Here is a 137,544-nt window from a genome sequence, read left to right as displayed (position 1 = left end):
GCTAAATGCTGTAATGATTGGTATTCTGGAAGGATGAAATCAAATGAACTGAAGGGTCTTCTTAATCAAAAACTTCCTTGTAATTGTGCATTTATCTTACAGTCTTGTCACAGTCTGCACCATCCATTACTGCAGTAGCAATACGAGAACATTACTGAGGTGATGTTGCTACCTTTGGTGATCCACTAGCCAAGGTTGATTTCCCCAGTATCATTGAGATACCAGCACCAACCAGAAATGCATATGCTTACCTCCAGCCATGACAGTCCTTTTTCTCATGGCTATGAGCTCCCATAGTCATTTAGCTGTATACTTCCAGTTGCAACGGGCCCTAGATATATCATCATATATTCTCACACTCCAGGTAATGCCTTTCAGCAGCTATAATCCCAAGAATCAGAATTTCAACAACAACTTGCATTTATATAGCACCTGTAATATAGTAAAACATCATAGGCACTTCACAGGAACGTTATCAAACAAAATTTGACACCGAACCACATAAGGTTATATTAGGACAGATGACTAAAAGCTTAGTCAAAGACGCAGGTTTTAATGAGCATTGCGGAATTGGAGCTGAGTGTGGATTCACTCTGGAGCATCCACGATGCTGAGAATGACATAAGTGGCACGTGTAGTGAGTTGGTCTTACTGCATGAGAAGGATCCACAGCCAGCTAGGGAATGGAAGACCAGCAGGAAGAGTAGTACAAAGAAGGTAGTGCAAGGGTCCCATCTGGTCATCCCCCTGCAAAACAGATACACTGCTTTGAGTGCTGTTGAGGGAGATGACTCATCAGGGGAGATCAGCAGCAGCCAAGTTCATGGCACCGTAGCTGGCACTGTTGTACAGGAGGGCATAAAAAAGAGTGGGAGAGCGATAGTGATAGGGGATTCAATCATAAGGGGAATAGATAGGCGTTTCTGCGGCCGCAATCGAGACTCCAGGATGGTATGTTGCCTCCCTGGTGCAAGGGTCAAGGATGTCTCCGAGCGAGTGCAGGACATTCTAAAAAGGGAGGGAGAACAGCCAGTTGTCGTGGTGCACATTGGTACCAACGACATAGGTAAAAAAAGGAATGAGGTCCTACGAGATGAATTTAAGGAGCTAGGAATTAAAATAAAAAGTAGGACCTCAAAAGTAGTAATCTCGGGATTGCTACCAGTGCCACGTGCTAGTCAGAGTAGGAATCGTAGGATAGCACAGATGAATACGTGGCTTGAGCAGTGGTGCAGCAGGGAGGGATTCAAATTCGTGGGGCATTGGAACAGGTTCTGGGGAGGTGGGACCAGTACAAACTGGACGGTCTGCACTTGGGCAGGAACGGAACCAATGTCCTAGGGGGAGTGTTTGCCAGTGCTGTTGGTGAGGAGTTAAACTAATATGGCAGGGGGATGGGAATCAATACAGGGAGACAGAGGGAAACAAAAAGGAGACAAAAACAAAAGACAGAAAAGAAATGAGTAAAAGCGGAGGGCAGAGAAACCAAAGGCAAGAAACAAAAAGGGCCACTGAATATAAAAGGGCTGCAGGAGGGGTAAAAACTAAAAATCATAGTTTAAACACTAGGATGAAAACACTCTACCTAAATGCATGCAGCATTCGAAATAAAGTAAATGAGTTGACGGCACAAATCATTACAAATGGGTATGATTTGGTGGCCATTACAGAAACATGGTTGCAAGGTAGCCAAGACTGGGAATTAAACATACAGGGGTATCTGACGATTCAGAAAGATAGGCAAGAAGGGAAAGGAGGTGGGGTAGCTCTGTTAATAAAGGATGATATCAGGGCAGTTGTGAGGGATGATATTGGCTCCAATGAACAAAATGTTGAATCATTGTGGGTGGAGATTAGAGATAGTAAGGGGAAAAAGTCACTGGTTGGCGTAGTTTATAGGCCCCCAAATAATAACTTCACGGTGGGGCGGGCAATAATCAAGGGAATAATGGAGGCATGTGAAAAAGGAACGGCAGTAGTCAAGGGAGATTTTAACCTACATATCGATTGGTCAAATCAAATCGCAGGGGGTAGCCTGGAGGAGGAATTCATAGAATGCATACGGGATTGTTTTTTAGAACAGTATGTAACAGAGCCTATAAGGGAGCAAGCGATCTTAGATCTGGTCCTGTGTAACGAGACAGGAAAAATAAACGATCTCCTCATAAAAGATCCTCTCGGAATGAGTGATCACAATATGGTTGAATTTGTAATACAGATTGAGGATGAGGAAGTTGTGTCAGAAATGAGCATACTATGCTTAAACAAAGGGGACTACAGTGGGATGAGGGCAGATTTGGCTAAAGTAGACTGGAAACAAGGACTAAACGGTGGCACAATTGAGGAACAGTGGAGGACTTTTAAGGAGCTCTTTCATAGTGCGCAACAAAAATATATTCCAGTGAAAAAGAAGGGCGGCAAGAGAAGGGATAACCAGCCGTGGATAACCAAGGAAATAAAGGAAAGTATCAAATCAAAGACCAATGCATATAAGGTGGCCAAGGTTAGTGGGAAACTAGAGGATTGGGAAGATTTTAAGCAACAGCAAAGAATGACTAAAAAAGCAATAAAGAAAGGGAAGATAGATTACGAAGGTAAACTTGCGCAAAACATAAAAACAGATAGAAAAAGCTTTTACAGATATATAAAACGGAAAAGAGTGACTAAAGTAAATGTTGGTCCCTTAGAAGATGAAAAGGGGGATTTAATAATGGGAAATGTGGAAATGGCTGAGACCTTAAACAATTATTTTGCTTCGGTCTTCACAGTGGAAGACACAAAAACCATGCCAAAATTTTCAGGCCACAGGAATGTGGGAAGGGAGGACCTTGAGACAATCACTATCACTAGGGGGGTAGTGCTGGACAGACTAATGGGACTCAAGGTAGACAAGTCCCCTGGTCCTGATGAAATGTATCCCAGGATATTAAAAGAGATGGCGGAAGTTATAGCAGATGCATTCGTTATAATCTACCAAAATTCTCTGGACTCTGGGGAGGTACCAGCGGATTGGAGAGCAGCTAATGTAACGCCTCTGTTTTAAAAAGGGGGCAGGCAAAAGGCAGGTAACTATAGGCCGGTTAGTTTAACATCTGTAGTGGGGAAAATGCTTGAAACTATCATTAAGGAAGAAATAGCGGGACATCTGGATAGGAATAGTGCAATCAAGCAGACGCAGCATGGATTCATGAAAGGGAAATCATGTTTAACTAACTTATTGGAATTTTTTGAGGATATAACGAGCATGGTGGATAGAGGTGTACCGATGGATGTGGTGTATTTAGATTTCCAAAAGGCATTCGATAAGGTGTCACACAAAAGGTTACTGCAGAAGATAAAGGTACACGGAGTCAGAGGAAATGTATTAGCATGGATAGAGAATTGGCTGGCGAACAGAAAGCAGAGAGTCGGGATAAATGGGTCCTTTTCCGGTTGGAAATCAGTGGTTAGTGGTGTGCCACAGGGATCAGTGCTGGGACCACAACTGTTTACAATATACATAGATGACCTAGAAGAAGGGACAGAGTGTAGTGCAACAAAATTTGCAGATGTCAATAAGATTAATGGGAAAGCGGGTTGTGTGGAGGACTCAGAGAGGCTGCAAGGAGATTTGGATAGGTTAAGCGAATGGGCTAAGGTTTGGCAGATGGAATGCAATGTCGGAAAGTGTAAGGTCAGCCACCTTGGGGAAAAAAACAGTAAAAGGGAATATTATTTGAATGGGGAGAAATTACAACATGCTGTGGTGCAGAGGGACCTGGGGGTCCTTGTGCATGAATCCCAAAAGGTTAGTTTGCAGGTGCAGCAGGTAATCAGGAAGGCAAATGGAATGTTGGCCTTCATTGCGAGAGGGATGGAGTACAAAAGCAGGGAGGTCCCGCTGCAACTGGACAGGGTATTGGTAAGGCCGCACCTGGAGTACTGTGTGCAGTTTTGGTCACCTTACTTAAGGAAGGATATACTAGCTTTGGAAGGGGTACAGAGACGATTCACTAGGCTGATTCCAGAAATGAGGGGGTTACCTTATGATGATAGATTGAGTAGACTGAGTCTTTGGAGTTGGAGTTCAGAAGGATGAGGGGTGATCTTATAGAAACATTTAAAATCATGAAAGGGATAGACAAGATAGAGGCAGGGAGGTTGTTTCCATTGGTGGGGGAGACTAGAACTAGGGGACACAGCCTCAAAATACGGAGGAGCCAATTTAAAACTGAGTTGAGAAGGAATTTCTTCTCCCAGAGGGTTGTGAATCTGTGAAATTCTCTGCCCAAGGAAGCAGTTGAGGCTAGCTCATTGAAAGTCAAAGATAGATAGATTTTTAACCAATAAGGGAATTAAGGGTTACGGGGAGAGGGCGGGTAAGTGGAGCTGAGTCCACGACCAGATCAGCCATGATCTTATTGAATGGCGGAGCAGGCTCGAGGGGCTAGATGGCCTACTCCTGTTCCTAATTCTCATGTTCTTATGTTCTTATCTTAAAGGCTAAGAGAGAGGTAGAGAGGCGGAGAGGTTTAGACAGGGAATTCCAGTGTTTAGGGCCTAGGCAGCAGTCAATGGTGCAGTGATGAAAATAAGGGATGCGCAAGAAGTCAGAATTGGAGGAGCGCAGAGATCTCAGAGGGTTGTAGAGTCGGAGAAGGTTACAGAGATAGGAAGGGGTGAGTTCACGGAGGAATTTGAGAACAAGGATGCAATTTTAAAATTAAGACGATGTCAGATGGGGAGCCAATGTAGATCAGTGAGCACGGGGTGATGCGGGAATGGGATTTGGATTAGGATTTTCTCATCGGTATTTGTTTTCAGCATTGTGGAAAGACCTAAACAGGATGACTTGCATCAGCTGACCACCTTGATGTTCAACATGTACAAGGCTTACTCATCACATAGAAACATAGAAACATATAAAATAGGTGCAGGAGTAGGCCATTCGGCTCTTCTAGCCTGCACCGCCATTCAATGAGTTCATGGCTGAACATGCAACTTCAGTACCCCATTCCTGCTTTCTCACCATACCCCTTAATTCTCCTAGTAGTAAGGACTTCATCTAACTCCTTTTTGAATATATTTAGTGAATTGGCCTCAACAACTTTCTGTGGTAGAGAATTCCACAGGTTCACCACTCTCTGGGTGAAGAAATTCCTCCTCATCTCGGTCCTAAATGGCTTCCCCCTTATCCTTAGACTGTGTCCCCTGGTTCTGGACTTCCCCAACATTGGGAACATTCTTCCTGCATCTAACCTGTCTAACCCCGTCAGAATTTTAAACGTTTCTATGAGGTCCCCTCTCATTCTTCTGAACTCCAGTGAATACAAGCCCAGTTGATCCAGTCTTTCTTGATAGGTCAGTCCCGCCATCCCGGGAATCAGTCTGGTGAACCTTCGCTGCACTCCCTCAATAGCAAGAATGTCCTTCCTCAGGTTAGGAGACCAAAACTGTACACAGTACTCCAGGTGTGGCCTCACCAAGGCCCTGTACAATTGTAGCAACACCTCCCTGCCCTTGTACTCAAATCCCCTCGCTATGAAGGCCAACATGCCATTTGCTTTCTTAACCACCTGCTGTTCCTGCATGCCAACCTTCAATGACTGATGTACCATGACACCCAGGTCTCTTTGCACCTCCCCTTTTCCTAATCTGTCACCATTCAGATAATAGTCTGTCTCTCTGTTTTTACCACCAAAGTGGATAACCTCACATTTATCCACATTATACTTCATCTGCCATGCATTTGCCCACTCACCTAACCTATCCAAGTCGCTCTGCAGCCTCATAGCATCCTCCTCGCAGCTCACAATGCCACCCAACTTAGTGTCATCCGCAAATTTGGAGATACTACATTTAATCCCCTCGTCTAAATCATTAATGTACAGTGTAAACAGCTGGGGCCCCAGCACAGAACCTTGCGGTACCCCACTAGTCACTGCCTGCCATTCTGAAAAGTCCCCATTTACTCCTACTCTTTGCTTCCTGTCTGCCAACCAGTTCTCAATCCATGTCAGCACACTACCCCCAATCCCATGTGCTTTAACTTTGCACATTAATCTCTTGTGTGGGACCTTGTCGAAAGCCTTCTGAAAGTCCAAATATACCACATCAACTGGTTCTCCCTTGTCCACTCTACTGGAAACATCTCAAAAAATTCCAGAAGATTTGTCAAGCATGATTTCCCTTTCACAAATCCATGCTGACTTGGACCTATCATATTACCTCTTTCCAAATGCACTGCTATGACATCCTTAATAATTGATTCCATCATTTTACCCACTACCGATGTCAGGCTGACCGGTCTATAATTCCCTGTTTTCTCTCTCCCTCCTTTTTTAAAAAGTGGGGTTACATTGGCTACCCTCCACTCCATAGGAACTGATCCAGAGTCAATGGAATGTTGGAAAATGACTGTCAAAGCATCCACTATTTCCAAGGCCACCTCCTTAAGTACTCTGGGATGCAGTCCATCAGGCCCTGGGGATTTATCGGCCTTCAATCCCATCAATTTCCCCAACACAGTTTCCCAACTAATAAGGATTTCCCTCAGTTCCTCCTCCTTACTAGACGCTCCGACCCCTTTTATATCCGGAAGGTTGTTTGTGTCCTCCTCAGTGAATACCGAACCAAAGTACTTGTTCAATTGGTCCGCCATTTCTTTGTTCCCCGTTATGACTTCCCCTGATTCTGACTGCAGGGGACCTACGTTTGTCTTTACTAACCTTTTTCTCTTTACATATCTATAGAAACTTTTGCAATCCGTCTTAATGTTCCCTGCAAGCTTCTTCTCGTACTCCATTTTCCCTGCCCTAATCAAACCCTTTGTCCTCCTCTGCTGAGTTCTAAATTTCTCCCAGTCCCCGGGTTCGCTGCTATTTCTGGCCAATTTGTATGCTACTTCCTTGGCTTTAATGCTATCCCTGATTTCCCTTGATAGCCACGGTTGAGCCACCTTCCCTTTTTTATTTTTACGCCAGACAGGAATGTACAATTGTTGTAGTTCATCCATGCGGTCTCTAAATGTCTGCCATTGCCCATCCACAGTCAACCCCTTCAGTATCATTCGCCAATCTATCCTAGCCAATTCACACCTCATACCTTCAAAGTTACCCTTCTTTAAGTTCTGGACCATGGTCTCTGAATTAACTGTTTCATTCTCCATCCTAATGTAGAATTCCACCATATTATGGTCACTCTTCCCCAGGTCCTTTGTGCGGCAAGTGTTTTGTGGTGGAGGAGCGGCGAGAGATCGTGGCAGAGGTGCGGCAAATGAGGGTACAGGGCCCAGAAGAGCCCAGGGCCCGGGGGCAGCACGGGACAGCCCACACTGCGATATGTGTGCGCATTAGGTCTGTGCAGCAGAGCTGGTCTCCCGTTGTCCTGGTTAACCCTTGCCACTGGATAAAGGCCTAGTTCTGTCAAGCCTGTGATGTGCAATGGTCACCACACGTTAAAAAAATGGAGTTCAGGACTGGTACATTTGGTCCTTCATTGAAACATCTGTGAACTCATATGGAAGCAAGTAATCCTCGTTCGAGGGACCTCCTATGATGAGGCTGATGATGATGAACCCAGGTCCTCTTATGAGTAGCATTAGCAAAGGGGCATCCTCTCTGTGAGGCTAACTGTCACTCCCACCAGGTATTCAGAAGGATCTGGGTGTGTCGATACACAGGTCATTAAAGGTGGATAAACAGGCCATGTGGGAGTACTACATTGTTAAAAGTGCCGTCTTTTGGATAAGATGTGAAACCAAGGCCTTGTCTGCACTCTCAGGAGGATGTAAAAGATCCTGTGGCATTATTCATAGAAGAGCAGGGAAGGTCATCCTGGTGTCCTGGCCAATATTTATCCCTCAACCGGCATCATTAAAACAGATTATCCAATCATTATCTCATTTTGTGCTAAAATCAGGAAAGGAGATTGTTGAGATTCTTCCAATTTTCTTTCTGTGGTATGTGCAAGCACTCTCTAGTAATGACTCCACGAGGTAAGGGTATGGTACTTGAACTGTAGTGACCTTAGTCCTTTATTGCAGCTCCTAGAGTGAGGACACCAAGAGGTGAGCTCCCTTTTATACTGGGTTACCTGCAGTGTACAGGTGACCCTTAGATCTCCAGCAGCAGCACCCTCTGGTGTACAGGTATGGTGTATACAGGGTGTAGGTACATTCAGTGGTCTAGTGATACAGTACATACATTAACATGCATACATAACAACACTCCCCCCTAAGCCTTTCCCAAGTCCTTATTGCCATGACATGGGGAGGTGATCAGTAGTGGATGGTGGGAGGTTCTGGTGAGGATTGTGTGGGTGCCAGGTGTGATCCATGTGTTCATGGCTGCACACATCCATTTCCCCCTTATACATAGACCATGTGGGTGTCACAGTTGGAGGATTCCGCAGTGGAGGGGCAAGTACATGTTGTCATGGGTAAGGTACATACATTGTAGAATGTGTAGGTGGTGGCGTTTAATGGTGGGCAGGGCCACAGGGTGGTGTGGCCTCCTTGTCCCCCATTGGTGGTGGGAGTCTGGTCATCCCAGGTTCTGCCGGGAAAGCTGGAGAGTACTGGTTTCTTGCTCCCGGTGCTGGCCCTGGTGGCCAAGGGGTGTAGGGCCGATCTGGGACAGGTTGCCAGTGGTGGTGACTGTGCTGCCCATTGACCGCTGTCCCTGCAGTGGGTATTCTCCCACTGGGTGTGTGTGAACCCTTCCTGGGGCATCACAATTGTCCCGGAAGCACAGGCTACATGATCGGGTAGCCCGCTGGACCTGGGTGTTTCCCACGGGGGTTTCCTTTGGCATTGACAGCATACATGTAGAACCCGGTATCATTCCTCTTTCTATCAATAGCATACATGACACATTGGCTCCGATTGCATCTAGTCGACTTAACATTGTTATATCTCTGTACACTTTCGCTTTTGTCACTTACAACGCTTTCCTGTGTGCTATCAGTATCTCTGTACAAGGTTACATTTATCATGTTAGCATTACTGGCATCACTGTTCAACAGTACAAACTTGTTACTTACATCACTTTTTGAAGCATTCATTACATTTCTCCCATTAGCATTGTCGGCATCACCATTTAACAGTACATTTGTATACCTGCATTCATTTACTACACTTTTATCTTTAAATCACTGGCATCGCTGTGCCTAGAGTGGAACTGTCCCTTTAATTGTTTTGGGTTGCCGGTCTCCTTTAAGAGGGCCTTACAATCTTTACCCCAATCCGGTTCGCCGCTCGGTAACACATGTTGCTCCCTCAACGCTGCCTCTCGTGGTCTGGTCGCGGCCATCTTGATTCCAGGTGTTTCGCCTCGTGGTGCGGGCGCCATCTTTTCTCTCTCCACGGGGTAGGCTGCGGTGGTCCTTTTATCCCCAGGTTCTGCCACGGACGCTGGGGATCTACCTTCTGTGCCGATCTTCTTCCCTCGGAGTCCTGCCACTGGAGCCCGGAAGGTGAGGTCTGGTTGTTCAGGTTGGATCATCTCACCGCTGAGTTGTGCAGTCTGTGTCGTCGTCATGCAGTCGAGTTGGACGGTAAGATTTTCAGGTGCCGCGATGGATCCAAGTTTGGGGCTGCATAGGATGTCGATTGCCAGGGCCCGAAGGCCGATTTGGACTTGCTTCATTCATCTTCTTCCCAGCAACCTTGGACCATCACCGGCAACGATCCACAAGGGGAGCTTGTACATCGCGCCGCCATGGGACATCTGAACATCCACGCTGCCAACGACTGGGATGGTGCCTTTTGTGTAGGTGCGCAGCTTTGCCTGCATTGGAGACATTTTGGGTCGTTCGGCAGGATTGTCCCAGAGTTTCTCAAAGGCCGTCTGATTCATCCATGACTGGCTCGACCCCGTATCGATCTCCATCGAGACTGGAACCCCGTTGATTTCGACTTCCATTTTCCACGGAGAGCTCTCGGTGGAGCAGGTATATATTCCGTATTCCTCTTCCAGGGGCTGAGCAGCTTCGTCTTCATCAGTGCTGGAGCCCGGGTGATCGGCCAACTCTTCAGCGACTCAGTGAGTAAAACTTTTTCTACACATTCGCTGAAGGTGACATTTAATGTTGCAGCCTTTGCAGGTAAAGTCTTTGTATCGGCACTGGTGGGCCCTGTGGTTTCCTCCACAGCGCCAGCACGGGGCTAGCCGGTTGGCCTCATGTGGCGGACTCAGGATTGTGGGACTCGGGACAGCATTCTTGCCTCTGAAAGTCGCCATTCGTTTCTGGGTGTGAGTCCTGGTTGTGAGTCATCATCCGTTTGGAGTCGCAGACCGAAATAATGAAAGCCTGGCTCACTTTGATTGCCTTCTACAGGGTGACCATAGTTGTCTGCAGAGAGCAGCTTGTGGAGGGGGCCTCGTGGCCAATTCCAATAACGAAGATGCCTTTTAGTGCTTCGGTGAGGTGGTTGCCAAAATCACATGATGCAGCCAATCTTCTCAGATCTGCAGCGTATTTAGCAATTTCTTGGCGGGTGTAGAACTAGTACCTGGCTGTGAGCATGCTCTCTTTAGGTTTGAGTTGTTCTTGCATTAAAGTTACGAGCTCTGCATAGGTCTTGGTTGTCATCTTTGCTGGGACTAACAGGTCCCTGAAGAGGCCATGGACAGTGAGCCCACAACTGCTGAGCAGGATGGCTCTGCGCTTGTTTGCCAGTGAGATTGGTGAGTCCCCAGCCTGGTTGTTCGTGGTGAAAAAGTGTTCTAGCCTTTCCACAAAGGCATCCCAATCTTCCCCATCAGCGAATTGTTGGAAGTTGCTTAGATTAGACATATTGTGCGTGGAAATTCGAGACCTTGTCGCCAATTGTGGTATATGCAAGCACTCTTTAGTAATGACTCCACGAGGTAAGGGTATGGTACTTGAACTGTATTGACCTTAGTCCTTTATTGCAGCTCCTAGAATGAGGACACCAAGAGGTGAGCTCCCTTTTATACTGGGTTACCTGCAGTGTACAGGTGACCCTTAGGTCTCCAGCAGCAGCACCCTCTGGTGTACGGGTATGGTGTATACAGGGTGTAGGTACATTCAGTGGTCTAGTGTTACAGTACATACATTAACATGCATACATAACACTTCCCTCTCTCCTGAAGTCCTATACTGGGACCAATGTTCCCTGTATTTTTCTTTTGGGCTGCACAGCCCCTTTAATGGGCCACGCGGCCCAGTCAAAATTCTGCGCATGCGCGGTTTTTCTAATTAAAAGCCGCTGAGTGCCTGCGCAGGACCTCCAGACCGCTGCACGGCCACATGACCACACAGCTTAATGGCACCATTGACTGGGGCTTGGTTCCACAGGTGCCAGCTGACCTCCAATGCGGTGGATGTGGAGAGGTCTTTTGTGCAAAACCAGGACAGAAGAACCAGAGTAAACCACAAGCTAAACTGAACATAAAGTACTTCTTTATACTTCTACTTTGAATCATTAACTGCTGGAATAGACTGCCATCTTATACATTGGCTGAAGCTTTCAAAGTGAATGGGACCAATTACTGATATAGGACAGGATGCATGGACTTGGTGCGGGAAATCAAAAAAAAAATCATAGCAGATCTTGAAAATGCCATGATGACAGGGAAAACTGAATGAGTGGCATGGCCTCTCCTGCTGGAAAGTACGTATGTGTGCATGTTAAGTAGAGATACATTCGGCCATGGCTGCAGGAATCTTCTTCTTAGGCAGTCCCTTGGCATCGAGGGTGACTTGCTTCCACACGAATATGAGTTCTCAGGTGACTGAAGAGACCAATGCGGGACCTACAGTCTCTATCACAGGTGGGGCAGATGGTGTTTGAAGGGACGGGTAGATGGGGTGCTTGGGTTGTCGTGCGTTCCTTCCGCTGTCTGCATTTGGCTTCTGCGTGCTCCTGGCGGAGAAACTCGAGGTGTTCGGCGGATGCTTCTCCTCCATTTTGAGCGGTCTTGCGCCAGGGATTCCCAGGTGTCGGTGGGGATGTTGCACTTCTTCAAAGAGGCTTTGAAGGTGTCCTTGAAGCGTTTGCTCTGCCCACCTGGGACTCGCTTGCCGTGATGGAGCTCTGAGTAGAGCGCTTGTTTTGGAAGTCTTGCATCGGGCATGCGGACGATGTGGCCCGTCCATCGGAGCTGACCAAGTGTGACACAACACTCATTGTTTAGGTTTATACAGGAGCTTGGCCAAAATGGACAAAATATTGCTGTTCATGTGCAACAAAACAAATTACTTTTTGTCTATTAAATTTTTGACTGCGTTTCTTATGTTGAGAAACAGCCTGTGAGATAGTAAAATCCCACAGGCAAACAGGGTATTATTTCGCAAAGGAAAGTCCATGATTTTAGAGACTAGAGAGGCTGGCTGCTGTATCCTTTACAAGGTGCAAACTTATTAAGGAAAACATAACAGGGGGCCTATCTGTGCTAACTGTTATATGGCTACAGATGTCACATTGTATGGCAAGTACTGTAGGTTATTATCACAGATTGGATATAGATTTGATATTGATCAAGGAAATTCAGTATAACTACAAAGACGTTTGGATTGTATTTCTGTGGGAAGCTTCTTGTCCTAAGAAAAAGTTAGTTTTCCAACCGCCAGGGAATTTTTGTGTTTAAGTTACAATGTAAGAATTAAATATCTGTTTTAAAGTCTATGCATAGAGAGAAAGCAAATAACATCTCTATTATTTGATTCATGACCATCTTTCCCATCCCTCCCAATCCGTGCCCATCTTTCCCGCAATTCCATGTTTGAACCCCTCCAATACGGTTTCCGCGCCTGCCACAGTACCGAAACGGCTCTCATTAAAGTCATAAATGACATCCTTTGTGACTGTGACAAAGGCAAACTATCCCTCCCCGTCTTTCTTGACGTCTGCAGCCTTTGACACGGTTGACCACTCTATCCTTCACCAATGTCTCTCCACTGTCATCCAGCTGGGTGAGACTGCACTCGCCTGGTTCCATTCTTATCTCTCTAATCGTAGCCAGAGAATTACCTGCAACGGCTTCTCTTCCTGCTTCCGCATCGTTACCTCTGGTGCCCCCAAGGATCTATCCTCGGCCCCCTCCTATTTCTCATCTACATGTTGCCCCTTGGTGACATCATCCGAAAACACAGTGTCAGTTTTCACATGTACGCTGATGACACCCAGCTCTACCTCACTACCATTCCTCTCAACCCCTCCATGGTCTCTAAATTGTCAAATTGCTTGTCCGACATCCAGTTCTGGATGAACAGAAATTTTCTCCAATTGAATATTGGAAAGACCAAAGCCTTTGTTTTCGGTCCCCGCCACAAATTCTATTCCATGGACACTAACTCCATCTCTCTCCCCAACTCCTGCCTGAGGCTGAACCAGACTGTTCGTATCCTTGGTGTCATACTTGACCCTGAATTGAACTTTTGGCCACATATCCGCAGCATAATTAAGACCACCTATTTCCAGCTCCGTAATAGCACCTGTCTCCATCCATGCCTTTGTTACCTCCAGGCTTGACTATTCCAATGCACTCCTGGCTGGCCACCCACATTCTACCCTACGTAAACGAGAGGCGATCCAAAACTTGGCTGCCTGTATCCTAACTCCACCAAGTCTCGCTCGCCCATCACTCCTGTGTCGTTGACCTACATTGGCTTCTAGTTAAGCAAAGCCTCGATTTCAAAATTCTCATCCTTATTTTCAAATCCCTTCATGGCCTCGCCCCTCTCTATCTCTGTAATCTCCAGCCCTACAATCTCCACAAGATGTCTGCATTTCTTTAACTCTGCCCTCCTGAGCATCCTTGATTGTAATCACTCAACCATTGGTGGCCGTGCCTTCTGTTGCCTAGGCCCCAAGCTCTGGAACTCCCTGCCTAAACCTCTCCGCCTCTCTATCTCTCTTTGCTCCTTCAAGACACTCCTTAAAACATATCTCTTTGATCAAGTTTTTGGTCACTTGCGCAAATTTCTACTTAGGCGGCTCAGTGTCAAATTTTTATCGCATAGTACTCCTGTGAAGAGCCTTGGGACATTTCACTATGTTAAAGGCGCTATATAAATACAAGTTGTTGTTGTTGTATACGAACATATGAACAATCATGGACAGATGAAGACCCTCTGGTCCATCCAGCCAGTCCCATACAATTGCGATACCTTATGTATCACAATATACACACTCACTAACCCACCCTAACCCATGTGATCTCCTGGGAAAGGCAAAAAAAGATTTTAAAAACCCAGGCCAATGTGGGAAATTCCTCTTCAACCCACCTAGGCGATCAAAACTAGTTTTTAAAAAGGTATTTGTTCCCAGATGTGGGCGTCGCTGGCAAGGCTGGCATTTATTGCCCATCCCTAATTGCCCTCGGGAAGATGGGGCTGAGCCACCTTCTTAGTCCAGGAGATCCTGAATTCCTTGCAGTACCTACCTTCTGTAAGAGGTGATCTCCACCCCAATCAGAAACAGCCTGAAGCTAGATCGATAGTGAAGTGTGTGATTCACTGTTTTATAATGTAAGATTATATTGTTCATTTATTTAAATAAATTGTTCATGGTTTAAATTCTGAGCCTCGCCCTGATAAATTGTATACTTAGTCCACTGTTTAGAGAGATGAGAATCACATGGAGGCACGTTGTATAATCCAGTAGCTGTTAAACAAAATCAGAGTCCTCTGACGTGATCCCTGGGTCTAGCTATTGTTTACCTAGATGTTGAGGAGGAAAAGGTTCATTCAGCATCATGGGCGGAGTGAGGTCCTTTTATGTGAGTGGTTGGTGACACTGAACCAGAGAAGATATCTAGCATGAACACTCAAAAAAACTACACTATGGGACCATACTCCAGTATGACTCCATTCTGCCAGGAAAGGAGGAGAAAATTGTGAAAAAATGCACATGTATACAGCACTTTTTGATACAGTACACAATAATGGTGTTTAAAAATGTATTCAGAAGCCTGGCAACTGCCACCAAGTACACTATATTTGACAGACGCAGTTTTGCTAAGCAATTAAGTTCTTTCACAGCGCCTGTTTATTCTAATCTCCGGATATTTTCCATGACCATGCCATTAACTGTCTCCAGATACAGAACATCTAAACCAAAACATAGGATGCTAATTGCACAATGAGTTGGATTCATTGCCCGTGTCGGAATACATGCAGCCACCAAGTTCTGCTGGGGAGACATCAGTCCGAAGTTCGCTCCGATACTGCAACTGGTTCTGGATTTCCAAGCATCACAGGGATTATGGCCAGCTCAGTTTATTAGCAAATACAGGCAAAAGGGGGAGAAACATGGTTGATTTTACAACCCCTCCAGGGTCAGAAAACATAGCAATCGTCAAGAGGGTCTCCAGTTAATTTGTCTCATCTTTTTCAGGTGTTGACAGACCTGCCATGTATTTCTAGAATTTCTGTTTTTATTTGTAATATAGTTAGATTTGTGAAGAAATATTTTTGCATGTGGGTGTTTTTAGGTAGGGTAAGTTCCTGGAACAACTTATTTTGAGAATTCAGCTCACAAATGTTGCCACAAATGTTGGCTGCTGCAGTAAACTTAAGAGAATGCAGAATATGTTATGAAACCTGTTATATTCCATTTTCAACTATACTAAACATAAATTATCCTCCTGGTAAAACGCCCTTCTGGTAAACAGATAATTTAATATTCGTGAGTACTGAATGAAATGGAGTTGAAGAATAATATATATATATATATATATTAATGTTTTTATTTCTGTAGAAACTGGAAATTCGACATAGATATTCCCAATTAATGGCTTTGCATGTTTGCATGGCTTTGTGAAATGAGGATTGAATGACGGGAATACAGCTGCATAAAAGTTTAATTTCATTTGAAACCCCTTCCGGGAACAGTTAAGTGTAAAAAGACAGAAGTAGACTCAATTGCGGAATCTGCTGAGTAATCACAAAAAGAGCATTGCTGAAGAGTGAGAATCTGTACTTTCACATCCTGGCTGCCAACTTATCAACGCAATTGTTCTGTACAAATAATAAAAAAAAATATAATATATATAGATTGGTTTGCACTGAGGTTAGTTTTTAGTTTGAAAATCAACTTTTTGCAATTGAAGTCAGAAGCTTAAAACCTAACTTTGTAAATGATAATTAGCACTCATTGTGTGTTGCATAAAACCATAAGCAGTTGCCTGTTTCCCCTTTTCCCTGAAAAAAAAAGGGTTTAGTCATTTGACTGACAACAAAACTCCCATCAATTTGCTCCCTGGCACGGGCTCGCAGAGGGCCACTACGTCACCGCTGCCAGGAACTCAGATGATTTTCGCAACTGCGGCGGCTCCAGGGAACAGCCGCCACCCCCGCCGCTCGCGGCCCGCACCTCCCGCGCCAACCTATGGGGCGCGGCGCGCGGCGCGCGGCCCCCCCGGCGGGAGGGTGCGCGCCCAGCGCATCAGCCACGGGGGCGTGTGCCGCACGCGCGGCGCGCCTCTCAACCAACCTTGACGTCGGCGGGCGGGGCGGGTGGGGGGTGGGGTTGGGTCTCCTCCCTCCTCCCCCTCGGCCCTGCCTTCCTCGCCGATTGGCCGAAGCCCGCCGCGAGCCGGACGCGGAGTGGTCGGCCGGGCTGTCAATCCAGTTTCTCCCCCCACCTCCTGCCGCCAGCAGGGTAGGTTGTCGGTGAAGGTGGCGTGTGGGTATTTTGCCAGACTCAACTGCGTCAAAAAAAATAAATTCATTTCACCGCTTCCACCCCCCCCCCCCCCCCCCCCCTCAACAGTTTTCCAATAAATTATTTTGAAGCGAAAAGGGGTCGGTGTTCGGTGGCGGACTATTGTCGTGTCGGTGGAAGCAAGCATGTCCCTGCCGTCGTGCGAGGTGTCAGAAAGTTGGGATTGACAGGCCCGCCAACTTTTATCGCCGAAAGAGCCTCCTTGTCGCCGGCCGCAGGTCTGTCTTCTGTTCCTGTCGAGCAGGCCTGAGACTTCTTAACCCTCCTGCCCGGCGAAGCTTCCGAGTTCACAGCAAGCCTGGGCTGTTAGGAGATTTTTAATTTAAAAAAATTTTTTTTTTTTTTATTGTTGAACTGTTAAAAGATGTGCCAGTTACAATAAGAAACCGAAAACCCATCGGGTTTTTGGGAGGATTTGGTAGATGTGTCGTCAATAACTTGTGAATCTGATCTGTGGTCTGCAGAAAATTTCACACACACACACACACACAAAAAAATGGCATTTATTGATTTCCAAATAGATCGTGTATTTAGTACAAGTCTTTTCGACTATATTTAAGCTGTTCGCAGAGCAGCTACTGGCGTAAAAGTGTAAATACACGTAACAGTTGCCTCGTATTTTTTTTTAATGTAGGATGTAACATTTATTAATTGAAATGTTTCATTCAGCCACCAGTGACCGGAAGTGTTCTAAAGGGAATTGAGTGTTTGGGCATATGGCAAGTGTATTTATCTGTTGGAAGTATTCGTGTTTATTCTGTGGAAGATAATTTTGTCAGAGGTGAATGTATTTACCACATACAAATGTAAAATAATGTAGAAGAGTACAACAATGTTTGTAAGTACTGTATACTGTTGGTTACAATTCTTACAAAAAAGGAACAGTATTTGTGGAAACGTGTGTTTTACTGGCTATGTTATGATGCATTCCTGATTGCATCCCTGTTCAGTAGATCATTCTCCCTCATTTTGTAATAGGTATTCAGTTGTTGATTTGCAAATTACAGGTATTTTAAATTTGATTTGTTTACTATGCACGAAGTGTTAACTAGATTTGAGCACAAGCAATTTGGTTATTATTAAAATGTTTTGCATATATGTAGTCAGAGTAAACCTGGAGGTACCGTTCTCTATGACAACAATAGGCTGGTTTTTAACCTCATGGTAAATGGTTCCCAACTGTAGAGGTTGAAAGGATCATGCATGATGTTGTCATCCTGTTTGTAGTTTGCATGTTTGATCTTTTGCTCTGCTTTAATCTATTGCATATGTGTTTTCCCAATGATATATTAAAAACAATACTGATAGAATGGAACTACTTCGGCATCTCAGTGGCTTCCTTGTGATATGAACAACAGCTATTTTGAATTTGAGTATTGAAATATCAGTTATTTCAATATTTCAGTGTAGAAACAACCTTGTCACTTGTGGTTATAATGTATGATTTGGAGATGTTTCGTGTAGCAATCATCAAACCTGGAATGCTGCTGCTACAACTTGGCTTGTTTCAATACTCAACACATTCGCTATATTACTCACTTACGGGTGCATCAAAAAGCTTCTGTTTCTACCAGTATCTTTTCTTTCCTTGTGATATGAAAAGTGCCACACAACTCTGGACTGTTATTAGCAGCTGACCTGTAAATGGCTTCTTCCAAACTTACTACGTGCTTGACATCAGAAAATTTTAATTCCTTGAATACTAGATGAAATTCAGTGCATTTTAAAGCACCTGAGAAAATGTTGGCACAGTGCTGGCTTTAGGCTGTTTGGTCTATTTTAGGTCAGAAGAAGCAATACTTTGAATCCCCATTGCAGCATAATTGATGAAACACAGAGCATACTGCAGACAGTTCTGTTTGTTTAATGAACCTTTTTTGATATGTGTGCACAAAAGAGCTTTTTTAAACAAAAAATAGAAACACTTTTCTTCACCCCATAAAAGGTGACCTTTTAAAGATGATTTTCTGCTGTGTATTGCTCTTGTATGATTTACTTTTTCTATTTCCTCTCCAGTTGACCATTTTTTTTTGTCTGATAATTTCCGTGACTCGATTAATTATCCTCTTTCTTGATCTCAGCCATTTAAGTTCTTTTTCCATCAGTGCACACGATCAGATGTTATCTATAATCATTGTTTTTTTTTGTGTTTCAGCATTAAAGTGTAGTAAACGCATCCTATCTTGAAAAACCTGCAGAAAAGAAAAATTCTTTACAAGTCAGCTGAGGAGATCAGGTAAAGTAACATTCCTTTTATATCAATGAGTAATTCATCCCCGCCCCGCCACCCAGGATGGGTGGTCCCAAACAAGTACTATCTTATTAAGTGGTATAAACACCAAGGTAATCATTTTTTGAGAGTTTCTACATCAAAATTATTATTAAACTATGTGAACTATTGTGTATTTTTATGCAGAAAATGTCATAATAAATAGAAGCCACTTTGCAAAATGCTGTATTTCTTTTTAAAAGGAGGAAGTGCAATTCAGAATTGTGTGAGCTTTAAGCAAGTTATGTGCAAAATCCTGGCTGACTAACTTCAGTTTGCCTATATTTAAAACTGAATCTTAAGTAAAATGATTTTGAAACTAGTACTACAAGGTGTAATATTTTGGTTTAATTTACAAGAATGAGGAAGGATATTCCATTTTCAACAGTCATTTACTGATAGTGGCTTAGAAGGCTAAGTTTGTCATGGGGCACCTTGTGAATAGGAATATCATATTATTGCAGTATTCCAGTTCTTAAGAATAGGAAAAATCCTGCCATTTTAAGAATATAATTTTTTTTCCTTGTTCATAACATTAGCTGTAGTGAGATGCATCATCAGAAAATGTTTTTTTTAAAACCTGCAACCATTTTTTTTTTAAAGCGATGCATTAAAAATGTTGAATATGTACATGCTTGACATAGTTTCCTCTACAGTATAACATTATCAAAATTGCACTTCTGAAATATCTGCAAACCTCCACACCCATCTGCTTAGTTCTTCCTCTGACATTGCAGCTGTATTTGGGACATCTCTGTATGCCAAATAATGAAAGCAGGCCTGCTTTACTCTGGACTGTTGGTACAGTAGCTTGATGTATAGTGCCTCAGTTGACTATAACTTGTAGTAGTTGCTATGACAGTGCATTCTAATGTGTTATTTGTCATAAGTCTTCCACTCCCACTCTTCCTCCCCTAATTACAGTTCAATTTTGAGTCCTATTTTAAGGTATAGAATGATTTGTGGGATTTGAATTAGTGAGTACAGTACAAGCCTGCCCGACTGAAATGATCCAAACTGCAACCCATTCAGCAGACTAAGAATTTAGTAGCGCCAGAGATGTACACCCACCCAGTTGTGTCCAGTGTTCCCAAAAGTTTCCCCAGCCACTGGCATTTTAATGAGTATGTTTTTAAAGTACTAGCATCTTGTTTCTCTTGTCCTGTCTAGTAGTGAACAAAGTTACCAGCTGGTCTAGTATCTGACTTTTTCTAGTAGACATGAACTCTTCTCTAAGTAGCACTGTTCAAAATCAGAGTCTGAATTAAAGTTCTGATGAATAAACTGCTGACTGTAAGAGCAACTAGTCATGGTTCCTTCAGAGTTGGGCAGATGGAGAGAGGCAGAATACCAGCAGTTTAAAACAAGTTCTTGATTTTAAAATTGAAGTGCTGCAAAGATAAGGTAGTAATTGCATATGAATCCAAAATAGTTTCTAACCTGTACTGCTAACCTATTAAGAGTGTGAAAATTTCATCCCGATTTATTCAGAAGTTTATGCTTACAGCTTCCAATTGAATGATTTTGTGTCATTCGTAGTTGATTTTCTTGTATGTTTTTAACATTTTCCAAAGTATAGGGGTACAGTGTTGGGTTCCCTACATTTGCAACAGTGACTACGCTTCAGCAGTACTTCATTGGTTGTAAAATGCGTAGGGATGTACTAAGATCTTAAATGTTGTCAACCCGCCAGGATTATCCTGCAGTCTCCAGAAATTAAAGCTTAATCTACTGGGCACCTCTGCGCTCAACCCAGAAAAAAATTCACAGGAGCATTAAAAAAAAATGTAGTTTATAAAAAATTTTAATTTTGAACACTTGTTTATTAGTTATAAAAAATATTGAAGATGGGATGGGGGCTGGGAGGTGGGGCAAATTTGACTAGGCGAGGTGGCTGGAGGCGGGAAGTCATGTGATGAAACCTTCAGGAATACATGCAGCCAGAGTTGCCAACTCTAGATACAAGTTCCAAATGCAAGTTTTCTTTAACACGGTATGCCTCGGAGGCCATTTAGGTCCTCCCTTCCTGCCTACGGAGGTCAGAATTGTTCAAAGGCAATACGTTAACCGCAGTAGTCATGTGAAGAAAAGTAAAACCGAAAGTAGTTATTTCAAACTATAAACTTTACTTTGTAATCTTAATCCTTAATGATTAAGCAATTGCTGCTCTGAACATCTTGTTACGAATGCACTATTACCCTTGGGTTTGTGCAGAATATATTATTTGGACTTTGGAGAAGAAGTTTAAAAAAAAAAAACAATTAATGTTTCTTCCAAGCTGCTCAGTGTAAAATTGAATGTGTAATGGTTTGACTCGATCATCTGATCTCTCCAGAATTTTTTGTACTTTTTATCCTGTGCCATATTCCTTGGATAGTTTGGATGATCTTTCTTAATACCTGTGAGGTTTAGTGGGAAGACGAGAGGGATTTGGTTTTGACCATAAATGCCATTAATGATTTTAAGTCGCATTGTTTATCATTACGGAACATTTCATTTTGCTTCATAGTCAATTAATTTTGTAATATTTTCTTTTTCATACCTATATGTTGATGGGAGAGGGGGAAAAAGAGGGGCAAAATTGTTACTTTCTGATTAGGCTGCTAAAAATCTGAAGTAAAATGAATGTTGATGCTGCTCAGCCTTCACTGTAGTAACAGTCACTTTGTTGTAAAAGCTGGAAATTGATCATCGAATCATAGAAATTTACAGCACAGAAGGAGGCCATTTCGGCCCATCGTGTCCATGCTCGTGTTAATGTGAAATAAAGTTGCTTGAATAACTCAACACAAACACAGGGCAGTAATTCCGTTTTTGTATTTACTTTACTTTCAAATGGCTAGTTTAATGTTGCTTGCAAAAGTAAATAGTAATTTGAATTTTTTTGAATTAGGGGAGGGAATTGATGGAAAGATTGTGTCTATTTTAGCATACATACTGAGCCTAAGAGGATGTTTGTGTGTTTGAAAGTTTTATATTCCCTTACAGTTTTGAGCAATTTTTGATACGATGCTTGTTTACTGCAGCCAAATTTAGGCACTGGAAGAAATTCACTGATGAAATCCTCTTCAGATATCTTCTGATTAAAAGGTCTAATCAATTTCCAAGGTCATGCTGGTGACATGATCCCAGTCATGATTCCTACTGCAGTATAATGCCAATTTTTTATGTCATTGGAAAACTATGGAAGAAAAATTCCCCTTTATCTGAGAAATGTGTCAACTATACAATTTTGTAACATGACAACTGTGGAGAAAAATATCTTGATATGTGATGTCAAAAAAAACCAGCCAGTCACACTTAACCTATAAAATGTTTTGTTTGCGAAGCAGGTACAAACCACTTAACTGGTCTCATCCAGTTGTGCAGTGCACAATCACAGTAGCAAAAGGTTGAACACCAGTGGAGAAGATTGGTTTACCCATGATACTGCCTTAATTCCCTCCTGTCTTCAAGAATGCTTGGAAGTAGATACAGTTTGTTCAATTTTTGACCCTGGTACAGGTAGCAGTTTCTATAAAGCAGCCTCATCAAATTGTTTGGATGTACTACATTATTTTGTGAATTTTATTATTTTACATTGCATACAATTCATTTTCTAGTTATAAGGTGAAATCTTGATTATCTGTCATAATGAGGGGGTAACCCCTCTCCCCAGCTGGATAAATTAAGAGTCTTTGGATTACACTGCTGATTGGTGCTCTCAACTTTTGTTGTGAATTCTTTGCCTTTGCTCAGCTGCTGATTTCATAAGAACATATGAAATAGGAGCAGGAGTAGGCCATTTGGCCCCTCGAGCCTGCTCCGCCATTCAATAAGATCATGGCTGATCTGATCATGGGCTCAGCTCCACTTCCCAGTCCACTCCCCATTACCTTTTACTCCCTTATCGCTCAAAACTCTTGTCTATCTCCGCCTTAAATATATTCAATGATCCAGCCTCCGCAGCTCTCTGGAGCAGAGAATTCCAGAGATTCACAACCTTCTGAGAAGAAATTCCTCCTCATCTCCGTTTTAAATGGGTGCCCCCTAGTTCTAGATACCCCCATGAGTGGAAACATCCTCTCTGCATCTACCTTGTTGAGCCCCCTCATTATCTTTTATGTCTCAATAAGATCACCTCTTATTCTTCTGAACTCCAACGAGTACAGGTCCAATCTGCTCAACCTTTCTTCATAAGTCAACCCCTTCATCTCAGAAGTGTATCCTTCTTTAAATAAAGAGACCAAAACTGAACACAGTACTCTAGGTATGGCCTCACTAATACCATGTACAGTTGTAGCAAGACTTCCCGACTTTTATACTCTACCCCCTTGAAATAAAGGCCAACGTTCCATTTACCTTCCTGATTACTTGCTGTATCTGCATACTAACTTTGTGTTTCATGCCCAAGGACTCCCAGGTCCCTCTGTACGACAGCAATTTGTAATTTTCTCCATTTAAATAATAATTTGCTTTTCTATTATTTCTGCCAAAGCGGATAACCTCTCTCTTTCCCACATTATATTCCATTGCCAATTTTTTGCCTACTCACCTAGCCCTTTGCAGACTTTGTGTCCTCCTCACAACTTGCTTTCTCACCCATCTTTGTATCATCAGCAAACTAGACTACATTACACTTGGTCCCTTCATCCAAATCATTAATATAAATTGTAAATAGTTGAGTCCCCATCACCAATCCCTGTGGCACCCCACTAGTTACTGTTTGTCAACTGGAAAATTACACATTTATCCCGACTCTGTTTTCTGTTAGTTAGCCAATCCTCTATCCATGCTAATATATTACCCCCAACCCCATTAACTTTTAGCTTGTACAGTAATCTTTTATGTGGCACCTTATCGAATGCCTTCTGGAAATCTAAATACACCACATCCACTGGTTTCCCCCCTATCCACCCTGCTCGTTAAATCCCCAAAGAACTCCAGCAAATTTGTCAAACATGATTTCCCTTTCATAAAACCATGTTTACTCTGCTTGATTGAATTATGCTTTTCCAAATGTCCTGCTACTGCTTCCTTAATAATGGACTCCAGCAATTTCCTGGCGACAGATGTTAGGCTAACTGGTCTATAGTTTCCTGTTTTCTGTCTGCCTCCTTTTTTAAATAGGGGTGTTGCATTTGCAGCTTTCCAATCCACTGGGACCTCCCCAGACTCCAGGGAATTTCAGTAGATTACAACCAATGCGTCCACTATCTGCAGCCACTTTTTTAAGACCCGAGGATGCAAGCCATCAGGTCCAGGGGACTTGTCCCCTTTTAGTCCCATTATTTTACCGAGTACTTTTCTTTCGTGACCGTGATTGTTTTAAGTTCCTCCCTCCCAATAGCCCCTTGATTATCCATTATCGGGATGTTTTTAGTGTCTTCTACCATGAAGACCAATACAAAATATTTGTTGAAAGTCTCTGCCATTTCCCTGTTCTCCATTATTAATTCCCCAGTCTCATCCTCGATTGGACCAACATTTTCGTTAGTCACTCTCCTCTTTTTATATACCTCTAGAAACTCTTACTATCTGTTTTTATATTTCTTGCTAATTTACTTTCATAATCTAGCTTTCCTCTTTTTTAGCATTTGTTCTTTGCTGGTTTTAAAAGTTTCCCAATCCTCGGGCCTCCCACTAGCCTTGGCCACTTTGTATGTCACTGTTTTCAATTTGATACCTTCTTACCATCCTTTTAGTTCCTTAGTTAGCCACAGATGGTTATCCCTTCTCTTTGGAATATATTTTTGTTGAGAGTTATGAAATATCCCCTTAAATGTCCGCCACTGCTCCTCAACCGTCTTACACTTTAATCTATTTTCCCCAGTCCACTTTAGCCTCTTCAACAACGTTCAGCTCTGTTTCTGCTAATAAAAGCAGCTCCTCCATTCCTGCTAGTAGAGCAGCTGCTGCAACAACATCTTGGTCCATGAGCTGATCACAGCTTCCCCCTGCCACACTCACCCACAACATAATCTGCTGCAGATCTGTGAGAGTTCCCCGGACACCAGCTTTAAAAACTCTGCAGCCAGAGCTGAGCACTAAAAGCAGTCTTGCTGTCAGCAATTCTGCTGACTGCTCCACTGAGATTAGTAATGTGGAGGTTGCCAGCAGGATTGCTAATGATGAGCGTATGTAAGATTTGCTGGAGTGATTAGGAACATAAGAACATAAGAAATAGGAACATGAGTAGGCCATTTGGCCCCTCGAGCCTGCTCCGCCATTCAATAAGATCATGGCTGATCTGATCATGGACTCGGCTCCACTTCCCCGCTCGCTCCCCATAACCTCTTATCCCCTTATCGTTTAAGAAACTGTCTCTTTCTGTCTTAAATTTATTCAATGTCCCAGCTTCCACAGCTCTCTGAGGCAGTGAATTCCACAGATTTACAATCCTCAGAAGAAATTTCTTCTCATCTCTGTTTTAAATGGGCGGCCCCTTATTCTAAGATCATGCCCTCTAGTTCTAATCTCCCATCAGTGGAAACATCCTCTCTGCATCCACCTTGTCAAGCCCCCTCATAATCTTACATGTTTCGATAAGCATGTTACCCAATTGTAGATTAGAATGGTTTCCAAAAGCCCTGTACTTTTTGTTTTATTGCTTATGACTTCATCTGAGCCCTGTTACTGATGGATGGATCCGTTGGTCAGGATCACGGCTTGCATGTCGTCGTTGAGCAGGCGGAGGATGGTGATGAACATTTGGGGGCAGCCGAAATGGAGGAGAGCGCTCCATAGTTCCTTGCGGTTGAGTGTCAAAGGTCTTTGTAAGGTCAAAGAAGGCCATGTACAAGGGTTGGTGCTGTTGCCTACAATTTTCTTGCAGCTGTCGCGCTGTAAAAATCATGTCCATTGTACCCCATTGAGGACGAAATCCACACTGTAACTCCAGGAGGAGCTCCTCAGCCACAGGGAGAAGACAGTTGAGGAGGATTCTAGCGTCGACTTTCCCAGTGGCTGATAACGGAAATTTCTTTCTAGTTGCTGCAGTCGGATTCGTCCCCTTTTTTAAAGATGGTCACGATTACTGCATCTCTCAGATCCCTGGCATGCTCTCCTTCCAGATGAGAGAGATGAGATCATGCATTCGTGCCAATAGTGCCTCTCCGCCATACTTTAGTGCCTCAGTGGGGATTCCATCCGCTCCCGTAGCCTTGTTGTTATTGAGCTGGCGGATGGCCTTTTCTCCCTTGCGCAGGGCTGGGTTTTGCTGAGATGGTGGCGGGTAGCATGCTGCAGGATGGAGTCGAGAACACCCGAGTCAAAGGCCGAGTCTTGGTTAAGGAGATCTTCGAAGTGCTCCTTCCAGCGGGTCCTGACTGCCTCGATGTCCTTGATGAGTGTCTCCCCATTCTTGCCCAGCAGTGGAGTGGGGCCTTGGGTGCTTGGGCCATAGATGGCCTTGACTGCTGTGAAGAATCCTCGCACGTCATGGCTGTTGGCCAGCTGCTGAATCTCCTTTGCTTTCTCCACCCACTGTCTGTTCTTTAGGTCGCGGGTTTTTTGTTGGACCTCGACCGTAAGCCACCTGTAATGGTGCTTTGCTGCTCCCGAGTTGGGTTGTTTTACGTTCAGAAATGCCCTGCGCTTGTGATTTATTAACTCTTGGATCTCCTGGTCATGCTCATCAAACCAGTCCTGGTGTTTCCTGGTTGAGTGACCGAGTGTCTCTTCGCAGGCATTGGTTATGGTGGCCTGGAGGGTAGACTGTGCGCTGTGGGAATTCTGCGTCTGTGGGTCATCAAGGGTCACCAGGTTAGCCGTGAGGCGCTGGCTGTATAGGGCTCTCTTAACTGGATCTTTTGAGTGCCCCAGCATTGACTTTTTTGCGGCACTGCTTCTGCTGTCACCGCTACTTTGGGGGGCTATGTTGATGATGGAACGGATTAGGCGGTGGTCCGTCCAGCAGTCATTGGCTCCTGTCATGGCAGGGTGATGCGCACATCCTTGCGATTCCTGGCTCGACCGATGACATAGTTGAGCAGGTGCCAATGTTTGGAGCGAGGGTGTTGCCACAATGCCTTGTACTTGTCCCTCTGGCAGAACAAGGGGTTGGTGATGGCAAGGTCGTGCTCTAGGCATTTTGTCAGGAGCAGGGTGTCGCTGGAATTGGTTTTCCCTGCCCCCTCTCTGCCAATCATGCCTCCGCAGAGGGCTGTGTCCTTGCCGACCCTGGCATTGAAGTCACCGAGGAGGATCAGTTTGTCGTCCATAAGGACGCGGGACAGGGATTTTTCGAGGGCTGGAGTAAAAACCATCTCATCTGTTGCATCGAGTGTTGGGGCATACGCACTGATGACTGTGGCGCATTGGTTCCGGGATAGGGTGAGTCGGAGTGCCATTAGACGTTCGCTAATCCCGCAGGGGGAGTCTCTGAGCTGGTTGACCAGCTCGTTCTTGATCACAAAATCGTAGCAGTGGCGTTCTTCCTCTGGTTTGCCATGATCCTGACCAACGGATCCATCACAGAGCCAATCCACGTCCGGACCGGGATCAAGCAGGGCTGCAGCATCGTGCCAACCCTCTTCTCAATCCTCGCTGCAATGCTCCACCTCGCACTCAACAAACTCCCCGCTGGAGTGGAACTAAACTACGGAACCGGTGGGAACCTGTTCAACCTTTGTCGTCTCCAGGCCAGATGCAAGACCGTCCCAACCTCTCGTCGAACTACAAGTCAGCGACTGAACTCCAAGTCATAGTCAACATCTTCACTGAGGCGTACGAAAGCATGGGCTTTACACTAAACATCCGTAAGACAAAGGTCCTCCACTAACCCGACCCTGCCACACCGCAATGCTCCCCAGTCATCAAGATTCACAGCGCGGCCCTGGACAATATGGACCATACCTCGGAAGCCTATTATCAGCAAGGGCAGACATAGATGACGAGATTCAACACCGCCTCCAGTGTGTCAGAGCAGCCTTTGGCCGCCTGAGCAAAAGAGTATTCGAAGATCAGGCCCTCAATTCTGCCACCAAGCTCATGGTCTACAGGGCTGTAGTGTTACCCGCCCTCCTGTATGGCTCAGCGACGTGGACCATGTACAGTAGACACCTCAAATCGCTGGAGAAATACCACCAACGATGTCTCCGCAAGATCCTGCAAATCCCCTGGGAGGACAGATGCACCAACGTTAGCGTCCTCGATCAGGCCAACATCTCAAGCATCGAAGCACGGACCGCACTGACCACACTTGACCAGCTCTGTTGGGTTGGCCACATTGTTCGTATGCCTGACGCAAGACTCCCAAAGCAAGCGCTCTACTTGGAACTCCCACATGGCAAGTGAGCCCAAGGTGGGCAGAGGAAACATTTCAAGGACACCCTCAAAGCCTCCTTGATAAAATGCAACATCCCCACCAACACCTGGAAGTCCCTGGCCAAAGACCGCCCTAAGTGGAGGAAGTGCATCCGGGAGAGCGCTGAGTACCTCGAGTCTCGTCGCCGAGAGCATGCAGAAACCAAGCGCAGGCAGCAAAAGGAGCGTGCGGCAAACCAGTCCCACCCACCCATTCCTTCAACGACTGTCTGTCCCACCTGTGATGGAGACTGTAATTCCTGCATTGGACTGTTCAGTCACCTAAGAACTCCCTTTGAGTGGAAGCAAGTCTTCCTCGATTTCGAGGGACTGCCTATGATGATGATGATACTAAGTTTCAGTCTCTAATTCCAATTATCCGATTATAGTTGGTGTCAGCAGGATTGTAATGAAGTATAATGGTGGATGGGTGAAATTTTGTACGTGACCCATGAAAGACACCCATAGATTGTGTCCTTTTAAAGACACATTATGCCTGCAGAGAGCATTCTGAGATATATGACACAAAATGAAGTACAGATTTTGCTGGTAGTGAAGGGTTCAATTTGAGATGATGAATTGAAAGTATCACATAAAGGATATTGGATTGAATATTCTTCTTTTCCTCTCTCGGATATTGGTGTCCAGCTTAATGACAATTTTGTATCTATTGGGCACCTGGAAGGGGTTGCAGGGCTGTATTTTATGGGGGAGAGGTTCACCAATAAGCCCAAGTAATTTGTTAGCATTATCTGGATCTCTTAATTCAATTGCTACTTTTTAACCCACTTGTAATAATGTTACGCATACACTTTTTTAAAAAAAAGCATGTTTTCTTTTCTTTATGCCTAAATCTGTCCAAATTACAGCTGCAAACTCCAGGAAACCAGCGCACAAAACCTTGGGCCCTAATGCCACATTTTCTTCTTGTATTCTTAACCTATAGTTCCTTCATTGTTGGATTTTGCAGGTCTGGTGCATTGGACAGGAACTTGACCTACATTTGTGGGTTTACAACTTAAAATCTGCCACTAATGGAGCAGACTTTCCCAATATGTCGAGATCGGCAAATTATACAAATTAAAGCAAGATGCAGTGGCGATAGGCAAGTGTGCGCAGGTAGTTAGCCAAATAAAAATCTTTGTTGATAGCCATTACATTTCCTGTGCTTCTGGATACTTCAGTTTTTGTTAGTGTTTTTATCTTGTGATAACTGACTGCTTTAATTTAAAAGTGCCACCTTTCAGTGAATGAGGAAAAAGTAGTGTTGATTTCAATATCTTAGTGCAGACATACGAAGCGAGTGTATATGGTTGTGAAGTTGCAGTACTATGATATAGGAAAATGATTATCAGAAAATGACTTATGATCTCTATTTGAAGGATTATATTTGGTTGTTCACTGTATTGTTGCAGTAAATGGGCGTAGACTGCTGGTAATTGATTGCAAAGAGATGGAGAGTGAGAAACTTGGTTATCATTGGCAGATTTTCTATCTGTTGGGAATTGAAGTATTAAGATGGGTTTGTACAGTCAAATTGATCGTTTCTTTGGGAGAAAGGGGCACAATGGCACCAAAATGTCACTTGTATGAAAGAATATGGTTCCACACAGCACTGGATTCACATTGCCATCATGGAAATGAAAAGTTATCTTTAAATGTATTTTGGTGCTGTGAATAAACCTATAAAACATCGACCACCTGTTCTGATGTTTTAAAAAAAACAATTTGCATTTCTTACAATTGGGATAGTTCTGAAATTTTTTTGCCCAATATCTCCTGCTATTCCCTGATTTTTGTCCTGTTATATTCAAATTGTTCATCCTTTTATAAAAATATTTACAATATGGTAAGTAATCAACTTTGCATTCATTTTGCCTCCCATGGCAGTAGAAGATTTCAACAGAGAATAAGTATTTTTGCCCTCTATGGTGCATCACTATTGAATTCACTTCAGACTTTGTTTGGGTGGTGGGAGTGAGGGGTAGGAAAGGAGGGCTGAGTACAGAAATCTCCACATGTTATGGACAAATTGCCATTTGTATCCCATGCCTCGTCATATCTCAGATTCTGGTTTATACAGGTTGGAAAGTATGTCGTCCTTTGTGACCTTTTTTAAAAGTGCTAAACAGATATAACTGTTTACAAAGATGAGCCTACTGTTTATATAAAGGCAAAAAAGCTATGAATTTTACAGTTAAATCAAAGTGCAAGGTACTTGTTCCAGTAAGAACAAAAGATTGGTTTCACTGCGAGCAGCTGTTATGGAATAACTTGAAAATCTACCATAAAGTTTCCCTTGATCGAACTACTAGTGTTATTTACAAATACATGAGCAAATATTTTTTTGTTATTTGCGTTTCTTCCCATCAAATCATGGAAAATCTTGAATCTACGTGGGTCAGAATGGATTTGGAGGGGATTTCTAGTTCCAGCAGACCAGGAAATTAACTTTAAAATGAAACCAAACATATTTAGGACCTACCTCCTTAATATTGTAAAGGCTGTTTGGTTTGTATCAAATATTTTTTAGAGCTCATCTGAGCAGACCTTCCAACTCGTCCTCAAATTAAGGTGGTACTTCTTTCTGAACAATTCCTGTATTTTTATATAAGACTAGTTTCATTGGTGCATTTTGTTTCAAACAGAATAATTGAAGGGTCTGTGATGGCGCAACACTTCTCAGGATCAAAGCAACCCGTAACCTCCAGCAAATTTGTCTATAACTTGCGCCTTTGGCACGAGGCTAATTCTTAATATTTTCCACAGGTTTGTTAGCTAGGTTCGTCTCAACTAATCACTTGTGTACTTCAGTCTATAAAAACTAGAAATATGAAGCTGATCCTGGTTAAACCTCTATTTCGTGTCTTTACACGCTTCCCTTCATTGGTCTGGTTAATGCCTCACCCACATTATATTTCCCATTTCCATACATCAAAAGCATAATTTTTGGCTGATATTGCATCTGGTGGTAGATGCTCTCAGACCAACACATGGTAAACAGGTACAGCAGGCGGTGAAGGCAAATGGTATGTTGGCCTTCATAGCTAGGGGATTTGAGTATAGGAGCAGGGAGGTCTTACTACAGTTGTACAGTGCCTTGGTGAGGCTTCACCTGGAATATTGTGTTCAGTTTTGGTCTCCTAATCTGAGGAAGGACATTCTTGCTATTGAGGGAGTGCAGCGAAGGTTCACCAGACTGATTCCTGGGATGACTGGACTGACATATGAGGAGAGACTGGATCAACTGGGCCTTTATACATTAGAATTCAGAAGGATGAGAGGGGATCTCATAGAAACATATAAGATTCTCACGGGACGAGACAGGTTAGATGCGGGTAGAATGCTCCCGATGTTGGAGAAATCCAGAACCAGGGGACACAGTTTTAGGATAAGGGGTAGGCCATTTAGGACTGAGATGAGGAGAAACTTCTTCACTGAGAGTTGTCAACCTGTGGAATTCCCTGCCACAGAGAGTTGTTGATAGTTCATTGGATATATTCAAGAGGGAATTAGATATGGCCCTTACGGCTAAGGGGATCAAGAGGTATGGAGAGAAAGCAGGAAAGGTATACTGAGGGAATGATCAGCCATGATCTTATTGAATGGTGGTGCAGGCTCGAAGGGCGAATGGCCTACACCTGCAGCTATTTTCTATGTTTCTATCTGTATCTCTGTTTTCTCCTCTCCCTCTGACTGCAATTTTGCCATCCGGGGCAGCCGGGGTCAGTGCTGGGTTGCGACCCCGTTCCTGGCTCCAGCCTGCACTGTGAAAAGAATCTTCCATTGATGGGGCATGTTAAGGACCGCCATGCGAGGTTCCCAGCCAATTAAAAGGAAGCGGGTCTGATGACTTCATTTGTTAAAGGGACCATGGCCATATTCATTTTGTCAGTTCTTCTGTCAGTGTTCTGCGGCATTGAGGTGCTGCAAACACTGACCAGCACTGCATAAAGGTGCATGGCTGCATCCAAGCTCTCCCACCACTCCCGCCAGATGCTTATGGAAGGAGACATGGCTTGCAGGGAGATTTTCTTCTCTTCCAATAGGCGGAAGAGACCTCCCCAGGACACCAACGCAGCCTGGTTGCACATTGCACAGGAAGGCACAAGCAGGGATGTGGTCAGGAGGACCTGACTGCAGTGGCGCAAACCTTTCAATGATCTCAGTCGATCACGAAATGGTACTGCAAAGCCACACTCAACCTCATCCTGCTGTGCCTCTCATCACATTCCCATCACTCTGCCTTCCCTATCTTACTCCTGCACATCCTTACCCACACCAACTTACTTTGCACCTCCACCCATTCCTCTCTAACTACATTATCACATCCCCATATGCTAGCCGCACCTCACACTTGCCCTCATCCTTGTTCAATCATAACAACAAACAACACACAAGGGTAGGCACTTGGGTTTTTTAGCCAATGTTAAAGTAGAGTTTCTACTTATAGTGTTGTCAAACATTGAAATCTTTATTTTGAACACTTCTTAGACAGATTTGTGTGCTTGGTGAGTTGTAGTGAATGGTGTGACATAAGGGTAACAGCCACAATGGTGATTAGTGTGACAGGAATGGCTGGGATATTGTAGGGATGCTTTATGATGCTGGTGTGGGGTGGTACCAACCTGGCGCGTCAAGTGAAGTAAATCTGGCCATGGTGAGGCCATCCCTGGCGTCCCGGGCAGCAATGTGGCCGGGTGTTAATGCCCTGTGTCCTGTGCAGCATAAAGTGATTATGGAGAAGGTTGGTGGTGGTGGTGGTGGTGTTGATGCTGGCATGTTTAGTGATGTTGGGGCTGATCATGGTGGGATTCCGAGGATCAACGTGAGATTTTTTTCATGGGCACTGATGCTGATAGAATAAATGAAGCGATCTGTCAATAGTGAGCGAGGTTGCTCCAAGGAGGTGACAGTGGATAGAGAATTCACTGCAAACACTTTTAAGCTGTATGCAGGTTAGAAGCGTCTTCCAAATCCTGAAGACATCAGCTTCTGAGATTGTAAAGTGAACAGGTGTGAAATGGCAGCTTTTTATACCACTTCTGGGATGTGAACCTCGTTTTTTTTTAAACTTGGAAAAATGTTAAGTACCTGGCAAAATTCTTTAAAGTACCTCCTTAATACTGTTAATTGGCTGGTGTCGGGTCTGTGAACCGCAGCCAGACCTGGCACTTTGGAAGCTTGCAAGAGGACGGGCTGAGAGCAGGATCCCGCCCCACTGTCAATCAGGGCCATTTTGACAGCGGGCCCGCCTCCAAACCTGTACTCGCAGGGCTGGTAATATTCCAGCGCCTCTCTTCCTTTCCCACCCAGCTTGACTAGTGTTAAGTTGATGGAAGTCTAACCGTTGAAGACAGTTACTCCAATGGAGCGAACAAATTTTATAAAGTAAGACCACAAAGTACTGAACCAACATATAACTTATTTGCAAGTCTCAAACAATGCATAATCTTCATCAAACATTTTAGTTTCTAAATCTGAGTTCCTTCTTTCTGTAAATAGAGGGATCATAACATTGTGTCTGCTGGCAGTGAATATTCATTTTCAGGAAAATCCATACCATGGATATATGATTTAATATTGAACAGATATAAAATAGTAATCTTTTGCAGCATAACCCTGTAACCGGTAATGTTGTATACTTGAAGTTGAATGTTGTATTTAAGCATAATACTTGTTAACCTACTCTTGATGTTCAACAGTTGAACTAATTTTGTATCTGTTATATAAAATTAATATCCAGAATGAGTTGAAATCTACAGCTGTTAACAGCATTCTGCTGATCTGATCTGACCTGCATAAGTTTTGTTCTCTGGCCTATTGCTTGATTCAAAACCCTCAATTGAATTCTGATTTTGTGATTTAAAGGGCCTTAGTCAATTCAGATTACTTTTTAAAAATAAGTCGGGTTTTGTTGAGATGCAGAAAGTTTCCTTTCTTACTTGATGTACATACGCTGAGATAATCTACTCCGAGCAGACATTTAATATCATCATGGTGAGATTCATCATGTACAGAGGAAAAAATAGGAAGCCCACTGCGCTTACATCCTGATGTTTGGTGAAGTGGTTACTGTCATTTTTATTTGGGGGGAAAAAAAAAATTCTCCCAGATCAAATGGGTAAGGCAATTATAATTGTATTAAATTACTTGTGGGAGCATATCAGTGAAAGAATTATAACACTGAATATTTTTAGCTAATTAGGTAAAGTCTGCACCACATTATATTTTATCTAGTCATAATACGAGAAATATTATTCAACTAATTTCAGCTGTTGGCCTTTTTGTGCAGTTTGTGTGCAATTCTATATTTCTCTTTTAACAAACCTTGCATATAAGAACTAATTTCCTGTGTGGTTACCATTTGGTTTGTTTTATTTCTCTATTGGCTTCAACCAGTAGTATCCTGTCAGTCAAAGTAATATGCAGAAACTATCTGATGGTTGTTGAACAATACTTTCGTTTAACTTACTAATAAGTCTCGTTTTGTGCCGAGCTTAAAAATGGAAAGTTACTTTACAAATGTTTGGGGCGATAATGCAAGTATGGCTAAATACAAAATAAGTGTGCTGCTTTTTATTTGCATTAATGTGCACAAGCAGGGTGGCCATCCATTTACTTTCAATCAGACAATCCAGTTTTTGGACTGCCTGTTCAGTTATGGATTTATTTAGAGGCTAATTTTCATGACTCATGGGAGATTTAAATTGGTAAAAATGTAAAACTCGCCATAAACTTCCTGTTTAACCCTGGCGGGTTTGGGGCCAGCTGAGTAACCCACTCTGGAGAAGCAGGCCCGTGATTATAATAATTAAATGATAATGGGATAATGGAAAATTCAGCCGCTGAAGGGAGGAGCTGTCCGATCCAGTAGGAAAGTGCTTTTCCACCACTTCTTGTGGGCCAAGAGGAGCAGGAGTGCTTTCCCTGGCCCCTCAATCAAACCTTCCATGCTTTCTTTCCACCCTCTGTTGAGATTAACTTATCTCTGCTCTTTCAAATAATCGGGATTGAGTGCAAACCAATATGGTGGGTATATTGTGTTTAATCAGATTTTAGGATGGAATATAACACACTAGTTATACAGCAAAAACATACAACCGGACCCGATTGGACAGACAGCTGGCGTTGAGAACAGCTCTTCTTCCTCTCTTCCTGAACTACCCAAGAGTGTTAGACTAGGGTCAGCATGGGTCCACTCTCGGAAGAGCGTTAGACCATCAATCCACTCTTGGAAGCTCTTCATTCCACCATCTCTGCTCAGGGCTCTTTAGGTCTTCCTTTTACTCTTTTTTTTTAAAAAGTGTGGTCCTGGGGGTGGAATATGGACAGGACCATTTAACCTAGAGAGGTTCCTCTGAAAACAAGGTGCCCAATCGTATGTTGAGTTCTTTGATTAAGCCATGGATAAAGGCCAACCCTCCTGTTATCTCCCACCTGTCGGGTGTCTTCTCATAACCATTACGCAAGGGTTCCGTACTTGATCAATTTTAGTCTTGCAGCAGGCTGAGGACTGCCTTCCCCTTAAAACATCTGGCCCTGTTCTCCCAAGGCTGCTTATGTCATCCTCTATTTTCCAGGAAAACAAAACTTAAGCAGTTCCAGTAAAACGTAACTTATACATTGACCCCTTACTTGTCTCGAGCAAAAACATACAATCATTTAACCACAGTATTATTCGCATCACAGTTTCATTCGCATAACCATATGTTTTTGGGTCTCCCTAATTTCTAACACACTCCCCTGCTATGACCAGCCGACACTCATCAGACTCCTGCCCCCACCCCCATCACTCCCTTCGCGTTGTTGTGCTCCAAACACCCCCTGGCCAACCAATCCCTGATCTTCTCCGATTTGGCGGGCACCATCCCCGACTGCAGCCTTCTACTGCTGGCTTTCCCGCCTGGCAGCCAGATAACCTTCACTCTGGCCGGCTACCGGGTGGGAAACGTAGTTTAAAAAAAATTCTAATGTGGTTCTGCTGTTAAATTTGGTAGGACCTCTGTGTGCTGCTGTGTTTCTTGGCTGCTGACAAACACCCCCACTCCCTCCCCATTAAAATCGGGGTCTAAAAGTTCGGTTTTCTAGAGCAGGAAGAGACACTTGGTGAGGTGGAAAACTGTAGGTGCATGCAAAGGCTTGGCCTTCTATGGATGCACAGTACACAAGAGTTTAACTAATTCCTGCCTGCTTCAGATCAGCAAATAGCAGGGACGACAAATCAAACTTGGCATACAAGTCACGCTTCCGTATATTACTGGTAGAAGCATCAATCTGTGTTGCTCAATGATCACCTGTGCTGTAAAACCAAACTGGTTCACATGTTGGTGATGTCGATCATCTATAGCCCTGCCTTTTGTACTTAAAATGGCTTCTGCTATAGGTTTCTAGTTCTGTAGATCCTAAATCCATTTGCAAAAATATTTATTCCTTCTGAAAACACTTTAAAATTTTATTCTATGTTATAACATGCTTAACAATAAGCAAAGTTTTCAGATGTAATCTTTCATTTCTCAATGTCCATGCTTTAGCATCAATGGAAGTAGCAACAGTCAAAATGTAAATTAGTTTGCATTGCTGTTCTGATAATGCTGTGTTTTAAAGCTTGTAGAAATTCATCTTTAAGTTGTGCCGTACTGTTAAAAACATGCTGAGAGTGGGTGGTTGATTTTTGTTGGGGGGTTGGGAGAGAGGGAGTAACATCAAGCAGTTGTACCAAGTACAGCAGTAAATGGTTAAGGTGTTGGACTAGTAACTCGGAGATTGCGACCAGATTGCACCAAGGAAAGTTGTGAAATTGAAGGTAATAAATCTGGTAATTTGCGGGCTAGTACCAGAAAAAATAATGCTAAAAGTTTGTTCCAAATACCCAACTGGTTCATTCATGTCCCTTTTTTTAGGGAATGGAATCTGCTGCCCCAATCTGGTCTAGCTGTGTGGCTCTTAATGCTCTGAAGTGACTTAATAAGCAACTAGGGATGGGCAAGTGTCACCCACAACCTGAGTACATTGTTTAAATAAAGACATTTGCTAGTGTGTTGTAATCCTAATTTCCCTATTCTCTCATATTTATATAAGCAGACAAGCAGTTATTGTGCACTGTGCCTAAATTAATCCAGCCAAGAAGTTATGACTTTCAAAACTAATGGTGATTCTTTTACCTGTGCTAGCCTTCAGTGGTCATCTGTGGTCAAATTGAGCCCCTACTGTAAGGATTTGGAAGAATCTTTGAGAGGAAGATTTATGAAGTAGTGGTATTACATTGTTGGAGGATACTGCAACAAGTGTCTCGCACTGTTGATATGTTGAATCTAGGATTTCTAGGGGTCAAGTTTCGGCCTGAGTTGCTCCTATTTTTTTGGAGCAACTGGTTTAGAATGGAGTATCTTAGAAATTGCAATTCTCGGCATTTAGTTTGCTCCAGTTCTAGTCAGTTAGAACACTTTCAGTTTGGAAACAGATTTTTTTTTCAAAAGGGGGCGTGTCCGGCCATTTACGCCTGTTTTGAAAGTTTAGGCAGAGAAAACTTACTCCAAGCTAACTTACAATGGAGTAAGTGAAGATTTTTGTACGCTCAGAAAAACCTTGCCTACACTTTACAAATCAGGCGTAGGGAACGAGGGGAGGGGGGTGGGTGGGGAGGGGGGGGGTGAAGGGAAGTAATTAAATTCTACAAGCATTCAATAGTCTTTCTTATACAAATAAAGAGCCATCCTGAATAAAAAATTATAAACAAAGCAAAGACAAAATATTGAATATTCCTACCTGTGTGAAGCAGCAACAGCCTTCGAGCTACGGTGCTTCAGGCAGGCCTTCCTTCCATGTAGGAGACAGGGGCGGCGTCAGTGGCTCGACGGCAGCCGAAGACACAGCAAGCAGCCTTTGAGCTGCAAGGGAGACTGAGGCCATTCGTCAAGGAGAGGCAGCCAGATAGCCAGTTTGAAACTTCTTTTGGTGGCACTTTTATGCGATCTCTGTTGCTGGATCTAGCTCCCGCCATCTCTGCTCAATGACGTTGACTAATATCTCCACTTCCTCGTGCAAGAAATTGTTTGTTCTTGGTGGACGTTGTTCCATTACTGTATTGAATTGACACTCTGATTTTTTTCAAAACACACAGTCCTTATTTTGCATGCACCTATGCAGCACCTGTTCTTGAAGTTTAGCAGTGAAAAGCAGCACTCACCGATTTCAGCAGGTGATTTCTTCAACAGTGCTGCTAAAAGCACTCCTTCAGACACCAAAAAATCACCAAAATTCAATCCCAAGCCTTTCCATGGGTTCAACAGACAAATGAACACTTTTCTTTAAGTCCCTTTAAAAATGGCCGAGTGCCAATGTTTCTAGGCTACTGTGCGTGCGTGCGCGCTCCAACACGCTCGCGCAAGGCTGCTGGCACGACAACGTCTCATTTAAATTAGCCCCGCCCCCCCACCACTTGTAGAATCGGCGCGACTCTGTGGCTCCGCCCCCCCCGCTGCTGTGTGCGCGCTGAGCTCCCAGGGACCTGCAGAGAGCCGGAGAATCTGGAGGTATTTTTCTGTCGCACTTTTAGACATGAAAAATGGGCGTCCGGCCCGAAACTTGACCCCCTAGAATCTAGGGTCTAGTGTGGAAATATTCCAATTTTTAGAAGTGTCTTTTGTCTTGTGCGTGAGTCAGAAAATGGAAATCTGTCAAATGGGCTTAATCAGTTGCAAATATCTTTTTAAAATTTTGGATGCAATAATGTGAAATCAGATGCATTTTCATCGTACAAAATGGAAAATTAATTCTCTTTTAAAATGTGTTTTTTTTCTTTATAGTGAAATTGTTGCCCCTGTTCTATCTCCATAACACTTCAGCTGCATTCTGCATCTTGTTTAAAAACTTCAATTGTGTCAGGGAGGAATTTGTTTTGCAGTTTTTATCGTTGAGGGCTGTATTTTATTTTGCTACTGTTAACCATACTCCTTCCTGTCAATGTAGGATGATTTTGGTGTGTGAATAATGAACCTTTTGATCTCCAAAAGTGATTGTGTGGTTTTTGAACGCTCTTTGGAATTTCCTTCGTTTCATCCTGCCTCCTACCTCAAATATAGCACTTTGATTTTTTATTCTCTAAACCACAGATATCTTTGTCATTGCGTCATGGTGACTCACAGTTGAGTAATTCTAAGGAGGTTAGCTTTCTATAATTAGTTTTTTTTTTAAAAAGTAGATGCTGCACTCACTAAATTATAAGTTTTACATTTCAAAAATGAAACTGATGAGTGATTATGTTGAGCATAATTTGAACGGAGAAAAGTGGGAATTTCAATCTTGGGATACACAAGAGGATTAGTTAGTAGGGGACTCTCAAATAATGAATGTTATATGTTTTACATTGTGATACTTGGAGTAGTTGGCCAGTGAGCTTATTTTTAGCTGTAGCAAATTTGAGACCGAATGTAAGTACAGGTATACAGTCAATGAATCTCTAAATGGAATATAATGTATAAGTTTGCATAGGTTTAGGGAATTCTATGTTGCAAGCTTATTGCACAGTATGTAATGTGTGTAAATAGAGACGTGTAAGCATCTAAAGTCTAGGCTCTAGGGGCCCAAGTTTTCCCAGGAGTTGCTCCGTCGTTTTTGGAGTAATTAGATTTTTTTGGGGTATCTTAATTGCAATTCTGCCCATTTAATTTGGGTTAGTGGGTAAGTGAGTTAGTTTTTTTTTTAGTTTTTTTTTCAAAAAGGGGCATCACCAGCTACTTACGCCTGTTTTGGCCATTTAAGCAAGTTTAGATAGCTAAAAGTGACTCCAAATGTGGCCACTTGTGGCCGCACAGAAAAACCTTGCGGTGAGGTTAAGAAATCAGCACAGGTAGCCAGAGATTGGGGGGGGGGGGGGGGGAAGGAGTGAGAGGACCTTGCAAAGCATTAAACACCTTGACAACAACATTAAAGAAGCATAAGTACATTTAAAGCATCAAGCACTAAACAAAGCACAACAATAAGTATTCAATAACATATAAAAAAAATACAAGGAAGCTGAGAGGACCTGCACCTAGCACCAAGACTTATAAAGCACTAAACAGCTAGATTAAAAATGGATTGGTAAACTAGCAAATACATTATAGCAAGTCTTGTAAATGAGTTTCAGCCAAACTATTTTACAGAATTCCTTTTGAAAGCAGATGAAGAGTAAACTTCAATGTAAATCAATCAAATAAATACCCAAATAAAAAATAGAAGTCCTAACTTCAGCAAAGCTTTACTGCAGAAAAACACTAGCAGCTGGGTACTGTTGCACAGTCTATAGCAAGCTTTGCAGACTGGCCGGTGATGAGGGAGCCCATTCGGCCAGGGCTAGGAGCGGCGTGCTTCGGGCCCCACCCACACAGCCTGCAGAGCGTCGCAGAGATTCTGGAGCTTATAGCACATGCGCGCGCACTCTAGCGTGCGCATGTGCAGAGGTCCCGGTACTGTTTTCAGTGCCGGGACCTGGCTCCGCCCCCCCCCCCCCCCCCCCCCATGTTTGTGCTGCGCCATGCCAAGGCCTACGACGTTCCAAGGAGTGGTAGGTTTTCGGTGCCGTTTTTCATTTACAAAGTCAGCGCACTTCGGGTAGGTGCGCCGTTTTAACCGGAGGAGCAAACTTGGGCCCTAGTATTCTGTCCTTCACCTGATTATCTGATTACCAAATGTATCTATTGTGGACAATGGCAATGCCACAGATAAATCTGTACATAAGTGTGCTTTTTATTGGCTGATGGTGGCTCTTTACAGGCAAATGTTCTGATCCCTAAGTTTAACCTGTATCCTGTTTTTAACCTAGAGATCAAATTTGAAGTTCACTCATGGATCTGTATATGATTTAAATGTTTTACCACTATTCACTCATTGGCTACATCCCAGGGTGTAGTGTACACCTCTTGTTGCCTGGCTACCAAGTATGATTAAGTGGTTCTAATGTCAGCCGCTGAGGAAACATTTCTGCCATTGATTTCATTAGCATTCATTCTGCATTTATGGGATTCCCCCCTTTTTCCCTGCAACCCTACATCTTGTATTGGGTAAGAAACCTATTACAAGAAGTTTAATTTTAAAAGCATGCTTTCACTGATTTGGGGATTTCAATTCATTTTAAGCATATGGCTTTTTTGAAAAATGCCTAACATTAAGGGAAACTTTATATTTACCTACTCAGTCATGTAAACATCATGGAAAATAGCTGTGAACATACGTTAGCTGGGGAATTTACCTTTCTGACTTCTGAGGAAGTTGCTATTGTTTCTGACCTATTAAACTGATATGATAACTGCATTTGTATAAACCTTTATAAACAATTGTAACTCCCGTTAACTGCTGGTGTTTGGAAAAATCTTTGAATACCAGGTCATATTTTACTATGCTTTAAATAGACAATGGGGCCGAAATTCAGCCTCCTGAAAATGCCTCTTACTACTGGAAAGCGACGGCCAGATGGAGTCAGATGGCGGCCTCTTGCGAAATTCTCCGAGCTGCTTTTTCCAGAGGTCCCTACTTCCGTCCCGCTGCTGCCGACCCCTCCTAAGTGTGTCATCAAAGTGCGCACTGCCGATCTCCCGCACCTGAAGCTAAATTTAGGAGAGAAAATTTTTGGGCTGACGAGCGGTGCCCCTGACATTGTTTTCTGTTGGTGCGCTGTGTTTGCAGTGTGTGCGACATGGCTGTGTGGCGGCCATTCAAGGGGAGGGCACACTGCCGCGGCCGCCATTTTATTTTTTATTGTTGGTCAACTGGCAGGTCGGCCGGACAATCATGCCCCCAGGTTCAACCGGGCCGCCAACAGGCAGCCTGGCACCCCCTCTTCGAAACATAGAAAATAAGTGCAGGAGTAGGCCATTCGGCCCTTTGACCCTGCACCACCATTCAACAAGATCATGGCCGATCATTCACCTCAGTACCCCTTTCCTGTTTTCTCTCCATACCCCTTGATCCCTTTAGCCATCTAACTCCCTCTTGAATATATCTAACAAACTGGCATCAACAACTTTCTGCGGTAGAGAATTCCAGAGGTTAACAACTCGTGAGTGAAGAAGTTTCTCCTCATCTCGGTCCTAAATGGCCTACTCCTGATCCTTAGACTGTGACCCCTGGTTCTGGACTTCCCCAACATCGGGAACATTCTTCCTGCAGCTAACCTGTCCAGTCCTGTCAGAATTTTATATGTTTCTATGAGATCCCCTCTCATTCATCTAAACTCCAGTGAATATAAGCCCAGTCGATCCACTCTCTCCTCATATGTCAGTCCTGCCATCCCGGGAATCAGTCTGGTGAACCGCCGCTGCACTCCCTCAATAGCAAGAACGTCCTTCCTCAGATTAGGAGACCAAAACTGTACATAATATTCAAGGTGTGGCCTCACCAAGGCCCTGTACCACCACATTAAGACCTCCCTGCTCCTATACTCCAATCCCCTAGCTATGAAGGCCAACATGCCATTTGCCTGCTTCACCGCCTGCTGTACCTGCATGCCAACTTTCAATGACTGATGTACCATGACACCCAGGTCTCGTTGCACCTCCCCTTTCCTAATCTGCCGCCATTCAGATAACCTGCCTTTATGTTTTTGCTACCAAAGTGGATAACCTCACATTTATCCACATTATACTGCATCTGCCATGCATTTGCCCACTCACCTAACTTGTCCAAGTCACCCTGCAGCCTTTTGGCATCCTCCTCACAGCTCACACTGCCACCCAGCTTAGTGTCGTCTGTAAACTTGGAGATATTACACTCAATTCCTTCATCTAAATCACTGATGTATATTGTAAATAGCTGGGGTCCCAGCACTGAGCCCTGTGGCACCCCACTAGTCACTGCCTGCCATTCTGAGAAGGACCTGTTTATCCCTACTCTCTGCTTCCTGTCTGTCAACCAGTTCTCTATCCACGTCAGTACATTACCCCCAATACCATGTGCTTCAATTTTGCACACCAATTTCTTTTGTGGGACCTTGTCAAAAGCCTTTTGAAAGTCCAAGTACACCACATCCACTGGTTCTCCCTTGTCCACTCTACTAGTTACACCCTCACAAAATTCTAGAAGATTTGTCAAGCATGATTTCCCTTTAATAAATCCATGCTGACTTGGACCGATCCTGTCACTGCTTTCTAAATGCGCTGCTATTTCATCTTTAATAGTTGATTCCAACATTTTCCCCACCACTGATGTCAGGCTAACTGGTCTATAATTCCCCGTTTTCTCTCTCCCTCCTTTTTTAAAAAGTGGTGTTACATTAGCTACTCTCCAATTCATAGGAACTAATCCAGAGTCGATAGACTGTTGGAAAATGATCACCAATGCATCCACTATTTCTAGGGCCATTTCCTTAAGTACTCTGGGATGCAGATTATCAGGCCCTGGGGATTTATTGGCCTTCAATCCCATCAATTTCCCTTGGGTGCCAGGCTTCTGGCCCGGCCAAAACCCTCCATGGTGGCCCAATGGATCTAATTCAAATAATCGTAATGACTCTCCGCTTTAAGTGAATGGGAGCGACGTGGTGACTCACAAGTGACAGCGGTGGAGACTCCGTCCCACTCCCACTCCCACCCCTCTTGTGACTGATCTTCTGCTCTCCACCCCACTTCGGCCCCCATTATGACCGATTTCTGGTCCGCTCAAAAAAACTGACAGCTGAATTTCGCGCAAGAGGCCACCTCATTCACCGCAGCGGTGAAAACACAACAAAAGCAGTTTCGGGCAACGGTGAATTTCGGCCCCAATGCTGTCTGTCTTTTTGGTTTCTTTGTGCTGTGTGCTGACCTTGGGTGCATTGTATATTTGCATTTAAACAACAATAACTTGAGCGTATTTATATAGCGCTTTTAATGTAGTGAAACATCCCAAGGTCCTTCACAGGAGTATTATGAGATTTAAAAATTTGACACCGAGCCACATAAGGAAAAACTAGGGCACGTGAGCAAAAGTTTGGTCAAAGAGGTAGGTTTTAAGGAGAGTCTTGAATGAGGAAAGAGAGGCAGAGTCAGTGGCTAGAGAACGGAGTTTGTGGCGAGGGCCGAAAAAAATGGTTTCAGTCTTACCAATATTCAATTGGAGCAAATTTCTGCTCATCCAGCACTCTGGGTCAAGCAGTTTAACAGTTTGGAGACCATGGAGGGGTCGAGAGAAGTGGTGGTGAGGTACAGCTGGGTGTCATCAGCATACATGTAGAAACTGATGCTGTGTTTTCGGATGATATCGCTAAGGGGCAACATGTAGATGAGAAATAGGAGGGGGCCCAAGGATAGATTCTTGGGAGACACTAGAGATAACGATGAGGGAGGGGAAGAGAAGCCATTGCAGGTGATTCTCTGGCTACGATTAGATAGCTAAGAATGGAACCAGGCAAGTGCAGTTCCACCCAGCTGGACGATGGTGAAGAGGCGTTGGAGAAGGCATTACTTATGTGAACACTAAGTTGATCAAATGTTTTTATAAAACAAGCCAGTGGTGAAAAATAACACTGACGCCAGCTCATATTAAGTTGAAATTGGGGTAGCTATTGCTGTATGTGAAACCAGTTTATATCTTGCATCCGTATTATTGTAATCTAAATGAATTTCCATTCTGATAATGGGAATTGCCTATGTAAACTTGTCTTACTACCTTATTGCCAGTGATGGTGCAGAATTGCTTCAGTTTTGTGTCCCCCAACATCTCCGCCTGTGCTGCAACAAACTCTACGGGGCCGAAATTTCCCTCCGCCCGAAATGGGTTATATCTATTTTTTTAGGTGCTATGTCTGCCACAGTGCATGGGGCGACATTCCGGTGAATTTCAGCTCTTGGTTTATGTTTCCGGTTGGAGCGGTGTTGGTATCAGGAGAGGGGCGGAAGTGCAGTCGGGTCGGAGTGGCCACCGCCAGCAGGATGGAAGTGGGGGTGCAGCAGCCGTCGCTCCATGTTATCAGCGCCGCGGACCTGCCGCATCGCGCTGACGCGTCAGAACGTCCCTCCCCTTCAATTAAAGGGGAGGGCCGCTGTGAGCACTGCAGCCACTTTAGTGGCAAACACTGGGCCACCAGGGAGGGTCTCGGCTGGGCCAACAGCCTGGCACCAAAGAAGGGGTGCCAGGCTGCCTATTGGCAGCCCGGATGAACCTACAGGCATAATTGTCAGCCCGACCTGGCAGTTGACCGGCGATTTAAAAAAAAATAATAATAAAATGGAGGCACTGGCAGCGTGATGTCCCCTTTAAGGACGGCCATGTTGCCCAGTCACAAAGGGTACTGACTGAAAAAAATTGTTGGGGGCACCGACCAGCAGCGGTGCTGCCCGCGGGGCAATTTCCGAATGGGGGTCGCCACCGGTTGGTAAGGGGTGCACAATGTGGTGGGAAAACGGGCGGGGCAGTCCCGTACACTGCTCTAAAACTAAAGGAGGGCAATATACAAAATGGCGGCCCTTCCTGCCGACCAAGCGGTGATTCCTGACCGAAGGTCACGACCCTTTATAGAAAGGGGCAATTTCGGACCCTATATCTTTGCATACCAAACTGCTATATGTTTAATTTTAACCATAAATAATATAAAATCTAAGTATTTTGATGCTACGCCACAAGAGATTAACTACTGAATCACAAGAAGTAGTGATGCCTGACTAAGATTAAAAGTTTTCAGTATTGACCCAGAATCATCAAGTTTGCAACTTGTGCAAACACACATTTTCCAACTTGAAACAAGCACGATTGCTTGAATTTTTGATACGTCACATTGGATATACCTTTTATTCAGTACCACTATTTCCAATGACATTTGATGCTCTTGTCTCTTTTTTAAAAAAACACAAATAGTTTAACACCTATCTGGGTAATTTTCTTGTTTGCTCAGTGATAGCAGTCTTGCTTCTATTGTCATTGAAATATCAAACTGGAAACAAAACATGCAAGTCAAGGTAGAGCAAGTGGCGACATTTTTGCTGCAGCTTGTTTTTACAAAAACGAAACCCCAGCGCTGCAACACACATTCTTGCTGATGTACAATAATGGGAACCGTCAATCCACGAGCAGAATTCTGTATGTGTAAAAGTGAAAACAGAATGGAAAACAATTCTGACCCCAAGAGTTTTATGTACTTGTATTCCTCTTTCCCTGTTCAGTGCCACCTAATGGTGGTGACAATTTTAAAAATGGAGGTATGTGTGGAGAGCATTCAATCCAAAGTAGAGCGCACACAATTTTTAAAAAAAGTAACCATTAATTTTGTCTTATTAAAAGCGCCCAGGTTAGAATGGAAGCTTTAAAATGGGTCCGCAAACCTTAAAGGGTCTGGGTGGAATCCCAATGTTTCTGAAGAGTCCTGTAATTTCTGTATTTTTATGTTGTGCCAGTAAGTCAAAGGATTGTTCATGGACCACTTCCCTTATCTCGGGAGCCTCCTATCAATAAGAGCAGACATTGACGATGAGATCAAACACCGCCTCCAGTGCGCCAGTGCAGCCTTCGGCCGCCTGAGGAAAAAAAGTGTTTGAAGACCAGGCCCTCAAAGCTATCACCAAGCTCGTGGTCTATCGGGCTGTGGTGATACCTGCCCTCCTGTATGGCTCAGAAACATGGACCATGTACAGTAGACACCTCAAATCGCTGGAGAAATACCACCAACAGTGTCTCCACAAGATCCTACAAATCCCCTGGGAGGACAGACGCACCAACGTTGGCGTCCTGGACCAGGCCAACATCCCCAGCATTGAAGCACTGACCACACTCGATCAGCTCCGTTGGGCAGGCCATATAGTTCGCATGCCAGACACGAGACTCCCAAAGCAAGTGCTTTACTCAGAGCTCCTTCACGGCAAACGAGTCCGAGGTGGGCAGCGGAAACGTTACAAGGACACCCTCAAAGCCTCCCTGATAAAGTGCAACATCCCCACTGACACCTGGGAGTCCCTGGCCAAAGACCGCCTTAAGTGGAGGAAGTGCATCCGGGAGCACTGAGCTCCTCGAGTCTCATCGCCAAGCGCAGGCAGCAGAATGAACATGTGGCAAACCAGTCTCACCCACCCCTTCCCTCAACGACTATCTGTCCCACCTGTGACCGAGACTGTGGTTCTCGTATTGGACTGTACAGCCACACATATTAAGAGTGGAAGCAAGTCTTCCTCGATTCTGAGGGACTGCCTATGATGATGATGATGATGATGATGATTTCTGTTGTTTAGCAACAGAAATCAGGCGTTACACTTCATTTTCCGTAGCTAACACTTTTGGAAGAGGTGGCTGGGAATGTGCAATTTTGCAGGGATTTCCATATAGAAGAATTTGAAAACTACTCGTATCTCTTCATTTACTTATGACAGAATGGAGTTGGCTAAAGTATTTGTTAGAAGGAAAGGGAATGTGGAGTTGCTCTGAAGTAGACTAATTTGTCACCGTCTCCTGCAAGCTTCTTTAACAAATTGTGTACTGCATTTTAAAAATAAATTGCAATGTAAAGAATTACATAATTAATTTACAACAACATTGAATGATTTTGCATTGCTGAATAGTGAAAGTCATTCAGTAATCTTTTCTGACTATTGCACTTGGCCATTTACAAACTGGTAAGTTCAGTTTTTAAAAAAAAGTGATATTTCATTGAATCCCACCAGTTGTATCAACTGGCTTAACCGACGAGGGTTATTTGAATATTGATATTGGCAATAAATGCATTTAAAGGCATTGCAGGTTGTTTGTCATATATGTTGTCATAAGTGACTAATTCAGTTGAGAACAAATGAAACGCTTTTTGATGTAAAGAAAGTAGAAACCACCATCCAAGTAAATATTTCTCTAAAATGACAGTTGTGTGGAAATATGTAGTGTACTACCCACAATTCTGTTTGTAGAGTTGCATCATATCCTGAACGTTTGCAATATTTCTGCAATGCCATGTCCCTGACTTTGTAATTTAAAATCCGACCACCTACTTTCAGAAATTCTGGTGCTTTGGACCAATGATACTTTGGGAGGAGATGACTGCACCAGTGGGTTCTAAGGGAAAATGTAAACAATGTCCAAGAGTTTATAATGCTATTTTTAAAAGCCTATTTTTTTAAAAATGCTGCCTTTATAAAGAGGTGTTTATATTATAGATGTTCTCTTGAAGGAGCTGAAAACTGTGTGTGTATTCTGAATGTTCTGAAAGGGACTGTTCTCTTGTGACTGGCTGAACTTGTGAATAAACCTCTGAGTAGATGACAGATGGCTACTTATCCGATAACCTTCCCTTTTCAGCTTTCTGAAATTTCCTCACACAATGGCGCAGTGGAATCAGTTACAGCAGTTGGATACCAGATACCTGGAACAACTGCACCAGCTTTACAGTGACAGCTTCCCCATGGAGCTGAGACAGTTTCTGGCGGCTTGGATTGAGACTCAAGATTGGTACGTATGGCAGTTGTTCAGAACTTAATTGCTGTATAAGATGTCCTCTTGGGGTGAGGGGTGGGGTGACGGGAGGCCTTTCTTCTGTGTTTCAAACTCTTAATTTAAAAAAAAATCAAAATAAATTCTAATCTCTGTCAATCTAGCCTTAGTTGGGGCAGTGGCAGAGGGAGAAAATTAGCTGTGTTAGCAAATCTTGCTCCATGGCCTGCGCACCCCCTGGCCCACTCCCCCCACCCTATTGTAAGTGCGCATTTAAACAAGAATGAGCACTGGATTGGACAGTTGAGCGGGGTACCAGAAAGCTGCTGGGGAGCTTATATCCCAAACGTGTGTTTTTTTTAATCCATTTATTTTTCATCAAAATAAATCCATAATTCTCCTCTATTGGTTTCCATTTTTAAAAAATTGTTTGGAAAATATTGAAGTATTTTTCTTTTTGCTACACCTGCTTCATATCCATAACGTTGCTGGAAGTGCAGCAGAAACCCCATTTATGCAGCAGAGCAGGAACAGCTCTCAGTAAATTCCCAGCCAATTCTTCAGACTGTAGAAAACAAATGTGTATGGAGTACAAAGGCAATAACCTAGTTGCTCACTTTTTCAGGTAGTTTTAAAGTAAGTTCTGAATTATATTCAGATTTCAGTTTTAAGTGTCCTCCTTTGAATCAATAAACTTGTCTTGATTTATCTGCGCTGCTCAAATTCTAGTCTCTTGAGCATCCCTGATTATAATCGCTCAACCATCGGTGCTCGTGCCTCTAGCTACCTAGGCCCCAAGCTCTGGAACTTCCTCCCTAAACCTCTCCACCTCTCTACGCTCCTTAAATCTACCTCTTTGACCAAGCTTTTTGGTCATCTGCTGTAATTTCTTCTTGTGTGGTTCAGTGTCAAATTTTTGTCTTGTACCACTCCTGAGAAGCGCCTTGGGACGTTTTACTACATTAAAGGCACTATATAAATATAAGTAGCTGTTGTTGTTAAATGTTGGATTTGTTTGCCACCATGCAGAGTGTTCTTTTTATAATGAAGGTGTAGATGTGGTGATTGAAGCATGCATTCTGCTATTGAAATCACTCTTTAACATTCTAGGGCATATGCTGCCAGTAAGGAATCACATGCTACACTAGTGTTCCATAATCTTTTGGGTGAGATTGATCAACAGTACAGCAGATTTCTGCAGGAATCCAATGTCCTTTATCAGCACAATCTGCGGAAGATTAAACAGTACCTGCAGGTATGCAGTCTATCTTTGATCGATTTACATGAGTGTTAACGATTAAAAGATGGAAAATGAATAATCGTGAGAGCCCAGGCAGTTCTACTTGACTTGAATAATTGATGCATTTTATGTGCCACTTTTAGTCTTGCAATTTTTATGAAGTCAGTTGAAGCACATGTTTTAAATTTGTGGGTCTGTTATTAAAAAGTAGGACTCGAAAGGCCTCATGCATGCACTTGTGTTAAGGACATTTAGGACCAACACTCTGAATACAGGAGAAAATAGATTTGATAGTTAGATTTCAACAAATCCTCTTTTTAAAACTGTACCATTCTCCAAGTTCACTGATATTTTCCTTGACTGGCTTATTGTCGACTTCCATCTGTGACGTACTCACAGCAGATCTCTCTCTTTCCCCAAGAAAACGTTGGAGAATTTATAAAATTCTAACGTAAATTTAACTTATTTGAAATGGTGATGAGAGGTTAAATTTGTATGGCCTGAGATTGCTGAGATGTAGGTACCTTTCCAGAATCTGCAGTTGCTTTAACATGGGGCGAGTTACCTCTTTAGTGGCTTTATAGGGTCAATTTACAGATTGCCCGGGGGAAAACGAAGATCAGTAACTGATCCCAGCTGCTGCTTTTGTTTCCTGCTGCTATTGTCATCCCTCAATGTGGCAGGTTTTCATATAAATAAAACAATTCTTCCACTCAAAAGGCTTCGAACTTAGTCAGATAACCATTGTAGCTACTAGGTCCAATAATATGGTCACGCTAAAAAGCAGCCAAAATTAATATTGCAAAATTGAGTCTAATTGGTTAGCTTTCATTCACAAAATTTTAGGGGTTAGCCTCACAAATGGGCAGAAACGGCATAAAAAAACAGAATATTGGAGCCCTGACTTTTGTGGAAAATCAGTTGTTAATTATAATTCTTCTCTAGCTTTGTCACCATTTTTTTTACCATTTTGTTTTTTAGAATAGATATTTGGAGAGGCCTATGGAGATTGCACGAATTATAGCTCGATGTTTATGGGAAGAAGCCCGTCTCCTTCAAGTTGCTACATCTGTGTCGCAGGTGAATAAAGTGACTGGAATGTTTTACCCTCCAAACTAACAACATAAATCTGTATGCACACATTCACTACTTCTGGGTATAATTCTGTTCAACTGAATGTAAAATAAATCTCATTTTTTTAGAAACATAGGGGCCGAAATTCAGGCGGGCCAGAAAGCTGGCGCTCCTATGAGTTTTTAACTGGTGCTCACCGCTGGAGCTCTTGGTGCGGTGAGTAGATCCATTTTCAGGACTTTTAATTTTTTTCAAAGTCCTACAGGAAATGGATCATAATGGGGGCCGACCTTCGACTCAAAGCCAGGCTGACTGGCTGAAAATGCGTCGGTGGGGCAGTCCACCGCTGTCAATCAATATGGTGAAGTCACAGTGCATGTGCATCACCATGCGCTTTCCCCTCCGTTAAAGCAGAGAGATTTGATCATTTTTCAAATTTGGCCACTTGGATGCCAGGCTGCTGGCCCAGCCAAAACCCTCCCTGGTGGCCAAGGGGTAAGGATCGCAAGGATGGGTGAGGAACGAGAGAGTAGGGGTGGGGAATGGGAAGAAGGGGTTGGAAAGATCTGTGGGGGAGAGATCAAAGGCGTGAGATGGAGGGGAAGAGACAGGAAGGCTCGGGGGGGGGGGGGGAGAAAGAGAAAGAAAAAGAAAAAGAAAGAGGCCGGGAGCATTTCACGGAGTGGGGAGGGAGTGGAGTCTGGGAGGGATCAGAAGAGTCAGGGGAGGGGGTGAAAAGATCAGATGGGTCGGGGGAAGATGAGGAGGTTATAGGGGACGGGGGGTTGGGAACGGTTGGGCGGGGATAGAGGTCTGGAGGGGGGAGGGGGGGGAGGGGGGGGTGGAGATCGGAGGCCGCAGCCGGGAAATGCGGAGGCGGGTGGGATTGGGGGAAAACCGGGGTGGGGGGGGATGGGTGTGATCTGAAAGGCTTGGACTGTGGGAGATTGGGGGTGTGGTGGTGGGCGGAGAGATCGGACTGCGGGGGGGAAGTGGATTGGCTTGGTGGGCCGGGTGGGGGTAGGAAGCACTTGTGTTCCTCCTGGTCCACAAGCAATGCTAGAAAGGCACTTCAAGTACTGGATCCTTGCCTCCCTTCAGCTGCCGAGATACCTGGCTGGTCAGTGTTAAATTAAAAACGAGGTAAAATCTGAGGCACAGGCCTCATTAAAATATTTAAATGAGCGACCCGCCTCCTGGGAGCAGGTTGGTCACCCGTGCGCCCTCCCCCATGTCCTGCCTTAGTGAAAATTGGAAGTGGACGGGTTTGAGATTTTTAACTATTAACATTCTACCCGACCCAAACCCACCATTTTTGGGGTTTTAAATTCCCCAATAGACTCTTGCAGCACAGAAGGAAGCCGTTCGGCCCATCATGCTGGTGCCGGCTCTTTGAAAGGGCTGTCCAATTTGCCCCACTCCTACTCTTTCCCCATAATGCTGCAAATTTTTCCTTTTCCAAGTATACAATTCCCTTTTTAAAAATTATTATTGAATCTGCTTCCAGCAACCTTTCAGGCAGCACATTCCAGATCTTCATAACTTGCTGCACAAACAAACAAACAAACAAACAAACAAAAAAATTCTCTTCATCTCCCCCCCCCCCCCCCCTTGGGTCTTTTGCCAATTACTAAATAACTAGTTTTACTATAACAATGGATATGCCGAGGTTTGTTAGTTTCGTATTAGTCGAGCGCTGAATTGGACATGTTGCACATTCAACATATCTACCTTTCATAGCTTAAATTAAATATTTAAAATGTTGTCTTTATAGCAAGCTGGGCAGTCACCACATCACAGCTCTGTGGTAACTGAGAAACAGCAGATTCTTGAACATAATCTGCAGGACATGCGGAAGAGGGTGCAGGTGAGTCCATTTGAGTTACCAAAAAATACGGATTTAATTTTTGCATTGATTTGGACTGATGTAGTCCTTTTGTGGTAGTAATTGGGAAATCTTTTAACACTATCTAATGCTGAGTAAACTGAAAACTGCAGGACATTACAACTGTTATTCAAAAGTGTTTGTCTACAAAGATGAGTGGCTGTCAAGCAAAAAAATTTTTTGTATGGTGGCACAGGCCTTGTTCAGCGTAGGAATTTTTAAAACCAATTTTACTGTTTAGACAAGTGTACTCAGTAGATGGCAAAAAATACAAGCATTAACAAAGATACTTGCCAGTTAAAGATTTTTAGTAAGCTATTTTAGGTAGATTAAAATCTGATGTTTTTAAAGCCTGAGTATTCACTATGTTCACGCAGTGAATTGTCATGCAAAACAGAAATGGCTACTTACAAATGATTTGAAAATAGTCCCAGGTGTGCCAAAACAGCTGTGCTCCATGGGAATCCTCTACTAATGTTGGGAACATAGGAACAGGAGTAGGCCATTCAGCCCTTGGAGATTGTTCCACCCATGTTACTCAGTATGTTTACTCCACTGTTTATCTGCTGAAAATGAGGCTCAAAGACTTTTAAATTAATTTTTATTTTAAGAACCTGGTACTCCAAGTTCAAAGCAGTATGAAACACATTCTAGCTTTCACTTTGAGCAATATGCTTTAATTTGAAGTTGGAGTATTCTAACTTTAATCCGTACTGTTCGGAGACAATGTGGATTCAATTTAGTTTTGTTTCAAATGAGGATTGCAACGAACCATGTCATGGCAGATGAAAGACACAAGTATATTTAAACATTTTTTTTAACAGGATCTTGAACACAAGATTAAAGTACTGGAAAACCTACAAGATGATTTTGATTTTAACTACAAGACCCTGAAAAGTCAAGGAGGTGTGTGGTACTAATGACTGGTTTAAAAGGATCCAGTAGTAAAAGTAGTAAAGTAAATGAATAATGGGGTTGTGTCTGGAAATTAGTTAATTGCAACTGCATTGCAGCATCACATCTCTCAAAACAACTTTCTGTTCCAAATATTAACAGATGTGCAAGATTTAAATGGGAATTCACAAGCAGCAACAAGGCAGAAGATGGCACAACTGGAACAGATGTTGACAGCTTTGGATCAGATGAGAAGGGTATAGTTCTTAAAAAAAAAAAATCATTCATCGTTAATGTACTTCAGGAATCTTTCTATTTGCTTATCGTTTCTCAGTTCACATTTTTCAAAGTCATTTTTATTCTTGCCATAAAATGTTCCTTTCTAACAGCAAATAGTCACTGACCTCGCTGCCTTACTGTCTACTATGGAGTTTGTGCAGAAGACATTGACCGATGAAGAATTGGCTGACTGGAAAAGGCGGCAACAAGTAGCATGTATAGGAGGTCCACCTAACATCTGCCTTGACCGTCTTGAAAACTGGTATGAAATATATTGATAACAGAGAAAGAACTTTCTCTTTTTTTTAAATATTGTCATTTGTGTGTATATATGCATATATATTTGGGATATTTTATTGGTGGGGAGCTGTATGTTTTCGTGCTTTTTAAAAGATTGTTTTCAATTTGAATTGTATTATTTTCACGTAAATTGCACTGGGATGTCAGATATTTTGTTTGAAGTGTTTTCTTTGACTTTTCTGTTTATAAAAAAAAAAATTGTAAACTATTTAATTTCATACAAGAATGTAAATGAAAAAGTTAACATGCTGCCTACATGTGCAACGTGGTTTTAAAATTGAAATCAAAGCACCTAAACTTCTAAGGACTTTAATACTTCTATAAATTGGTTTCCTTATCCTGTCGATGGCACAACATCATCTGTCAATATGCTACATATTCATGTCGGACATGCGGACAATGTGTCTGAACTCCTAAATGGCAAGTGAGCCCCAGGTGGGCAGAGGAAACGTTTCAAGGACACCTTTAAAGCCTCCTTGATAAAGTGCAACATCCCCACCAGCACCTGGGAATCCCTGGCCCAAGACTGCCCAAAGTGGAGGAAGAGCATCCGGGAGGGGGCTGAACACCTCGAGTCTCGTCACCGAAAGCGTGCGGAAACCAAGTGCGGACAGCGGAAGGAGCGTGCAGCAAACCAGACTCCCCAACCACCCTTTCCTTCAATCACTGTTTGCCCCACTTGTGACCGAGACTAATTCCTGCATTGGACTGTACAGTCACCTGAGAACTCATTTTTAGAGTGGAAGCAAGTCTTCCTCGATTTCGAGGAACTGCCTATGAGATGATATATTCAGAAACATTTTCCCAATATATGGCAGGTGTTGCATCAATCTGCTTCCAACAAGTTTTGGTTGAAGAACAAATTGCTTGGTTCATGGAGCCAAATGATCTAATTTATTTTCAGTTTGTTGCATTAATGTTACCTGATGTAGACATCAGCATTCACTGAAATTTTGGGGAGGGAGGAGATAATGGAATGTGGATTACTAGCTCACTGTCAATAGGATGTTGTACTGTGGTAATATAGTATATTCAGAATAATTGTGCTTTCTCATTGTGTCTTTTTTGCACATGTTCAATGATGATTGGGTAGTCTGCTTTTTTAACATGTTAGTGTGCTCACCTGATAGAATTCAAATATCTTCAGCAAAACACAATAAAAACTAATTGTTTGGACTTAAAAAGGAGAGGAGATTCCCTTGAGAAAATTAAGATTACAGATCAAAGTCTATTTGGCACAATGTATATGTTGTTTTCCTCGTTAACAGGATTACGTCTTTGGCTGAGTCTCAACTCCAAACACGGCAGCAGATCAAGAAACTGGAAGAACTACAGCAAAAAGTTTCTTACAAAGGTGATCCTATTGTTCACCACAGACCTGTGCTGGAGGAGAGGATTGTGGAATTATTTAGGAGCTTAATTAAAAGGTACTTTGAAGATTTTGTGCATGTTAATCTTTCCTTCAGAGCTTTTGCTCTGTTAAATGCTATTATTCTAAGCCTCGTGGGAGTGTATGGTAAATTAGTATTTATAAATAATGGAATTATTAAAAATGTCATCCATCTGAGATATAGAAAAATAGGTTTAAAGCAATTTTTCACCCTGACAAATAAAAATATGCTTCATATTTAAAACTGCTTTAACAAACTGAATTTAATTTAGTTTACCCGCGCTCTCTAGCATCTTATGCTGCATTGTATCATCTCGAGCTCCGATTGAGAGAACAATTAGAAGACTTGCCATTTCCACATCTTGTATTAAACTATGGTAGCCAGTATAGGATGCATGAAAGCAGCAAGAAAATGAACCTAAGCTGATTACTAATCCCCAACTTTATAACTGCAACCTTAGTGCCGCGTGTGTGAGCTATAGGCAAGCATTCATGAGAAACTGAGTTTAGAAGGCTAAAACTAATTTACCTTGCGGCTGGCAGAAAGAGGATATTAATCCGATTTGTCTTGAGATGGGTGTAAACCCAGATCATAAGAGGTGAAAGTGCCATGTGTTGATCCATTAAACACAGTTTTTCCTGACCCAACCAGTTACAATTTTCCCTTCCTGTACCGTCATTTGGTGCTGCTGCTGACAATCTGGAAAAAGATCACCAACTGGAAAATGGGGCGGGGGGAATTGATTAACTGGCATCACTTTCCAAGCTGGAATTCAAACAATGTTCATTATATAAATATACCAGCACAGTACCATCAAATAAATTTAACTGCAGGTCAGCCAGTCAGTCTTGTCTAGTTGCTGATTGATTTAACTTATTTCTGTTCTCAGTGCTTTTGTCGTGGAGAGACAGCCGTGCATGCCAATGCATCCAGACCGTCCCCTAGTGATCAAAACGGGCGTGCAGTTCACAACAAAAGTGAGGTAGGTAGAAAAATACCTCATGAGAGCATGTCAGCTGTGGGAACACAACAGCAAAAGCATCAAGTGGATTCTACTGGCAGAATACTCATCTGCATTGTTAGATATCGGTTCTGATATTTTGGCTGATTATTAATTGGTCATTATTTATTTGTTTAAAAAAAAAATCATCTCTTTCCCAATCAGGAGTATTTAAAGTCATCATTGCTGGAAATTGTAATACTTTAGGGACTTTAAAAGATTGCCTTCACTTCTACTCTGTTTAATTTTAATGAATGAATATCTAAGGATTTGACTTGGTTTCATCCCTGTCATTAAAGTGTCACCGTGGCTCAATGGTAGCAGTTTCATTTCCTAAGTGAGTTTAAGCCCCCCCCTACAGGACTGGAGGACAGAATCTAAGCTGATGCTTGATTGTAGTAATGAGTGAGTGCTGCGTTGTTGGGAGTGCTGTTTTTCCAATCAGACATTTAAACTGGGGCACTGCTCATCTATTCCATTGGATGTAAAAGGTACAATAGCACCATCAAAGGAGTTCAGTGCATTCTCTTGGTGTCCTGTTCAAAACTTAGCCCTCAACCAATGATCAGAGCAGATTAATAAGATACGCATCTCATTTGTTTATGGGACATTGCTCTGCGCAGATTGGCTGCTGCATTTGCCGACAAAACAGCAATTCACTTTAAAATAAATTAATTGGCTGTAAAGCAGAAGAGCACTATAAAGAATAAATCACCTTGCATTTATAAAGATCTAGGGGCCGAAATTTCCCCTTTTGCACAGTACCAGTTAGCGCCGCTGGTGCGTGGGCACGGCGCCCACATTGGCGCGAGAGGATTTGCTCCCAGGGCTCTGCTGGCAAAATGTGATTTGCGCCACAATCAGCACACAGTCACAGTGCAAGCATGCCGACAATGTAATCGCCGTGCGCATCGATCCCTTTGCACCCTTTGGGGCAAATTGCCCTGCGGGATACAAGGTCGATATGGGGCGATGCCAATGCCAGCTTCCCGGTGCGAGAAGCTGCAGTGGCTGGTGGTGCCCCGGCCGCCCTTAAAGGGGAAGTGGTAGCGCGGCGGCCGACTTTTCAGTCGGCCCGACAATGGCGGCCGCTTGTGTGGCCGAACCGCCAACATGCGGCTTGGCCAACGCCCTCCCTGGTGGCCCAGTGGGCGCCTCGAAAGAGGCTGCAGAGTTCGCAGCGGCCCTCCCCTTTAAAAGAAGGGGCAGCGCATTGTGAGGCGGCAGCAAGATGCAGCATGTCCGTGTCGCACTGATGTGCTGAGCGAGACGCAGAGCGTCATGCCGCGTGAGTGCTCCGTTACCGCAGCAGCAAGTTTTTAATAAGAGCCCTTTCTGTGCCGTGAAGAAACAAGCTAATTTGAATTATGCGCTGCAAATCCAGCGCGGGGCAAATTTGGCCCCTAATGTTTTTAACCTAATCATCCTCCAGGTCTGGAGTATTCTTAAAAAGTACTAAATATAACTGCTGGATACAAACTGCAAAGAGGGAATATAAAATCTGCAATTCTACTGCAGCTGCTGATGAAACATTGGAGTTTTAGCAACAGAAAGCTTATTGCATTGTATGTTGATCAGTGTGATTTACACCCAGGTGGAATAGCATTGGAGATCTGTGTATGCATATGAAGACCTCCACTCCTGTGGCATCAAGAGCGTCCATTTTTTGCTGACATGGAAAACATTTTATTCAAAGTGTTAAGTTTTCAGGAGGTCTAAAGGACTGCCTGGGCACTAATGAAATGTGGATTCACATTAGGCTGGAGTTGTCTGCGACTGGTGTGAACCCCAAGCAAGTGAAATGCGCTCTCACAGTCGGTCTCTCATTGCTTGTTTTTAGTGTGCTCAGGACCACATCAAATCCTGATGTCAAAATTTACATTAGTATGCAGCTAAAACCACTTTGCATTGAAGTGAAAGTGGCAGTATGACTATTTCATGATCATTTTACAAGTAAAGATTTAAGTAACGTTGCTCAATTTGGTCCTACAGCAAGGTAATTTCCCTAATAGAAAGAAACTGTTACAGCAGTAAGTAGTTTCCTGGCGTTAATTATGTGCATCTTTATTATTTGCTGAAAATATTTTGTGCATTTGGTCCACAGTTCCTGAAGATTCTTTGCATACATAGATTTAATGCAGTAATAGATAATGGCAATTATGCTTCAATCTGTCTTAGCTATCACACTTATTAAATCTAATGCACACTTTTTGTTCGCAGGTTACTGGTTAAATTTCCGGAGTTAAATTATCAGCTTAAAATCAAGGTTGCCATTGACAAGTGAGTGGTTTAGTAGTTCATTTGCATTCAGCGTATTTGTATGTTAACTCTGAAGTTATTTTTTGTTGATGTGTAGACCTTGTAACAGTTGACCTCCTCCATCGTAAGAGTATGATTCCCTCTCTACTTTTTTCATACTAATTTTTGCCAACAGTTTATATGCTGTTTATATGTACTTTTTAAAAGTCTTTATTAATAATTAATATGCTATGTCGATATTGTATAGTAATGCACACTTTTAAGTGGTCCTCTGAGTCTGATAGAATGACAGGTATAATAGTGAACCTATTGCGTTTTCACTGTTTCATACATCAGAAAGCATTGGAACATTCAACTTATTAGGACCAACAATGCAGTCCCAGCAGCACCTACACATGAATGAGTTGATCTCGCCCAATAATTTGGGGTCAGCTAATTAACCTTTATAGGATGTGTTGGGAGTGTGCTGAGGTTGTGGATGGGATTTCCTGCACGAGCACCACATAAAACAACTATTAGCACCTATAGATTGGAAGGGCCTATAGTTCAAGGTGAAGGAGATTAGGTGGCCCAGTTGTCTACATGGGAATTGGTATTGGCCCTAAGACGGCTAATGGAACGTCTGCCTTACTCTCAAGGGGAATACTAAAGGGATTACGTTATATTAAGTTATACAGAGCCTTGGTCAGAGCCCATCTGGAGTACTGCATTCAGTTTTGGGCAGAACACTTCAGGAAGGATGTATTTATTGGTCTTGTATAGTACAGAGTGAAAGAGTTAAATTATGAGGACAGGTTGCATAAATTTGGCTTGTATACCCTTGAATTTATACGGTTGAGAGGTGATCTAATTGAGATGTTTAAAATATTAAAGGGATTTGATGGGGTAGATTCAGAGAAACTATTTCCTCGGGAGGGGTGGGGGGGGCAGAGATCCAAAACAAGGGGGGGTCACAATCTTAAAATTAGAGCTTGGCCATTTAGGAATGAATTTAGGAAGCACTTTTTCATAAAAGGCTGTGGATGCTGAGCCAGTTGATATTTTCAAGAATCTGGTGGATAGATTTTTGCTAAGTAAGGGTGTGGAAAATATGGAGAAAGGTGGGTAAAGAGAGTTGAGGTACAGATCAGCCATGATCTAATTGAATGGAAGAGCAGGCTCGAAGGGCTGAATGGCCTACTCCTGCTCTGATGTTACTCTCCATCAACAGGTGCTGAGTGGTGTGCTACTCAGACATTCCAGCTGCATTTGGGGCTTGAGCCTCATCAAAATACATTTACTGCCTTTAATGAGCATTTTGTGCAGCTCGGAATGCCGGCAGTGCTTCAGTCAGTCATTGGGGAAGCAGAGCTCATCAAGCCCAGGTGAACTTCATTGTCTGATAATACATGGAGCCAACATTGTGTCTGCTGGTACCGATTCCCAATGGTGGATGAGGCTATTTTGGGAGGGGTGATTTAGTGTATCTTTTCAATGTGTTACCAGTCGAATCATGATAGTAATTGTGTGTGTTGCCAACTTTCAACCATAGGATTATTGTAGTAACCATTTCTCAATTGTCTTAATATGTGTTTTAAGCTGGGGAAAATAAGCTAGTTTATAAAATATAATAAACTTCAAAAAGAAAATTGGCATTCAGTTTCCAAAATGTTAATCTGAACTATTTGCTGGTTTACTTCTGAGTTCACACCTAGGCTGAATATACACTTATTATTTTCTCTTAATTTTGTTCCAGGGATTCTGGAGATGGTTCTGCACTGAGAGGGTGAGTTTTATCCTTTATCCTCTCTTCTTTGGGGCTTTTTGTTTGTGTTTACCACACTGTACTGTAGTTTCCACAACCTCTAATTTGCAACCTTGTTGTGCCATGAACAGAAGTAGCATGCCATGGAACTAGCAATTGCCCTTTACTGAAATACTTAGCATTGGCGGATTGCCCACCGTGCACTCCTGTCCCCTCCAACGGGTAGACCATGCCAGACACAGTGCCAGATCTCATTGTTCAGAATAAATGTATAAGTTGAAATTTATTTACACACATGAAAGAAAACAGGAAATTAGTAGTACAAAGATTCAAATCAGTTCAATATATTACAAGACCTCTTGGTACGGTGTCCACATGGACACAGAGCAGTCCAATCAAGTCAGGTTAAAGAGACAAAATAGTATCTTAAACGTAGAACCACTTGAGCAAGGTCAGTGCCTTATCCAGACTTTGCATACCAAAGGTTGTTTTTAACCATGTTTTCAGGATGTGGGTGATAGAACATAAGAATTAGGAACAGGAGTAGGCCATCTAGCCCCTCGAGCCTGCTCCGCCATTCAACAAGATCATAGCTGATCTGGCCGTGGACTCAGCTCCACTTACCCGCCCGCTCCCCATAACCCTTAATTCCCTTATTGGTTAAAAATCTATCTATCTGTGATTTGAATACATTCAATGAGCTAGCCTCAACTGCTTCCTTGGGCAGAGAATTCCACAGATTCACAACCCTCTGGGAGAAGAAATTCCTTCTCAACTCGGTTTTAAATTGGCTCCCCCGTATTTTGAGGCTGTGCCCCCAGTTCTAGTCTCCCCGACCAGTGGAAACAACCTCCCTGCCTCTATCTTGTCTATTCCTTTCATTATTTTAAATGTTTCTATAAGATCACCCCTCATCCTTCTGAACTCCAACGAGTAAAGACCCAGTCTACTCAATCTATCATCATAAGGTAACCCCCTCATCTCCGGAATCAGCTGAGTGAATCGTCTCTGTACCCCCTCCAAGGCTAGTATATCCTTCCTTAAGTGAGGTGACCAAAACTGCACGCAGTACTCCAGGTGCGGTCTCACCAATACCATGTACAGTTGCAGCAGGACCTCCCTGCTTTTGTACTCCATCCCTCTCACAATGAAGGCCAACATTCCATTTGCCTTCCTGATTACCTGCTGCACCTGCAAACTAACTTTTTGGGATTCATTTGATTTTACGTTTTAAAGTTTAATTTGTTTTAATTGCCGGTGCTTTTAGTGTCCCCCTCTCCTTTTATAGGGGGCACTGGAAAAAGGAAAAAAAAGAAGAAAAAAACAAAAAAGAAAAAAACAAAAAAGAAAAAAAAGGGCCTTGTAAATGTCTGGTGTGTCATCCAGGTCGGGTGGCACGGATAAATGTTTTATGTTTTGCAGGTAGACTCTAAAAGAGTTTCATGCACAAGGACCCCCAGGTCCCTCTGCACCGCAGCATGTTGTAATGTCTCCCCATTCAAATAATATTCCCTTTACTGTTTTTTTTCCCAAGGTGGATGACCTCACATTTTCCGACATTGTATTCCATCTATCAAACCTTAGCCCATTCGCTTAACCTATCCAAATCTCTTTGCAGCCTCTCTGTGTCCTCTACACAACCCGCTTTCCCACTAATCTTAGTGTCATCTGCAAATGTTGTTACACTACACTCTGTCCCCTCTTCCAGGTCATCTATGTATATTGTAAACAGTTGTGGTCCCAGCACCGATCCCTGTGGCACACCACTAACCACCGATTTCCAACCTGAAAAGGACCCATTTATCCCGACTTTCTGCTTTCTGTTAGCCAGCCAATTCTCGATCCATGCTAATACATTTCCACTGACTCCGCGTACCTTTATCTTCTGCAGTAACCTTTTGTGTGGCACCTTATTGAATGTCTTTTGGAAATCTAAATACACCACATCCATCGGTACACCTCTATCCACCATGCTTGTTATATTCTCAAAGAATTCCAGTAAATTAGTTAAACATGATTTCCCCTTCATGAATCCATGTTGCGTCTGCTTGATTGCACTATTCCTATCTAGATGTCCCGCTATTTCTTCCTTAATGATAGCTTCAAGCATTTTCCCCACTACAGATGTTAAACTAACCGGCCTATAGTTACCTGCCTTTTGTCTGCCCCTTTTTTAAACAGAGGCGTTACATTAGCTGCTTTCCAATCCGCTGGTATCTCCCCAGAGTCCAGAGAATTTTGGTAGATTATAACAAATGCATCTGCTATAACTTCCGCCATCTCTTAATACCCTGGGATGCATTTCATCAGGACCAGGGGACTTGTCTACCTTGCGTCCCATTAGCCTGTCCAGCACTACCCCCCCTAGTGATAGTGATTGTCTCAAGGTCCTCCCTTCCCACATTCCCGTGACCAGCAATTTTTGGCATGGTTTTTGTGTCTTCCACTGTGAAGACCAAAGCAAAATAATTGTTTAAGGTCTCAGCCATTTCCACATTTCCCATTATTAAATCCCCCTTCTCATCTAAGGGACCAACATTTACTTTAGTCACACTTTTCCGTTTTATATATCGGTAAAAGCTTTTACTATCTGTTTTTATGTTTTGCACAATTTTACTTTCGTAATCTATCTTACCTTTCTTTATCGCTTTCTTGGTCATTCTTTGCTGTCGTTTAAACTTTTCCCAATCTTCTAGTTTCCCACTAACCTTGGCCACCTTATACGCATTGTTTTTTAATTTGATTCTCTCCTTTATTTCCTTGGTTATCCACGGCTGGTTATCCCTTCTCTTACCGCCCTTCTTTTTCACTGGAATATATTTTTGTTGAGCACTATGAAAGAGCTCCTTAAAAGTCCTCCACTGTTCCTCAGTTGTGCCACCGTTTAGTCTGTGTTCCCAGTCTACTTTAGCCAACTCTGCCCTCATCCCACTGTAGTCCCCTTTGTTTAAGCATAGTACGCTCATTTGAGACACTACTTCCTCACCCTCAATCTGTATTACAAATTCAACCATACTGAGATCACTTATTCCAAGAGGATCTTTTACTAGGAGATCGTTTATTATTCCTGTCTCATTACACAGGACCAGATCTAAGATAGCTTGCTCCCTTGTAGGTTCTGTAACATACTGTTCTAAGAAACAATCCTGTATGCATTCTATGAATTCCTCCTCCAGGCTACCCCGTGCGATTTGATTTGACCAATCGATATGTAGGTTAAAATCCCCATGATGCTGGCAGGGCTGTTTTTATTGCCCATCCCCAATTGTTCTGAACTGCGTGGATTGCTGGGCCACTTCAGAAGATATTCTTTGCATCTCAGATTGGAATCAACAAATAAAATGTGTATGCCAAAGCAAAAGACTGCGGATGCTGGAATCTGAAATAAAAACAGAAAATGCTGGAAATACTCAGCAGGTCAGGCAGCATCTACGGAGAGAAAAACAGAGTTAACATTTTCGGTCGATGACCCTTTGTCAGAACTCTGATTTGTTATACTGCTAGTACAGGATTCACGATAGACATATTAGACTTTCAATCTAACTACAGCATTTCAGATGCTTGGAAAAGTTTTACATGTTTACGCAGCGCTCTTGTATTTGCATCATATTGTTTTGTGTTTAAAAGTTTTAGTAATATTTCGATAACTGTCAATTTGCAGAATTACTTTGCAGGCAGAAAAAGTCCTATATCTAGTTCCGCAAATGCTAATACTTCACCTCTTATACCACCTCTTAATTGCAAAGCAACCATAACTAGTTGTAGAATGCTTCAGGGTACAGATCATGCTGGGCTCTTGGCTTGACTGAAGAAGGTTGCTTGTCACAAAGTAACCTTTATTAGATTGGGGGGGAAGATCTCTTGTACTGGAATATTCCCTCTATATACTGGAAGAGTACCAGTTACATATTTATCATATCTTCAACTTAGGTCACGGAAATTCAACATATTGGGAACCAATACAAAGGTTATGAATATGGAAGAATCAAACAATGGAAGTCTGTCAGCAGAATTTAAGCACTTGGTAAGTATTGTGGATAACCTGCTCTTAAATAAATGTTTATAGACTGCATCTACCATCTTTCTGCCGCATATATCTTTTTGGTGCAATCGGTGACGTATCGTTGTAGTTCAATAATCTAGTGATTACTTTCAAGAGATTTTCAAATTAAACTTACTCAGGTTTTGATGAAGCCCCTTCCCACATTGCAAAGTATAAAGGTGTGGTATATTCCATTTTCTTAGCATAAAGTTTTGCCACATGCATTGTACTGTATTCTGTAATGCAATTTAAAGGACACCCATAACAGATTAATTAAGCCATGGTTAAATTAAAGGAGCATTAAATTTTGTACGGGATATTGATTTACTGACATAAAGTGAACTCATCACTTGTAAACTAAGTCCTTGCATTGTCCTGCAGCATGCATTCTATTTCATGAACTGCAGCATTCACGAAGTCACTTTTTTAATACAAGCTCTGTAATTTGGCGTGCTTAATTGTGCCACTTATAATAGTAAAACTCTCAAAATCTGAAAATGTTTCTTGTTTCTGATCAGGCACTGTAGTGCAACATCATCTTGTGTTATCCAAGTAATGATGATGTGTTGATGAGTATAATGTTTCTCCTTCCAGACGCTGAGAGAACAGAGATGTGGAAATGGGGGCAGAGCTAGTAGTGATGTAAGTACAGATTTAAAATGTACAATTTCTTGCAACCAGAAGTTTTTCACTATTCATTGTACAGTTCTGTTCCAATGCAGTTAACTTTTGCTGTGTTTGTATTTCTGTTTTCTATTATGACAATTTACTTTTTATAAACTGTATGTGTTCCGTTGGATGGGTACTCCTATTCCAGGTTTGTGTACTTCCAAATGGAAATGATTTATTTGCTGTACAGTTTTTGTCTTGAGGTTTTCCTAATTGTGGATAATTACCTTCCAAAGTATTTTTTCCCAGAGGAATCATTGTTACTGTGTCCCATGGTAACCAGCAATTGATATTGCATCTATTGAAACATATGTCACTCATTTAGAGGAAGAGCTGTTTTATTACTGGAGGGTTTGTTCCTTTTGACAACTTCCACATGCTTTGCATAAGAGGAATAGTTGCTCTATATGGAACACTGTTTGCCTTCATTATTAATAAAGTATCCATATTTTTGTTTCAGGCTTCCCTGATTGTCACTGAAGAGCTGCATCTGATCACCTTTGAGACAGAAGTTTATCATCAAGGACTGAAAATTGATTTGGAGGTGAGCTAACAGTAACATTGCAGCATCTGTCTTAAAATATTTATGTTCGTTTATTTTAACTTTTCTATTGTTTGCATTTCTATTAATTAACTAGTTCATGTTTGTTTTAAAATTATTATTTTTGCTTGCTAACAGTCTTAAGTTATGTTCTGTTTAGCACACCTACATCTTAACAAACTTTTATGGTGAAGTTTCACATTTGGAAAGCAGTGACAGGATTGGCATGGATTTATGAAAGGGAAATCATGCTTGACAAATCTCCTAGAATCTTTTGAGGCTGTAACTAGTAGAGTGGACAAGGGAGTACCAATTGATGTGGTGTATTTGGACTTTCAAAAGGCTTTTGACAAGGTCCCACAAAAGAAATTGGTGTGCAAAATTAAAGCACGTGGTATTGGGGGTAATGTACTGACGCGGATAGAGAACTGGTTGGCAGACAGGAAACAGAGTCGGAATAAACGGGTCCTTTTCAGAATGGCAGGCAGTGACCAGTGGGGTACCGCAGGGTTCAGTGCTGGGACCCCAGCTATTTACAATATACATCAATGATTTTAGATGAAGGAATTGAATGTAATATCTCCAAGTTTGCAGATGACACTAAGCTGAGTGGCGGTGTGAGCTGTGAGGAGGATGCTAAGAGGCTGCAGGGTGACTTGGACAGGTTAGGTGAGTGGGAAAATGCATGGCAGATGCAGTATAATGTGGATAAATGTGAGGTTATTCACTTTGGTGGCAAAACCAGGAAGACAGAATATTATCTGAATGGTGACAGATTAGGAAAAGGGGAGGTGGAACTAGACTTGGGTGTCATGGTACATCAGTCATTGAAGTTTGGCATGCAGGTACAGCAGGCGGTGAAGAAGGCAAATGGCATATTGGCCTTCATAGCTAGAGGATTTGAGTATAGGAGCAGGGAGGTCTTACTGCAGTTGTACAGAGCCTTGGTGAGGTCACACCTCAAATATTGTGTTCAGTTTTGGTCGTCTAATCTGAGGAAGGACATTCTTGCTATTGAGGGAGGACAGCAAAGGTTCACCAGATTGATTCCTGGGATGGCAGGACTGACATATGAGGAGAGACTGGATCAACTGGGCTTGTATCCACTGGAGTTTAGAAGAATGAGAGGAGATCTCATAGAAACATGTAAAATTCTGACGGGATGGAACAGGTTGGAGACAGGAAGAATGTTCACGTTGCTGGGGAGTTCCAGAACCAGGGGTCACAGTCTAAGAATAAGGGGTAAGCCATTTAGGACCGAGATGAGGAGAAACTTCTTCACTCAGAGAGTGGTTAACCTGTGGAATTCTCTACCGCAGAAAGTTGTTGAGGCCAATTCATTAGATATATTCAAAGGGGAGTTAGATATGGCTCTTACGGCCAAAGGGATCAAGGGGTATGGAGAGAAAGCAGGAAAGGAGTACTGATTGAATGATCAGCCATGATCTTATTGAATGGCAGTGCAGGCTCGAAGGGCCGAATGGCCTGCTCCTGCACCTAATTTCTATGTTTCTATTTCCCATATTTGTGATTCTGCCATCAGCAATCTGCCGTCTTAACTTTGTAAATTATACCGAGCACGCTGCTATGCACTTGTATGTTAGTGGGTTAAGCAGGCTGCACATTCAAACCACTTGCATCCTAATTCTGTTTTTAGATGGCACGTGATACATGTATCACCATTATTTCTATCATTAGGCAGCGCAGAAGGAAGCCAGATTACAGGATTCCTATTATTTTGTTTTGAAAGTGTTGCCTTTTTCAGAAGATAATGGTCTAATGTACCCGTTTGAAGAAACAAAAAGGAAATATTGTGTTTTTCTTTACAATTTGCAGAGTTTGTAGCAGTTTTTTTAACATGCAGTATTAACCAGCTGTGTAAAATCTTCAACAGACCTCTTCACTGCCAGTTGTGGTAATCTCCAACATCTGTCAGATGCCAAATGCTTGGGCCTCAATCCTTTGGTACAATATGCTAACTAATAACCCAAAGGTATGCAACTCATCTGGTGCTTAAATTACTATTATCTGGTTTCGTTTGGAAGGGGGTAGTGTGTACATATAAGTTATTGTAATATAGTGTAGAAATGTGTTGTGTCCCACTTGGGGAAATATCTAACTTTATTTAAGCACACCGTTCCAATATTTAGCATCATAATTTGTCAGAATTATTTGGATATATGTTCAGCAAGTGAGATAGCACGCTCATCTCTGAGTCAAAAGGTCATGGGTTCAAGCCCCGCTCTAGAGACTTGAGCACATAATCTAGGTTGAAGTAAAAATTGAGAGAGATGCAAAAACCGGCTGCCGTTTCGCTGTCGCCCATTTTACACTTCTCGCACAAATTCCAGATCTACTCCCAAGTTTCTAAAGAGATCTTAAGTTTTCATGGTTATCTGAGTTTAATATAGAGTCTGAGTTTATCCACATTATTAACCTTGTAACGTACTCCGTCTCAGCAAGCTGTTAGTTGCAGCTTCTTTCAAACAGTTAAATCTGCAGTTCAGAAAGTGTGACTGTTGCCAATATTTTAGTTCCTCCATTCACGTTACAGGGACAGTGCAAACACAAAATCAAAACTCCGTCATCTTTCCTGACTTGTCATTCACCAAATTCTCATCAAAGGTGTTCTGTTCCTTTCTCCTTATTGCCATAGTTCTAACAATGTACTTTCTGAAGTGCAGTTCAGAAAGGATGAAAGTATTTGCTTTGATCTTCAATTTTCTTTTTTCCTTTCCTGGAGTGCACTTTTATTAAAAAAAAATGTTTTAGCCAGTTGCAGATTTTTGCACTTTTTTTCAGCGGGGGATAGATTGTAGTAGACACAGATTAAATGCTGTAAAGGTAATGCGAATTCATCAGTTGACTTTTAGCAAGAGCACTGACTTGTGTTTGATAGAGTATTTTTGATTAATCAAAGTATAGTATAGTACATTTAATGGTAATAAAGTCACTGTCTATACAACAAAGTTGCAGATGATAAACTACAAGATGTAGCAAGTTTAGTTGTGTTGATGTAAGTACCAAATAATGTAAAACATTTAAGCTCCTATCATTGCCACACAGCCACAAATTGATTTACTGTGCAGTTAAGATATTTATTATATCCTGTTTTGAAACAGAATGTGAACTTTTTCACAAAACCACCAGTTGCCACATGGGACCAAGTGGCAGAGATTCTGAGTTGGCAGTTTTCGTCGACCACAAAAAGAGGCCTGAATATGGAGCAACTAGGAACATTGGCCGAGAAGCTGCTTGGTGAGTAATAGAAATAGAAAATTTGTCCTTGAAGTTACACCAGAAGTTAGTCTGAGCACTGACTTTATCAGAAATGATCTCTCTTTATTTTAACCTGTTAAAAATGGTTTAAACCTCCACTGAAATGGTACAGAGGTTATTGTCTGTTCAGATTGAGAAATTAAGTTTAGTTTACTAATCCACGGTCATTTATTAAAGCTTATTATATTTTAGCATTTGAAATTGGCATCTGCTTTTTATTTTGCATACTGTGTGGTCCAGCATAAATGTTAAATCTACTTACAATCCTCACACCAACACTGAAAATGTTGCCTTATTGGAGGTATGTCCTTCTCATGAAATATTAAATCAAATTCCCCTCTGCTTGTTAAAGATCCTATGGCACTACTCAAAGAAATGCCAAGAGTTCTCCCAGTGTCCAGTTAGCAAAGAATAAGGTATTGATTCAGAAATTGAACCATTAAGAACCAATACAGTAAATAATGAATCTGAATCTTATGAAGACATTCTTTATCTATTTTGACTCTTTTTTCTTTCTGGCAATTGCTTATCGCCAAATCTCATCTTTCATCTTAGAAGGCATTTGTGACTGTTCTGTACAACTATTGTAAATACTGCCATATAATCATCCAATGGGTGTAATTGAAGCAGGATAATGGTAACTACATGTGGGACTGGAATGCCTGAAGTATATTTTATTTGTACTTTTTCTAAATGCTTTATTCATGTCTTTTAATTTCTTAAAACTCTTTCTATAATTTTGTTCTGTTTTACTAGGTCCTGGTGTCAACTATTCTGGGTGCCAAATCACTTGGGCAAAATTCTGTAAAGTGAGTGAATACACATTTTCGTTCTGTTAGCTTTTCACCTGCAAAAGACTCGCTGCTAGTTTTTAAACTTTATTCCCTGCCATTTATTTCTTTTTGAACGTCTTGCTTTAAAAATACTTTTATTTTTTTCATTTTTTTAATTCAAGCAGCATCTTGTCCTGTCAAATATTTGGGCAGAAACTTTATTTTTCCAATTTAGTGTCCATAGTCTCCAAATAATTTCAGTGTGATTGTCAGTTGATACTTTTCTAAGAAACGTTTCACTTGGCATATCTGCATTGTATTTTATATTGATGGCGTAAGAGGTTTTGTTGCAATAAATGCGAGAGCAATTTCAGGGTAACAGTTTTTTTTTAGTTGAGTAACTATGAAAACTTACATGACAAGAAACTGTCAACTTTTTTTTAATGCTTGTTAAATTTCCCTCGATACTTTTTTATTTTAGGAAAATATGCCAGGCAAGGCATTTTCATTCTGGGTGTGGCTGGACAATATCATAGACTTGGTGAAGAAATTCATTCTTTCTCTCTGGAATGACGGGTAAGAGTTTACTATAACAAACCTATGTGTAACCCTTCACGTGCTTGTTGCAACATTTCAGTTCCTGATTCGTTAATTCAGTAGAGATTTAACATCGGGTCGTTCATTGAAACATCTGTGAACTCGTGGAAGCAAGTCGTCCTCGTTCGAGGGACCGCCTATGATAAAAGATTTAACAAGTCTTGAATGCAGAAAAGAGTACTTTGCATTCCTACGTTTAGAGTTTTGGGGTGTTTAACCTGACCGAGCACTGAAATCTGTAATGTTACATTTTTATGTAGATTTTGAAAGTGTTCTGAGCTTGGCATGCTCCTCAAACATTGACCTATTTTTCATAAAATTTATGATTTGCACGACGAACATTATTTAATTTTTTTTGACATTAGATACATCATGGGATTCATAAGCAAAGAAAGAGAGAGAGCCATACTGAATGTGAAACCCCCAGGCACATTCCTTCTTCGTTTCAGCGAGAGCAACAAAGAAGGGGGAATCACATTTACTTGGGTGGAAAAGGATATCAATGGTATGTAACTGATTGTTTTTAAATACATATCTCAACGTGAAATAACCCTCCGTAGATGGAAAAATCAATGTTGTAATGGTTCTGTTACTGGACTAGTGATCCAGAGGCCTGGACTAACAATCCAGAGAACATGAGATCAAATCCCACCATGGCAGTTTGAGAATTTTAATTCCGTAATTAAAAAGCTGGTATCAGTAAAAGTGACCATGACGCTGTCAGAATTGTTGCAAAAACCCAACTGGTTCGCTATTGTCCAAGAGGGAAGGAAACTTGCTGTTTTGCCCAGTGTGGCCTATATGTGACTCCAATCCCCCACCAATGTGGGTTGGCTCTTAACTGCATTCTGAAGTTGCCTAGCAAACCATTCAGTTGTATCAAAACGCTACCTATCCAGCAGTTCAAGACAAAAACCCACCAGCACATTTGCAAGGGCATCTAGGGATGGGCAATAAATAGCAGTGTCGCCCACATCCTGAGTGATGTTTTTTTAATTCCTGATTCAGCATGGCCAATGCCACAGCAGATCTAATAGCATTAATCCATAAGAATGTAATGTATAATCTGTTTCAGGTAGTGGTTTTCAATTCTTCTAAGTACTGAGAAGGAAAAACATGAGAAATTATTTTATTTTAAATCTATGATACAGCGAAACTATTTCAAGCTCCTCTCCAATTGAAGTTGATGACCCTGAAGGATACATTTTCACTTTCGGACATCTTTCAAATAACTAGTGTGATTTAAAACCTGAGTGATTTAAAAATGTATAATAAATATATATATATTATATATATATATAAAATGAGATGATCTAATTCATGGGTATTTATACAATTCTACTGCCCCCAATCCTGTATTTCACATTTCAAAAAATACATGTTCCAAATACTGAGCGTTCAATGCCACCATGCAGTTGCTGGTCTTCCTATTGGTGTAACCATGTGTTGCCTCAAGGGCAAGCTTCTGAAGCTTGACATTTCATTCCTTGGAGTCAAGTTCCAGCAGCTCTCCCTTCAACCTCAGAAAGGGCACAGACCTTCCTTTTAATTTAAAAATGAATATTGGGTGGATGGGAAAAGTCAAGCGTAGGCTGGAGTGCGGAGTGTTCCTCTAAAAATGCACCCACTCAAGTAACACTTGCCCCCTTGGACTTTTGATTACATTCAGACATGTCCCGTCCACCTAAAAATTGAGATAGATATCTATTGCTGTTAATGATGAAGACGTTATTGAGGTTCACATCTTTTCTCTCCAGGAAAAAGAAGTGAAATGTGGCTTTAAAGTTGTTTGTTGGATCACTGATGATTTTCTGCGTGTCTGTTAATCAAGAACTGTTGGTCTGGATTTTCGGCTTTGATGATTTTGGGGCGGCAATGGTGGTGGGACGGTAAAGTTTGCACCTGGGAACAGTTTGTGCCTCGGTCATTAAATTTTGGTCAGCTGGGCCCCGAGTCTGGGGCACACGCTGAGGGAGAGGTGTTGTATACCTCTCTTGGGCGCTAGCATAGAAAAATCCCAAGCCAAAGAGCCGGGCCAGGAGCGCTCCGAGAGACGCCTGCGGAGGGGAAAAACTTGGGGGGAAAAAACCCGAAAAAACATTCCCAATACATAGCCCATGCCACCACAACATGAATTGGAGGAAAAAAAAGTTAAAAGAAAAAACAATCACACTTGCCTTTGGACAGCATTACTTAGCTATTTGCAGTCAGTATAGGTTGGACCGCCGGTTTTTCACAGTGGGGCACACTGCAGAACATACAGGTCGGGCGGGAGTCAAAAAGAGCGCCAGTGTCGCAACCAGGTGCGTTTCACATCGGTGCAGCTCTTCTGGGCGGTACTGCTCCGGGCTGCCACAAAACCGGCCTCGAAAACCCCCATGGGGCGCTGGAGGCTGACCACCCGCCCAGAAGACCACATTGCAGCTCCATTGGGCGGGGCAAAAAACAAGAGTACAAAGGACCGGAAAATCTGCCCCATTGTGTCACAACAGTGCATGTGTTTGATATCTGAGTGAGTCAGAATCTGCAGCTGTTCTGGTTGACTAACATTTGACAATACAGTGGGGCCTGAAGTTTGAATGTTTTTGGGAATGTGTTTTAAAGTACGAATGTCCTGATTAAAATTGAATTGGAGAACCTAACCAGAGAAGCCTTTGGACCATTCAGACTTGGGCAGGCAGTCTCATTGTACAGTTCTGACACAGCTGGGGCTACCAAAATTTGAATATATTGAATAGGTCCTGATCTGGACTACTTCAATCGGGCAGAGTCCCTAATGTGTAAGCTAAAAGGGCTTTATCTTCTGTAGCATTTTGGAGTTAATTATACAGAACTGCTCGGAACTATATACTCTGTTTAGTGTAGATGCACTAAAGCAATGAATATGCTACAATGAGGAAAGAGTTAACTGCGTGGGCATTCATTGTGTTTAACCAGTTAAACTTTTGATGATTTCTTTACCTTGAAGTTTAAAATAGATATAACATTTCTATTCAACATTACATTCTCAGTGTAGCTACAAGTCTGATCAAATGCACAAACATTTAGACAACTTTTAAGGTGGCGTTGGTGCAATACTTTTGGTACAAGTCCAAGACTTCAGTTGGATAGATTGAAAGCTATCTCTTTCTATCGACTTTAAGGGTCCTAGTGAAAGGACCCTTAAAGTCAATAGTCTCAATCCCAGTTCCAAGTGTACACACACTGACTACAGAATACCATCTACAAGTTTGCACTAAACTGTGAATTTACACTTTTAGAGGCACCAGAATAATTGATGTAAAATATGAGAATGTTTACCCTGGTGCCACCAGAAGTGCTAATCTAAACTCGCCAATAAAGCACATTGGGGCACTGTAAAGGTATATTCATTCTTGACCTTTAAGTGCTTGACAGTAGCACTGGATGTGCAAAGCAGAAATGTTCCATTACCAAAAATTGAAAAGACCTACATTTTGCGAAAACAAAAGCGAACCTTTTCTTGAAAGTTTCAGAGCCCAACTGTGAGATGCTTTTTCCTGCTTGTTGTAAATCAAATTTGAATTAAGGGGATGTTTAAATATATCGAAGACAATGTTCCATCACTATAATCCTAGTTTTTAAGTTTGAAATATTTTAAACGTAGTTTCAGCTTTTATTTTTTTAACCTTCTAACAGGAAAGACCCAAATCCAGTCCGTGGAACCATATACCAAACAGCAGTTGACCAACATGACCTTTGCTGACATTATCATAAGTTACAAGATCATGGATGCCACCAATATCCTAGTGTCACCACTTGTGTATTTGTATCCTGACATTCCAAAGGAAGAAGCATTTGGAAAATATTGCTGCAGTGAACCTCCAGAAGCTATTGATCCCAATGATCCAGGTGAATGAAGCTTTGAATATTGCAGAAACTCTCATTTGTTTTTTTTATATTCTTGTTTGAACTATAAGTTCAGCATGTTGGTAAGCAGGAGCTGTTCATTGTGCAGCTTGAAAGCTAGTCCAAACTAGAAAGGTTAGCATCAGCTAGCGAACTCTAAAGTGAGAAGCCCAGAGACATTATAACTTCTATAAATAACATTTTAAGCTCCAGCACATCAGTTACTTGAAGCACTGTGTGCGTAACAGAGCAACTTCATGTTTCAGCATAACTAGTCCTTTAAACCAGATTTGGAGCTGATCTGGAGTCGATCAATCCCAAACGGTGTACAGGGCAATTTCGGCCCCCATGTGTCTTATCGCACATTTATCTCCTTAAAGTAGCTAGTCCTGAGATTGCCTCTTAATCCTAACATTTGGAGGTCTTTTTGAGGGACCTGTTTTTTGTTGTTCCCTGCATTGCTGGTTCCACCAGGATATATAATTTCAGCTGATCCATGCCCTCTTAAAACTTTCTGTACCAGCAACACATCATTTAGGACTCAGTTTCTATTGTCTACTCCCTATCAAATCCCCACTACCACTGTGTCCCTAGGTGAACTATCTTCCCCACTGCCCTTCCCTGAGTTGTTGCCCTAAGAACAAAAACTTTCCTACTTGACTTCTCAGTTGGAAAATAATACATATAGATTAGGAGGATAGAAAATGGAAGCCTATTTTCTTCAAATTTATATCCATTGAATGCAAAATACTTGTGATTTTCCTTACCATTCTTAAAAATACAATGCTCTGCATTAAACCTTTTCTAACATTGAGCTAATTTTGATTTTCTTTTCAAAATTGCAGAAACATTTGCATACCTGAAGAGAAAATTCATTTGTGTGACACCGTGAGTAAAAACAGATATATTGCTTTGTTTGCTGCATGTGTTTCAGTGGCAAGTTTTGTAATATAATCTAACCACCTTGACTGAACAACTTTGCAATAACAGAATTTTATGTATATTGAAATGCAGCGGTAATTAATAAACTGCTTTATGATTCCAGTATCTCAACTTGGAAATTGACTGACTTGATAATCTATGCTGATTTATGTATCCAATTTGCACAGAACAAACTCTGGTAACACTAGCGACCTGTTCCCAATGTCTCCTCGAACACTGGATTCTTTAATGCATTGTGGGAGCAATAGTGAAGGAACTGAACAAGGAGCAGCCGGTGGCCTTGGTAGGTGGCACGCAGGATCCTTTCCAAACATGTGCTTTTCACATGGAGAAAGAATGATCCACGGATTTGTTTTCAATGGACATTGCAAACAATTTAAATTTTACTGATTGATTTTTCTGTTGCTTTACAGATTCCATTACTCTGGACATGGAGTTTGGTACAGAATGTGCTGCTTCTCCGATGTAAAGTTTGTGTGCCATTAGCCAACGCAGGATCTATTGTTCTTGGTTATATCTTCAGTATGATTAACCACTAGTTACAATGGTTTACACAATAATTTGTTTATATCTATTGACTTCTGAAAATTAGTACTTTAATAATGTTATTACTCTGTTGCATATAATGCTTTAACTGCATTGTATAGTGTTAATTTCCAGCTGCTTATTTCAAATTTAGCCCAACAAAGAAAGCTTTGTTTTACACCAGTCCAGTGCTTCAACATGGATCCTATCAGACCTTGGCAATTGCAGATGGTTCAAAAGAAACTAACTCTTCTGCAGTGTGGTGCAAGGCTCTGATGCACTATGGCAATGTGCTACCCTTTTACACTGTCCTTTTCTTGTGTATTACAAGCAGGTTCAAGTACATGATCCCAACTCATAGTGGGATTCAAAGTAAATTCTTCAGGAGTGTATCTTTTGCCGGTTTGAATTCAGAGATGATGCACTTACAAAAGAGATCTGGACTGTACACTTGTGCCTTGGTCCCAGTTTGGGGAATGACACCCAAGTGTGCAGAAACAGAGTACTGTGCATGACCAGTACTGCTTTTTTAATGTTTTTATTCATTTTCGGGATTTGGGTGTCCCTGGGTAGGCCGGCATTTATTGCCCATCCCTCGTTGTCCTGAAAAGATGGTGGTGAGCATCTTTTTGAGCTGCTGTGATGGTTTCCTACAACCGAATGGCTTGCTAGTCCATTTCAACCAGACTGTAAAGTCACCCACGTTGATGTGGAACTGGACTCTCATATAAACAGGGCAGCAAGTCTCCTTCCCTAAAGGACATTAGTGAATCGGTTGGGTTTTTACGACAATCCAAAGCTTTATGGTCATTTATTACCAGCTGCTTAGTTCCAGATTTTTAAAAACTGAATTCAAATTCTCAAATTGCCATAATGGGAATTGAACTTGTCTGCTCTGGATTATTAGTCCAGGCCTCTCAATTAGTTGCACTGAATAGAGCTCGGAGAGGATTACAGTACTGAGGCTGGACTACACGTGTCAATCTCTGTGTTAATCAGCTCTACTTTCACTGGCTATTCATCAGTTCCCACAAGGGAAGCCTGTTGTTACGGTGCACTGGACAAGCTGACTGCTCAATTTATTTCCCGAGTCTGCTTAAGTTTCTTGATGAGTAAATGGATATTGTAGTGCAATGCTAAATTTAGCAGTACAGTGGGGTGTTAATGAGGCTGGTTGTTAAGTAAATAATGAAAAGTTGTTCTCTAAAGTAGATTAATTGTTTTTATATTAAAAGCATTTTTTGTTATAACTCTTAAACGAGGTTCTAAAAGACAAAGCTGCATCCCTGTGGTCTATTGCCCCTGAGGAGCAAGCAATCCAACATTGCTAATAAATTCAGAAATGTTTGAACATGTAAATTGCATTAAGTTGCAGGGAATTGTAATATGTCTGTGATTTGTACCTTAAAAAGGTATTGTTGGTATTGTAGAAAGTAAACAATGATGAAACTGCTTGGACCAGCCTGGGCCAGAGATGGAAGATTACAATTCCGTGGAGTGCATTTGGCTAAGTTTGCAATCATTCTGTATTTCAATAATGCCAGGTTTATTATTGACAAAAGTATATACAGAGCAATGCTTGGTCCAACAGTGGGAATGCATTTTTAAGAATGCTTGATGTTGCCCGAGTGTTTGAGGTTGTTTGAAGTAAATGGAATATGCAAGTGAAATAATCAAGTATGACAATGCTGGCAAAGGTTTGTATATATTGGACCCTCAAAACCTTTTTTGAAGGTCTGGTGTTTGGGCTGGGGAGAGGGGAAGATTAGAAATCACATTTGAGCCCAGGCCTTTTGGCCTAGGGGTTAGAAAAATGGTCTATTCAAGATGATTTTTTTTTTCTTTTGCCATGTAAAGCTTGCGTGTGAAGACCACACCATAGTGTTAACAGTTCCAGCGGGCTTGCATTGTGCTACCATAATGAGTTAAACTATATAATCATGGTCTTCAACTTGTAAGTCAGAAATCGACGATTCAGCCATAATACCAGTTTTTAATGTACTCTTGTAAATTTTTCTCCATGCATTACGGGAGAGGGAGGAAAAGATCAACAAGGTTGATACAATTTTTTGATAAGGGATTTGAATTTATCACTGTTGGAAAAAGTAAATCTCTAGTAGAGAACTACAAAGATGCCCAAATTGCATTCTGACTGGTTTGAATAACTGAGTAACCTTTATTGCCTCCCATCTCCCTGCTTCAGTATAATGCAGTTCATCTTCGTGCCGTAAAGCCGACTGTACCTCCACTGTCTTCTTCAAAAATGATTGCGTTTCAGAAGTAGGGAAGTATATTTGTAATCCCCTCCATTGTAAATGGAGAAATGAAAGAATGCACGGTGTAATGAATTCTAAAACTGGTTGAATATCACTGTTAAGCTGTAAAACATTCTCCTTCAGTGCATCAATTCTGTTTTAAGCATTTTTAATTAATTTCATTTGTGAACTGTATGGTTTGACTGTATTCAAGTTCTGTGTATATGAAAAGTGTGTATAAATGAAATAGGCAGCATTAATTTATGCTGTAAATTTTATTGCTGTAATACTGAAAACTGTCTCCTTACCCTTTTACTGATTAAAAGGTCAGGCTTTAACTGGTCAGTTGTGCCGGTGTTTTTTGTTAAGTTAGTGTTTGTCAAAATTGTTTTTATATTGCCCTCAGTTATGCAGCAAAATCAAAAAGGATATTTGCATCACAGCCAACTAAAAATGCATCATTCATCATTATGTGAAGGAAAAGGAAAATGTGCAATGGTTTGAGCTTTTTTGAAGTGCTGTTTCCATGTAACAGTTGTATAGAGTCAAGAACCAACAACAACTTGTATTTATATAGTGCCTTTAACATAGTAAAACGTCCCAAGGTGCTTCACAGGCATAATATGAAATAAAAAATTTGACACCGAGCCACATAAGGAGAAATTAGGGCAGGAGACCAAAAATTTGGTTAGAGGTAGGGAGCATCTTAAAGGAGGTAAGAGAGGTGGAGAAGTTTAGGCAGGGAATGCCAGAACTTGGGCCATAGGCAACTAAAGGCACGGCCACCAATGGTTGAGCGATTATAATCAGGGATGCTCAAGGGGGCACAGTTGGAGGAGCTCAGATATCTCTGGGTGGGGAATTGTGGGGCTGAAGGAGATTAGAGATAAGAGGCAAGGCAGTGGAGACATTTGAAAGCAAGGATGAGAATTTTGAAAGCAAGGTGTTGCTTAACCGAGAGCCAATGCAGGCCAGCGGGCACAGGGGTGAGCGGGACTTGGTGCGAGTTAGGACATGAGCAGCTGGGTTTTGGATCACCTCAAGTTTGCATAGAGTAGAATGTGGGAGGCCAGCCAGAAGTGCGTTCGAACAGTCAAGTCTAGCGATAACAAAGGCATGGATGAGGGTTTCACTAGCGGATGAACTGAGGCAAGGGCAGAGACGGGTGATGCGAGGTGGAAATAGACTATCTTAGTTATGGTGCGGATATGTAGTCAAAAGCAAATTTCAGGGTCAAATATGACACCAAGGTTGCGAACAGTATGGTTCAACCTCCGACAAATGTTGGGGAGAGGGATGGAGTCAGTGGCGGGGACCAAAAACACTGGCTTTAGTCTTCCCAATATTTGTTTGAAGAAAGTTTCTGCTCATCCAGAACTGGATGTCGGACATGCAGTCTGGCAATTTAGAGACACGGAGGGGTCAACAGGAGTGGTAGTGAGGCAGAGCTGGGTGTCATCAACGTACGTGTGGAAACTGACACGGTGTTTTTGGAAGATGTCGCCAAGGGGCAACATGTCGATGAGAAATAGGAGGCGGCCAAGGATAGATCCTCGGGGGGACACCAGAGGTAACGATGTGGGAGCGGGAAGAGAAGCCGTTGCAGGTGATTCTCTAGCTACAATTAGAGAGATAAGAATGGAACCAGGCGAGTGCAGTCCCGTTCACCTGGCGTTGGAGAGGGATGGAGTGGTCAACCGTGTCAAAGGCTGTAGACAAGTCATGAAGGACGAGGAGGGATAGTTTGCCTTTGTCACAGTCACAAAGGATGCCATTTGTGACTTTGTTGAGAGCCGTTGCGGTGCTGTGGCAGAGGCAGAAACCTGATTGAAAGGATTCAAACATGGAGTTACAGAAACAATGGGCATGGATTTGGGAGGCAACAAGGACTTTGGAGAGGGAAGGGAGGTCGGGGATTGGGCGGTAGTTTACAAGGCCGGAGGGGTCAAGGGTTGTTTTTCTTAGAAATTTACGGAAGGAGGCCATTTCGGCCCATCGTGTCTGCACTGGCAGAGAAAGAGCTATCCAGCCTAATCCCACTTTCCAGCTCTTCGGCCGTAGCCTTGTAAATTACAGCACTTCAAGTGCACATCTAAGTACTTTTTAAAAGTGATAAGGAGGGGGATGATGATGGTAGATTTGAGGGCAAGGGGGACAATACCTGAGGAGAGGGAACTATTGACCATGTCAGCTAACATGGGAGCCAGAAAACTATTACAGTGGCATCCACAGGGCATTGGTCACCAAGATATCAATAAAGCTATTTGCTATTCTTTATATGTTAGCCAATCAAGATCAGGAAACAAAATGGATTTCAGCTCTCAGGCATTCATCGGAATGGTGATCACTGTTTGAAAGAGACAAACGACAAAGAATGGGAATCTGATTTGGCAATTTCTCTCCCCAGCAGCAATTACTGCTTACTGAGATCGTAGTCCCAAAGAATCCTCTACTTTGGCGGTCCCTCGTATCGAGGATGACTTGCTTCCACGCCAAAAAGGGATGAGTGCACAGGTGTTTCAATGAAGGACCTAATATTCCAGGTCCCGAAATGCATATTGAAGAGTGGAAGATGCCTGTGTGTGGATTTTTTTAACGTGGGGTGGCTGCACACCAGCCACCACACGGCTTGACAAGAGCTAGGTCTTGGTCCAGTGGCAAGAATTAACCAGGACGACTGGAGACCAGCTCTGCTGTATGGACCCAGTGCGTACACATATTGCAGTGTGGGCTGGCCCGTGCTGCCCCTGAGCCCTCATCTCCTGGGCCCTAATCACGTCGCTCCATGATCACTCGCCGCTCCTGCTGTACCTGCCCATGCTCCAATCAGCAACCTGGACCTTGGTGACAGCCAATCCAGTCGCCCTCTTCACAGCCGTCGTTCTCCAGCCCACGCTGTACCTGGAAGTGGTACGCTCCTTTGAAGGAGTCGACCTGCTGATGACCCTTGCAGGTTGGGGCCACAGCACCAAATGCTGCCATTCGGAGGCTTTGTTTAAAGATATCACTAAAAACAGATTATCTGGTCATTATCACATCGCTGTGTGTGGGATCTTGCTGTGCGCAAATTTGCTGTCGTGTTTCCTACATTGCAACAGTGACGACACTCCAAAATTACTTAATTGGCTGCAAAGCGTTTTGGGACGTCCGGTGGCCGTAAAAGACGCTATATAAATGCAAGTCTTTATAAGTCAGCAATGCCATTTGGTTCCATAATGTCTCTCTATGTGAAGGACATCCTCAAAACTTCCTTGATTAAGTGTGACATCCCCACTGACACCTGGGAGTCCCTGGCCAAAGACCGCTCTTAGTGGAGGAAGAGCATCGGGGAGGGCGCTGAGCACCTCGAGTTTTGTCGCCAAGAGCATGCAGAAAACAAACGCGGGCAGTGGAAGGAGCATGCGGCAAACCAGACTCCCCACCCACCCTTTCCTTCAACGACTGTCTTGACCTCAATCTGTCCCACTGTGACAGACTGTAGTTACCGTATTGGATTGTTCAGTCACCTGAGAACTCACTTTTAGAGTGAAAGCAAGTCTTCCTCAATTTAGAGCGACTGCTTATGATGATGAATGCAACATTAGACTGCAGCCATGAACAGTCTTCTAGCTCACGCTCTCAAAATAAAAGAACATTTGGGCCTGTTGATGGTTCTTTTTTAAGGATTCTTTTCCCTTTGAGGATGGATCTGCCAATCAAGCTTGAAAAAATAAAATATTGAAGTAACGATGCGTTTTGGTCCTTGATAACATTTCCACAAGACTTAAATACAATGTTAATAAGGACAGATGGTGTAAGGCAGCCTTTAACATACAATAGTAAAGTTTATAGGAGAATCATAAGCTGCTGGCACTTTGCAGAATTCACTTGCATATATGGAAAAAAAATCATCCCAAGATGTTTTACTGAGCATGAGTAAAACATGCCAAGCCTAAGGAGGAGAGATTAGGAAGGCTGACCAAATTATTTGGTCAAAAATGTCAACTTTAAAGAAGGCCTTAAAAGAGAGGGATGTGTACTTGTGGAGTGATGGGGGCATTTCCATTTATCGGGCATAAGAATTTCATGGGCATTTGCTGGGTAGAACTTGGGCAAATAGCCCAACTCTCAACCAGTGAATGCCCATTTCTGTCAGATTCATACGATATGTCTATGTTTCTATTACTAGGGGAATCAAGGGGTATGGTGAGAAAGCAGGAATGGGGTACTGAAGTTGCATGTTCAGCCATGAACTCATTGAATGGCGCTGCAGGCTAGAAGGGCCGAATGGCCTACTCCTGCACCTATTTTCTATGTTTCTAAGTCAGGCCCCTAGTACACGCCCCCAGGGGCCGCGAATTCAGCCCCAATGTTGCAACAACTGTGGGGAACTACATCTTTAAATTGACTGTAACTTTTTGTTAACAGTTTCAAACTAAATCATTTGGATGAGACATTAAACAGAGGTCCCAGTCTGCTGTCTCAGGTGGACGTAAAAAATCCCACTGCACTATTCGAAGAAGAGCAGGGGAGTTCTCCCCGGTGTCCTGGGGCCAATATTTATCCCTCAACCAGCATCACTGAAAGAGATATCTGGTCATTATCACATTGCTGTTTGCGGGAGCTTGCAGTGCACAAATTGGCTGCCATATTTCCTATGTTGCAACAGGAACTACACTTCAAAGAGTACTTCATTGATTGTATAATGCTTTGCGATGTCCTCAGGTCATGAAAGGCGCTGTATAACTACTTTCCCAGAGAGTAGTGAGCCTCTCGAATGCATTGCGAGCTGGTGTGATGGGTACTGACTCTCGGTACGCCTTCAAGAGAGTGCTGGACTGATTCCTGACTGGGGCAGATATCGCATCATACAGAAGCTATCTGTCTTTATAGATAGCACTTGGGCCTATGTGATCTCCTGAAATGGTTTCAATCGCGTGAGAGGATCGGAGAGGAATTTTCCAAAGTTTTCTTTTCCCTTCTCCTACAGATGAGACGTTAAACCGAGGCCCCGTCTGTTTTCTCAGGTGGACGCAGGAGATCCCAGGCACTATTTCCAAGAAGAGCAGGGGAGTTATCCCCGGTTAGTGTCCTGGCCAATATGTATCCCTCAATCAACATCATTACAACAGATTGTCTGGTCATTATCAAATTGCTGTTTGTGGGAGCTTGCTGTGTGCAAATTGGTTGCCGCATTTCCCACGTTATAACAGTGACTACATTCCAAAAGTACTTCATTGGCTGTAAAGTGCTTTGAGATGTCCAGTGGTCATGAAAGACGCTATATAAATGAAAATCTGTATGGGCCCTGTTTTTTTCTCTTTTGTGCCTCCCGAGGAGATTACATGGCAACAGAGTGAGTGGAAGGCATAGTCACGATCCTCTGGCCATCATGGTGTGGGGCAGGCTTGATAAACCAACTAGTCGTTTCTTGCCCATCAATTTCTTATGTTCGTAATAATTCCTTAGAAAAATGACCAGCAAGACTTTCAGAAATAGTGTGAATTTGATTTTTCAGTGCTTGGAGCACATTTTCATCATTTTATTTTTGAAAATTGTACATTTGTGTCGAGCATTGAGTAAAACGTGTGTGTTAAAAGTTGATCATTTAACTGCAGATGTGCGTAATGTTCCACAAACACATGCAAGTTGGAACAAATCTTTCTGGCTCCCTGCTAGTGCCTTAATGGCTCTCACGCGAGTGTTTGCTGTGCAGTCACAGCTACTTTTGGCCACACATCATTTAATTCATCTCAAAACCTTTGCTAGTGAAGTGAACGGACAGGTTAGTAATTTTTCCTACAATATAATTCAAATCCTTATGTATGAAAAACGTATTGTTCCTAAAAGTCCTTGGAAAACCTAAATTGGTGCTTCTTCAAATCTTAATGCTGTGATAAATTAATTATACTTTGAATTGCAAAATTCAGAAATAAGTGTCTCAGAGCACAGACTTATAAAGTTTATAAAAATGTAAATAAGACACCATCTCCCCAAGCATGATATATCAGCTGTCAAGATGACTCGCTGTTTTGTTACTACTGGCTGGCTCTGTTGCACAGGAGGGCAGGAAAAAGAGTGGGGGAGCGATAGTGATAGGGGATTCAATTGTAAGGGGAATAGATAGGCGTTTCTGCGGCCGCAACCGAGACTCCAGGATGGTATGTTGCCTCCCTGGTGCAAGGGTCAAGGATGTCTCGGAGCGGGTGCAGGACATTCTAAAAAGGGAGGGAGAACAGCCAGTTGTCGTGGTGCACGTTGGTACCAACGACATAGGTAAAAAAAGGGATGAGGTCCTACGAAATGAATTTAAGGAGCTAGGAGCTAAATTAAAAAGTAGGACCTCAAAAGTAGTAATCTCGGGATTGCTACCAGTGCCACGTGCTAGTCAGAGTAGGAATCGTAGGATAGCTCAGATGAATACGTGGCTTGAGCAATGGTGCAGCAGGGAGGGATTCAAATTCCTGGGGCATTGGAACCGGTTCTGGGGGAGATGGGACCAGTACAATCCGGACGGTCTGCACCTGGGCAGAATCGGAACCAATGTCCTCGGGGGAGTGTTTGCTAGTGCTGTTGGGGAGGAGTTAAACTAATATGGCAGGGGGATGGGAACCAATGCAGGGAGATAGAGGGAAACAAAAAGGAGGCAAAAGCAAAAGACAGAAAGGAGATGAGGAAAAGTGGAGGGCAGAGAAACCCAAGGCAAAGAACAAAAAGGACCATTGTACAGCAAAATTCTAAAAGGACAGAGGGTGTTAAAAAAACAAGCCTAAAGGCTTTGTGTCTTAATGCAAGGAGTATCCGCAATAAGGTGGATGAATTAACTGTGCAAATAGATGTTAACAAATATGATGTGATTGGAATTACGGAAACGTGGCTCCAGGATGATCAGGGCTGGGAACTCAACATCCAGGGGTATTCAACATTCAGGAAGGATAGAATAAAAGGAAAAGGAGGTGGGGTAGCATTGCTGGTTAAAGAGGAGATTAAGGCAATAGTTAGGAAGGACATTAGCTTGGATGATGTGGAATCTATATGGGTAGAGCTGCAGAACACCAAAGGGCAAAAAACGTTAGTGGGAGTTGTGTACAGACCTCCAAACAGTAGTAGTGATGTTCGGGAGGGCATCAAACAGGAAATTAGGGGTGCATGCAATAAAGGTGCAGCAGTTATAATGGGTGACTTTAATATGCACATAGATTGGGCTAACCAAACTGGAAGCAATAAGGTGGAGGAGGATTTCCTGGAGTGCATAAGGGATGGTTTTTTAGACCAATATGTCGAGGAACCAACTAGGGGGGAGGCCATCTTAGACTGGGTGTTATGTAATGAGAGAGGATTAATTAGCAATCTCGTTGTGCGAGGCCCCTTGGGGAAGAGTGACCATAATATGGTGGAATTCTGCATTAGGATGGAGAATGAAACAGTTAATTCAGAGACCATGGTCCAGAACTTAAAGAAGGCTAACTTTGAAGGTATGAGGCGTGAATTGGCTGGGATGGATTGGCGAATGATACTTAAGGGATTGACTGTGGATGGGCAATGGCAGACATTTAGAGACCGCATGGAGGAACTACAACAATTGTACATTCCTGTCTGGCATAAAAATAAAAAAGGGAAGGTGGCTCAACCGTGGCTATCAAGGGAAATCAGGGATAGTATTAAAGCCAAGGAAGTGGCATACAAATTAGCCAGAAATAGCAGCGAACCTGGGGACTGGGAGAAATTTAGAACTCAGCAGAGGAGGACAAAGGGTTTGATTAGGGCAGGGAAAATGGAGTATGAGAAGAAGCTTGCAGGGAACATTAAGACGGATTACAAAACTTTCTATAGATATGTAAAGAGAAAAAGGTTAGTAAAGACAAATGTAGGTCCCCTGCAGTCAGAATCAGGGGAAGTCATAACGGGGAACAAAGAAATGGCGGACCAATTGAACAAGTACTTTGGTTCGGTATTCACGAAGGAGGACACAAACAACCTTCCGGTTATAAAAGGGGTCGGGGGTCTAGTAAGGAGGAGGAACTGAGGGAAATCCTTATTAGCCAGGAAATTGTGTTGGGGAAATTGATAGGATTGAAGGCCGATAAATCCCCAGGGCCTGATGGACTGCATCCCAGAGTACTTAAGGAGGTGGCCTTGGAAATAGTGGATGCATTGACAGTCATTTTCCAACATTCCATTGACTCTGGATCAGTTCCTATGGAGTGGAGGGTAGCCAATGTAACCCCACTTTTTAAAAAAGGAGGGAGAGAGAAAACAGGAAATTATAGACCGGTCAGCCTGACATCGGTAGTGGGTAAAATGATGGAATCAATTATTAAGGATGTCATAGCAGTGCATTTGGAAAGGGGTGACATGATAGGTCCAAGTCAGCATGGATTTGTGAAAGGGAAATCATGCTTGACAAATCTTCTGGAATTTTTTGAGGATGTTTCAAGTAGAGTGGACAAGGGAGAACCAGTTGATGTGGTATATTTGGACTTTCAGAAGGCGTTCGACAAGGTCCCACACAAGAGATTGATGTGCAAAGTTAGAGCACATGGGATTGGGGGTAGTGTGCTGACATGGATTGAGAACTGGTTGTCAGACAGGAAGCAAAGAGTAGGAGTAAATGGGTACTTTTCAGAATGGCAGGCAGTGACTAGTGGGGTACCGCAAGGTTCTGTGCTGGGGCCCCAGCTGTTTACACTGTACATTAATGATTTAGATGAGGGGATTAAATGTAGTATCTCCAAATTTGCGGATGACACTAAGTTGGGTGGCAGTGTGAGCTGCGAGGAGGATGCTGTGAGGCTGCAGAGCGACTTGGATAGGTTAGGTGAGTGGGCAAATGCATGGCAGGTGAAGTATAATGTGGATAAATGTGAGGTTATCCACTTTGGTGGTAAAAACAGAGAGACAGACTATTATCTGAATGGTGACAGATTAGGAAAAGGGAAGGTGCAATGAGACCTGGGTGTCGTGGTACATCAGTCATTGAAGGTTGGCATGCAGGTGCAGCAAGCGGTTAAGAAAGCAAATGGCATGTTGGCCTTCATAGCAAGGGGATTTGAGTACAGGGGCAGGGAGGTGTTGCTACAGTTGTACAGGGCATTGGTGAGGCCACACCTGGAGTATTGTGTACAGTTTTGGTCTCCTAACCTGAGGAAGGACATTCTTGCTATTGAGGGAGTGCAGCGAAGGTTCACCAGACTGATTCCCGGGATGGCGGGACTGACCTATCAAGAAAGACTGGATCAACTGGGCTTGTATTCACTGGAGTTCAGAAGAATGAGAAGGGACCTCATAGAAACATTTAAAATTATGATGGGTTTAGACAGGTTAGATGCAGGAAGAATGTTCCCAATGTTGGGGAAGTCCAGAACCAGAGGTCACAGTCTAAGGATAAGGGGTAAGCCATTTAGGACCGAGATGCGGAGGAACTTCTTCACCCAGAGAGTGGTGAACCTGTGGAATTCTCTACCACAGAAAGTTGTTGAGGCCAATTCACTAAATATATTCAAAAAGGAGTTAGATGAGGTCCTTACTACTAGGGGGATCAAGGGGTATGGCGAGAAAGCAGGAATGGGGTACTGAAGTTGAATGTTCAGCCATGAACTCATTGAATGGCGGTGCAGGCTAGAAGGGCCGAATGGCCTACTCCTGCACCTATTTTCTATGTTTCTATGTTTCTATAAAGAGGCTGAAGTGTAACAAGTTTTCAATGGAGTAAATTATAAAATTGCTTCCACTAATAAATACTTTAATATTAGTCATGTACAGCCTTTGCAGATTGGGTTTACATATAATTGCATAGAATGTACAGCGGAGAAACAGGTCCATGGTCCACACAAGCCTCCTCCCACCCCTCATCATCTAAGCCTATCAGCATAACCTATTCTTTTCCCATGTATTGTATCTAGCTAAATGCATCTATGCTATTAGCCTTAACTACACCATGTGATAGCAAGTTCCAAATTCTAACCACTCTGGACAAAGGAAGTTTCTCCTGAATTCCCTATTGGATTTATTGGGGACGATCTTACATTTATGGTCTCTAGTTTCGACGCTCCCCACTAGTAGAAATATTTTCTCTATGTCTACCCTATCAAAGCCTTACCTCTATATAAAAGCAAAATACTGTGGATTTCCAGCATTCTCTGATAATCCCTTACCTCTATCAGATCACCCCTCAGTCTTCTCTTTTCGAGAGAAAAGGGCCCCAGTCTGTTCAGTCTTTCCTGTTAGGTATAACCTCTTAGTTCTGGTATCATACTTATTAATCTTTTTTGCACCTTCTCCAGCGACTCTATATCCTTTTTATAATATGAAGGCCAGAACTGTGCACAGTACTCCAAGTGTGATCTAACTAAGGTTCGATATAAGTTTAATATAAATACTCTGCTTTTCAACTCTATTGCTCTAGAAATGAACCCGAGTGCTTTGTTTGCTTTTTTATGATATTATTAATCTGTGTCACTACTTTTAGTGATTTGTGTATCAGTACTCCTCGATCCCTTTGTTCCTCTATCTCATTTAGACTCTTAATGTGACCTCCTTAATCTTCCTACAAAAATGTACCACCTCACACTTACCTATATTGAAATTCAATTGCCAATTACATGCCAATTCTGCAAGTTTGTTAATGTCTTGTAATTTGTCGCTGTCTTCCTCAGAACTGACTATACTTCCCAATTTGATGTCGTCTGAAAATTTTTACATTTTGCTTCTGATTCTAGAGTCCAAATCATTGATGTAAATGGTGAACAACAGTGTTTCCAGCACTGATCTCTGTTGAACACCAATTCCCACCTTTTGCCAGTCTCAGTGGCTACCATTAACCCCTACTCTCTGTTTTCTGTTTTGTAGCCAGCTTGCTATATATTCTGCTACTTGTCCCCTGACTTCACATGCTCTGACCTTTTTTCATGAGTCTACCATGCAGTACCTTATCAAAGGTCTTTTGAAAATTCAAATATATTACATCTGCTGCATTATTCTTGTCTATTCTTTCTGTTATTTCTTCAAAGAATTCGATCGGTTGGTCAAGCATGACCCCGTGCCGACTTTTCTATGACATCTTTGAGTAAAGATTCCATTATCATTCCTACCATCTGTAGGTGGTTTGCCTTGGTGGTTTTGAATCACCTCAGCCTACGGTTCTAGACACGGGAATTATTTGGGGGAACAGAAAACTGAACCAGAGGCAGACCTTTCAGCCTCAACCGTGCAATGCTTTGTTCGGTTTCACACACACACACACACACACACCAGTAAAAGTATCACCTGGTGGCGTAAACGAAACAGTATAACAGTACAAAAACTGGCCCATCCTAACAGGCCCCTGTCGCGAATTAAGACGACTAAGAAAACAACACACTACGGTAATGTACAGGATATAACTGGATTCGGCTAACAAATCCCACCTTACACACAATATAATCACATGCAGCACCACCCCACTAAACCCCTAAGGCTTAGTTTGGGACACACGACACCCCCTCACACTCGATTCGGTGGTTTTAATGGTGCGTGGGCTTGTAAAATGCTCACCCTGATTATCCGTTGGTTTACTCACTGCTGCTTCCTTGGGGAAAGCTTTCTCTTCCGATTCCCTGCCACCGTTGCAGCATTCAGGTCCTGGTCTCGAGGGTCCTTCCGAAGGTAGAGTAACGAGGCCACTGGTCCCTCATTGGTGGGTTTCCTCTCTGTCTCGGAAACTGCCTTCTCTTATACTTTACAGTCCATGCTTTTTCCTGCCAAGATAGAGTATTTCCTTTGTCTGGGATGATTGTCTGAATGGCCCATCATCCCAGATCTTAAGTTTGTGTATTCTGTTGATGGCTCCTGATGGCTTCTGTTTCCACTGGGTCTGGAACTTAATGGCAGTTCTTTGTTCGGTTTCTCGCCTTTCGGGGCTATCTCATCCAGGTAATGGCGTCAATGGCCGTTGATGGGTTTCTGCTTCACACCCGATCTTGGGCTAAGCGGTTTCCCGTTACTGAATAATCCTGCCAATCGCCTGCGATGAATTTTCTCTCCTGGCCATTGTTGCCCAGAGACCTCGGTCTGCTCCAGACATTTTCAGCAAACAATGAAACACAATATGTCCCAAAACTCCCAATCTTTGGAAAACAATACAGTATCCAGCATGTTCTTTAATATAAACCTTCTGGTGTAAGCACTTTGTCCGATATCCTTTAATATCTTCCTAGGGTTTGCGCCGAAACTTACAGACCGACGTTAAATTAACTGGTCTATAGTTCCCTGGACTTGTTCTATCTCCCTTTTTAAATATTGGAATAACATTAGCTGTCCTCCAGTCCTCTGGCACTATTCCCATAAATATATGTCAGCGTGCCCGCAGTTTGCTGCAATTCATTTCTGCATTTCTCAAAAAAATCTGCAATGTTGAAGATTTTACGCCAGTCTTTGTTCAAGAATCAAAGTAAATAGCTCCCCTGGTGGCTTAGTTGGTAACTGCAGCAGGAAAGTCTGTGGGTTCGATTGCAGGTCTGTGCTGAGTTCACTGATCACATGTCAAGGCAAGACCTAAGATACCACAATTGGCTTCAATATCTCTGGACTAGGGAGTGAAAAAGTACCTAGAATTTCTGCTCCTGCTTGTTCTATAGAAAGTGTGGATGTTATTTAAGGGCAGAATCCATTCAAATAACCTGCCAACATCTGTTGGTTGGGTGCCAATTTGAAGAATGGTAAATTGAATGGGACTGTAGTTGCCCATGAAACTGTATCTTAGTGTAAGTCAGGGGGATTGGACACTATTGTGACTGTTCACTTACTGATGCTCAGAACTCATCAGACATTACTGTTACAATAATTTCTATATAAGCTAAGTTTTGAGATCCAGAGTCAGTACTTATAATTTTTTTGCCTAATGTTCTTCATTCCGTTTGCACATTTCCTGAAGGGGTTAACTCCTTGCTGGGATATAGTTCTACAACCTTCTGGCACTGTCATGTATGTACTTTTGGGATCACTAGCCACTAGATGGCATCACTGTTGGAGACCATTGGGCTGCATGCACGTGTGTGCAGCCCAAGTATAAAAGGCCAGCCATTTTATATATTAGTTACTTTGGGCCTTAATAAAGCAGAGCCACGGTTATACCTCTTGGAGTTAAACAATACTCAGTCTAAAGTTATTGCATACACAACATTTGGCGACGAGGCAACAAGAACCTTTGCATGCAAAAATGAGCACAATTGGATTGTTGGAGCGATTTGTGGAAGGAGAAGATTGGGCAGATTTTTGAGCCAGTTCTTCGTGGCAAACAAAATGGAGGAGGTCGGCGATGCAGATCGGCGCCGGGCGATGTTCCTCACGGTTTGCGGTCCAAAAATTGATGGTCTGATAAAGAATCTACTCCTGCCTGTGAGTCCAACAGAGAAGACGTATGAAGAATTGTGTACACTGGTACAGGACCACCTTAAGCCAGATGAAGGCATCATCTCAAGAAACAGATTTTATAAGCACGTTCACTCAGAGGGCCAGAATGCGGCGGAATTCTGGCCCTGAGACGTTGCTGACCTGAGACGTCTAGTGGGACCGTGTAAGTTCAGGGCTGTGTTGGCAGACATACTGTGGGATTTCTTTGTAATCGGCATCAACCACGAGGTGATCCTGCGTAAACTACTGGCGGTGGAGACGTTGGACTTGAACAGGGCCATCACAATTGCTCAGTCATGCATGACGGCGGATAGAAGTCTAAAGCAGATATCAGTGAAAAAGCAAAACTCGGCAAATACTGTAAATATGATTGATTCGGCGCTTGGTAGAGCGGCACATGGCGGGGCCTACCCAACTGCACACGCAAAACCTGTGGCTGCCCAAAGTCCGCCAGCGGAAATGCATCCAATTTCTCCGTGTTGGCATTGTGAGGGAAATCACCAGCAACAGTAGTGCCAATTTAAGCAATATAGTTTGCAAAGGCTGTCTGAGAGTGGGGCACCTCCAGCGCAAGTGTCCACAGATGAGCAAGCGTGCTGCGACACACCGCGTGGAGGATGATGGTCAGACGAGCGCGGATCCGGATGCACAATCCGAGATACCAGAGGAGGAAGTGTATGGACTGTACTCATTCCTAACTAAGAGCAAACCGATAATGATCAACGTGAAATTTAATGGGGTGCCGGTATCGATCGAACTGGACACGGGGGCGAGTCAATCGATAATGAGCCAGAGTGCATTCGACAAGCTCTGGGATACTAAGGCTGTGAGGCCCAGGCTCAGTCCAGTCAATGCCAAGTTGCACACGTCCACCAAAGAACTCATAACGGTGATTGGCAGTGTGACAATTAAAGTGTCGTATGACAGTGTGGTTCACGAGTTACCACTATGGATTGTCCCAGGCAATGGCCCAACGCTGTTCAGCAGGAACTGGTTTGAAAAAATCAGATGCGACTGGAACGACATCAAGGCATTGTCGTCGGAGGAAGATACACGTGCCCAAGTACTGAGCAAGTTCCCCTCGCTGTTCGAACCAGGCATCGGCAACTGCACAGGAGCCAAAGTGCAGATCCACGTGGACTCGGATGCAAAACCCGTCCAACATAAAGCTCCGTATATGATGAGGGAGAAGGTCGAAATTGAACTGGACAGACTCCAGCGTGAAGGGATCATATCACCGGTTGAATTTAATGAATGGGCCAGCCTCATTGTTCCTGTGCTGAAAAGTGATGACACAGTCAGAATCTGTGGAGACTACAAGGCTACGATCAACAGGGTTTTGAAACAGGATCAGTTCCCCTTACCGAAAGCTGATGACTTGTTTGCCACGCTAGCCGGGGGGAAGTCGTTCACCAAACTGGACTTGACGTCGGCCTACATGACACAGGAGCTGGTCGAGATGTCGAAGAAACTTACGTGCATTAACACGCATTAAGGACTGTTTATTTATCACAGGTGCCCTTTTGGATATTCGCTCGGCTGCAGCAATATTTCAGAGGAACATGGAGAGTCTACTGAACCGTTCCCAGAACCGTTGTGTTCCAAGATGATATCCTGATCACAGGTTGTGACTCTGAGGAACATCTGAACAACCTGGAAGAGGTTCTACATCGTCTGGACAAAGTGGGACTCAGACTGAAATGCTCGAAGTGCGTCTTCATGGCACCAGAGGTCGAATTCCTGGGGAGGAAAATTGCTGCTGATGGCATCAGGCCCACGGACGTGAAAACCAAGGCCACCCAAGCCGCAGAATGTGACAGAGCTGCGTTCGTTCCTGGCTCTACTCAACTACTTCGGTAACTTCCTACCTAAATTGAGCACCTTTTTAGAACCACTGCACATGCTGCTAAGAAAAGGCGACAACTGGGTGTGGGGTGCGTCTCAAGACAGAGCTGTTGAGAAAGCCACTAATCTGCTTTGCTCTAACAAGTTGCTGGTACATTATGACCAAAAAAAAGGTTTAGTATTGGTCTGTGATGCTTTGTCATATGGAATTGGTTGCGAACTCCAAAAAGCTAATAAGTCGGGTAAACTTCAACCAGTCACGTACGCTTCAAAAAGTTTGTCTAAAGCGGAAAGAGCCTACAGCATGGTAGTGAAACAAGCACTAGCCTGGGTGTATGAGGTTAAAAAGATGCATCCGTACCTGTTCGGTCTTCGGTTTGAACTGGAGACAGATCACAAGCCGATCATTTCACTGTTCTCTGAAAACAAAGGTATCAATACCAATGCTTCATCCCGATTCCAGAGGTGGGCGCTGACATTATCCGCTTATGATTATGTCATTCGCCATAGACCTGGCACCGAGAATTGTGCCGATGCTTAGAGGTGGAAACACCACAACCGGTGGACCTATTGTTAGTTATGGATGCTTTTTGAGAGTGAAGGAACACCTGTCACGGCTCAACAAGTTAAGACCTGGATCAGCCAGGACCCGATTTTATCGGTGGTGAAGAGTTGCAACCTCAAAGATGATTGGTCTGCCATACCCAAGCAAATGTGCGAGGAGAGCAAACCTTACATTTGTCGCAAAGACGAAATGTCTATTCAGTCGGATTATATACTGTGGGGCAATCGTGTTGTTATGCCCAAGAAAGGGAGAGAGAAATTTGTACGTGAGTTACATAGCACACATCCCGGCATTGTAATGATGAAAGCCATCGCCAGGTCTCATGTATGGTGGCCGGGAATTGACTCTGAGCTGGAACCATGACTGCATCAGTGCAACACTTGCATGCAGTTCAGCAAACCACCAGTGAAATCTTTTTTTTAAATTTCAAAATATACTTTATTCATATAAAAATTTTGTACAGTACATTCAAAAGCAGTTCAGTACATTTAGCTGCGGTCAGCAATCCCACACACTACATTTGGGTGCTGACGGCAGTTCCGTTCGATACATTTCCTCGCTTTTCAGTTCAATACAATTTGGTACAATACGGGATACCTTGCAGTACATTCAACAAAATTACATTACATGTGTCACTATACAGTACACAGAATGGGTGACGGTACATTTACATTTTTTTCTTTTCAACGTGCATCACGAAACAGACCTTGCATTGTACATGGCACTACATAGGTGTTTACAGATCATGGTGCTCCATGTACACAAAAAAGAAGTTACAAGTACGGCCCGAGGGGAGTTTTGTACTGATTCCTGCCCCCGGGTTTACCGTGGCAGAAGGGCTTTAAACTGTGGCCCTTCCCCACCGTGCCTTTGCGGCGACTGCACCAATTTTAAGTGCGTCCCTCAGCACGTAATCCTGGATCGTGGATTGCGCCAGTCTGCAACACGTGGACATCTCCTTGCCCTGGAAGACCAGCAAGTTTCGGCAAGACCAAAGAGCGTCTTTGACCGAGTTGATGGCCCTCCAGCAGCAGGTGATGTCTGTCTCGGTGTGTGTCCCTGGGAACAACCCGTAGAGCACAGAGCCCTGTGTTCCCAGTGAAATCGCCGTTTTGTCTGTGGTCGTGGCCGTCTAAACCATGGTCCAGGATCTACATGGACTTTGCAGGTCCCTTCCTGGGGAAGATGTTTTTAGTTGTGGTGGATGCATATTCAAAGTGGATAGAGTGTATAATCATGTCATCCAGCACATCCACAGCTACCATTGAGAATCTCAGTGTCATGTTCGCGACACATGGTCTGCCTGACATCGTTGTTAGCAACAACGGATCGTGCTTCACCAGTTAGGAGTTTCAAGAGTTCATGAAACTCAATGGTATCAAACATGTAAGGTCAGCACCGTTCAAACCTGCATCCAATGGGCAAGCAGAACGCGCTGTCCAAATCATAAAGCAGAGTATGAAGCGAGTAACCCAAAGGTCACTGCAGACCCGCCTGTCATGAATACTGCTCAGTTACAGGACAAGACCACACACGCTTACCGGGGTCTCACCTGCTGAACTAATGGGAAGAGAGGTCTTAAGACTAAGCTTTCGCTTGTACACCCCGACTTGAATAATCATATTGAATACAGAAGACAAAATCAGCAAGTGTATTACAATCACGCAGCTGTGTCACATGATATTTCTGTAAATGATCCTGTATGTGTTCTGAATTATGGTCAGGGTCACAAGTGGATCGCTGGTACTGTCATGGCCAAGGAGGGAAACAGAGTATTTATTGTCATGCTCAAAAATAGACAAACACGCAGGAACATATGGATCAGACAAAGCTGCGACACACAGACGAACCAGAACAGTCGGAGGAAGAGACAATCGATGACCAACCAACCTACCCCCAGTCATCAGAGGACTCAGTGGTCATCAATGAATCGGGACTTTCAAACACTGACATGGTCAATGAAAATGGACTTTCAATCCCTGACATGGCCATTGCCACTCCCACCAGGTCAGCCACCCAGCCACCAGTCACAACAGACTCTGAACACTCACCCAAGGCTGGAGTTGAACTGAGACGATCCACCCGGGAGTGTAAAACACCGGACCGTCTCAATTTGTAAAAAACTGTGTTAATATCTCAGAGGGGGTGGTATTGTCATGTATGTACTTTTTGAATCACTAACCACTAGATGGCGTCACTGTTGGAGGCCATTGGGCTGCACGCACGTGTATAAAAGGCCAGCCATGTGGTATATTAGTCACTTTGGACCTTAATAAAGCAGAGTCAAGGTTATACCTCTTGCAGTTAAACAGTCCTCAGTCTAACAGTTATTGCATACACAACAGGCATCTTATCCACGTATTTATTATTCATTAGTGTCACAGGCTGTTTCAACATGTCAGAACGAAGGATTTGCATATGTATAGCGTCTTCCACAATATCAGGACGTCCCAAAATGCTTTACAGCCGATTAAGTATTTTCGAAGGGTAGTCACTGTTGTAATGTAGGGAAATGCGGCAGCTAGATTGCGCGCAGTGAGGTCCCACAAACAGCAATGTGACAATGACCAGATAATCTATATTTTAGTGATGTTGGTTGAGGGATAAATATTGGCCAGGACACCGGGGAGAACTCTCCTGTTCTTCTTCGAAATAGTGCCATGGGTTCACGTCTATGACAATCTTTTCCACAAATGCTAGTAAAGTATCCTGGCTAAAGTAGGTGCTATAATAAGAATCCCTAATCTCAAGATTATTACAAGAGCTGACAATATTTTAAAAGTAATCCACATATTTGATCATTTTTAAACTGCAGTAGACTTGGATGTTGGAGACCTCTTTGGCAACAAGCTGCAACTACAACACTGAGCACAGCTGAAGAATTATTCCCATTTGACATTTTTCTTTCTTACTGTATACAAACTTGCGAATGGATGCTTGCGTATGAGAGGCTCAACTTTGATCAACAGTGCTTTATGTTGAATAAAATTAAGCTGCCATTATATATTGACTCTTCCCTTGCCTGTGCTTTGCAGTCAAACACACATGTTGTGATTTCTCTTTCCTTCATTTTGGGTTGGCTTGTGCAACTCACCATTTCCCAGTGAAATGGTGATCAGGTATTCTGATCCTGGAATGCTGCGTGTGTTACTCTTGGTTTCATCCTAAGGAGTGTGCTGAAATAGCACAGGGTAAGTGACCATGTTGTTTTTTGGTTTAGGTTTTGTTCCTCCCCTAATACAGCAGGGAATTATCACATGAGGAATTCTACATCCTGCAATGCATCATCCTGACACTGTTCTTACTGCTTTAGAGAGCGGACTGTCCCTTAATCCGTCCATTTAATTAACGTGAAGTTTTTTTACTTCTTTGAACCAAATGTGAAATCCTATTACTAATTATTTATATTCAGTTAAATAAAATGAAATGATCTGATCTGTGCAGTACTGAGGGAGTGCTGCACTGTCGGAGGTGCCATCTTTCGAATGAGACGTTAAACCGAGGCCCCTTCTGCTGCCTCACGTCTGCTCTCTCCGGTGGACATAAAAGATCCCATGGCACTATTTCGAAGAAGAGCTGGGGAGTTATCCACGGTGGCCTGGCCAATATTTATCCCTCAATCAACATAACAAAAACAGATTATCTGGTCATTATCACATTGCTGTTTGTGGGAGCTTGCTGTGCGCAAATTGGCTACTGCGCTTCCCATATTACAACAGTGACTACACTCCAAATACTGCTTCATTGGCTGTAAAGTGCTTTGAGACGTCCGGTAGTTGTGAAAGGCATTATATAAAAGCAAGTAGTGCTGGAGCAATGAAACCAAATCACCAGCCACTCTGTTAATAGTTCCAGAGAGAGGCATTGTGCGTGTGTACAAATAATAAATATCCTTTGGTTGGTAATCCTGTGACACACCCAACCCCTTGAAATCAGTAGATAATGCTGTAACAATAATACCTATTCTTCTTACTTGCTGGTGATTTGTCATTGTAACATCTGTCAGCCGGTTACAACAAGCATAGTTACAAGACATAATATTTCCTCTCATTTACTCAGAGCAAAAAATTTAGCCTGAGAGAAGATGAACAGCTCATTATAATTATTGGGAAGAGCCAGTAATCAATAAGAGAGAGAGAGAGAGAGGAAATAATTGTATTCAGAGAAACCTACTACAGTCTGGTTTGACTATGATTGGGTGTCTTTGTTCCAGTTTAATTACTTAAGTATCACAGGCGCAAAATTTACATTAACAAGGATATTACAGTGGCATTCACAGGGCATTGGTCACCAAGATATCAATAAAGCTATTTGCTATTCTTTATATGTTAGCCAATCAAGATCAGGAAACAAAATGGATTTCAGCTCTTGGGCATTCATCGGAATGGTGATCACTGTTTGAAAGAGACAAACTACAAAGAATGGGAACCTGACTTGGCCACTTCTCCTCCCCAGCAGCAATTACTGCTTACTGAGGTCGGAGTCCCAAAGGATCCTCTTCTTAGGTGGTCCCTCGTATCGAGGATGACTTGCTTCCACACCAAAAAGGGATGAGTGCACAGGTGTTTCAATGAAGGACCTAATATTCCAGGTCCCGAAATGCATGTTGAAGAGTGGAAGATGCCTGTGCGTGGATTTTATTAACATGTGTTGGCCGTTGCACACCAGCCACCACACGGGGCTTGACAAGAGCTAGGTCTTGGTCCAGTGGCAAGGGTTAACCAAGACGACTGGAGACCAGCTCTGCTGTATGGACCTAGTGCACACACATATCGCAGTGTGGGCTGGCCCGTGCTTCCCTGGGCCCCCGCCTCTTCTGGGCCGCAAACTCATTTTTAAAGATATTTGTTTCTGGTATGACATTTCATGTCTTAACTGCCTTCTGTGTGTGGTAAAAAAGTCTTCTTTTGATGATCATAAATTTATTCTTTCTACTGACTTATTGACCAGTTAAAATTATTTTTTCTAATTTAGCTTACTAAAACCCCTTGTAATTTTGAACAGTATATCACATCTTGTCTTAACTTTCTCTGCTTTAATTAAAAGAGTCCCAGTTTCTCTAGCCCCTCCAACTACCATCTTTGTGAACATCTTCTGGGCCTTCTCCATGGCCGTCACATCCATCCTAAAGTAGGGTGCCCAAAACTGCATAATATTCTCATTTCCGCCTAAGCAATTATATTAAATGAATCTTTAATATATAATATATATAAAGCATAGTCCTGAATACAAAGAAAAAACCCACCCTAAATCCCACATTACAACAGTGACTACACTCCAAAAAGTACTTTTATTGGCTGTAAAGTGCTTTGAGACGTCCGGTGATCATGAAAGGCGCTATATAAATGTAAGTCTTTCTTTTTTTATATAACAGAGCTTTAAGTATCATTTTCAAATCATGAAAAGGATATACCCTGCTTAATCATTTGGGAAATAACCCTGATTCTTCGAAGACTTTTTGATTCTGAAAACCAGTAAACAGTATGTAACATTTACACTTAGTGGAGAGATTCTTTAATTTTGATAGAGAATATTCATAATTATTCTTATGATAAAAGCGTAGTTTTTTTTGAACATTTTCAAAAATAGGTTTCATGAAATTTGTAATTTCAATTTTTAAAGCTGTTCTGCAGCTGTTCTCATTTGTAAAACGAGCTGCAGCCTTATCATCCTGTTCAAGTGGACGTAAGCCTCAAATCGACAGCAACACATGGCACAGGTTCTGCAGTGTAGCTGCTGGACACATAACCAGAGCTTGACATTGGTTTTTCTGTTATGCTTGATTTAATTCTCTACTTCAGACTGTGCATAATATATTTAAAATGTCCGTGTGTAAATTTACCATGATGAATAACTTCCAGATCTTAAACATGCACACTTTTCAAATTGCATCAGGGGCCCTAGTTTTTTCAAATAGCAGAGAAGGAGGCCATACAGCCTGTTTGTGTCTGGGCCAGGGAAAATACAAAACGAATCCCTCTGCACCACTGTGATACCATCGAAGTACACAGTAGGTCAGTCAAACTAATAGAAGCACTTCAAACTTAAATACGACACTGAATTTGTACAGGGCAGTTACGTTATATGCCAGACTTTAATGTTCTACTGACTGTTTTTAACAAGAATTACCCTTTTTTTCATTCGTTCCTGGGATGTAGGTGTCGCTGGCAAGGCCAGCATTTATTGCCAATCCCTAATTGCCCTTGAGAATGATGTGGCGAGCCACCTTCTTGAACCGCTGCAGTCCGTGTGGTGAAGGTGCTCCCACAGTGCTGTTAGGGAGGGATTTCCAGGATTTTAACCCAGCGACAATGAAGGAACGACGATATATTTCCAAGTCAGTATGGCGTGTAACGTGGAGGGAAACTTGGAGGCGATGGTGTTCCCATGCGCCTGCTGCACTTGGTCCTTCTAGGTGGTAGCGGTCACGGGTTTGGGAGGTGCTGCCGAGGAAGCCTTGGCGAGTTGCTGCAGTGCATCTTGTAGACGGTGCACACTGCAGCCACGGTGCGCCGGTGGTGGAGGGAGTGAATGTTGAAGGTGGTGGATGGGGTGCCAATTAAGCGGGCTGCTTTGTCCTGGATGGTGTCGGGCTTCTTGAGTATTGTTGGAGCTGCACTCATCAGGCAAGTGGAGTATTCCATCACACTCCTGACTTGTGCCTTGTAGATGGTAGAAAAGCTTTGGGTAGTCAGGAAGTGAGACACTCGTCGCCAAATACCCAGCCTCTGACCTGCTCTTGTAGTCACATGTGGCTGGTCCAGTCTACAAATTCACATCACCAACCCTAAGATGCTCATTTTTTTTAAATACAGGAGTATTGGACCTGCTGCTTTTGGTATACTCGACATTCTTTCCCTCTTCACACAACTAAAAATAATCTTGATAGCGGGGCCCATTATAGGAACATATTAAGAAAAGGCCTTCTTCACCTCAGCACTTTCCCCTTGCGAGTTCAGAAAATCGCCAGTTTGCTACATCTGACACTACATCTATTCTTTGCAGATGTTCCCTTGTAGAGTGTGAGTCTTTATGTCCAGTCGTTTTGAATTTTGCCAGTTCATCCAAATATAGTCCAGCAGTTAAGGGGTTAACGTGGAGGATTTCGCCATTTCCCCGTCTCCCACACCGCCGCAAGGGATGGATAGCTTTTAAAATAATAGCAAGCTGGGGTCATACTTCTGTAAACTTTCTTTTGCTAAGTAGGCTATTAGTCACAATTTAAAGAATTGTAAAATCAAATGTTCCCTGTAATGTTCCTGCATTTTCGTTTTTTCCCCAGTGGAAAGTATTGCGCTTGTTAAAAACACTAACTATTCCCAAAAATGGAGCTTGTTTGGCAATGTTTCTGTGATACCTGGCACTGCTCCTACATCTAAGTATGCAAAAGATTTAAGTGTTATTGTAATGGATGGCTGATGCTGTTGCCTAAAAAGGCAATGTATTTTTTAATTTTAACCCTATTAATAATAAAAGCAATAAAATCCAGCCAAGTCTATGACTCATGAGGCACTTCTTGTAAAATGTGTTCGAAACCCATTGGTGAATGTTTACCAGAATGCCTTTTTCCAATTCTCTGTTTCATGTCTGGATTCGCACGTCCTGAACATCGAAACCTATGATTTTATTCTAAATATTCGGTTAGTCTCACAGTGGGATCTGTGATAGATACATTGCTGGCTAAAAGCTTCCTTCGAAAATAATGGAGGAATTTTGACCTAAAAAAATGTGTGGGTTGGGGGCGTGTAGTTAAATTGTTAAAAATCAGAACCCGCCTCCAACCCGCCCACTTCTGATTTTAAAGGAGGTGCTCAGCCAACCCGCTCTCAGGAGGCGGGGCTTCAATGTAAATATTATAATGAGGCTGGAAGCCTCTTTTTTAACCTCCATTTTGTTTTTACCTGCTTGTGGACAGGTTTTACATCATTCGTTACAGCAGTTACAGCAATGTGGGGACGGTTGGATTCAGTAAGTGTCATTACAGCTAACTCCTGGATCCAAGGTCCCTTACCTAATTAACCCCCCATGATCAGAGAACCCCTCACGAGGTTTCCGATCACCTTCCCTGACTCTGTCACCCCCCCCCCCACACCCGTGATGCTGAGGCCGGTCACGTTTCCCCTACACACCCTGATCATCGGCCCCGATCCCCTCTCCCCCTTCCCCCACCCCCCAATTATCTGCCCAACATCCCCACCCCCGATCCTTTTAACGGCCCGACCCAATCCCCGATCCATGACCGACCACCCCACCACCCCACAATCTTTTTAACAGCCGCGCGGCCCGATCCCCTACCCCTCCCTCCTTCCTCTGTGCGGCCTACTGCTGCAGGCCTATCCGCCCGCAGCCAGCCGCTCAATCTGGCTAGCTGCGGGCAGGAAACCAAGGCCTCGCATGCAAATCAGAGCCTGCCGTTAAAATCAGCAGGGCCTGTGGGAAATCCGGCCTTCCGGCTTTCCCAACCGCCTCAGAGCCCTGCCCCCCCAATCCGCCCCCCCAACCCGCCCTCCTTCTTAAAATCCAGCCCGATATCTCAGAATAAGCTTGCCCAATGGCTTGGGAGGTAAAGACACCCCCTGCTGTGGAACTGTTATGCTGAGTTAATTGACCTCAGCTCGCACAAGAGTAAAATATTACAATTGACCTCGGCAGTCATGAGCTAGGGTGGGGTAAAATTGACACGGGTACTTACGTTTTGGAGCTATTCAGTGACTCTTCATAGAAGTTATGTTTGAGTAGGTGTCTGGTCAGAAAAGGGCATGGTTCGACACTTGGCCAAGCCTGGCTCACGTATAAAGAATGGCCACTTGTGTGAAATGGTGGCAGCACCGATAAACCATGCGGAGCAAGAGACAACAGAGGTGATTTTCAACCGCCAGCCGCCCGCTTGTCGAACGTGAACACGGTTCGGCCTTCTGACTGTGGCATCGGAGGGCAATGCCATCGTTTTGCCAACTTCGCACAATTTCAGGCAAAAGGCAACAATCCCCCCAAACAACCTCAGGAGGAGGAAATTGGATGGTGGGGTGCGGGGGAGGAATGTCAGAGTAAATAAACACATAAAGTCACAGCTGCTAAAGAATAGGAAACAAGGGTTTATTCAAAGGTAAAGCGCATTATGAATGACAATTGGAAAGCACATAATTCACACCCCAGAGAATGAGTAGATAGTTCTCAGAATAATGAGTTGTTTTACAGTTGTACAGCTCAGGATTTACATCATACACAATAGTGTAGGTTGGATTAAAATAAAAGCATTGAATATTAATATATTTAATGTAATCAGAGGATTGCGGTGACCTTTCTAGACCACAGATTATTTTTTTATATAGTTCAGGATAACCATGAATTGAGAAATGTTCTGCAATTCTCTGCACTCTCAATGTCAGCTGTGGTCAGTGGGTAGCACTCGCGCCTGAGTCAGAAGGTTGTGGGTTCAAGTCCCACTCCAGGGACTTGAGCACAAAAATCTAGGCTGACACTGCAGTGCTGAGGGAGTACTGCACTGATGGAGGCGCTATCTTTTTGGATGAGATGTTAAACCGAGACCCAGTCTGCTCTCTCAGGTGAATATAAAAGTTTCCAATGTGCTATTCAAAGAAGAGCAGGGGAGTTATCCCCGGTGTTTTGGCAAATATTTATCACTCAATCAACATCACTAAAACAAATTATCTGGTCATTATCACATTGCTCTTTGTGGGAGCTTGCTGTGCGCAAATTGACTGCCGTGCATGACAACAGTGATTACACTTCAAAACTTCTTCATTAGTTGTAAAGCACTTTGGGACATCCTGAGGTCGTGAGAGGCGCTATAGAAATGCAAGTCTTTTTTTCTCTGTTAACTCTTATTTATAATTCCGATCATTAACAATTTACAGATAGCTAATTTTATATGAAAATGATGTTTTCAGTGCTGCACAAGACTTGTGGTCCCAACAAAGGTTAACATGAGGTTTGTGATTGTGAGATTTGTGCATTTGAGTCACAGTTCACTTGGCTCTAACCTTCTGAGTATTGGACTTCCTTTGTGGTTTCTAAAATACCCAGAAAATGAAACTGGAAATATTTTCACACCCATTACTGGCACAATTCCTTTATTTTATTAAAACAGCTCAAGAAATATATTTTCATTCTACTACAACAACGCAACACAGCACTGTGGTGTATAGTATTATTAGTATTACACGTGAAGCAGCATGGAGCTCATTTCATATTCTGCGTCATTACCATAATACGGAACTGATTCTTCCACTCACCAAAAAAGAAGGTTGAGAACGGGGAACTAACCCTCTGTCTATGCAGTAACAATAGCTTGAGGTTTCATAATTTGATGTATGAGGTATTTACTCTCACAATGAGACCAGTTCTCAGGAGACAACAACAGAAAGAAAGACTTGCATTTATATAGCACGTTTCATGACCTCGGGATGTCCCAGAGCGCTTTACAGCCAATTAAGTGAAGTCACTGTTGTAATGTAGGAAATGCAACAGCCAAGTTGATCACACGCTTCCACAAACAACAATATAATAATGACCAGGTTAATCTTGTTTTAGGTGTTTGTATAAATTGAGTGTTTGACTTTTACTGCAGATACAATCAGTCCAGGATAAAGCATCAGGATGCTGGACAATCATGGGAATATAATGCTGATATAAAAAACAGACCGTGACCTGACCCCAAAGTCGATATTACGATCAAAGTTTTTTTATTACACCAATTTGCATTTATACAGCACCTTTAATGTAATTAAAAATACCTCCAGCAAATGAGAGATTAGGAGGGGTAACTGAAAACTTGTAAAGAGTTGGGTTTTGAAATTATTTTTAAAAGAGGAGAGAGGGTCACAGGAGTTTAGGAAGAGAAACATAGAAACATAGAAAATAGGTGCAGGAGTAGGCCATTCGGCCCTTCGAGCCTGCATCGCCATTCAATAAGATCATGGCTGATCATTCACCTCAGTATCCCTTTCCTGCTTTCTCTCCATACCCCTTGATCCCTTTAGCTGTCTAACTCCCTCTTGAATATATCCAATAAACTGGCATCAACAACTCTCTGCGGTAGGGAATTCCACAGGTTAACAACTCTCTGAGTGAAGAAGTTTCTCCTCATCTCAGTCCCAAATGGTCTATCCCTTATCCTTAGACTATGTCCCCTGGTTCTGGACTTCCCCAACATCGGGAACATTCTTCCTGCATCTAACCTGTCCAGTCCCATCAGAATTTTATATGTTTCTATGAGATCCCCTCTCATTCTTCTAAACTCCAGTGAATACAGGCCCAGTTGATCCAGTCTCTCCTCATATGTCAGTCCTACCATCCCAGGAATCAGTCTGGTGAACCTTCGCTGCACTCCCTCAATAGCAAGAATGTCCTTCCTCAGATTAGGAGACCAAAACTGAACACAATATTCCAGGTGAGGCCTCACTAAGGCCCTGTACAACTGCAGTAAGACCTCCCTGCTCCTATACTCAAATCCCCTAGCTATGAAGGCCAACATACCATTTGCCTTCTTCACCGTCTGCTGTACCTGCATGCCAACTTTCAATGACTGATGTACCATGACACCCAGGTCTCGTTGCACCTCCCCTTTTCCTAATCTACCGCCATTCAGAAAATATTCTGCCTTCGTGTTTTTGCCACCTAAGTGGCTAACCTCACATTTATCCACATTATACGGGCATCTGTTACGCATGTTTGCCCACTCACCTAACCTGTCCAAGACACCCTGCAGCCTTTTAGCGTCCTCCTCACAGCTCACACTGCCACCCATTTTAGTGTCATTTGCAAACTTGGAGATATTACACTCAATTCCCTCATCCAAATCATTAATGTATATTGTAAAGAGCAGGTTCCCAGCACTGAGCCCTGCGGCACCCCACTAGTCACTGCCTGCCATTCTGAAAAGGACCCGTTTATCCCGACTCTCTGCTTCCTGTCTGCCAACCAGTTCTCTATCCACGTCAGTACATTACCCCCAATAACATGTGCTTTGATTTTGCACACCAATCTCTTGTGTGGGACCTTGTCTAAGGCCTTTTGAAAGTCCAAATGCACTACATCCACTGGTTCTCCCTTGTCCATTCTACCAGTTACATCCTCAAAAAATTCTAGAAGATTTGTCAAGCAGGATTTCCCCTTCATAAATCCATGCTGACTTGGACCAATCCCGTTACTGCTTTCCAAATGTGCTGCTATTTCATCTTTAATAATTGATTCCAACATTTTCCCCACTACTGATGTCAGGCTAACCGGTCTATAATTACCCATTTTCTCTCTCACTCCTTTCTTAAAAAGTGGTGTTACATTAGCTACCCTCCAGTCCATAGGAACCGATCCAGAGTCGATAGACTGTTGGAAAATGATCACCAATGTATCCACTATTTCTAGGGTCACTTCCTTAAGTACTCTGGGATGCAGACTATCAGGCCCGGGGGATTTATTGGCCTTCAATCCCATCAATTTCCTTAAGATAATTTCCCGCCTAATAAGAATTCCATGGAAGAGGACACAGGCGGCTGAAAGCTCTGCTATCATGATGGGACCAAGGGAGGGTAGGACAAAGCACAGAATCAGAAGAGTGGAATGTTCAGAGGATGGGAGGGGGTTGCAGAGATAGTGTGGGTGGGGCCATGGAGTGACTAAAAGATGAGGATGATGACTTCAAAGTTAAGGTATCGCGGGATGCAGAGTGGGGGTTGGGGGATGGGGGGCACGGGAAGGGGGAGAACCAATGTGGACCTGGTGATACATACAGCTGAGTTTTGGACGTACTAATGTTCTATAGAAGGAGTTGTACATCTTAATTTCAAACTTCACAGCACAAGATGAATGACCAGATAATATATTCCTGGGTTATCATTCCTTTTACTGCCACTCACCCATGTATTAGCATTGGAGTGCGTGTGAAAGGCAAGAACTGAAGTCAGTATAAATTGGGTGTGTGACTTCTGAAATCTGAGGCATGTACAGACACAACAACTAGAATATTCAGAATGCTATGCTCAAAATAAAATGTTTTATCTTAAACATTTGTTACAGAAATCTCCGTGCAGAGCATGCTGCAGCAGTCCTTATAGGTGGCCTGAAGCAAAGAAATAGTGCTGTTTTGTGATAAAATATAGTCAATAATTCAGTAATTTTATAAGATTGATGCGAATGAGCTCATATCATCACAAATAGCATTGATTTAACCAGCTGTTTTGAATGCACTGATCGTCTCTTCTCTCCTCCCCCGCCAACCCCCCCCACTCCCCTCTCCCACCCCACCTCGCCCCATTGAACTGATAAGTATGTGTTCCTGGCAAACAACCAGCTCAGGTTTAAACAGGCAGGATCAAATGTTGTGCAAGAAAATATGCATAAAGTACCTAATGAACGAACAACATTCCGATAACTCAACATGATGAAGAAAATAAACCTGGAAACAGCAGAAGAATAAATAGCCAAAGCAAGCATAGACACCTATCTGCGAATTAGACAGGTCCTAACTGTCTCCGTGAAAAGGTATTTGCCAAACTCTTCTTTTCCTGTTTGTGGAGGGAGAGGAGCCATAAGTGTTGTGTGCCAATGACGTTAGGCAAGGTGAACTCTGATGCCATGTGTGCCGTTGCATCACATGTTTGTGTTTAAAAAAAAAGGTTTGCCAAGCATTTTTCATGGACAGTGCCCCTTTAATGACGAGCGAGTGTGTCTTGCCAGAGAACTAAAAGAGGGAGAAAGCCAGAGAATAAAATCTGAACCAGATGATTGCAAAAAGAAATTGAATGTTGCACCCCCGCTATGCCCATGACTCAATCGGTAAGTTCAATGCCTTGTGTGGAACCAAGCCCCGCAAACCAAGAATGTCCCAGGTTTGTTTCTCCACGTGTGCTGAGTTTGCTCATCTCTGACAGCGCAGCAGCTGGGGGTGAGGAGGTGGGGGTTTGGTGGGGGCGGGGGGTGCTGCCATTACCCCAGCACACCAAGGTTAGAGAAAAGGTCAAAATTAGCAGCCAGGATTGCTGCTCCTGACTGTCCAATGACTACTGCTGGAAACTGCTTGTATAGGGATATCAGGTGAGAGCAGGGTCAGGCTTGGCTGTGATTTCCACGCCACCCCCACCCCCGTCTCCGTACAACAACTTGCATTTATGTAGCACTTAACACAAGATATTTTACATCGAGAAAATAATAGGAGTGGACACCAATGGAAGGGAAATTAGGAGAGGTGACTGACGGCAAGGTCAAATCGACAAATTTCAAGAAGGTTTTCAAAGGACGATAGAGAAGTGGAGTGCCCGAGGGGGTGAGGGAGGGAGTTTTAGTGAGTGTGGCTCAGGCGGCTGAAAGCTCTGCCACCAATAGTGCAGTGAAAGGAGTTGGGTGGGACAGGAGGCCAAAGGCGTATGCCTGACGGGTGTGGAGTGGAAGCAAGGTTGAAGCAGTTTGCAGAGATATGGGGGCCGAAATTCAGTGCCGACAGAAAGCTGGCACACTTACCGCCTTTTTCCCGCCATTACCGTCGCTATGGTTGCGGCAGGCAATGGATCGATATTCAGCTTTTTGGGGGGAAAAATGTCCTCCAGTGTTAATTGCCCTTCAGAATTGATACATTGCAGTGGTGTTGGGTGGGTTGATTGGGGCGGTATTCACACGGGGAAATTCACCCTTGCGGTGATTTCCAGCCAATGAGCCAGCTGTTCCCTGGCCTTCTTAAAGGCCCTGGTTTGCAGCTAGGCCCTGAGGAGGGAAGGAGCTGTGTTGAAGGGTGGCTGGTGCTGCTGTGGGAAGACGGGCAACGTGATTTTCCGACGCCGAGCTGGAGACCCTGATGCAGAGTTTGGAGGGAAGGAGGCGAGTCCTGTACCCAGATGCAGGGAGACTGACTCGCCAAGTGTTCAGTAATGCCTGGAGGGAGATCGCGGTAGAGGTGTCGGGGACCTCCATCTATAATCGGACAGCGACCCAAAGTAGAAAAAGGCTGAATGACATCATTCACTTGATGAAAGTGAGTACCTGTTCCACCAAATGCTCACCTTCCTTCTCGAGCCTCTCCTTCATCCTTCCCTTATTCCCCACCTTCACTCTTTAGTCACTGATGCAGCATTTCATTGCTGAGGCCTCTATATATATATATATCATATATAATGTGTGTTTGCAATGGAGGCCCACTCATCTCACATTGACAGCTGCATGTCAGGGACACACACTTGTGCTCTCATTTCTGATGCACCATCACGGTGCTACAAACCAACCATTCTTTGTTTTGTCGGCCAAACTTGCTCATAATTGCATGGAGCAAAGGAGGAGTGGTGGTGGCGAGGCCGAGATACAAGTCCTCACACCCTCGAAGGCGAGGGTCGAGGCGTTCATGGGCAGACATGGTGCCTTCCCTGTGGCCCAGGGCACTGGCGATGCTGATGGGGGTGTGAAGGCCCTTCTTTAATGCTATCTCCCCCTGAATTGCTGTAGCACCTAATGTGCCCTTGCCTCTGAATGTCTGCTATTTATAGGCTCCATGCATTAATTCCCCACCTCCCCCTCACGGCAGGCCTTCTCCCATGTGTTATGTATGTAAACTTGTAAATATCATGTCTAACCACCAGAGGGCTTATCCCCTGGAGTCCCAAGGGATCCCATAATCCCTTGGGAGCACCTGATTATAAGGAGGCCTCACAGGCAGGAGAGGCACTTTGAGCTCTGTAATAAAGGGCTATGGTCACACCTTACTTTGAGCTTGCAGTATCTAGTCCAACTCTTTATTCAAGACATAACAACTGGTGTCGAGGATGGGATCCGAACCCACGCGTGCAATGGGACACCTCCAACGTATCTGCAGGTGAGCTGCAAACCCTGCTAATCCTGCAAACCACCATGTTGCAGAGGAGGACAGATCCACGGTGGATCACGATGAACCAGAGCCTCAGACCGAGGAGGCAGAGGTATATGGGGTGCACACATTTACCATAAAGTGTCCCCCGATAATGCTGAAGGTTGAATTAAATGGACTCCCGGTGTCCATGGAGCTGGACACAGGCGCAAGCCAGTCCATAATGAGCAAAAAGACTTTCGATAAATTGTGGTGCAGCAAGACTTCAAGGCCGGTCCTGACTCCCATTCGTTAGAACGTACACAAAGGAACTGATTCCCGTAATTGGCAGTGCTACCGTAAAGGTCTCCTACGATGGAGCGGTGCATGAGTTACCACTCTGGGTGGTACCGGGCGATGGCCCCACGCTGTGCAGCAGGAGCTGGCTGGGAAAGATACGCTGGAACTGGGACGACGTCCGAGCGCTTTCGTCCCAGGTCCAATGCAAGTTCCCCTCGCTGTTTGAACCAGGCATTGGGAAGTTCCAAGGAGCAAAAGTGCAGATCCATTTGATTCCGGGGCACGACCCATCCATCATAAGGCGAGAGTGGTACCTTACATAATGAGGGAGAGGGTGGGGATCGAGCTGGACAGGCTGCAACAAGAGGGTATTATTTCGCCGATTGAATTCAATGTGAGCCAGTCCGATTGTTCCAGTCCTCAAGGAAGACGGCACTGTCAGAATCTGTGGTGATTACAAAGTAACTATTAATCGTTTCTCACTGCAGGATCAATACCTGCTACCAAAGGCAGACGACCTATTTGCGACACTGAAAGGAGGGAAAATATTCACGAAGCTGGACTTGACCTCGGCCTACAAGACGCAGGAGCTGGAGGAATCATCGAAAGGCCTCACCTGCATCAACATGCAAAAAAATCTCTTCATTTACAACAGATGCCCGTTTGGGATTCGATCAGCCGCGGCGATTATCCAGAGGAACATGGAGAGTGTTATGTATTGATGTGTGTATCGTCCTGGTACCTCAAATGTAATATAAGCACAATGGTACACCACAGAGGGTGCTGTGGTGGGAGACCTGAAAGTACCTGCAAGAGGCAGTATAAAAGGCTGACCACCACACCTGAGAGTCACTCTGAGGCTGTTCAATAAAGGACGAAGGTCACAGCAGTTAGATTAACACCAGACCGTGTGGAGTCAGTGATTTGTGTGCTACATACACCACAGAGAGCTTGCTGAAGTCAGTCCCACGCACCGTGGTCTTCCAGGACGATATCTTGGTTACAGGTCGGGACACTGTCGAGCACCTGCTGAACCTGGAGGAGGTTCTTAGTCGGCTTAATCGTATGGGGCTCAGGCTAAAACGCTTGAAGTGCGTTTTCCTGGCATCTGAAGTGGAGTTCCTGGGGACAAGAATCACGGCAGATGGCATCAGGCCATTCGAAGACGGAGGCAATCAAGAATGCACTGAGACGATCAACCAGGTAAAGGAAGGCCCCAGATCAACTCACACCATAAATAGTTACACTATTGACTTTGGGGGGGGGGGGGGGGAGTGTTGTTATGTATGTAAACCTGTAAATACCATGTCTAACCACTAGAGAGCTTATCCCACAATCCCTTGGGAGCACCTGATTATAACGAGGCCTCACAGGCAGGAGAGGCACTCTGAGATCTGTAATAAAGGGCTACGGTCACACCTTACTTTGTGCTTGCAGTATCTAGTCTCACTCTTTATTCAAGACATAACACCATGTATGTTTGCCGATGAACCTCCCCTGTGGGCTCCGGTACTGCTGATGCCGATGTGGGCAGTATGGGTACATGAAGGCCTTCCTTTAATGCTATCTCTCCATGAAAGTGACAGCACACACTCTGCTTTCCTTCTGAAAGTCTGCTAGTTGCAGGCTCCATGCGTCAATCCCCTACCTCCCCCTCACAGCAGCCCTTCTCCCATTGGTGCTTGCAGATGAGACACTGAGTGGCAGCTGAGGCGAGGGAGAGGATCCTTGCTGAGACACCGGCTGCTGAGACACCATGCCAGGTCTGGAGGAGACCCTTGATGACAATCAGGGAGATGAGCATCCTGACACCATTGAGGACACTGAGGTTTCCAGCCTTGCTCACACCCTGGATCTGACTCCATCTTTTGGAGACCTCCCCAATGCAGAATAGGAAGAGGAGGACACTGCTGGCAGCACCACATCACCGCTTCCACTCACACGCGCCAGCTCAGATACTGGGAGTGCGCGGTCCGATCTAGTCCAGATAGTCCAGGGGTCTGCACTGGGTGTTGCACCGGGGCCTAGCGAGCTGCAGCATGGTGATGGGGCTAGGCAACCTCAGGTGCCATCTCTCCGGGAACTCAGACGAGCCCATCGATGTAGCGGCTTATGAGAGAAGGGTGGAGGCCATGCATTCCCAGATGTTGGGAGCACTGGCAAGGGTGCCAGAGAGCCTGTCGGAAGTGGTGAGGAGCGTGGAGGAGTCCACCTCCCGCATAGTCCACAGCTCTGCACACTCCATGGAGCCCATTATTGCCAGTGTGCAGGCGATGGTGGACTCCCAGAGAGACTGTGCCGATCCAGATGATGTGCAGGTGATGTGGCGGCAGCCATTTCAGCACAGGCGCGAGGGAATGAGCGTATTGGTGCCGGTTTGGAGAGGATGGCCGCAGTCCTGGAAGCTCAGAATGCTCTTATGCACTCTGGGCAATAGGCCGCGGGGCATCTAGGTGCTGTCATATCTGGTGGCTTTGAGAATGTGGCTGCTCTCAAGCAGTCTTAGCTCGATGCCGCCCGATACCTCAGTGTTGCCTTTGCGACTGGGTCCGCCACGGGCCACGGGGGACCTTCCGGTGTCGCGCCACAGCCCCGACCTGAGCTCCCTCCGATTGATGGTGGTGGTATCGTGACTCAGGCTCCTCGGGCCAGGATACGGAAGATGCGCTCCCTCAGGATCGCAGCATTCCTGGCCCCGGACCTGTCACTCCGCCAGTGCCTCCATGCACAGCCTCGCTCGAGCCAAGCCAGACTGAACCCTCTCAGGAGAGTGCTGACCAGTCTGCAGCTGGGCCTTCCAGGCCCAAAGCTGGTCGAGGGCGCCCTAGAAGGACATCTGCAGCTTCCACACAGGGACCACTGCAGCCTTCCCAGACCCAAGAGGCAGCCACAGGGGAGACACTGAGGCGCAATAGTAGAGTAGGCAGTAGAGGGGATATATGGGTGACAAATGGCGGATAAATATAACTTTTCTGCACTGTTTATTGTTCTGTTAGTAGTTTGGAGTTATATTGATGATGTATTAAATCTTTATTTTTTTGCACCTATATCTGGCGAGGTGTATAATGTGACGGTGGCCAATGATGTATGAAGGCACTCATTGGGATGGCCATGGAAAATAGAAGGTGAAGGGTCATGTGGGGATGAAATTATCGTAATCGAGCAGCAATCAGACGTGTCTGGACTTCCATTGCAAGATTGGGATTGCGACGACACCTCCTGGGTGGCTCAGGACGCTCCTCCTGCTCCTCCTTCTGCGCCTCCTCCTGCTCCTGCTCCTCCTCCTCCTCCTGCTCCTGCTCCTCCTCCTCCACCTCCTCCTGCTCCTCCTCCTGTGCCTCCTCCTCCTCCTGCTCCTCCTCCTGCGCCTCCTCCTGCTCCTCCTCCTGCTCCTCCTCCTCCTCCTCCTGCTCCTCCTGCGCCTCCTCCTCCTGCTCCTCCTCCTCCGCCTCCCCCTGCTGTGGTACTGTTGGATCAGCCTCGAGCTGCTGTCCACTCATGACAGCCAGGTTATGCAGCATGCAGCAGACGACCACAAAGATGGAGACCTGGTCAGGCGAGTACTGCTATGCACCACCAGGCAATGGAACCTTTGTTTCAGCAAGCCAATGCAGTGCCCGATGATGCACCTGGTCCCAGAACGAGCGTTGTTATAGGCATGCTCAGCCGCAGTCCTGAGGTTGCGAAGTGGAGTGCGCAGGTAAGTGGACAGGGGATATCCCTTCTCCCCAAGCAGCCACCCACAGTCCTGGTTTGGCCCAGTGAAGAGGGCGGGCACACTGCTCTGGCGCAGGATGAAGGCATCATGGCTGCTGCCTGGATACCTGGCATCAACTGCCAGGATCCTCCGCTGGTGGTCGCACACCAACTGAACATTCAGGGGGTGGTATCCCTTTCTGTAGATAAACAGTTCGGGATGGTGTTGTGGTGCCCTCAGTCCGACATGTGCGCAGTCGATGGCCCTTTGCACCCTGGGGAATCCGGACAAATCCGGACAAATCCGGCCTGGCGATCCACCTGTTTCTCCCTGGTCATGGGGAAGGAGATATATTGCACTCTTCCCTTGTTACAGCGCATTGGTGACCTGCCAGATGGAGCGATGGGCGGAGAATTGGGAGATGTTCGAGGTGTCTGCACTTGCAGACTGGAAGGAGCGCGTTGTGTAAAAGTTCAGAGCTATCGTTATTTTGGTCTCCACGCTGAGCGCTGTCCTCAACCTTGTGTGAGGCTCCAGATCTGGCCGCAGGACATTGCAGAGCTCGGTCAGGAAGTCCTTGGTGAATCGCAGCCTCCACACACATAGCTCGTTGCTGAGCTGTAGGAAGGAGAACTGACGCCGGTACATCCTTGGACGTTAGGGCCTACTTGCCAGAGGTATGTGCTGGGCCCCTCCTATGCCAGCTGGCTGAGCGCCTTCACCCTCTTCCTGCTGATGTTGTGGAACCTCTGCAGGCTGCTCCTGGCAAGGCTCCTCGCCCACTACCTGGTGAGGGGGGGGTCAGCGTACCTCACCCTCCTCCTCACGCCATCTCCCTGCTGTCCAGCCTCTGGACGCTGACGTCTGTGGCCATCTGCAGGCCCTTCTACATGTCGGGCAGCCATGGCTGCTGCCTCCCTTGCCCGCTGCCTCAGGACCCGTTGGTGATGGCGACACTTTCTCCCCTGTGCCTCTCCCTGCCTCTGACAATGTGCAGCAGGTGCTCCCCCCCCGCCGCCAACACTGAGCCCATTGTGGCTGTAGGCTCGACCCTCACTTGGTGGCCTCTGTGGAGCAGAGAATGACTCCCACCGGCCACGACTAATGAGAGAGAGATCACTCAGCAACGTTTTCAGAAGGCTGCTGCCGTTTCTCAAAAAGTTCTCCAAAGATCCACGAAAAATTCTGATGCAGAAAAACCCGATCGCAAGACACCAGCTGGCGGCCTCCCACAGTGCAGCGACCCAAGAAGCTGGCGGGGAGCACGGTCACCAACCAGACCGGCTTTTTAATCCCGAAAATGGGCTCGGGGGCGGAGTGGCAGCGGTGCGCACTTTGATTGCGTCATCACTGCCACAAGCCCCATACCGCCACGGAAATCGGCCGATCGGGGCGGAAGTGCACACCTCCGCAAAACCTCCCGCGCTAAGTTTCCATCGCGGCGGCCAGTTGACGGCAAAGCGGCGGCCATTGGCCGATTTTCATTTGAATCCATGGGGGACAGGAGCTCCGTCCAGAAAGATGAATTCCCAAATTAGGAGTAAATGTGATAAAACTCGGAAACATCGGCATTAGCAACCTGCAGTTCTGGTGTGACACGTGCAGCCTGCTTCCCTGTTTGAGGCAGGGAGCATTTTATCTTCACTCCCGACAGACCAACAGCGTCGATACAGAGAATACCGTCAGTCAGCTGCCCAGGTACAGATGGTTGCCCAAAGGTCTGTGAAGAAGGAAGCACTGAAGGTGCAGCTGATGGAACTTGCCATTCCTTTAAGCATTGTACTCTGTGAAAACCTATGTACGGATTTAGTTTTTACTTCAAGTGTTGCATATTGGTTCCTTTCAATGTATATTGCGGATTAAACCCCTTTTCTCTTTGATTGATGAAAAAGCACACACTTGTGCACTGCTGACTGCACCTTGCCTTTTGATCCAAATTAGGGAAAAAAATACAAAACCAAAAGTCCAGACGCTGTAAGAATAGCGAGAGCGAAAGTAATGGAGAGCATTGGATGGCATCACTAACCATGATGGTAAAGTTCAACTTGATGATTGAGGCCGGTGAGAGATTACAGGGCACTAAAATTTCTCCAGCAAATTTTTAAGATAAAACCTTTTTGGGCTGGATTTTCGGGTCTTCTTCATTCCGTTTTACAGCCCGGAGCGACGACAGTGGCAGTCGGTGAGGTGTTCGGGGCGGGCGTTCGGCCTCCAGCGCCCCGCAGTGACCCTCGGGTCCGGTTTTGCGGTGGCGCGGAGCAGCACCGCCGGGAAGAGCTGCCACGCCCCCACTGGTTGTGACACCGGCTCGAGTTTTGACTCTTGACCGACCTGTCTGCCCCGCAGCGCGTCTGGCAATGACCGCCTGGGAATTCAGGGCGGTCCGACCATCCCGTCGGCGAAGAGGCAAGTGTTGGACTCCTAAGGTACGTGTGGTTGTTTTTTTTTCTTTTAGTTTTTTTTTTTGTGATTTGTGTTGTGGCGGCATGTGCAATGTTCTGGGAATGTTTTTGTGGTTTTTTTTTTAGGTTTTCCCCCACTCCTCCCCCAGGCCTCTCTCGGAGCGCTCCCGGCCTGGCGCTTTAGCTCGGGAGTTTCCCATCCTAGCACCGAGAGAGGTGTACAACGCCTCCCTTAGTGCTGCGTCCCCTGAGGCAGGGCCCAGATGCCCAAACCTACTTACTGAGGTGCATGCTATTTCAAAGCCGCAAATGCAGCCCAATTCGGAGCAGGACATTTTGACTGTTCTGGTTGTGCCTGAACATGTCTCAGATTTCATCAGAGCAGCTGTTGATTTTTTAGCTGCTTAATTCATTTCACATTAATGGGTAGCAGCAGGGAGTGGTGGCGAAGACAGTCTTGCCAAGGGTAGCAGCTGGCGAAGGTGGTATTGGTGAGAGGATAGCGAGAACAGGCTTGTGAGGGGAGTGGGGTGGGGGAGTAGGGTTGGGGTCAGTGGGGTGGGGTCAGTAGGGTTGGGGAGTGGGGTGGGGGAGTGGGGTGGGGTCAGTAGGGTTGGGGAGTGGGGTGGTGGGGTCAGTGGGGTGGGGGAGTGGGGTGGGGGAGTGGGGTGGGGTCAGTAGGGTTGGGGAGTGGGGTGGTGGGGTGGAGTGGGGTGGGGGAGTGGGGTGGGGTCAGTGGGGTGGGGGAGTGGGGTGGGGGAGTGGGGCTGTGAGGTAGGGGAATGGGGTGGGTGGATAGGGTGGGGCTGTGGGGTGGGGTCAGTAGGGTGGGGATTGGGGTGGGGTCAGTGGGGTCAGTGGGCTGGGGGAGTGGGGCTGTGGGGTCGGGGAGTGAGGTGGGGTCAGTGGGGTGGGGGAGTGGGGTGGGGGAGTGGGGCTGTGGGGTAGGGGAGTGAGGTGGGGTCAGTAGGGTGGGGGAGTTGGGCTGTGGGGTAGGGGAATGGGGTAGGTGGATAGGGTGGGGATGTGGGGTGGGGTCAGTAGGGTGGGAGAGTGGGGCTGTGGGGTAGGGGAATGGGCTGGGTGGATAGGGTGGGGCTGTGGGGTGGGGTCAGTAGGGTGGGGGAGTGGGGCTGTGGGGTAGGGGAGTGGGGTGGGTGGATAGGGTGGGGCTGTGGGGTGGGGTCAGTAGGGTGGGGGAGTGGGGCTGTGGGGTAGGGGAGTGAGGTGGGGTCAGTAGGGTGGGGGAGTGGGGCTGTGGGGTAGGGGAGTGGGGTGGGTGGATAGGGTGGGGCTGTGGGGTGGGGTCAGTAGGGTGGGGGAGTGGGGCTGTGGGGTAGGGGAGTGGGGTGGGTGAATAGGGTGGGGCTGTGGGGTGGGGTCAGTAGGGTGGGGGAGTGGGGCTGTGGGGTGGGGTGGGGGAGGGAAGTCCCAATATAGTCACGGAATGGGCTGTATGGAATTTGCTGGAGATTACTTACTTGGTTCAGTGAGAAGCAGCTGTTTATCCGGACAGTGCAGTGCACCAGGAGTGTGACGTAGAAAGAGCAAGATGCATATGTGATCTAAATACTTAATGGATCGTTAAGTTGTCTTATGTGTTTCCATTATTGTAGCAGTATGTTTTTTACATAGTCCCCTTGCAAGGGTGTGAACCAGGTAAATGTACAAGTAATTGATGAAATCAGACATGTGAGAGGCAAGACCTGTAATACAAGATTGTTTTCTTAGATGTATTAATGCCATTCTATTCACTAAGTTAAGGCATGACACAGGATCTATGGAAAATGTCAAAGTTCCACTAAAGCGAAAACAAAGAACCTTTGTTCCTGTAACTTCCTCTCAACAACATAACATCGCACAAAGCCAACCACAGCCACTGCTTCCTGTTATTTTCCTGAGATTGTCAACGGGGTTTTCTAACCTTTAAATCACATTTCAATGTCAATTGACAGACACCTGTTCTGTAATCTGAACCCGCGCTGGAGAGTTGTGAAATGCACATTCCCTGGGCGAAAAGGACTGCATAAAAGGGGCAGAGATCATTACCACGGGTCTCGACATGATGTAGATTACCCTGGGATTTTAAAGGATTCCCGGGTGTGAGGCAGAGTATGGCCCCACAAACCCTTGCTAATGATGTTAAAGGGGTGTCTCTGGCCTCCCGCCTAACTCCTGGACTTATGACCGTGGGACACACTGATACGTGGCAGTCCACCAACTCTGGTGTTGGGCCTCAGCCACAGCTGACAAGGCAGCCTAAAGGTCGTGAGACCGGGGGCCAGTAATCCAGCTGCACTCCAGTTTTCTGTCCTGGTTTCCAGTGCTGTCCAGTCAGTTAGTGCCAAGTTTGCCGACAGATAATGGCCCGGGACAGGACGTTTAACTGATCCTGGGCCTGGGACAGATGCAGTGTGCTCCTGGTCAGTGCAGGACAGATAGGGGGAGGAAGTCAGGAAAATCACCCCCAGAGATTATTTCTTGTGAGTGAAACTTTCTACCTGTTTCACTTCTGAGCAGTTTCCAGCTCCTGCTGTAGGAACTTTCGTCTGACTAATATGCTAAGAATGTTTTTATTTTTTACGATGGACTCCATCCTAGATTTAGCTGTTAACTCAGCATGCACCTCTGCTAATTGGAGAAGTCTGGCTTGCAAAAGTCTGCTCTTTCTTCACTGGAGCGCGGGCCCTGGGACATCGTGAGACCACCCCGCCCTGTGAAAGAACACCACCGCAGGCCGAGGGATATAAAAGAGCAGACCACTACAACTTCCAGCGTGAGCCGTTCCAAGTGTGCGCCGATTTCGAGGTGTGTGTCTGAGTGACGTCATCAAAACCCAGGTCGATATTTTGTTAGCGTGGGCAGGAACATCGGCGGGGCCCAGGTGCAGCAGAGGAGCAGATAGGTCGGGGCAGATGAGTGGCGAGAGATCGTAGCGGAGGTGCGTCGAGTAGAAATATAGAAACATAGAAAATAGGTGCAGGAGCAGGCCATTCGGCCCTTCGAGCCTGCACCGCCATTCAATAAGATCATAGCTGATCATTCCCTCAGTACCTCTTTCCTGCTTTCTCTCCATACCCCTTGATCTCTTTAACCGTAAGGGCCATATCTAACTCCCTCTTGAATATATCCAATGAACTGGCATCAACAACTCTCTGCGGCAGGGAATTCCACAGGTTAACAACTCTCTGAGTGAAGAAGTTTCTCCTTATCTCAGTCTTAAATGGCCTACTCCTTATCCTAAGACTATGTCCCCTGGTTCTGGACTTCCCCAACATCGGGAACATTCTTGCCGCATCTAACCTGTCCAGTCCCATCAAATCTTATACGTTTCTATGAGATCCCCTCTCATCCTTCTAAACTCCAGTGAATAAAGGCCCAGTTGATCCAGTCTCTCCTCATATGTCAGTCCAGCCATCCCTGGAATCAGTCTGGTGAACCTTCGCTGCACTCCCTCAATAGCAAGAATGTCCTTCCTCAGATTAGGAAACCAAAACTGAACACAATATTCCAGGTGAGGTCTCACTAAGGCCCTGTACAACTTCAGTAAGACCTCCCTGCTCCTATACTCAAATTCCCTAGCTATGAAGGTCAACATACCATTTGCCTTCTTGCAGTGACTGATGAACCATGACACCCAGGTCTCGTTGCACCTCCCCTTTTCCTAATCTGCCACCATTCAGATAATATTCTGCCTTCGTGTTTTTGCCCCCAAAATGGATAACCTCACATTTATCCACATTATACTGCATTTGCCATGCATTTGCCCACTCACCTAACCTGTCAAAGTCACCCTGCAGCCTCTTAGCATCCTCCTCACAGCTCACACCGCCACCTAGTTTAGTGTCATCTGCAAATTTGGAGATATTACACTCAATTCCTTCATCTCAATAGTTAATGTATATTGTAAAGAGCTGGAGTCCCAGCACTGAGCCCTGCGGCACTCCACTAGTCACTGCCTGCCATTCTGAAAAGGACCCGTTTATCCCGACTCTCTGCTTCCTGTCTGCCAATCAGTTCTCTATTCACGTCAGTACATTACCCCCAATACCATGTGCTTTGATTTTGCACACCAATCTCTTGTGCGGGGCCTTGTCAAAAGCCTTTTGAAAGTCCAAATACACCACATCCACTGGTTCTCCCTTGTCCACTCTGCTAGTTACATCCTCAAAAAAATTCCAGAAGATTCGTCAAGCATGATTTCCCTTTCATAAATCCATGCTGACTTGGACCGATCCTGTCACTGCTTTCCAAATGCGCTGTTATTTCATCCTTAAGGATTGATTCCAACATTTTCCCCACTACTGATGTCAGGCTAACCGGTCTATAATTACCCATTTTCTCTCTCCCTCCTTTTTTAGAAAGTGGTGTTACATTAACTACCCTCCAGTCCATAGGAACTGATCCAGAGTCGATAGACTGTTGGAAAATGATCACCAATATATCCACTATTTCTAGGGCCACTTCCTTAAGTACTCTGGGATGCAGACTATCAGGCCCCGGGGATTTATCGGCCTTCAATCCCAACACAATTTCTTGACTAATAAGGATTTCCTTCAGTTCCTCCTTCTCACTAGATCCACTGTCTCCTAGTACATTCGGAAGGTTATTTGTGTCTTCCTTCATAAAGACAGAACCAAAGTATTTGTTCAATTTGTCTGCCATTTCTTTGTTCCGCCTGAATTCACCTGAATCCAACAGCAAGGGACCTACGTTTGCCTTCACTAATTTTTTTCTCTTCACATATTTATAGAAGCTTTTGCAGTCAGTTTTTATGTTCCCGGCAAGCTTCCTCTTGTACTCTATTTTCCCCCTCTTAATTAAACCCTTAGTCCTCCTCTGTTGAATTCTAAATTTCACCCAGTCCTCAGGTTTGTTGCTTTTTCTGGCCAATTTATATGCCTCTTCCTTGGTTTTAACACTATCCTTAATTTCCCTTGTTAGCCACGGTTGAGCCACCTTCCCCGTTTTAGAAACATAGAAACATAGAAAATAGGTGCAGGAGTAGGCCATTCGGCCCTTCTAGCCTGCACCGCCATTCAATGAGTTCATGGCTGAACATGCAACTTCAGTACCCCATTCCTGCTTTCTCACCATACCCCTTGATTCCCCTAGTAGTAAGGACTTCATCTAACTCCTTTTCGAATATATTTAGTGAATTGGCCTCAACAACTTTCTGTGGTAAAGAATTCCACAGGTTCACCACTCTCTGGGTGAAGAAATTCCTCCTCATCTCGGTCCTAAATGGCTTCCCCCTTATCCTTAGACTATGTCCCCTGGTTCTGGACTTCCCCAACATTGGAAACATTCTTCCTGCATCTAACCTGTCTAACCCCGTCAGAATTTTAAACGTTTCTATGAGGTCCCCTCTCATTCTTCTGAACTCCAGTGAATACAAGCCCAGTTGATCCAGTCTTTCTTGATAGGTCAGTCCCGCCATCCTGGGAATCAGTCTGGTGAACCTTCGCTGCACTCCCTCAATAGCAAGAATGTCCTTCCTCAGGTTAGGAGACCAAAACTGTACACAATACTCCAGGTGTGGCCTCACCAAGGCCCTGTACAATTGTAGCAACACCTCCCTGCCCCTGTACTCAAATCCCCTCGCTATGAAGGCCAACATGCTATTTGCTTTCTTAACCGCCTGCTGTACCTGCATGCCAACCTTCAATGACTGATGTACCATGACACCCAGGTCTCTTTGCACCTCCCCTTTTCCTAATCTGTCACCATTCAGATAATAGTCTGTCTCTCTGTTTTTACCACCAAAGTGGATAACCTCACATTTATCCACATTATACTTCATCTCCAGACAAGGATGTACAATTGCTGAAGTTCATCCATGTGATCTTTAAATGTTTGCCATTGCTTATCCACCGTCAACCCTTTAAGTATCCTTTGCCAGTCTATTCTAGCCAATTCACGCCTCATACCATCGAAGTTACCTTTCCTTAAGTTCAGGACCCTAGTTTCTGAATTAACTTTGTCACTCTCCATCTTAATAAAGAATTCTACCATATTATGGTCACTCTTCCCCAAGGGACCTCGCACAACAAGATTGCTAATTAGTCCCTTCTCATTACACATCACCCAGTCTAGGATGGCCAGCCCTTTAGTTGGTTCCTCGACATATTGGTCCAGAAAACCATCCCCAATATACTCCAGGAAATCCTCCCTCACCGCATTGCTCCCAGTTTGGTTAGCCCAATCAATATGTAGATTAAAGTCGCCCATGATAACTGCTGTACCTTTATTGCATGCATCCCTAATTTCTTGTTTGATGCTGTCCCCCACCTTACTACTACTGTTTGGTGGTCTGTACACAACTCCCACTTGCATTGTCTGCCCTTTGGTATTCCGCAGCTCCACCAATACCGATTTCACATCATCCAGGCTAATGTCCTTCCTTACGATTGCATTAATTTCCTCTTTAACCAGCAATGACACCCCGCCTCCTTTTTCTCTCTGTCTATCCTTCCTAAATGTTGAATACCCCTGGATGTTGAGTTCCCAGCCTTGGTCACCCTGGAGCCATGTCTCCGTGATGCCAATTACATCATACCCATTAACTGCTATCTGTGCAGTTAATTTGTCCACCTTATTCCGAATACTGCTCACATTGAGGCACGGAGCCTTCAGGCTTGTCTTTTTAACACACTTTGCCCCTTTAGAATTTTGCTGTAATGTGGCCCTTTTTGTTTTTTGTCTTGGGTTTCTCTGCCCTCCACTTTTACTATTCCCCTTTCTATCTTTTGCTTCTGCCTCCATTTTATTTCCCTCTGTCTCCCTGCATAGGTTCCCATCCCCCTGCCATATTAGTTTAACTCCTCCCCAACAGCACTAGCAAACACTCCCCCTAGGACATTGGTTCCGGTCCTGCCCAGGTGCAGACCGTCCGGTTTGTACTGGTCCCACCTCCCCCAGAACCGGTTCCAATGTCCCAGGAATTTTGAATCCCTCCCTTCTGCACCACTCCTCAAGCCACGTATTCATCTGAGCTATTCTGCGATTCTTACTCTGACGAGCACGTGGCACTGGTAGCAATCCTGAGATTACTACTTTTGAGGTCCTACTTTTTAATTTAGCTCCTAGCTCCCTAAATTCGTCTCGTAGGACCTCATCCTGTTTTGTACCTATACCGTTGCTACCTATATGCACCACGACAACTGGCTGTTCACCCTCCCTTTTCAGAATGTCCTGCACCCGCTCTGAGACATCCTTGACCCTTGCACCAGGGAGGCAACATACCATCCTGGAGTCTCAGTTGCAGCAGCAGAAACGCCTATCTATTCCTCTTACAATTGAATCCCCTATCACTATCGCTCTCCCACTCTTTTTCCTGCCCTCCTGTGCAGCAGAGCCACCCACGGTGCCATGAACTTGGCTGCTGCTGCTCTCCCCTGGTGAGTCATCCCCCTCAACAGTACCCAAAGCGGGGTATCTGTTTTGCAGGGGGGTGATCGCAGGGGACCCCTGCACTACCTTTCTTGCACTGCTCTTCCTGTTGGTCACCCATCCCCTATTGGCTGTGTACCTTTAACCTGCGTTAAGACCAACTCGCTAAACGTGCTGTTCATGTCATTCTCAGCATCGTGGATGCTCCAGAGTGAATCCACCCGCAGCTCCAGTGCCGCAATGCGGTCTGTCAGGAGCTGGAAGCGGATACATTTCCCGCACACATAGTCATCAAGACATAGCGTGTCCGAGCTCTCCTGCCATGTCTTAACCCTTAGATTAACTTAATTTGGCAACAACAATGCTAAAGATTACTTACTGATAAAGAAAAGAAAAAAGGAAAGGTACTCACCAGTCACCAGCCAATCACTTATCCCCTTGGCTGTGCCGTCACCTTTCGATTTCTTTCTACTTCTTTTTTGCCTCCCTGCTGCAGCTGCACCGGCTGGGCTCACCTCCGACCTCCGACCTCCCGCTGGTCCGCCTCTCCGTCGCCTCCTCGACCTCCCGCTGCTCCGCCTCTCCGTCGCCTCCTCGACCTCCCGCTGGCACCTCCCGACTGATGGGCCTTTTGAATGATTGAGGCGGAGGAGCGGCGAGAGATCGTGACGGAGCTGCGGCGAATGTTTGGGACAGAGGAGCGATGAGAGGTCATGGCCGAGATTCGGCGGGTGATCGTGGCGGAGGTGCGGCGACTGTTTGGTGCGGAGGTTCGGTGAGACAATGTGGCAGAGGTGAGGTGAATGTTTTATGGCGGAGGAGCGGCGAGAGATCGTGGCGGAGGCGCGGCAAATGAGGGTACGGGGCCCAGAAGAGCCGAGGGCCCAGGGGCATCAGGGGCCCAGCCCACACTGCGATATGTGTGCGCACTAGGTCCGTGCAGCAGAGCAGGTCTCCAGCCATCCTGGTTAACCCTTGCCACTGGATAAAGGCCGAGCTCTGTCAAGCCCGTGTGGCGGCTGATGTGCAACGGTCACCACACGTTAAAAAAATCCACACACAGGCATCTTCCACTCTTTCAACTTAAGTTCAGGACTGGAACATCGGGTCCTTCATTGAAACATCTGTGAACTCATCCCTTTTGGTGTGGAAGCAAGTCATCCTCGTTCGAGGGACCGCCTGTGATGAGGATGGTGAGGGTGAAAGGAATGCTGATGTGTGTCTAGCTTTCAGAGCTGGCTTTCGATTTGCGCAAATAAATATTTATAATTAAAACATTTTCCTTGTGTGGATGCTGGTTTCTCACTGCTTTATGCTCCTCTGACCACACATGATTTCCCCTTCCCTGGAGAAGTATCTGGCCTTCACTCAACATCTCTCCTCGTCTAACCATGAACCCAGTAAATGGGGAATCACCAAGCTGTTTTGTTTTGAATTATAAAAATTTTTATGCTTTTAATAATGATTGCAGGGTGATTGTGTCTGTTCTGTAAACTGGTTACTGCATGGCTGTGAACTGCAAGCCAAGGTGTTATCACATGTTATCTGGACCAGGACTCGCATCATCTATGGCCCATAGCTGTGTGAATAATATTACTTTGTGTTCCTTTTACTCTCTGACATCTTGTAATACATTTGCGGAAAATATGCTTGGCCACATCATCACAGGCAGTCCCTTGAAATGAGTTCTCAGGGGACTGAACAGTCCAATACAGGAATTACAGTCTCTGTCACAGGTGGGACAAACAGTGGTTGAAGGAACGGGTGGATGGGGAGCCTGGTTTTCCGCACGCTCCTTCCGCTGTCTGTGCTTGTCCTCCACATGCTCTCGGCGATGAGACTTGAGGTGCTCAGCGCCCTCCCGGATGCTCTTCCTCCACTTAGGGCGGTCTTGGGCCAGGAATTCCCAGGTGTCGGTGGGGATGTTGCACTTTATCAGGGAGGCTTTGAGGGTGTCCTTGAAACGTTTCCTCTGCCCACCTGGGGCTCGCCTGCCGTGTAGGAGTTCCGAGTAGAGCGCTTGCTTTGGGAGTCTTGTGTCAGGCATGCGGACAATGTGGCCCACTCAACGGAGCTGGTTGAGTGTGGTCAGTGCTTCGATCCCTTACCCCTAAAACCCGTGCTATAAGGGCAGCTACCTGGTCCCTCTGCCCATCCCCCAGTCAAGACTTACCTTCCACGATCGACCTCCCTGCTGCCACGATCTCCCAACTGGACTTTCGCTTTTCACTCTCCACTGGATGTGGCCGACTCAGTTTGGCCACAGACAGGATATCGGAGAAGGAAGCTTTCTTGCCTTAATAGACTAACGGATGCTGAAGGCAAGGTGGTCTGTAATGTACACGTTTTCCCTGGCAAATTATCTGTTAAAGGGATAGAGGAGTAACAGGTAGCTGTTCACAGTCTCTCTGCCGTGAAAGCGGGATTTGTTCAAAAACTTGGTTAGCGGGCTGCAAGCAAGAGATGGAGTTAACCATTGGGGATTGCTGACTCACCAGTGACACGGCGTGACTGTTGGAGTCCTAATGGTCACTGGCAGACATGTGCAAGCCCTGTATATAATGTTGGCAGCCATGGTGAATCCTCACTTTGAGAATAAATAAACTGGAGTAAGGTCATGCCTGAACTAGTTCACCGTATTTAGCCCCGTGGAGTTATTCGATACTTAACACAATCAATACAAGGGTTGCAAACAATGGCCAGCCAGGGTTGAAACGTAACTGTCACCGATCAAGCAAAGCGTTCATTTTTGCAGCTGTGTAACTACCACGGGGCTTCTCCTGCGGTGTGGAGGGGCGAGGGGGTCATAGGTTCATCGTCAGGCTGCTCGTCCTCCTCGACCTCCTCTTCCTCCCCCTCCTCTTCCTCCTCCTCCCCTCTGTTCTGAGGTGGTCCGACAGTCCCCTGTGGCAATTCCTGTCCCCTCATGATGGCTAAGTTGTGCAACATGCAATGCAACACACCACAATGAATATCGCGACCTGCTCAGGGTGATATTGTAGGCTGCCTCCAGAGTGGTCCAGACATCTGAAGCACTGCTTCAGCGCTCCAATTGTCTTTTCGACAATATTGCATGAGGCTATATGGCCTAGATTGTAGCGATGCTCGGCATCTGTCTGGGGCTTACAGAAGGGGCGTCAAGGGTCAGGTGGCGAGGCCGTTTCCTTTGTCACCCAGCATCCAGTATTGACCTTGTGGCTGACTCTTAAAGAGGTTGGAGATAGTGCTCTCATGCAAGATGTATGCATCATGAATGCTCCCTGGAAAATTGGCATTTACTGCCATGATTATTTGCTTGTGGTTGATAATGAGATGCACGTTCAGGGAGTGGAATCCCTTTTGGTTCAGGTACACCTCTGGCTCCTCTAAAGGTGCTCACAGGGTGATGTGCATACAGTCTATTACATCCTGGAGCTTAGGGAAGTTTGCTATTCTCAAAAAACCCAAAACCCTCTCACTCTGTGCCTCCCTGGTCATTGGGAAGTTTATAAAGTCAAACCTTCGTGCATAAAGTGCTTCAGTCACTTGGCGAATGCAGTGATGTGTGGCGTGCTGAGAGATGCAGCAAATGTCGTCAGCTGATGCCTGAAAGGAGCCCGATGCATAGAAGGAAAGTGCCGCAGTCAACTTAACCTCAACGGGCAGTGCAGTCCTGATAGTGCAGGTCTCCCTTAAGCAGCTGACATATCTCACTGATGACTTCTTTTCGGAAGCGCAGCCTTCTAACGCACTGTGTATCAGGCAGGTATGACCGCTTCTCCCTGTAAATGCATTGGGGGGCAAAGCCTCCTCCTCCTCAGCAGTCTGCCACCTCTTTGATTGGGCACATAATGCTCTTCAATGAACCTTCTCCCATCTCTATTCTGCAGCATGTGAGTAGTCAGCAACATTGGCTGAGAAATTACAGGCCCCATCACTACAAATGTCCTAAACTGTCTTCAAAATTCTTCAATTGTCCTTAAACAACCACAAATGTACTCTAAATTGACCATAATGTGCAAGATTTTCAAACACCCTTATAATCCACTCACTAATGACTTTAATGCTCCCATCAACTTGAAGCAGCCTTTTCTTCAACTTCATCCGATTTAAAACGTGACGTCCATACCTCTGGGTTAAGGTCAGGTGAGTGCAGCTTTTTTCTGGGCGGTATTTTAGGCCGGCGGTAATTTGTCCGGTATTTGGGCGGTAATTTCCATTTTTAGCATCATTTTGGGTGGTGCACAAAAAATTAGGTCATAACTTAAGAAAAAAAAAATGGCCGGGTAGTTTCGCTAACCGCCGGCGGTAATTGACTGCCGAATTTAGTGCCGGCGGTAAATGGGCGGTAATTTCCACTTTTCCATTTGGGCGGTAAAGTGCTTCTCAGCGGTTAAATAGACGATAAATGGGTGGAATGTTAACGAATTTCTAGCTGAGCCCACTGAGTTGCCCGAAGTATTATAATGTAATGAATTTAATTGTGTTTGCTCTTGCTTCTGTGTAATTTTAGTCCTTAATAAACCCGATTCATAGTTTGTAGTGTGCAATATATACGGGGCTAGAACCTCCACTTTTTTTGCCTGCTTAATGCCCACATAATGTCCATTTTACCGCTGAAATGACGTATAACGCCCATATAATCGCCCATTTTGGCACAAAATGGAAACTGACAGGCATTTTTAGGAAACTTATCACCGAGCATTACTTTCCCCATGTGCTAAACACCGGGAAAAAATATAACCGTCCGCCCACTTTTTTTGGGCGGAATCAGCAGAATGGGCAAAATCAACGGCCATAATATCGCCCAGCGTTACTTTCCGCAAGGAATTAACGGCAAGATTCAATATTAATGCCCACCCACTGTTTTTTGTCGTAAAGAGCATATTTATCCAAACTAGCGTTAATTTCACCACCTCGCACACACATTGCCCCCAATATCGCTCGCCCAAAAAACTGCCCACATGTGAGTGACAATGCTGACACACTGGTATGTGTGTGCAGCTCAGACATCAATGGTGCCCATCACCTTAGTGCCAGTTAAAGTTTACGCTGATTGATGTTAAGTTGTATTTAATCCTTCCATGGTAAGGAATCACCAGTGTGTAACGGTCCAGCTATCTGAGACAATGCGCAACAAGGTTATGTTCAATAACAAAAGTTTAATACCAACATTGGACTGAAATCATAAGTATCACAGACAATAACACCCAACCCCCACCCACACCCCACTTTTTCCACCATTGACATCAATCACATGTTCAACATGTCCAGCAACACAGAATACAAAGGCAAAGCAGGAGCGTGGTCCCCAGCCCCCATACATTGCAACAAATTGCATACACCCAGATGGAGATATAACACAGCCATCACCTGCGCACATGCACCTCAATTTCCTTCTCCCCTCCCCTTGTTCTCCCTTCCCCTCCTCGCTCCACAGCGCCTAGCTGAGGAGCTCCTCAGGCGGTGCCTTATTGGGGGGGCTGAAGGCAGATGCGGTCGTTGCATGAGTACGGGAGCGGGGGATGCCGAGGAGACAACATTCTCTGATGCAGAAGCAGGATCTTGGTCCTTGCTCTCATCTGTCGTTCGCAATGGTGGTGGTGAACCTAGGGATGGAGTGCTGCGCTCGGGGACCACTGGGAGGCCTGTGGCAGCAGTGTTCCTGGTTATCGCATCCTGGGCCTCCGCCGTCTGCAGAATGTACTCGGTCATGGTGGCTAGCTGTCGGGTTATGCCCCCCAATGCTTCGCTGAGCTGGTCACCAATGTCTACAGTCCTCCTGGACAACTGTACCATCTCTCTGCTCTCATGTCACGGTCATGGAACAGACCTGCCGCATCCACGAGGCCTCCGCGGGGTCGGCGCTGTCCTTGGGACAAATGGGGTGCCCTGTGGCGAGGTGTTTGGGGTCAGTACCTCCAGAGTGGAGGCGGGAATGACCGGAGGACCACTAGATGGCCTTGGGGTGGAATGGCTTCTGGAGCGTGGCGATGCAGGTTCTTCGAAGTCCGCGCTCTCATCCGTGGAGAACAGACCCAGTCGATTGATGGACGAGAATTGGAGCTCCTCCGCACCAGATGTAGTAGAATCGTCCGTCTACTCCTGCCCCGCGCCCCCACCTTCTGGCCTCTGTGGTCTTGTGTGGGGCCAAGCTGCAAAACACAAATGAGGTTATTAGAGGAGAAGGGGGTGCCAGGGTGACAAGATGAGTCCAGCTCTACACGCAGCATGTGCATGACAAAAGCACCACCGCTATCAAAATCATCACAGACATCACATTTCATGACCATCAACACATTGTGCATTGCAATGATTATCATTAGGCCAGCATTATTTCTATGACAATTTTAGAAATCAACTATCATATATGATTGTTCGGATATGAGTGCGTGTGGCATCTATAGATTTACATGACGCAATGGTGTATGCTTTACTCACGTGGCATGACTTCAGGGTCTGCAGATGTGTCCATGGCTGTCCGGGGGTGCTTCCCCACGAGTGTGAGCACATGCTCCTCCATGTCAGTGATGTCGCTGGGGACGTGACATCCCCCACCCATTCGCCTCTGCACGGACCTCATCGTCGATAGCTCCTTCTGTAAAAGGTGACAGGACGACATGGCATGAGATCATTGCATGATATTATTGCTAGGTACTGTCACAGAGACTGATACAACATATGACCGACAGATGTAATCATGATTATTATGATAATGATCATTCTTTACCTAAAGCCGTACACCGTGACCGCAGGCTTTGAGTAAAACATTCCCGGTAAAAGTGTAAGACCTCACATCTGCTGATAGTCACTCATGACTGCGACAAATCAAATTATATAAATACATAAGTACATGTAAGTCAATGTAATACTTACTCTTGCGGATCCCACAAGGTCGTTCCATCGTTTGCGGCATTGGTTGCCCTAATGCACCTTGTTGGTCGCCAACGAGACCACCTCTGCTATCTCGGTCCATATCTTCTGGTATGCCTTTGGAGTGGGCTTCCCACGCCCTCCGTGTCAAATCACCCCAGCGTAACTCGACCTTCTGCAGGAGGGAGGCATTTGCCTCGTCCGAGAACCTCCTGGCTCTTTTGCAGCCTCCAATGTGCTCCTCTCCCAGCTCACTGCTCTCTCCGGCATCAGTCTCCACAGCGTGCTATAATGCCTCCTCCTCTCTCTCCATTATAGAGTAAATTCAGTCAAATATGTGGCTGGTAACACCTTCTTTTTGTTCACCTACTTGCTGTGAAGCTCTAAAGTCTCCCTCCGTCCTCCCAAAGCAGCCACACCACATCCAGACATGCCTTCAGTCTCTCTGAGCATCTCTCTCTCTGTCTCCTCTTCTGCGCATGTCATGGTAACCCTTGACCTCCAGAATCGCGGGAATCAAGCGTTGCCATGCCGTTGCTAAGGACGGCCACACTTTACGGCAGAAGGTCAAAAATATTTAATGCTACCGCCCATTTTATATCGCTCGCGGTAACGCCCATTTTCAAAAGTGGAGACTAGGTGGTTTGAGAATGGATGAGAAGCCGGCGATCTGAAAACCCTTTTTTACCGCCTACGCCGGAATTATCGCCCATTTACCACAAAAGTGGAGGTTCTAGCCCATGGTCTTTCAGAGTGTTATTTGTCTGTCTATTCGGAGAGATCAAGAGATTATGGTTGTAATCTGTATTATTTCCAGCGTGTTCTCATCGTTCGCTCTACAGCTCCTTACCTCAGATTATTTTGTGCAGAATGTCTGATTTTGCTTCATGGAGATTGTGGATTTGCTTGTGGAAATGATCCATTGTGCTGGACACAAAAACATATCTGGAGTGTAAAATTATCTATTTTACACCTATGACATGGTGCAGTGAATCATCAATGTACAGCTTCACCAAACTGCTCAAATCTGTTTTAACTTGGAACTGTTTTAACTCTGTTTTAATTTTAAAGTGACTCAAATGAGGATATAGTTCACCAGGCACAAGCAGCCTTTCATTACCTCACTTAAATTGTCAGAGCCGACACAGTGAGTCGACTATGGAGGGATTACAGCCAAGCTCAATCTAGTCCTCACCTGATTTTCATCTGGAGTCACTGAATAGTGATCAGGAACGAGGATGCTAGTTCTTGCTTTCCTAGGGCTTACCCAGGGCCACTTGATGCAGATAGCACCCAGCACTGCCCTAACGGACATTAGACAACTCAGCATAGACCAGGCATCAAACCGTAGCCCTTCCCAATTTGTATGCCTCAGTATCACATCATGCAGTATGTTTCTCCACTGAGTAACTGGGGAGAGTATCACATGTTTTAGAAAGAGCCACGGAAAGAGCGAGTCAGTTACAGGAATGTCATCGTACCCAGACTGCACTACAGAAGGAGCACTGACATCCCTGCTGGCAAAATCCTGAATGTAACGAGTTGTCATAGAATCACAGAAATCTACAGCATGGCAAGAGACCATTTCGGACCATCGTGTCCTCACCAGCCGACAAAGAGCTATCCAGCCTAATCCCACTTTCCAGCTCTTGGTCCTTGGCCTGTAGGTTACGGCATCAAGTGCACATCCACATTTTTTAAATGTGGTGAGGGTTTCTGCCTCTACCACCCTTTCAGACAATGCGTTCCAGACCCCCACCACCCTCTGGGTGAAAAAATTTTCCCTCACATCCTCTCTAAACCTCCTACCAATCTATGCCTCCTGTTTGTTGACCCCTCTGCCAAGGGAAATAGATCCTTCCTATCCACTCTATTTCGGCCCCTCATAATTTTACGCACCTCAATAAGGTCTCCCCTCAGCCTCCTCTATTCCAAAGAAAATAACCCCAGTCTATCCAATCTCTCCTCATAGCTAAATTTCTCTAGTCTAAGCAACGTCCTCGTAAATCTCCTCTGTACCCTCTCTAGTGCAATCACATCTTTCCTGTAATGTGGTGACCAGAGCTACACACAGTACTCTAGCTGTGGCCTAACTAGTGTTCTATTTCTCTATATACACCAGCTGGCCCAGGGTATTCGACAGACAGTTTCACTTGTGGATAAGTAATTGACCCTTTTACTTCACTGCTCCTTGTGTCATTTGAACTCGAGGTCCATAAATTGGTTCATGACTGTATGGCTGTTAATAATTCAATCTCTACTGGTTCCACAGTGTGCCTCCTGCTGATTACAAGAGAATGGTGGTGACAGGGCACATCACTCAGTCTCCCTCTCGGCAATAGGTCAGCCAGGCTCTGGAGAAACAAGGAGAATAGATTGGGGCAGATGTTTAAAGGGTAAATATCCTTCCAAAATAAACTAATACTGACCCTGCTGCAGGAAGTAAAGTGTAGTTCATTGTCACATAATGTCCCACATTGCACAATACTATCTACAGCTTGTTTAGAAAAACAGTTCAAGCATATGCAGCAAATTAAATAAACATTTTGCAAAAGAGCCCGCGGGTCACAATCTGTCGGGAAGGTGCCTGATCTCTCAGCTGCCGGGAAGTCTTTGGCAACACTTCCCAACAGTGTGCCGTAACTTGTGTGACATTGACAATTCATGTCCAAAAATGTTAATGGGGGTAGAATATCCAACGTCCCGGGCACGTACAAAGTTTCTACGGACCCAGGAAGGCATCGGAAAAGACGGTTTTCAGCGTGCAATGTGCATGCACTGAAAACCGGCTTTTCAGATCTATCAAGCTGGAGCCTGACAGAACGTAGCCAGATCGGGAGCGAGGACATTTGTACGTGGAAGTTTGGGCTATTTACCCATATCTTGCACGGCAAATGTCCTCAAAACTCTTGCGTCTGAAAAAGCAGGCGCATAGCCTACCTTTACAGGCGTAAGAGTTTAAAAACATAGAAAAAACATGATTAAAATAAAAATTTAAGAAACATATTTATGTTAAAACCCTGCCCACTCAGATAATGTTATTTTAAACCCTAACCTTAACTTTTTTTTTTAAATCGGCAATTTTTATTTCTTTAAGAAACATGGGTAATATTTTTAATTTCTATTAGTTTATTGTGTGAGGTGTTTTTTTGAAACGTTTTATCTATTTTTGGGGGAATTTTGGGGGGTTTTCTCATTCATTGTGAAACTCCTATTACAAATAATGAGAAAATACTTACCTGTGATTGGGTGTCCAGGCACACGTGACTCCTGCGGCTGTCCTGATGTGCACGCGCTGCGCGTCGCGAGGAGAGGAGGCCTGTAGATCGGGAGTTCAAGCAGACGCAGCAGCTTCAGGTAAATGCGCATTTTATTTCTACTCTTTATTGATTTGCCCGCGGGAAGTCCTCCTCGGAATTTCTGCCCCAATGTCCACTACACAAAACACGCTGGATTTCTGCTTTCTCAGAAGGATGCTTCTGATTTCTCATGGCCTAGTAGTGGTGATAAATGGGACCAATTAGGTTTATTTTAGATCTTTGCCCCAGCTAATAGACAGTCTGGTTGTGTGTATTCATGCAGCTTCCCGACAATCTAGTGGGGGTACAAGGTGGGGGGGGGGGGGTTGGGGTGGAGGTGGGGGGCAGACTTACTGGTGTCCCGTTGTATTTGACAGTCTGCTGTCAGCAGGAAATGCATTGTGTGCGCAGTTTAGAGAAGCTCACACAACAGCTCTGATTCTCAGCTTTAAATATACTTTCAATTCGAATCCTCCAGAACCAACCACCCTCCCACCCCAAAAAGAACTGCTCAAGGTCTTCTCTGACTCCATCTGATTTCCAGGTGAATACTTGAGGGAAAGGAAAGGTCTTGCATTTATATAGCGCCTTTCAAAACCTCGTGACGTCTCAAAGTGTTTTACAGCCAAAGTACTTGTGAAGTGCAGTCACTGTTGTAATGTAGGAAACACAGCAGCCAATTTACACACAGCAAGCTCCCGCAAACAGCAATTTGATAATGACCAGATAATCTTTAATTTGGTTGAAGGATAAATATTGGCCAGGGCATCAGGAGAGCGAGCTCTGCTCTTGTTCAAACAGTGTTATGAAGCTGAGAGGGCTAACGGAGCATTGATTTAACAACTCATACAAACGACAGCACTCCCTTAGTACAGCACTGAAGGCTGGATTATGTGATCAATTCTCTGGAGTGGGGCTTGAACCCCCAACTTTTGACTCCGAAGTGAGAGTGCTACCCACTGAGCCATGTTGACCAAGGAGATCCCACCTTTAATGAATGGGCTGAAATAAATTCACTGACCACAGCCAGGTTGGCATTAGGAGCACTCGGATCTCAGTGCCACGTAGGTTAGTGATGGAACAAAGTAACCTGGGCTCCATCCTTGACTGCTATCCAGAGATTCCCGCTGAAAGTGCATGCGTGTGTCAAGGTCAATTAAAGACAGGATTGAACTCGGCTGATCAGGCCCACTGTTGGGACTCGCACGTTATAATAGCCACTGACAAGGTACAGGAGAGTGACCCATACATATCAAGTGAAGGAAAATAAGTTGCAATGAAAACCTATTTTCAGTGTTGCCTTCAAATATCTACATTCCCAGGAGTAGGTCACCTCATTCAGGCCAGTCGTGAAATTAACAGAGAGAAATTGTCAAATCTTCCCTCTTATCGATCCCATAAAATGATAGATGTAACATTGGCAATCTCTTACACATGTCCTTCTAGCCTGTGTAAAACACCATTAGAATTCACTCACATTAGGGCCACATGTGAAAGAATTGCTCTCACTCCCTCACCAGCTTGGTATTGCGTACGTCTTTTCAACATCATTGTTTTGCCTTGCTGCTCTAGGGCCCAAAAGAGTAAGGGTCCGAAATTGCCCTCCCCGCCCGAAACAGGGCGCATGCAATCCGCTTTGAGTGTTTTCACCGCAGTGGTGGTTGAGGTGGCCACTTGAGAGCGAAATTCCACTTTTTATTGTTTTGCACTCGGCTCCAGAAGTCGAGCTTAGTGGGGGAGGGTATGCGGCGGAGACGACACTTGAGGGGCGGAGGTTGGGGGCGGTGCGGAGTGGTCACCGCGATGACATCATCACGTCGCCGCGTCACCACGGCTCTCCCCTTCACTGAAAGGGGGCGAACATGCGCGATCTTTAAACCTCGGTCCACTGGGCCACCAGGGAGGGTCTCGGCCGGGCCAGCGGCCTGAAACCCAGGAAGGAGGGCCAGGCTGCCTGCCCGAACTCGGGGTGGGGGGGGGCATAACTGTCAGGCCGACGTGGCAGTCGGACGATTTTTTTTTTTTTAAATGACGGCAGCAGCAGTAGGCCCTCCCCTTTAAGGGGAGCCGCCCCACCATTGCACAAGGCCGTAGCCTCACTGCACGGCTGCGAAAATGCTTGTTTGGGCGCCGCGGAATTTTGCCGTCAGGGCGGGAGGTGGGGGGTGGTGGGGGGAACATCAGCGGTGCGCGGTCTGATGACTCACTTAGGACGGATCAGCAGCAGCAGAGTGGTGGCGATGGCGGGGGGGGTTCGGGGGGAATCGGGTCACCACAGGGATAACACAGGAGCGGAATTTTGATAATGGCGGCCACTACACACAAAGTCAGCGGCCATTGCTCTCCGCAGCGTGGCCTGCCGGTTTCCGGTGTGAAGAGGCCTTCAGGAAAGGGACAAGTCCGGCCCCTAAATCTTCTAATCGAGGTTTAAACTCTGACTCCGGTAAGGTTTTGCTCAGGAGGTTTGTTATAAATGAGATTTGAATATCAAGTGATGCACCGAGTGTCAGCGGCATCTCTGTTTCTGTATTCCTGGGGAGACCCTCGCAATGATATCAATTATATTTAATTTCATTTGTTGGCCTGACTTCCGTTATTTTCTACTTGAGTGAGGGTGTTAGCCATAGCTATTGTACGCTTACTCAATCTACTGCAGCCACAGTATCCTTTGCTTGTGTATTTTTTTTTGCTTTCCGTTGCTTCATCTTTCTCCCAAAGGTTGTTGGTCTTTCTTTGTAGTTTAACATTTTTCAATAAAGATCTTAATGATGAAAGGGATTGGTGGCCTGTTGCTGGGTAACTAATGAGGGTGTCAGGAGGCCAGTCGCTCAGCAATAAGTGGGTTAACAGCGTCTCCTAGTGGCTGACTCCTAATTTACAGTGCACACAAACAATTTTATGACTCGGCGGGCCCGAAATTCACCGTCGCCGAAGGGACAGCTACCGGAAAAAATCGATGGGCCGCCGTGGTCGGGTACTTTTCCCTCCCCGAGCCGTATTCAGCTCGGGGAGGATTTCAGCGGTGTTCGGAAACGGCGCGGTGAAGCCAGCGCAAAGGAGGGTTTCCAGCGGTGAGCTCCGCAGAGTGTGGGCCGCTGGAAAGGGACTACCACAGCAACATTCACCGAGGAAAAGGTCGGACTTTTCCCGGCAGTGCCGCCGCGAGGTTGTCGATGTGGTGCTCGAGCGCAACACCACTGGGGCCCTCTGGTAGGTAAAAAGTTTTATTATTTATTAGTGTTTTTATTTCATTTTCCAGCATCTGCAGTGTTTATTTTTTGATATAGTTTTATTAGCTATTTGTGTGCTTATTTCATTTTCCATGGTCCGCAGTATTTAGCTTTTGATACAGTTTTATTAATTCTTCTGGCTCCATTAAACCTGCTGAGTGCTGCTCAGGGGTTTGCACAGACCCCTGTACTTTTGTACAACTTTCAGGTCTGGCTCTTTGGTGGAGGCCTGTGGGCTGCAGAGACCTGCTTGGCCGGGTTCACCCTGAGGATGGGAGGAGTGTTGGGAGGGGGACACCTGGTGCACCTGGTCAGACGCAGGGCGGTACGCAGGAGACAGGCAGCGGGCAAGGGAGGCAGCAGCCATGATTCGTTCATTCTGCACCAGCCCAGTGTGCCCACCGTCTTCACCGGCCCGAATCAGGATTGCGGTTGGCTGCCTGGGGAACAAGGGATATCCCCTGTCCACTTGGCTGCTCACTCCTCTGTGGAACCCCAGGACAGCGCCAGAGCCTGCAGACAATGGCACTCGTTGTGCCACCAGGCGCATCATTGTGCAGTGCGTAGGCATCCTTAAGCAGAGGTTCCGGAGCCTGGACCACTCTGGTGGCAGCTTGCCATACCCTCAACGGGTCGCCATCATCGTCGTGGTCTGCCGTATGCTGCA

General features: G+C 44.5%; 1 protein-coding gene across 1 annotated transcript; it reads left to right on the top strand.

Annotated features, from left to right (window-relative positions):
- Positions 1 to 16,665: 16,665 nt before the first annotated feature.
- stat3 (signal transducer and activator of transcription 3 (acute-phase response factor)) lies at positions 16,666 to 78,483 on the top strand. Its single transcript, XM_070864325.1, has 25 exons — positions 16,666 to 16,890; positions 18,828 to 18,908; positions 48,453 to 48,602; positions 49,695 to 49,839; positions 50,806 to 50,904; positions 52,673 to 52,765; positions 53,608 to 53,689; positions 53,840 to 53,934; positions 54,067 to 54,218; positions 55,525 to 55,683; positions 56,537 to 56,629; positions 58,868 to 58,927; positions 60,642 to 60,671; positions 64,581 to 64,674; positions 65,287 to 65,334; positions 65,822 to 65,905; positions 67,797 to 67,895; positions 69,025 to 69,160; positions 69,938 to 69,990; positions 70,436 to 70,530; positions 70,917 to 71,056; positions 74,209 to 74,421; positions 75,264 to 75,306; positions 75,528 to 75,643; positions 75,774 to 78,483. Exons 3-25 carry the CDS (start codon positions 48,475 to 48,477, stop codon positions 75,827 to 75,829), a joined length of 2,313 nt encoding a protein of 770 aa, XP_070720426.1. The 5' UTR covers positions 16,666 to 16,890; positions 18,828 to 18,908; positions 48,453 to 48,474; the 3' UTR covers positions 75,830 to 78,483.
- Positions 78,484 to 137,544: the final 59,061 nt, after the last annotated feature.

This window comes from Pristiophorus japonicus, chromosome 21, assembly GCF_044704955.1.
Source record: "Pristiophorus japonicus isolate sPriJap1 chromosome 21, sPriJap1.hap1, whole genome shotgun sequence".
Classification (NCBI taxonomy): Eukaryota; Metazoa; Chordata; class Chondrichthyes; family Pristiophoridae; genus Pristiophorus; species Pristiophorus japonicus.
This window is presented reverse-complemented; position numbering and strand designations above follow the sequence as displayed.

What these genes read in the sequence shown, in the direction of transcription:
- stat3 (XM_070864325.1), top strand. Translation starts at nt 48,475, where the DNA reads ATGGCGCAGTGGAATCAGTTACAGCAGTTGGATACCAGATACCTGGAA. An exon ending in TTGCTACATCTGTGTCGCAG is followed by an intron (nt 50,905 to 52,672) that starts GTGAATAAAGTG and finishes TTGTCTTTATAG; the next exon opens with CAAGCTGGGCAGTCACCACA. An exon ending in AAATTCATTTGTGTGACACC is followed by an intron (nt 75,307 to 75,527) that starts GTGAGTAAAAAC and finishes CAATTTGCACAG; the next exon opens with AACAAACTCTGGTAACACTA.